This window comes from Metopolophium dirhodum, chromosome 8, assembly GCF_019925205.1.
Source record: "Metopolophium dirhodum isolate CAU chromosome 8, ASM1992520v1, whole genome shotgun sequence".
NCBI classification, from domain to species: domain Eukaryota; kingdom Metazoa; phylum Arthropoda; class Insecta; order Hemiptera; family Aphididae; genus Metopolophium; species Metopolophium dirhodum.
This window is the reverse complement of record NC_083567.1, coordinates 11,000,259-11,144,437: the sequence shown is the minus strand read 5'-3', so window position 1 is coordinate 11,144,437 and position 144,179 is coordinate 11,000,259. Positions and strand designations below refer to the sequence as shown.

The 144,179-nt window shown below is 30.2% G+C and overlaps 2 protein-coding genes across 4 annotated transcripts; one reads left to right on the top strand and one right to left on the bottom strand.

Moving 5' to 3' along the window:
- The first annotated feature begins 27,580 nt into the window (after nucleotides 1-27,580).
- Nucleotides 27,581-63,247, top strand: LOC132950631 (uncharacterized). 2 transcript variants are annotated; one of them, XM_061022152.1, is made up of 3 exons: nucleotides 27,581-27,890; nucleotides 54,843-55,101; nucleotides 60,281-63,247. In XM_061022152.1, exons 2-3 carry the CDS (start codon nucleotides 54,844-54,846, stop codon nucleotides 60,929-60,931), a joined length of 909 nt encoding a protein of 302 aa, XP_060878135.1. In that variant the 5' UTR covers nucleotides 27,581-27,890; nucleotide 54,843; the 3' UTR covers nucleotides 60,932-63,247. The 2 variants fall into 2 exon arrangements, with proteins under 2 accessions (XP_060878135.1, XP_060878134.1); XM_061022151.1 differs by lacking the exon at nucleotides 27,581-27,890 and having other exon boundaries at nucleotides 54,285-55,101.
- A 5,195-nt stretch (nucleotides 63,248-68,442) lies between these two features.
- LOC132950919 (uncharacterized) lies at nucleotides 68,443-92,944 on the bottom strand. Of its 2 annotated transcripts, none has more exons than XM_061022542.1 (3): nucleotides 92,484-92,944; nucleotides 71,763-72,458; nucleotides 68,443-69,861 (listed from the first exon to the last, which is right to left on the bottom strand). In XM_061022542.1, the coding sequence occupies exons 1-3, from the start codon at nucleotides 92,508-92,510 to the stop codon at nucleotides 68,929-68,931; spliced, it is 1,656 nt and encodes a 551-aa protein (XP_060878525.1). In that variant the 5' UTR covers nucleotides 92,511-92,944; the 3' UTR covers nucleotides 68,443-68,928. The 2 variants fall into 2 exon arrangements, with proteins under 2 accessions (XP_060878525.1, XP_060878524.1); XM_061022541.1 differs by lacking the exon at nucleotides 92,484-92,944 and adding an exon at nucleotides 92,032-92,159.
- Nucleotides 92,945-144,179: the final 51,235 nt, after the last annotated feature.

Here is a 144,179-nt window from a genome sequence, read left to right as displayed (position 1 = left end):
GCCGTCTTAAAAATTTATATTGTTATTTTGTGTTGATCTCTCTATTATTATATAAAGCAGTACTGTATATTTATATCTTCCACAAAATGTCCACAATTTATAATAATAATAATCTTTTTCTTTTACACATGTTTATATATTATTATAGATAGGTAATACAGAACATTAATATTATGGATAGAAAGATAAGATCCAAGTTATCTGACTAATATAAAAAGCTACGACAAAAACTAAAGTGCACCATTAAAAACATAAGGATAAGGTAAACATATTGGAAGAGAAAAAATCTTTTAAAATCTTGATGAATTTTATAATTATTATAGAGAATTTTTAAATAACAGTTTAATTACATTTCAGAATTCAAAAACACAGCACCCTTAGGTCTTTGGGAAGAAGCCACTACTTTAAAAAGTGAGCCGGTTGCAGAGCTCTCTATTCATTATATTATAATACATTAATTATGTTATGCAATTTTCATGTAGGTACCTATTTTATACCTTATAGTCTACAGGTACCTTTTTTCTTTAGGTTGACATTTTCGAAATTCATTATGCAAATATATGTATAGTTCGATAGCCCTATTTCGGTCTTTGATCCCAACCATTTTAATCTGCTTAACACCTTTACATCTTAGTAAACTAACTAAGTCTTACATAACGTCGGTGATAAAGAAACACCACGACTGTTCTAAATCATTTACTAAACAAAATTACATAATATTTACCATATTATACGTTCAGATAATGATTTATAAAATATTAATAGTTGTGCATGCTGCATATTAAGTATATTGTGTTTTTAAATTTTCGTTAAAAATATTTGAAATTACATGGGTAATTACCTAATTAAACGATTTGAACAAAATATTACAAACGAATATTGTGAATAGAAAAGAACGAGAAAGTGTATAAATTGTTGGGGGAAGATTAACAATTTGTTTTGATGAAAATTAAAAACTGTATTACGTGCTTAGTGCAGAGTTACTGTAGTTTCACAAGTAAAATATATTAAACCAAAATTATTATAACAGAATATACGCCACATCGTCTTGTATGGTATTATTTCTTCACTATAATAGGTAAGCTAAGCTATATTATATTATGTAGGTAATAATAGTGTGTTGATTAAACGTAAGTCAACTTTATGAACATTATGATTACGACGCACAAAATAAACTTATAACAATTATTGTGTCACACAACTTATTAAATAGTATTGTATTTTGTACAAAATTGGAAGTACTCTTAAAATGCAATTTTTCAATAAACTATAAATCACACACATTTTTATGTACTATAACGATAAAATATTAATATTATGTATGTTTCGTGTTTAAAATGTTGCGTTTGCATAATATTTCGATAAGACGTTCATAGAGCAAAATTTAATCGATATATTATTTTACTGTTGTTTTTATGATGGTTTCTATGGTATTTGAGACAAATCACAAATTCATATGACCGATCATTGTAGGCGAGCCAACTGACAATGACAAATAGACTAAATATTTATGAACTTAGTCAGTAGAATATTTTTTTTTCCAAAAAGAAATCTGTTATACATGAGCTTATATTTTCAGATTTTTTAATTTTGTGGCGCCAAGTCTATTCTTTAAGTTATTTCAAATGTTCTTAAAGTAGACTAACTATTTCATCTATGCCTAAAATAATTTATCTCAGTAAATATTAATTTAAATTAGTAAAATTATAACTAATTTTAACTCAACTAGACTGATTTTTCATTACAAGAACTTCGCCACATACATAATTTGTATTTAAATTGCATATAGACTGCGCCTGTTTATGATAAAATATTAATATTATTTTTTTTTTAACCAAACTTATTTATTAACTAAGTAAACAAATTGTCCATAGTTTCACTGACTTCAACATTATTTTAACATCCTACATTGAAACCTCCTTTCTTATAACTTTTTTAGAATAAGTACAACTGCATATTAATAAACATTTTTACCATAATATTATGATTAATATTAGACTTAAACTTTATGTCGAAATTAATACAATAATTTTCCAGTGTGACTAATATAGACAATTAAAAAAAAACCTTAAAATTATATTCATCTAAACAGCTTACAAAACGTAGGTGTATATAGTACGTCTTAATGTAGTTAATAATACATAGATAATATACAATAGTAACTATATTTAATACTTACGATATGAAGACTAACCACTTTAGTGCTTTGGTTTCTTAACCATATTAACGCTAATACTGACAAATGTCTAAACTTAATTCGATTGAATCAATCGAAAACACACAAGATGACATATTATAATGATAATGAAAATAACAGGAATACCTTTGTCATATACATTTGGATAAACTATTGTAATATTAGGCAAAATTCATTTTTTATCTGTTTGACAATAATTGCATTAGTCTTGTCAAAAACATCAGATCAAAAAAACAATTGGTAGCATCATAGTTAATTTATGTTTTTTAAATGATCTAGTACCTCAGTAACTTAGCCAAAAATAAAATAAAATCAAATAAATATTTTAATGAAATTGATAATTTCTATTTGATTGAATATACATTTTTAAACAGCATTGTATTACATTTGGACATCTGGTAGAAAATTGTTTTACATTATAATTGTTTACAACAATAGTTTAAATGAAATATACATTTACCTATTTATGATATAATTGAATTATTTTTACTGCTATTGCGAAAATATATAAATAATTTTAAGTCATTCATTTATAAAATGTAAGCTAATAATCTTGATAAAAACGATGACTATAAAAATCCAAAAGTGCAATGAGCATGAAATAAACAAATTCCAGTCGAATTTAAATTGCTTCTAAAATTTGTTTTATATATTTATAAATAAAATTCTTGTGCATTTTTGGTAAAATGTGTTGATTGTTCAACATAATAAAACAAATAATAAAAAAACTATAAAATTAACAAAAAAACTGAAAACCATCGGGAAAAAAAATTAAAACTGATCCACAATAGACAGGTACATGAAAAATAGTGGTTTTTACCCAATTTTTGGAAAGTACGTAAACCAGTAGTAAAACAATTAATCCTTAACCACTACAACCGTCAATGTATCCGCACATTGATTATTATTACTAGTTATTTTTTTTTGTCTGTGACTCGCGTGAGTTATGGAAAAACAATTGAAAACATTTACATAGGTATTTGTGATTAATATTTTACCAACTGTCATTTACAGACAATGATGGTCAAACCGTAAGTTTTGGAAGCATAAAATATATTATTATAATTAATGTAAATAATAATTATGAAATATCTACCTATGTTGTACATTATTTTATTATAAATATTTTCCGAAATTATTTTACAACATTCTCCATAGTCCATGGTAATTAATTTAATACTAAGATCTAATAACAAAAAATAAAAAGTATTTTCTGGACTAGAATATGTACTTATTAGGACGTAAATTAAAAATTGAATTTTAATGTTTCGTATGATAAATTTTGTAAATTAATCTGCACAATTGTTTAATATTACCATAATAGTGTTTATAAAATAGTGACATAAATAAATTAATCAAAATTCCTGGAAAAAATCCACATCCTGAAATGAGCATTTTTTATTTCATTTTTAAAAATGTACGTATCCAATTATATACGTATCTGGGAAATATTTTAATCTTAAAACAGCGATAATAATTAATTGTGAATTCAATTAAAGCCGCTGTATTCATAATATTTAATAATACACTATATTTTCTACTATAGCTGACGCGGTGACTATGAGATTTATACCATTAATTTGAGCACTGGTATTTTAGTGAGATAAAAGTTTTTGAAAACTTAGAGAAAAGCTCGGGTAGGTTACCTATATCAAATGTCAAAGCGTCATCTGCCACCCGCAATACCGATCACCTAGCGACTTTATAAGTTTCCAAAGTAAACATCAAATTTTAATGCAGCAAAAGTTTAAATAAGAAAACAATTCACAAGCGAAAACTTAGCGGTGTAAAAACGTCCGGTTAATTTTCATTGTTCAAGTCAATATAATATATAATATTATCGACAAATACAGGAAATTCCATTATTTTTTTTTTTTCATACCTATACCCAATACGTTTTTACGACTACTGTTGTTATACACGGTGGTGTTTGGGAAAAACAGGGAACACTACAGGCGTGCACCCAGGATTTTCGTTTGGTGGAGGGGGACTTAAACATTTTCTTACTTTCCTGACACACAAGTAAACAATTTTGACACAAACGTATACGTACGTTCTTATCACGTACTAATGAAACTATTTATGTGTAGGTATCTAACGTCTACTATATTTGTGACGATATGGTAGAATGTATATTATAATTCAATGTAAAAAATATTTTTTTTAGGTTGGGAGGGATTCAGCCTTAAAGCCCCACTTCCCTGGGTGCACCACTGGTACACTGTATAACTCAGTTATTTAATATAATATTACCCAGTGCCATATGTACCTACATATTATTTTTACGGGACATGAGACTAAACTATTGCATCATAAATTCCTATAATTTTTTAACTCTTGTATTTAACGCATGCGCAACAACTTGGCTTTTTCTATGTACCCTGTTATTTCGGACACTCGGTGCATATTACAAAATTATCACTATTTTCGGTAGATAATAATATAATAGCGTCACGGCAATTCGTTTGCAACACGTTTTAGGTTTTTAAACATTTGTCGGAGCGTTAAGTATATAATATATTCCAGAAAAAACCGTTTTATTCACTGCGTTCTTGTGGTTGATTACATTGTTATTATTGTGTACATGAATAATATATTATTACAGTGGGTTCGTAAATTGCATAAAATGATGGCGGTAAAAATTATTCTGAATAAATAAACGCAAAAACACGGAAAAATAAGTTCGGGTAAGACGGTCCAGAGGTAGGTGCAGCTGTAGTAGTCCCTACATAGTCCCTACCTATATTTATCTACATCGATATTTTACATTGACGGTTATGACTATCATTGATCACTTTTATCTCTGCGGTCTTTCCGCGTTGAGTGTATCATAGACGTCTACACCTGGTGCTTAAGGTACCTAAGGCAACCGCACGGTCGAAATGTGTTTTTTCGTTTTAAATTACATTCCGTGGTCACTGCACACACCGCAACCACGCGATGAATTTACATACATAAATTTACGCATAACATCTCGATTGATAATGGTCTGTAAGTGCTATACAGTCATCTGTTGTTCGCCTACAAATAAACGTTTGGATAATGAATTGACAAATTTTTAGCACGATGGTCGTTTTTACAAACGTTGAAATATCAATATAAATTTAAATTCTAATACTTAATGAATATTGCAATGAGTTCAACAAGTAACTTTATTAAATTGAATTCTATATTGTATACAAAATAAAAATATCAACTGTTAATAAATGTTGAACAAATAAATGTTGAACGTATTTACTGTAATGATAATATTTAAAGCAGAAAATATTATTAACAAGTTAGGAAAGCCCATTCTGTCAGTGTTCACGCTTCTAAATAAAATTCATTTTTAAATAATACACTATATTTCCATAGTATACAATTTTAAAATAATTTGGTAACCGAGTGTACACTTTTGTTTGTAGAAATCTAAAAAAAATAAAATCTTGATTTGTAAATAATTTACTGGAAATGTTTTAAATTCTTTAACTACGTCTTTTACTATTTCGGTATCTATATTTTAATAATGTTGCTAATATTATATGCATTTATATTCAATACTCATATTTTGATTTTTTTAATACTGGCTAGTACGAATTTGCTTTTAACAGAATGGTTGTTATAAAATTATTTATTTATTCAACTTAAGTTTTAAAATATTATTAATAAAACTTACTGTTATACTCCTTAAATAAATTGTACGTTCATATTTTTTCTAACTCAAAAATTGATAATTTTGATTTTGTCATATTTTATTAGTATATAGTATATACCTACCGTTTTAATCTAGGTACCTGCTATTAATTGAAGTACCGACAACTAAATTATTGTTTAACGATTATGCTTTAAGTTATAAGTAACTACAAAATAATACATTGATATTATCTGCATTATACTAGCTTGTGAAAAAAATATCAAAATATAAGTAAAATCATACTGGCCACTATTAAATAGTACCAGGCACGCAGAGATCAGTTGTTGGTAACACAACTCACCATGCTTAAAAATCATCATTGTAAAACTTCATTATCATTGCAACAATCATTATGTTACTAAAAACATTTATCACATTGTACACCAAATAAACAATCGTAACCACGTTGCAGTAACAACTGACAGACACAATGGGGACACATGGTATCTAAATTTATGTTTAGAAACCTAAATTAACAATATTATTACTAATCATTTTTTTTTTTTTTTTAAATGATGTGTTAGGCTATTCTTTAATTTGGTGGGATTTTGTGATTTAGTTATTGATTTTAAAAAAAACTGTTGTTCATAATATTTAATATGCAAAAATAGTCTAACTATATAAAGTATAAACGCACAGTTTTAAATATAATTATTTTTCTGAAAATGAATAAAATATTGGTTTATCAAAATAATTTAAACGACTACACTCTTAAATACATATTAATAGTTTATTAGTTATTTTAGATTCCGAGAGAAGCAATGAATTTATTGATTTTACAATGATGTGTGTTTTTTTTTATTTTTTTATTTTTTCAGATTCTGAGCGAAGCGATACAAGGCTCCTCCTACTATATTGTTACAATGATGTGTGTTTTTTTTGTGTCTGTTATCACCTTTTAGGACAGTAAAAGTGCTTGGATTTTCTTCAACAGTAACTTTTCTGATAAGAAAGTGAATCTAGTTGGTACTTTGGGGGGTCAAAAGTAAAAATTTCCCAGTAGTTTTTAAAAGTGACATGAAAAATAAAAGAAAAATTAAGGAAAAACGGGAATTTTCACCTAACCTAACCTAAGATTTGAAAATGTGATACAAGATTATCCATAAGTTTATCTACCTTTATCAAAAAAAAAATGTCTACAAGAAAGTTAAATTAAATTTTTATGAGCGTTTGAAATTCATATTTTTATAACATTTGATATTCACTCGATTTCTCATGTAACAATTTTCTTATTTTATTGTAATTAAAAAATGAATGACTGTAGATACTTGAAAATTTCACTGAATGTTCATATTAGCATTTTCTATACACCATAAAATGTTGAAAATATTTTGACTCTTTTTGAGCTGTTTACGGACATTGTCAGTTTTCAATTTTTTTAGTGTTTTTTTTCTATAAATATCAATAAAATTTTATTTGTTAAGTAGAAAAGCGTGAAAATTTACAATAGCAGTTGAAAAATATTGAAAATACATATGCACAATTTTTTTTTATGAGCATTTAAAGTTCAAATTTTGACAACATTTATCAAATTTAAAATTAAATAATTATTTTGTAGTTAAAAATTTATAAAATGTTCAACTTTTATAGCTAAATATTGAAAATTTAAAACAAGGCTCCACGTAAATAGGTTATGTATAAAATTACTTTATTCACAATAATCTCATCAAATATACTCGGTAATATCATAGACTGACTGACCGTTTTCGCTCAGAAACGTTTTTCTAATATAATGATATTATATCATTGAATTCAAATTTAACACCATCCATTACAGTGACCCACTTGTAACCTACTGTACAGCATAGCGACATCCACTTACCCACCTATTTTTAATTGCTAGGCCAATTTTATATTGTGTTTAAAATAATAATACTAGTATCGAGTTAAATTACTACTGATTAGATAACCATTTAACAAATTCATCGAACAGCGAAAGAATTAAAGAAGGGATTGGTAGGTAGGTACATAATATAATAACAAACAATGCGTTAGTAAAATGTCGGGTGTATTATTGTTTTGCCCGCAGTTCAAACCGATCGATCTAATATTTCTGTAATAATGTTATAATTGTATGTATAACAATAATATTATTATTCACACAAACTGTATAATAATATTAATTACGGTATAACATTCTATAGACAATCTATTATATAAACGAGTACGACTGTTATAACACCATTATCTACTATTGTATATAATTATAATAGATTATAATATTATTATTAAATGTAGTGCCTAAATTTCAACCCGAAACGACGTCGGAAACTCATTTGGTACGTAGTATGAAAAAAAAAACCGATACTAAATTCGCCTACGCCCACCGTGTACTATAATATTGCTGTTGTATACCACTTCGAATATTATCACAATGTATTTAAACCTCGGCCGATTCTTGCAGCGACCATAACAATCCAATCACTTTCGAATTATTATTGTCAACGATTCGTTAGAAAATAATAATTGTCTTTTCTACGATTTCGAGTAAATACCATCTTGTATAATACTATAGCGGGGCGCGCGGACATCGGTTTTTGCGATCGGTAATACAGCCGCAGCAGCTCTCCGACCGTTTTAATCATACAAACTGCAGACGGACTTTTAGTTAATTACGATTTCCCAGCCGAATACTGTAGTGTGTTATCGTGTCGCGGTCGTTTTCGGAGTTGTTGTGTTTCGACTTAAAATAAAGACGAACGTGCACGCTCACAGACACACAGACACACACACACACACACACACACACACACACACTCACGCACGCAAAGCCGACGTGGCGCTAGGAGAGGAGAGTGTATAGAGTGGCGTTCTCGGACAGAAACAGATTGTTATCCAGCTAGTCGTACGCCGCCGCCGAGGGGATGAAAAAAAATAATATATATAAACACACACCGCCCGTTATATTTGGAAACGATTAGTCTTCGGACCTTTTAGTCGCTTCCTCCCCCCCTCCCCCCCCAACCGTTCGCCACTACCCGCGGCGGGGCTAGTGCGGGCCAACCGGAACAACGCACCGCTGGATGCTGTTATCAATCATACCGGAAACAAACCGCAATATCGAATGAGTGAAAAAAAAAAATAATAATATCCCCCAGCCGATACCGGCTAGCTCGTAACCCCCGAACGATCACGCGCCGGCTAGAATATTAAAATAATAATAATAATAATAATAATATATTATTATTTTAAGCCTACGGGACGCACGTCGCTCGTCGAGGTTTGAAAAGGAGAAAAAACAACGCGCCGCCATTATAGATCTATCAAAAATAATATTGCTGTATTGAATATTCGGTGGAAAGTTTCGTACACCGCACCGGAAATTAAGAGTTGAACACATATTTTCTGTGGCGGTGTATCGAAATAAATTCCAGAAACTCGCTCTCCTGGGAGATGAACACAATCATTTATAAAACATAGACAGCAAAATTATAAAAATAAAATGAAAGCCCCAAACTTATTTTTTCGAAAAAATGTTATATAATATCATAAAGTACTTATAATTATATAAAACAAATACAATTTATGGACATTTAGCCAACAATTACATTTCAGATTAGTTTTATACAGTGCCTAAAGTGGAATATAGTGAGCTATGAATAATTATTTGTCATGTCAGTCAAAAATGAGATAGGTAGCAATCAATAACTAAAATGATTAAACTCATTTGTATTATATCTTTGTTTCTATAAACATTAACAGTGAATCGCGCATTTTACTTAAAATTTTTTGAAAAATGTGATTCCGAATCGCAGTTTTTTAACACAAAAGTTAAATTTGGTGAAAGATCGGTCGTTTTCACCAGAATAAATTATTATACATATTTTCCAGTTCCCCGTAGTGGGTGATGTTCAAAAAATACGAAATTCTGTTACAATTATTCTGGTAGCCATCGGGTTATAAAAAAAAATAAAAAAAAAAATACAACCGCAGAGTAGCGCCGTTCATGATACCTGTTCATTGTTGTCGTTCCTATTATTATTTTATTGAGCCATTGTGATGCATGCGAAAAACGTTTCAGCAGTACACGACAGTGTAGTTTTTAATTAAACCATCGTCGGGGATTTAATTATAACCGTGATAACTCGTGAACCGTTTGTCGTTGGTCAGCCCACAATATAGTCTGTAGGCTGGCATCGTCAGCCGCAAAGTTTTATTTTAAACGGAAACGGAACTACGGACGCTTTTCGTCGTCCAACTCATATTATTATTTTGATAGAAGTATCATTGTTTACCCCACGCCATACTCGTCAAATTGCCAAGCATAATATCCATAGTTGGGTGTTTAAGGTGATCTATTTATTGCCTCCGTAGGTATTTTAAGATTTAGAAGGAAAATAATTATCATATAATCTAGTTGGGTTGATCAGTACTTCAAACGTGTCTCTGTTATTGGAAAAAATCAACTTTTTTATCATGGTGATATTATATGAGATTATTATGCTCATATTATATAACTTATAATCAGTCAAAGATTGTTATGACAAGAAGGCTTGTATGGTATTAGATCCCTTGAACTCTTCGTGCACTGCTCAGCTCATTGATTTCTTTTTGTGACATCACCTCGTCTGTAATGAAACCAGCCTATTTGATTGTTTACTTTACAGCACCACGTCTTTCACATAGCATAAAAAATATATAAACTCTTGAGCATGTTGAAAAATAATGCTCCAAAGATAACGATAAATAGTAATAAACTACATCTTGGAGAATAGTCTATTGGCGTCCGCAGTGCAGTAATAATAAGGCGTGTCGTCTAACACAGTGTTTCTCAACCTGGGGGCCACGACCCCTTTAGGGCCCACCAACTAATTATTTAGGGTCCTCAACATATTACAAGTATTTAAATCAATAGTCAATACAAAATATGAAAAATCTCAGTAATAAATAAATATATCATACCAACCCTTTATAATATTATGTCTGAATTTATTAAAACCACTATTAGAATTGGTTTAACAAATTCAATTAAGCCAATGAATAGAGTACCTATAGACAAAATTATTTCAGATCAACAACCACAACAAACCCTGTAGAATCTTAATTTAAGAACGATTATGAATATTTGAAGATTTATTAAACATATTATATTTGCGGTAAGACAAATACACGGATGTAACAGTTGTTTAAAAAACTACAATATCTGGGCTTTACCCTTTTCATTTCTTCACGGGTATTTATTTAAAAATGGTTATCTATATATGTGTATATAATATATATATATATATATATATATATATATATATATAATTATACAGTGTGTTTCACTCAAATGGTAACACGAAATATTTCCGTTCAGTGACCTTGGATTGAACTACGGATTTTTCGAGGAGCTAGGGAATACTAAAATACACATTTTGTGATCATTTTCGAATTTTTAATTCTTTTATTGTGCGCATGCGCAATAAAACTTACATTTTTTTAAACGGAAACACCTATTTTTATAATTAAGTTTAGATTTAATTTAAATTATTTTTAAACATATTATGACGAATAATACAAATCACCTTATAAATTATTCAAAGTTTTCCCCGTTGTTAAGTAAACATGATTGTAAGCGGCGCTTGACTTCGTCTTGAGAAGCTGCCGTTATTTGTTCCTTGGTCAGTCTTGTGCATGCTTCGGTGATATTTTGTTTTAAATGCCGAAGGTTAATTGGTGGTAATTAATTATTTCAAAATAATTCTTATTGTATTGTGCATTATTATTGTGTATTATTATATTTGTAATAATATGTTTAAAAATAATTTTAATTTAATTTAAACTTAATTACAAAAATAAAATCTTTAACTTTATTCAAATAACCTAAAAACGCATGCCCTTCCATTTATCTTGCTTCCAACCAAAAATAGTAATAAAATGACAAAATACAGAACATTCAAAATTTAACAACAATTTTTTTTGTTTCAACTTGGGATGGCTGTAATTCAGTCAATTTTTGAGATAGGAAAATAGTTTATTTATCAAAGTTGCTTAAAAAAAATAGTTCTATCGAAATATGGTGTTGAAAATAGGTGTTTTCATTAAAAAAAATGTAAGTTTTATTGCACATGCGCACAATAAAAGAATTAAAAATTCGAAAATGATCACAAAATGTGTATTTCAATATTCCCTAACTCCTCGAAAAACCCTCAATTCAATCCAAGGTCACTGAACGGAAATATTTCGTGTTACCATTTGAGTAAAACACACTGTATATATATAATATATTTAGGGGTGAATAGAATAACAAAGAATATTCATTTGGAGGTGGGAGAGGAGTCGCCACAGTGTAAAAATTGAGAAACACTGGTCAAGCAAATCAATATAATAATAAATTACTTTAGAGTCTAGACGATGGACCCGTCACCCTAGGACACAACTGCAGCCAAGTCCCACCTTAACCGAGACCGTTCCTTCCGGAAGGACTACGTACCCTGCGCAAAACTACAACATAAATTAAAATAAAACGCCCCTGCGTGCATCGCATAATATGTATAGTAATAGTCGTGTCAGTGTAAGAGTTTGACGGTTATACGTAAAAAAATTCCAGTGGCAATTTTACGTTAATATTATTCGGCGATGGGTATATTATGTTATGCATTGTGTTTGGGACACGTCTTTTTCAACGTTGTAGTTTGTCTTATTTTTTATTTCGTTCAGAAAACACGACGGTATATTATAATATGCACATAATATGGCTTGAACACAATATTATATTATATTTTACGTGTGTAAATAGTATTTTAAAATTATGTTAAAAGCGCGAAGTACAAGTATTTATTTACGAGCACTGCGTTCTCATTGGAAATAAGATAAAAAAAAAAATCGAAAACAACGGTAACATCTGGAAACGTCAAAAAATTAACTCAACTTCAAAGACGATCTCTATTACCGCGTTTCCACCGAGTCGTGTTTTGATGTACCTATACATATTATTCGTATATAGCTTACACGGGAATAGTATATTTTTTGGGGGACGAGGTGGCCGAGCGGTCTAACGCGACGGATTCGGCACAGCCGGTCCGAGTTCGATCCTCGACCACCGGGTGGCATTTTTCTCCGTGCAAGTAACGGTGTCCGGAGAACAAGTGCCGCCATCCCCCACCCGGGCATGGCAGATACCTAAGGGTGCCCAATCAAAAATTCTGCCAAAACCCAACACACACGTGTTCCTTCCCCTACCAACACTAACAACCCACAAAACAACCCACAAACAAACCACTACAGCTAATGGCCATAGTTGCCGAAACTTAAGATCAATAAAAAAAAAAAAGTATATTTTTTTTAGTTATCGTTTTAATTTTTTTTAGTTGTTAAATGCTGACGTTTAATGCCCCTCGTAAATTACGAGCTTAACTGTTTTCCGACACCTTGAATTATTTTATTTCGGGAAAAAGCCGGAGAGTTAACGAATTCGAAGTATAATCGTGCGTGGATTATAAGTGGTCTACAGTTTCAACCGTTTGGTAAATTATATACAGACGCACGGGGCAGACCAAATGGTTTTTATGTGTTACAGCAGTGGTATAAAATACGAACAGGATTTATATCGTAAAGTTTGGAAGTTCAGATCGTTTTGATTTGGCAGTTATATATACACCGTCGTCGGTAAAACAATACAAATTTCAACAATTTAATTTTCATCTCAACCAGCCAAAGACCAACAAAAAATAACCGGCTTCGGTAACAAAACAATTCATCGTCGACTATTATACTAAAAATCCGTTTTCAAAATACGACAAAAACAACCAAAAATAATTATATTAATGCATCGTTACTAATAATATGTACTATACCTATAACAACAATAAACGTTTTATAGCTATATGATGTAAATACCATACTGCTATTATGATACGTCACTTATTATTAGTCGTGTTAGACATTTATAAGTATACTCAAACAAATACAACACATCATAATATTCAGTAAAATAGATTATATAATTAAAAAATACATACCAATATACTACCTATATATACATTCATAATATACCTTAAACAAAAAATAATTGAACAATGGAATTATGGTTGTTTTTTTTTTTAATTGAAAAAGTTGCGTGTCATACAATTTTTTTTGTGAGTTTAATAATAATAATAATAATAAAAAAAAATAGACAGTACAAAAATGATGTGTTAGGTACTTGTCCGACTTAACTCTCCTCGGCACAAGAAAGAAGTGTTCTGTAATATTAAATTTAAGAGTAATGATAAATCATAAGATTTGAAAAATGATTCTGAGCTCGTACCAACCAGCACTTATTAAAATCTCTTCAGATTTCTTTTTCTTTTTTTTTTTTACGTTTGCTAAAACAATTGAAGGAATCTGAGAAACTAGTAAAATTTGAAATATGTTAATACTTTTGACGTTGGATTACGCATTTTTCAAATAAAATATGATGAAAGCCAACGATCTATTTTTACTATATCCAACTTTATACTGACGAATGACGATTATATATCGTGAATCAAAATAAATTCCCAATCGAGAAAAATGAGACAATAATAAAACGTAGTGTAGTTACTAGTTACTACTGTCTCGTCAATTATTTCAATATTTCGTTATAATATTATAATCGATTTTTACCCTTCAAACTGCATAGGCACTTCTAATTTCAAAAAAATACAACAATTACACAGAAAAAAATGGCTATAAACTTTGCATCGGAGTAACACTTGAGTAGTAAACAAATAAACAGGTGCGGTGGCTTAAGCACCAGACACTTATTATAATTTTTGCATAAAACCTTGTCATAATAAATATTATGCACTTTATATTTTATAAACGCTATACAAATATTTTCATTAGGAATTTAAAACCTCATAAAAGCATTTCGCTTTGTATAAAAGTTTCCTAGTTAGATTCCTCGTAACTTCTTTAATATTTTAATTAAAAACAATCGCCTAGTGTATATTAAATATGGGCTGGGTCGTAGGTAGGTATAAGTAAATGCGAAAAGTATAAAATGATCACAGATCCAATGGTTGGGAAGAAATTTAATTCCGTTCAGATGCAGAAATACACGAAAGCACGGTTACAATATATTATATTGCTGATATTCGAGTACCACTATTATTATAACACGAATAAAATTAATTATAATGTTTACTATTCTTATACGAAGGTATTTGCTCGGTTTCCATAATTCAATATTTAACGAATATAATATACTAAACGTTTGTTTGTAAAGCTACATTACATTTATATACATTCGAATATCAAACAATAACGATTCCAAGTAATCGTGATTGGAAAATGGTTCCGTTTGTTTATAATATTTCTTTGCCTTTAGATAAGTATTAGTTTCGCCAAAAGACTAATATAATATCTGCATTTCGTACCAAATGATTAAATATTTACCCGTTATGTATACATGTTAGATTTTTAATTAATTTCCTAGTTTTAAATCCCAATTCACATTACTTTATATTTTTGCCAGTTTTAAACATTTTCAAACGAGATTTCATTCAAAGCAACAACTGCAGCTAATGTAATCGCAAAGATAATAAATATAAATACGCATTTTAAACGTACTCTTTTGTTGTAAACATCATGTTGTATTACTTAATCTCCCGAAAATAAACATAAACATTAAATTTATCGATTATGTCTAATTATGTGCTCGTTATTGTAAAGCTGAACAATGCATAACTATAAAATGTACTTTATATGAATAATATTATTATATATTATAAAAAACATGTTGTCGTGATAACAATAAATTGTTTTATATTTTATCAAAGAACATATTATAATGTCTGGCTTTGGCAGTCTAATATTTTACATAGAATGTATGTTTAACGAATTGCTCGGATCATTTATATAGTTTTATGTATATATTTAAAGTTTTTAAATATTAATTATTATTTATTGTATTCAAAGAACAATAATGAGAGGACTACTTGGTTTTACTCAAAAATTATCAACTGTTACCTTAATATAATGTAAATTACGCTTTTTCGTTTTTTACTGTTTTTTTTATATTTATCAAAATTTTCAACTGACAAATTTAAAAAAAAAATGACCGTTAGAGGACTATCTGTCCAAAATGATCAATGCCTAATGAGTAAAACTTTTTGAGCTTTGTTTAAAATAACATTTTAACTAAAAAATTGCAACTATTATTGCAGAATAATTATTTATGGATATAATAAAAATATAATTTGACTGACCACTTAATACATTTAATAAAACTAATAATTAGTTATCTATCAAGTAATTGTACTACTGTATGTAATAATAATATAGTTACAAAAAAGGAGGGCAGTGAGTACCACTTAGCTGTTTATTATAGGTGTCTTGTGAGTCACTGTAATAATGGATGTGTTAAATTACTTAAATTTGAATTCAATGAATTATGATATTATTACTAATGAAAAATGATTCAGAGCAAAGACGGTCTGTCAGCCTGACAGCCTACCTTATCAAATTTATTATTTGATAAATTATATTTATATTGCCATTAAAGTAATTTATTTTACTAATATTAAACATACAGTAGGTTGAATAAATTTTTGGCAAAAATATTGCATTTTAAAATAACTTAAATCCTTATTCTTCGTTACGATATCTTATTTCGTCCAAATTTGAACTTAATATGTCTCACTATCTAAAAGGATTAAAATATTTCAAAAATGTTATCATGTATGGAATATTATGCTAATATAAAAATTTGGTGAACATTTAAAGTACCTATTTACGGTTATTCGTTTTTTGAGTTACACCAAAAAGAAAATATTGATATAATTTTTATTTTGTATTTTTACTACTCTAAAATTATACTATGATCTAGTCATCTAGTTGTGTAGTTTTGGGTTCACAATATACTATCATGGTTGGACAAGTAAATTTTATAAATGGTAAATGAAGTTCATTAATAGCATTTTTTTATATTGATAAAATGTAATAATTTAATAAAATACGATTAATGCATTTAAAACTTATTATAGATACCTTAAAAATAAAAATAAAATTTTAATACAACAATTTATTATTTTTCATGTGCTACACAAATATCGCAATTTAAAACTAATGTTAGTTTTCTAAATATTACACTCATAAAGTTTGTTTTATCAATTCGTGGTCACTAGCCATTAGAGCCAATTGTTTTTTCGACAGTTAACTTATACCAAAATCTATGTAAATATTATTTTAAATTTCAAAATTAACATTTTAAACATAAAAACTGTTATTGTTGTAAAACAAATATTCTGGATTAAATATAAAATATATAATACATAATATATGAAATATATAATTACTTTAAAAAGTATCCTTTCAGTTTGAGTATGATGAAATATCATTACCTAACTATTGAAATATTTTCATTAGAATTTTCTTAAAAAAAAAATATTACGAAAATATTAATTTAAACGTTTAAATCCGTCTTTTATATATATATATATATTTTTTTTTATTAGGGTTAAGGCTTCAACTACTAGGTCATTAGCCTATGGTACTGTAGATTTTTTTACACATGTGTGTTTGTTTTGGCAGAATTTTTAATTTGGGCACCCGTAGGTATCTGCCATGCCCGGGTGGGGGATGGTGGCACTTGTTCTCCGGACACCGTGACTTGCCCGAAGAAAAATGCCGCCCGCGACCGAAGTATCGAACTCGGGTCGGCTGCGTCACAGCAGACGCCTTAGTCCGCTCGGCCACTCCGTCCCCCTTTTTATATAATATTATGTTCACGGTTTAGCGTTGTACATCGTAACGAACAATGCCGATAGCATTTAAAAATTAAAACTATACAGTATTAATTTCATTATTTCAGAAAATATTTCATTATTAGAGTTTAAAATAGTCATAAATATAAATACTCGTATATTTCACTATTTCGTTTAGATGGTCGTAATTAAACATAATAATGTAATATTCATCTAAAACATTATTTTAGTTTTAACAGCTAGACAAACTTGTTAGCACTATTTGTATTTTATATTATTGACTGTTTGGTACAAATAATTTATACTAGTCGCTGAATACAATCGATGCGAGTCGTATCTGTGCGGAACTTTTGATTCGAATGACAGCAGTATATCGTTAAGACGTCGCACATCGCCGACTAGCGCAAACGATAAATCAAAATTAGTTTTCCAGTCGTTCGATTATATACGAACGAGATAATATAAATACTGCATGTACCATTGTACCTATATTATGGTAAATACGGTAGTGACATTATTTAAATCTGTCCTGGTGTCACATAATAATACCATCATGTATGCGAATTACTCGTACAATTAACAATTGATTGTGATATAGCCCGCGACGGTTTGCTAGGACGTTTATTGTTTGACGTAATAATATTACCTCATCCGTACTTAATAATAATAATAATATATTCGATAGTACCTACGAGTGTACATTTAAAAATAATTAATTCGATCATTTGTTCCGAGCAATCACTCGCGATCCCCTAAACACAATATATCGAGCATTGTCGGGGATACTGCTGTTTCAATTAAACAGACACGTTCGGTTCGATTCAGCCTTTTATAAACACGCTCGTTCATATAGGTAGGTAGGCAATATTTTTCTGTAAATTTAAGCGAGGTTTTTTTTTTTTTTGTTCAAGCGAACCATCTACGCGTTTTATCATTTGTCGTATACGATATCGTCTGCACCCCTGCACAGTTATAATAATATGTGAAACTGTTACCCGCCCGATCGATACGGCAATTCATATAGCAACCTGTTCAGATTTTTTATTTACAATTTATATCCTCAAATCTAATACCACGTACATAATAGGCGTGCACGTGCGGGACGTGCAAAGGGTACTGTCGTGGTAATAAATATTCGAAGACATAGTCTGTTTCCTCATATCTCACGTACATAACATATTATAATATACACAGGTATACTAACACACACACACACATATATTATGAATAGTAAACAATCGTTATCCGGAATTGCTGTGGCGTATACTCTCGCAGTTTTATTTCAGGAGCTCTCAGATTTATCGGACCAGCAAACACGAATGGGTTGTGTCATAGATAAATAAAAATAACAGCATAATAATAATTATACACAATTTATTACGTTTATTATTACTATAAGCATAATATTATAATAATATTATAGAGGAATAATGTATTGGAAACAATAGTCAAATAGATGCCTAATCGACTATTGACAGTAAATTGTTATTATTTGGATATCCGTTCTTAAAACAATATTATTAAGTCCAAAAAGTCAACACGCGTCTGTATGGATAATATAATGTGGGAGTGAGTACCGTCGCATATACAATTTTAAACACTTATAATACGAAGTAATTTACAACCTTTTGGGCGAAAACGCACATGCGATAGAAGACTTGATCTTGCGATATAATATCACCATCGATGTGTACAACAATTGTAAACCGTCCAGATACTAAACTCAACAGGTATAGCTGGTATACAATCCTCGGGAAGAGTAGACAACTGCAGTAGTATAAACTGGTTGGCATTGAAATCCTGAACGTAAAAGACAACGTCGTAAAGCATGGTAGGAACTCTGAGAAGCAAGGCGAGTATCACGAAAGCTGGTTTTCTTTATCGAGACAAAAAACCTATCTTTTATTGGGCCTAAACCCTCATTAATGGTGCTCTCGGAGGAAAATAATATAAAAATGTATAAGGTGAAATTGTATTTTATGCCGATTGGCATTTACTTTATGCACATACGATTCGAAACCCAAATTTGAATAGTATGATACAACACAATATTATGTTTGATAGTATAACGGCGAAAACTGTTGTTACAATAAATTAATGTTGAAGTTTCTAATATTTTAAAATATGAAGTCGGATGTTCAAGACAAGATCGAATTGCGTAATTTTGGTATTAACGTAAACGCTGCGAATGTTTCTTCAATGTAAAAAATATTATTATTATATTATAGTTTATTTTGTATTATTAGATAATGAAAAAATGTTAAAAATTTGTAGGTACGATGCACTTAAACAAATAAAAAAAATATTAAAAATGGTTGATTTCATCAAAACACCTGCGATTAAATAATGCTGGTACAATGTTTGAGTTCAAGCAATATCTTAATAAGTTCTATACTTGTTTTTCTCTTAGCAATATTTTTTTTATACAATTAAGAAAAAAGTTGATTTTTTCTTTTTGGTGGTTTTACAGTTTTGACTATTACAAGTATATATATACCTATTTAAAAATGGAAAAAAACTTTTACAAACTTAAAACTTTAGTTTCATAATTAGTTTAATAATTTTCAATTTTTGACTGGAACATGTGGAAATTTCACTCTAAATGTATTGAATGTTTTGTATTGAATTGTTAACTGTCGAATTAAGTCGTTTTTTTTGTTTAATCGTGAATGACGTGAACCCAACTATAGTGGATAAACAATAATAATATAAACCCAATACACAATGCTCGTAAAGTCGTAACCCGTAGGCATCATTGCGGGGTAGCGAGTTATAGCAATTGCAACCCCACCATTTGTATGATGGTTGCAAATAAATAGCTACAGTACGCGATGAGTATCTAATATATATAAGACAATAAAATATATTAATCGTTTCACTTGAACTTTTTTTCATAAAAATTGGATACATTTTCCAACCTTGGTTTACACTTTTAATATGTATTTAACTAAATAATAATTGATTGTAATAGATATGGTAATAATGATAATGAAGATGAATATAATTAAGTATCTTGAGCACTTCCTAAAAAATTAAATTGTGAGATTTATGATAAATTATAATATATTTTCTATCTAATTATGACCGACAATTATTTATTGAGACTTATCGATCCACCGACTGCTCCCCTGCTGACTTAATTCGACCACAATATGTAATTGAATTAAAAATATTATTCAAGATGCTTGCCACCTCGTGATTTCACTCCAAATGACGGCTCTGAGTCATTACTCATATTAATAGCATATAATCAAACATTATTATTATTATTATTATTCCGCGTGCGAGAATACTGTTGTACCTATATAATAACATGGTACCTATAACTACTGCGTGCGTTTTTTACACGTCACGTGGACCATCGCGAAAATGGGATGGGAAAATGTTTGAACTCATATGCATACATATTACGCGAACGGCGAGATGGCATATATTATCATAAAGAAACTGTACTATTGTCGTCGACATCTCGTGTGTATTTCCTGTAGAGGAGAATATATTATTAAAAATACCAAAACGTCGACGAGATAACGAACGAGGAAAACGTACGTTTTAGGATATTTTTATTCCCAAATACGACGGAATGGGGCAAAAAGAAAAACAAAAGGCCCTTTCATATATTACTATTATTATTTTATGGTGTGCCCACCGTATATAATATATATACCAGCTGATTATTGTCACCACGGGTGGACAATATATATAATAAAAAAAAAAATGAGCGTGAAATGCTTTAGAATAAAAAAAAAAACCATCAAAATGTGTTAAAAAAATTTAGACTGCGACGACAATATAGATAGAGAAGTTTATTATTATTATTATTGTTATTGTTATCAAATGTAATCGAACGTGCGCAAGTGTCTATTTCGAATAATGTAAGGTACCTGCTATAATCATAGATATATTGTGATATCCGACTTGGAGTGATATTGAAGCCGATAAAATGGCTATCCTTCGTCCATATATTAGATGAATGTTTACATTATTTACATTGCGCCGATGAAGAATGTTTGATTTGATTTGAAATGCAAACACAAAATAAACTCATTCTAAGTTGTATAATAGTATATCATATTGATACATTTTTAAATATTGATATAAAATGTTATACTTAAAACGTGCACCACGACTGAGTTACCTATCCGAAAAACGGCGGATGTCATATAAACATTAAATATAAACCAAGTGTACCTACAACCTACAATATATAAAATATTAATTATGATGAACGCAGTAAACATTCATTATCTCGAAAAGTATTAATATATACATGATATAGAGCGTGCAAAAATGTGATTTTTAAATTCCGCGTTCCTCGTCCTGAAAATTGCCCATACCGTACACACGACTATAACTACTGTCCAGTCATGCACAAGCTCGATCTCGTCCCCTTAGTAGAATATAAAAGAGTAGAGGCTAACTAAGTATTCCTGCGTAGGCAGATGGATGGATGTATTGTATTATAGATGATGCCCTTTCTTTGCTCTCCCAATTAAATTTTAAATTGCCTTCTCGTCACACACGATCCCAAATTCGTTGTAGTGTTTTCTACCCGTTCATACTATTAATTACGGTTACAACCACCCCGTAGATAGAAGAACGAGCCCGGGCACCCCCGTTTACTTGTCTAGTTACATATTATTTTGTTTTTGTATTTAAGGTACCCACCATTTACCTAGGTACTTAATCTTATATCTGTAATTTATTATTACCTAATGTAACTACCACTGTGTATTCATTTATTTTTTTAAGCATCAGTTGCAATCGATAAGCAAAATAAGTATTAATAGTATTTGTACTATAATATTGGGCTTATACATAAGATATATTATTATTATGAACTTTATCAATAACTAAATTATAATTATAATTTTTTTTGGGATGCCTACATTTTTGACACGATTTGAAGTTATTATAGAACACCGCTTTTAAATAATAATTACATTTTTACTCATTTTTTTTATCGTTATAACGTACTAAATTTTTGCTGTTTTTACTAAAAGTATTCAGTTTTAATTTAATATACTCAGGTTGAATATTTTTTTTGAAAATGTTTATTCATGAAGGTCAAATTTCCAACTAGTTACATACTTGATGAGTGGTAGATAAACATTTTACGGGATATAACTTCATACCTAATCCATCAAAGCATTAAGATTACAACTAATTAACTACTCACTTAAAAATATATATTACAACATAAATATTTACAATAAAATATTTTGGTGTGAAATTAAAAATTGTTTTTATCATTCTAAAAAGTAAAAATGAAAACATCAATAATTATAATGTGACATAGCAATTGTTTTAATTAACTGTTGAGGCAAATTAAGGAAAACAATTTGATTGTGCTAGTTTAGATAAATCAATATTAAGAAGGTAAGTTTCAATTAGAAGTAAAAAATAATATTTTTAACCCCAAAAGAAAAAGTTATTATCAAAAAAAAAAAAAAAATAATAATAAACTTAAATCAGTCGATAAAAGTTTTTCTGAAATAAATATATATATAGGTCTTAACGAATGATTTAATATCAGCAATACATATTTTCGTGTGCCCGTTACCTAATAATTACTAAAACACTATTAATTGTTATTGGTATAATTCAAGTCAATTCCAGATACCCTATGTTATAAGATTATATTTGTTCGTTTTACTGAATTGAAAATTTCTGACAACTGCATTAATTATTAAAACTTGTTGTACGCATTTGCTGTAATTATTAATAATTACAAACGAAAATCTATCCGTAGAAAATCAGATGAATAATCGCCTTATATATTGCATCAATTGGGCAACTGTAATATTATATTATTGTTCGCTGTAAACTTATATAGCAGATAAATGAATACCGTAGAAAGATATTATAATTTTTTTTATGATCACAATTTAAGAAATGATTCTGTACATAAATGTCAAATCGATACTATTTACAATGCTGAAGATATTAACTTTTTTTCTTTAGTATCTTATTGAAACTCTAAACTTCTTCAGACCCATACATATCCAAAATGTAAACCTACAACACCTATGCATATTTTTTCTGTATAATATTAATGTTTACATGAAATAGTATTATAATTTATATAATACATATAATATACTATTTTATTGTTCATTGTCAAAAGTAATAATTGCGATAGTAAGTTATTTTACTTCTGTATTAACGTTATCTAATTTGAATATTTATTGTTTGGATTTATTTAATTGTTTATCATCATAAAAATGTAGAGGTATTAAGTATATTATACTAAAAATATTTATCTAATGATATTTAAACTTTTAACTGTATTTATATAATATAATATATAGTTTAAATTAACATAATTTAATATTCAGAAATTCATCTCTTACACATAAGTAATACAATTATAACTCTACAACATAGTATCATACAACACCATTTTAAATAGTGCCGGTCTTAATTTTTATGATTAAAACAATTGTATCAACTAAACTAATAAGAAATTTTAATCAAATGTTTTACCTTCACTCGTCATTTATTTTGTAGTACGGCAACTAACGTGTTTTCAAAAACACAGTTATGTTTAAGCTTAATGTCATAATCAAATGTATTAATTTTGTAATTAAAATCAAAATCAAATAATATAATACACCTATTTTAGTATTCAGATAAGTACATAATATTCGTATTCGTGTTATGTTTTATTTAATTTATGTTAAAATCAAATCAAATGAAAGAACATAAATCAGAAAAAAAACAATAACTATATAACTAATGTAAAAATAATAAAAAAAATAATATTATCTATTTGTCAACGCCACATGATATCATGGTTTAACAAACATAATGTGTTATACGTGTGGTTAAAGTATGTAACATAACGATAACATAACATATCTAACGATTTATTAATGTCAAATTCCCAAATATTCGCGAGTAGTATTTTAGTTTGTGTGCGATGTGTAAATTAAAAACATTCAGATGTTATTACTTATCTCTATTACTTATATATCAATAATTTAGAAATTGGGACACAGCACAAAATAATGCAACAACTACTAGTTGCAGGTGTATTATAATATGAAAAATAAATAAACTATAATATATATTATATTTTGGTGAGTGGTGACCACAATTATATATTTAATTTTTTAGTAAAATGTATTACCTATAATAATATAAAATAATGACAACTAGCTACTGCCTATATCTATGGTTAAACGTTCGTAAAATATATTTTGTATTAATTCGTTTGAGTTGGATTCAATTTCAATAGTGTTTAATCCTTTTTGCGTGCTTGGCCTATTTGAAATAATTTGGTGAGATAAAAATATAATATTTTGAAAATAATTGTGGAATTTTTACTGTCATCGCTCATCACTGGCTACGTAATAAATTGTTTTGTGATTATTCAAAAATTGTAAATAAATTATTGCTTTGATAGATTATTATAATTCGTTATACTAGCGAAATTGACGAAAATTAGTTTTATATATTAAAATATTATAGTTATACGTTAAAGATAAGGTCATAGTGACAAAAAAGAAGAGGATTGGTGAGGTTCCCTCTAAATTCACTAAAACTGCTCTTTCCTTCCGTTACACGCTTAATATAATACTTCTATACTTGGCAGAAAATATTTATAAAACCGAGTATTTTGAGAGTATGGTTGTAATTAAAAATGAATTACTGAATTGTGTTGCAAAATTTAATTAAACATCGATTCAGACAAGATCGTTTATCTCGTTCTACTACTGTTGAATTTTCTCATTTTTTTTTTTATAGGTTCTACTTGTGATATGGAATGGTTAACTCTTGATAAGTCGATTCAACGGTACAGCGTACATATAATATTTAGATGCAAGTGCAATATTTCTGCTGTATTATGTTGGAATAATATGTGGATGCACACAAAGAGAGCACAATAATAGAGCAGACAATGAAAAATCTTCGATAACAATGCATACACTTTAAATGCCAGTTTAAAGACCGACTGTAGGTAAGTAGGTACAAGATTATTAAATAACGATTATTAAATAGGTGACACGTGTTTTTAAACTATACAGTGTATTTTATCTGAATTCATAATAGATACACAATATACTGAAATAGATGAATTGCAAATAATATTATTCACTGCACGAAAACTGATATAGTTATACTTAAATAAATATTCACGTTGAGCTTTCTATTGTATTATAATAATTATTATTGTTGTACTATTGAGCCACTGAGGTAAAAAAACAAACATTAAAGATATTATTATTATTATACCTATATATTATATTGATAGATATTTAAAATATTAAAAGAAACACTCGCAAGTAATGAATTGTAATAAATTAAATTTACTGTTTACCCATTTGTCTTCAAACGTTTACAAACAAGGCCTTTAAGCCATTCAATGGACTTGTCGAAAAAAATGTATTTTAATTAGGTACCTACCTATATCTAAACTCGCAAATTTGTATTAGTGCATTATATGTCTTGCGTGAACAAAAAGAGACCTTAATTAGATTCTAACAGCCGAGTGTTATAACTTATAAGAGACAAATAGTGACAAACTTATTGGCTCCTCGTACCTATAATAATAAAGATGATCGATGGCTGAACACTTCAATGTACAGTTTAAACGACAAACGACCGTAAACAATACATCGAACGAATTTGGTATAATATACCTTTACGTGTAAGTTGTCTATGGTTTTTATTTACGAGTATATGCATAATACAATATGTATATAAATCATATTATTATATTCTAAGTTTACTATATTATATTATAATAGCGTGTGACGCTTCAAGGACAAGGGCGCACGCAAAATTGCTACGCGATAAAAACGCATAAAATGTTTACCTGACACGGTTGTATCGTAGATAGATCGACAAACTAAGGTATTGTGTTCGGTTGACGTTTTTAAATATTTACGACGAACAAATTCCTCTGTGTGATACGTTGTGCCCGGCCGGACACGACCTATAATCTTAAAATACGTATTGTACTTCATCAGTCATCACTCATCATCCGGGGTGGGGTAACGCTTTCCCTCATTTTCACAAAACTGCGGACCGATGAACGAACAATATTAATTTTTTTGCCGAACATAATATTATCATGTCAATGTTTGTGAATGAATTAAAAACATTACTGCGGGAAAATAACGATTCAATTGGTTATAGTTTTTTTTTCTTTTTCTTTTTCTTTTTTTGCTTTACCCTACAAAATTATCATAACGAAGGATCTATGTTATCTATATCTCTGTTTATTAAAAAGTACAAAAATATATTAAACATACATTATAATACGAAGAACGGAAGGAATATCCAGGAAAACGGTTGATAATATTTTAAACATTCAAAATGATTCTTATTTTTAAAAACGTTAAATAGTGACTATTGACTTATTTTACAATTTTATTCCAACGTTGTATATCCAAAGAAGCTTTCGTTCCGTTACCTATCCACGTGATAACTTTAGTACTGGCATCCAAATTGTTGACATAGAATTATATTTTAGCGCAAACTTTGGTAATATCAGAGCCACTTTAAATCTGTTTCTTGTGTTGAAAAACATTCATGTGGGATATCATAAACTAGTAAACTACGCACAAGACTATTCTGTCTTCACTTATCGCTAACCAAAAATAAAATTATTTATCGAAAATCTGATCATCAGAGGAAATTCATACCCTTGGGAAGTGGCTAAGTTCCGATTCAACTGACCCGATAAGTCACGTATGAGTAACAACCGAAATGATAGAAATCATTTTAGCGATATTGTGATCTCAGCCCTCGCGAGCACGTATAAGGGTTGTGAACGGTCATCGCACTCCCATCCACCCTACTTACGCACGCCGGAAGTGGACGCCGGCCGCCACCGTAATCGTTTCCGGTGTCGCCATCTTGACTCGGCTGTCGCGAGCCACCGGAACACCGGACACGCGCGCTCGTCGAACGCGCCTCGCAGATGGCGCTAGACGATACACCGCGTGACGGCAACCGTAACCGCGTTCTTGGTCGGGCGGGTTCTCCACTCCCACCGCAACCGACGACTGAACGTTCGCGTGTACAAGAGACGGTGTGCTTGTGCGCGCGTACCCGTGGTAACCCGTTAGTAGACGATGTAGATCAGATGTAAAAGCACTGTTAACGCTGTTGTTGTCGTAGTCGTCGATATCATATTATGATAAAATGTTATTAGAATAAGCTCTGAATTGTATTTTTTTATTGTTTTTTTTTTCGGCTTGGTTTTGTTGTTCTCGTTATAATATCCGATTATCAGTGAACGCGGTCTCCGAGTTTCCGTGTTGCATTACTATACCAGCCTACCATATCGTCGTCGACCATGCTCTCGTCAAAAGTCTGACTTGCGGCTGTGTATTTATATACGTACAGCGGTTCCATAGTAAGTACACACGAATACGTATAATATAATTCGCCTAATACATATCACATATAATATATACACGACATTGGACCGAGTTTAACGATCGATACGGCGCCGGGAATCGCGGCGCCGTCGTGCTAAAAACCGAACTTGTCAACTCGGACACAGGAAACGCACATACGCACGCGTAGGCCGACTAACGATCGAGTTTATGGTGAAAACGACGATCGATCATCGTAAAATCGTATAGGTATCCGTTATGTCATGTTTTATATTTTCACATCACAATAATTTATACGATGTCATTCGTCCTAATGCGAGTATAATATAATATTATTATGTAAAGAGAGTAGGCATTACATTCGTAGCGGTCGTACACAATAACACAATAATATTATTATTATTATTACAATATCGATTTTGCATGTATACCCCGCAAATCACGCAACAGTGAGCAAACAAACAACAACAAAAACAACGATGAATAATAATACTTGGGGGGGCAGTATCGATTTTCGTAACCCTATATATATATTATTGTTATAATATATTATGCTACATCAGCTACGCGTGCATAATAATAATATTATGTTATTATTATTATTATTATTATTATTATAATTACTATAATTGTGGTGTTTTTTTATTAGTATGTAAGTATATTATATTTAATATGTATGTATGTATGTATGTATGTATGTATGTGTGTGAGTGTGTGGCCGTGTGGGTGAAGCACCTGCAGCCTTTCGATGTCAGAATATTATTATAAGTAACGATCGCCAGCAATGTACCTACCTGTGATCCAATTTTCGAGGCCGATAAGCGCGTTGTGTCTGACCGCGAATTTTCGCGCCGACGTCAACAAATAGCTATTATAATATATTGCACAGCCACATACTAGGCTGACGGGCGTGTGTAATCCCAAAACCCACGTTATAAAGATGTCGAATTAAATGTGTTCATCGTTTTTGTCGTTGTCAAAATGTGCCGTATGACGTGGCCTTTCTATTTTTCGCAATACAACTTACAATTCATATCGCTCAAGTGTCTTAAATACATTTTGTTTCTAATTAAATCATATAGATCGATAGTGGTATACCTCACCTATCTAGGTACAATCAGATAAATAATAAATTACATCACTGCAAAAACCAAGGCATTAACGAGTTAAAAAGTTAAAGTTAAGTTAAAAAGTTAATTTAATTTTAACTTTTTAACTGAACTAGTTACTTTTGGCTTTTCATTAACTTAACTGTTAACTTACTAAATTTATTTCTTAATTAACGTGAAATAACGAGTTAATTTTTCATTATAAGAAGTAAGTTAAGTTAATTTATTTTGTTTTTAATTTTATAATATTTCACTATTTCAGTCTATTTCGTTATCATGTCAAAAAATATGTATTGTAAATTGTTTAAAGTTAAAAATTTATATCATTCGAGTCTAACTTATAATATGAAAATACGGTATGAAGTATAAACACTAATCCCTATAATTTAGTTTTGGGTTGGAAAAAAATTAAGTACCTTAGCGTTGTATAAACAAATTAACTTTTTTTTAACTTAATAAAAAGTTAACAAAAAGTGTGTATTAACTTTTAACTTAACTGAGTTAACATATAGTTAAATGAACTTTTAACTTTTAACTTTTTGTTATTGTTGCATATTAACTTAACTTAACTGAGTTAAAAAAATCATTAACTTGCCCAGCTTTGGCAAAAACCCACTCGGAATAATTGACAGAGATGTGATTTGTGCGGGTTCTACACAAGCTTTTTTGGTCATTTTTATTTTATAGTTGTACCTACCTACTATAATTACTGAGGTGAGAAAATTTGACGAAATAAGTGCAGGCCACATAATGTTGCCATAGCACTTCTCAGTGAAATATTTTGAGTTTCTATTCAAATCATATTAACGGCTTTCAACAAAAACTATGAAAAAAGAATATTAACAAGTTATAGGTATACCTATTACCTAATAAAGTCGAATGTTTGATAATCACGGTTTACAATATTATTCGTTAATATTTTCATATTTTAAAAACTGAATAACATAATATTATAATTTAAGGAAAGAGGTTTTACAATGACTTTTCTAAGAATAAGCGATTTCTACATTATCATTATTACTAGAGAACTGATTGACACATCAGGTAAAGTCACGTCAGTACAGAAGCTGGTACAGACATTACAAGACAGGATAGGTCATCCATTGACATAATCGTGATTAAAAATAATTATTTTTTATATCAATTAGCAATCCCATATCTGAAACAACCAATGAAAAAACGCGAGTTGAATAATATATTTTCATCACCGTTGCCTGAAGTCTAATTTGTATTTATAACATATAAGAAAATATGTATCCCTATAACAATATTTATCATATATCTACGTAATGTTATGCTTAGGTACGTGCATGTTACTTATTAATTGCATACATCAAACATTGTGTCGTTCACAGCGTATTAGGTAGGTACGCCTAATCCATTATCATATTTCAAGTGTGTTTGGTTGCAAATTAATATTATTCGTTATATTGTTAACATTCGAACCAAAATTGTAAATTAATAGCAGGTATTAAGGAGAGACAATATTATAATAATGTTATTAAAGATAAATGGAAAAAATTCAGAATCTATAATAATATTATGGTCAAAAAATATTTGCTGTAAGCAACATTTTTACAATAAGCAACACGAGTCATCCAATGTTCTAGATCAGAAATTTCGCAACATTTATTTTTAGGGTCACCGAACTAAATCGCCTAAAATAATTTTTGTAAAATTTCTTTTAAATACACTTACCTATAATTGTACCTTTTTGATTTTAAATTGTTGGTACAATTCATTTTACAAGTAGGTACTTATCTATTGTTTTTATTTGAATACAATAATAGTCATAATAGTTTTAACAACGTTCACAACGTTGTAATACTAACATTACCAAACGGCCGTTAACAGTCTTGGCGACATTATATTATTATACTATTACAGGAGGTTGTGACCTCAAAAAGGTTGCGAACCACTGTTATAGATAACATTCAAATGCATCGATTTTGTAAATAGGTATTTCAATACGATAAATGTATAGTGAATTGTATTAAGAATTTGTATGCTCTAAGTGCTATCAATAAGTTGTTTAAGTATTAAATTGGGTTATAAACGACAAATTAAGCTGCAAACACAATAGAATAAAAATTATAATATGTGCAGTACATGACACAACTATTTTGTCTGCAGTATGCGCCTAAGTGTGTGCTTATTTTAGGGGTGCTTAAAACATTTTTGTTACAAATTACAATAGTTGAATAGTGTAAACGCCAATTTGTACAAGTAACTCAAAATAAAGTATTCGCCAACACAATTTGAAGACAATTTAATAAAAATATTTGAACCTTAAACTTTTGTTAAAACGCACTTATGCATTATTGTTCCTAAAAAGCAACATCTTATTGATTCAGGAACAAATAATTGTAATATCTATCCTTGGTACTAAATTAGTTTTGTAAAACAATTTAAGGATTCTAAATAACCCGAAACCGCGTGTCTCTTCTGAAAAGATGAATGTGTTGCTTAAAGCAAATCTTATAATACGTTGTAGAATTTATTAACATTATTATTATTTATTACTATTAAATTGTCACGGTCCACACTATCGATTATTGCATCTAAATAATTGTGGAGACAATGCTGATGACGAACCGTTTGTTCCTTAAAATTCATCGATTATCTATGTCTATTATAGTGTATAATATAATAATGATTATAATATGTTTTCTCTGTACTCAATAAATCCAAGTCTTCGAAATAAAAATGTATTGAAACAATAGTAACGAAATCGTATGAAGAGGTGGCAACAAAGAATATTACATAACATAACTGATTTCTTTTCGTGTATGTACAAAGTGCACCTACATACATTTTGTATTATCTTCGTGCTTTATCCATCAAAGTCACTGTCGAAATATCGGTTTCGATATTATTATTCTTAAAGCACTCTGCGGATCCTTAAAAAACAATTAGAATTGTATCTTTAACGATGTTACTTAGCAAAAACTATCCTTGTACAGGTTACTCATAAATAGGCCAATATTGAATTGTGTAAACTTGTATTAGGTACTGCAGCCGATTAATTATTCTTACGTTGTCAGGTCCAGATAAAACCATACTAAATAATATGTAGGTAAGTAAAGACTATTGACAAGATGTTTGATATTCAGATAATCGATGGTTCTCAGTTTAAATATTAAAAATTTGGCTACAATAAAATTCAATAACAATGTAAGAAGAAGTGGATTATTCTTTTTCTTCCGAAAACCAAACGTCGAACACGTCAATAATGTCTCTGGCCTTCGCTCATGTGAAATGTTTCACTATATAGACAATTAATTTGGGTTAATTAACGTGTTTTCTTTCTTTTTATATTACATTATTGTCTCGTGTACCTAATATATAGAGTAATTAAACCACCGAATTACCGAAACTATAGGTAGGTAATCAACTGATGAACAAACAACCGTATTTCTGCATAATTTGCGTTATTAATTATTATCGTCTATTCTACACGACGGTTTATACGCAAGTTAGTGTTGTAAGTACCTACCTATTTTATATTTTAATAATATAATATTACATTATTACCTCGTTTTTACCTACTTTTTAACTCAAAGTCGCAGTGATGATAAACCCATCACGTTTATATTATGTAGTATGCAACGTACATATTATATGATATATTATTATTTATTATCAATAGACGTATAATGATGTGGCCACTTGTTGGATTTACGGTCAAACAATAAATTTGATATATTTTTGTACAATCCGCAAAGATATTTCTCATAAAAAAATATTTATATATTTTAAACTATAATTGCATAGTATATTTTTATTAAAAACGCGGCCGGTAGACCGTAGTGAGATTTGATTCTACAGCTGCTTTTTAGCAGCGCTTTTTTCCGTCGTCCAAATCGTGTTAGTTAACCGATAAAATGCATAAAATAATATTTAGGTATATATAAATAACTCAAAATTTGCCGTATCTAATATTTTTTTTTATACTATTGCTATCATAAATTGGCCGTAAATAGCCGTCTCGAAATGTCGGCTGAGAAGGTTCATGTCACATCATAATATAATTTCATTATATTATATTATTATACTTTCTATGAACGTCGGAAAAATTGTTCTGTACGTATTTTTCTCAGATTAACACTCGAGCTCGTTGTTCGATATAGTAGATGCTATTTTTTTGTGCGAAATGACAATTTATTGTTTGACGTTTACATCTCAAGTTGTGTTTTCACGAATTATACATCTAAAAAAAAAAAAGAAAAAAAGTAATAGTTGCGAAAATAAAAGTAACCATGTTGACACTATAGAATACTCTATTGCTCCAAGTTGAATATATAAAAATAAAACTGCATACCTACCAAATGAATAATTCAACTGTATTTGTGTGTATGTGCGTTTGTGTTGGGAACTTAATAGTTTGTATACACAAAAGAAATAGGTTATGGCGCACGGTCGGACCATTATGAAACGAAATATAAATCACGATCTTGTAATTAGGTGCACTAGGTCATGTTTTGCACGAAACGAGAGTGTAAACATCGATTTTCGTTTTATCGTCCACGCGAATGAGTTTTGACTCCACGCCAGACAGATATTCGCAGAGACAATGCCCTATAAAATAAATAAAATCCAACTCGCACAATATTATATTATATTCGTCGAGTTCATATTACACATCACGTGTAGTTTTCTACGCGTGGCTATAATAATAGTGACTACACAATACCGTATTGATATAATATACGGACGGTCGGTAATAAGTAATAGTAATTTAAACTAAAACAATGTGCAAGTACGTATTATGTCATACGTATTTCGTAAAAATTTCGATGAAAACAAACTCCCAGGGATATGTGCCTATTAATATAATATATTATATAACATATTAAATTTGAAAAAAAAAAATCCGAACAATGCAATGGAAATTTAATTACCTATAAAAATAAAGACGTGCGCCCGTGCCCTAGTCACGTGTGAGTATAATATACGACGTATAGTCGCCGATCAATCAAAATCTGTTTCATATGTGGTCGACGTTAATTTTGGCGTATACTAATACGATAATAATATTTTATAAAATCGGCATCTGTGACCTACTCAAATCATAATATCATAAACAGATATAACAGGATATTATAATAATATAGGAATACCAATAATTAAACATATGGCGACCAAGCTGCAGCTATTACTAGACAGTATTTGACAGTAGGTAATACAGTTAATATTTTTCCGGAGGATATCACACCAATAAGAAAAAGGACGATAAAAAAAATATGTACCTATAGGTACATCTTCGTATGACGTGCATCGTCGTCGTACTATTGTTGCGGTTACGACGGCGGCGACGATTTTCCTTCTTGTTTTCTTCCGCCCCGTGTCTTTGTTCATTATTATAGGTGTGTATTATAAATATATTATATAGGTATATATTTATTTTTTTACGTCTATTATTATTGTGGCGAGTTAAGAGGACGGGAAGATTCTGCAGTTGATTCATTAAATTATTATTATTATTATCATTATACGACGCGTATACGACTCGTCTTTACGCTGAATCGTTTCACGGTGTGTTGGCGTCGTCGGACGAAAATTGCACACAATTATAATGTTATAGGTATATTGCAACGTAAATACCTGTCGTCACGATCATTTTACACCCCGGTGACCGCGTCGAACAGACCACGTCTTTGCCATCGGATCGTATAGTCTTAGTGTCATGTACAATAATCGGTTTCGGCGTGTATAAATAATATTATACAGGGTGGTTCACCGAGCATGCTCAACCCATTTTTTCTTCAACAATGCGCAGTAATTCAAAATATGATTTCTGGAGAGTTCTTAAATATACCTAAAGATCATATTATTATTTTCGAATAATTTAGATTTTTTGTACCATTTAAAGAGTGTACAGGACACAATGGTCCACAGGTGGTACAAAATATCGATTTCAAACGAGAACTTTTTACTTTAGATTATTCAGCGGACATTTTTTTTTTAAATTTGTTGAAGTAGGTAACTATCTCAATACAAATTTTAACGAATAGTTAAACCTACTATTATATATGTACTAAAGATAATAGTCAATGATATTAGCTAGCGCCCAGCTATTATAGTTACCTACTATAATTTTAAACCAAAACAATACATATACGAGTATACATTCGTGTTTTGTCTAACTCTTATACAATTTGATAAATTGGAAACAATTAACTACCTACTCGTTCAAGTTTTGATTTAGACACCAAAACTAAGATTTAAAAAAAAAACACCTGCCGAATAATTCAAAGTAAAAAAGCCCTAATTTGTATTTGAATCTTCTCATTTTAAAAACAAAAGTTTGTACAGCCACAGGATACTCCTTAATGGTACAACAAATCATACTTTGAATAACTACTGCATTATTAAAGAAAAAAGGTCGGTAAGCTGCTAGGTAAATCACTCTGCTTACATTCATACATGTACTATGTACAAGTACCTACTATGTTAGGGTAAGATTCTACTTTGGGTGAAGTCTACACATTGTTACCCGCCATGGTTATACGAGTTAATCTGGCATAAACACACGAAAAACTGACCTAACGAGACAATTGAATTAAATATTTGTTTATTAATTAAATAATAAACGGACAGAAGCCCAGTATACGTATTTAGAATAAATATAAATAATTAGTACATAAATAACAATTAAATATATAACAACAATATCACAAGTACCTGCCTATCTTTAATAGTAAATATAAATACAATAAAATGTCAAAGAACTAATATAATTATTATAAAGAATAAAGTCGAAGCTTATTAACAGTAGTGAAACAATGGGTTCTTAATCACTGCAAGACGCAACATGTGGCTGTTGGTCTTATTAGGAGATAATCGTCAGAGAAAAGTGGAAAAAAAAATTAAGTTTAATTCCGAGTGCTCCCGACAGGGACATTAAAAAAACAAATAATTTTAGCAAGGAGAAGAGAGGAGTCAATAAAACCAGGAAGGAGCTTGCGAAGAAAACCAAGATTGTGGGTGTGCAGACGATTTTCTAACGAGTGAAGTATAATAAGTTGAGCACGCGGAGTACAACAGGTGTGTAGTTATGATGAGGAGAGTCAATATTTAAGGCGTATTTCGAGGAAGTTTATGAACTTTTGTGGGACCTTCTCGACATGTATATAAGCATCAGAAGTATGAGGATCCCAAATAATGGAACCATACTCAACTAGTCAACAGCGGGTCTGACTAGAGCAGAATAAAGTGTTTTCAAAGAGGAAAAAAATATCATTCTATCAAAGCTGAACTTGACAACCACCGAGGGCAATCTCTTAATTCTTGATCGGGTAAAATACGGGGCAATCGACAGGAATTCGTATTTTGATAGTTTCATTTTTGACATCGGCCATACTATTATTTGAATATTCTTGATGTATTATTACCACTCGTGAAACCGATATTACTTACCTACCTATACCTGTAACTTATTAGAATACATACTTATACATTGAAAATAAGTATCGTGTATTCTGCGTGTACGTTTCGAGGTCGACGGTAATAACGTTCCCGCAAATCCGGCTAAACTCATACGCACGTGTGCGTAATAGAGTTAGAATCAAGTTTTTTTATGGCAAACAAAAAAATAAAATACGCATAGGTCAATTTACTGCTTACAATTTCATATTACGGAAGTCGGTTGTGAATTTAAAGAAGTAGAAGAAGCCTTTTTTAAATAGTAGATCATGATATTATATACGCTAAAATATGTATAGAGTATTTACCTATATTAACAAAAAGAAAAGTTAATTTAAATTCATCAATAATTGGTAATGAACTGTTTAAACCAGTTAGCATTACTTAATATTCGCTATATTACCAAGACGTTTTACCAAACCAGAAGACATCATAATATTATTATGAGACTGTTTGTCAAATAGAAAACCTAAGTATTAACAAGTTTCTCCACAGTATCAATAAAAAGTTGGCATGAGAGTGATCCGTCATATTAACTATTTTGATGTCTTATTTATTATTATTATTATATAATAAACATGAACTTAATATCAGAATTCCACACTTCCCAGTAGGTATAGTAATTTTAATGTTGACGAAAATGGTTATCATGATAATATTATATTTGCTTCGGTGGACTATACTGCGGTTACAGTTGAAAAAAATGAGTAGGCTGTTATTTCGCCATTCCGGTACCTTTTAGTGGGTACCTAATACCTATCTATGTAAAAGTCATACTTATTCGGCTGGTAGTTGCAGAGGTTGAGCCGTTACGTGATTTCACGAACATACCGAAAACGTTGTTGTAGGTATATAACGCGTGTTGCGTCCGAAATAAACGGAACATAATGAAGATGATATTTTTGAAATAAATTTCTCCGTTATAAGATTATTCGGGTTTTTTTTTTTGTCCACTTCCTCGGACGCGCGTGGTGACATTCGGACAAGGCGTTTAACTAGTCATCTTGTAATATTAACGGCCGATTTAATTCGTACAAACGTTCGGTGTCTTCTTCCTATGCAGTTCTTCCTGTGTCGACGAGAATAATGTATCGTTGTTTTTTTTTTTTTTTTTTTTTTTGGAATCTTGACAAAACGACCGCGGCAACCGGGTGTATAGGCCGGTTCCACCAACCACTACGATCGATGTCTTGTAACGGATATATTGTAGGTACGGAATAAAAAAAAAAAAAAACCGATTCCAGTCTATTGAATAACCGCTTCCGGCGGGCCTGTTACGGACGCGCGCGGAATCGCAGGGCAGCGAAACTACGTATAATAATAATATAATATTATTATTATTATTATTATCATCATCTGCGAGCAGGACGATAGCGCAGCCACTCGGCGGCTGCAGCAGTATCATGCGTCTGGTTTCTCTGCGCGCGCCGCTGCCGCCGAGACTTTCCATTATTCTTCGTAATTTTTTTTTTTTTTTTTATTATTATTATTTATTTACGAGGAAAACAACAAAATAATAATATACTGTTATGTTCTCCTTTGCCCGTATACGAGACGACCGATGCTGACACAGCTGGTCCCGAGAGACCGGTTTCCCCGCGATCCGATAGAAAACAATAATATACTTGCCTATAATAGGTGTAGCAACAGTGTATGGGATTACATTTCCGCGCAAACGATATGGAGAATTTTTCTGTTGCCTCCTCCTCCACACGCGCACGTTTGGTCTTCGCGTGCCGAGTTTCGATACTTTGTATTTCATTACGTCGCGATTATTATACTATTATGACTAACTCGATGTGACACGATTTCGACATGTACCCAAAAAATAAATTGGCACCCACCGTAAAAAAATTTCAATTTCTATTATATATTATTCTAATATCTATATGGCATGGTCGACAGTTATTGCAGTATAACATGTGTTTGAGTGTCATGCAAGTTTTCTATAATTATATGATTTAGAAAAGAGTCGAATTCAATTTATTTGGTAAAAACTGAGCTCTACGCAATTTTACTAATACAATTTACTTTGTTATAGCATTACATATATTCTAAGAATAACGATTTAATTAAAAATAAAAATCGATTTTTGAATTCATATCATAGATTGGGTGCTTTTAAATATCTATAGTAATATTAATATAATCAGCTAGAAGTCATAGGTACTTGCTATGCTAATAATATTACTTACAATTATTACTTGTCAGTGCGATTTCACAGTTTTTTTCAAATATGCATATAATTACACATATTATGTATAATGTATATAATATTTATACATATATTTATTGTAAAGTGTACACTATGTATGCATGCATAGTGGCTCCGTACTATAATGAAGATCAAATCTAGGAATAATAAAGAACTTTCAAATCGATGGAAAGGAAAAAAAAATCCATCCACTCGAATTTTATCCGCTACATTATTATTATGACGTTCAGTGTCGGACGTCGGTGTATATATAAGTTCAAAATAATATAATGTACAGGTGCCTATAATATATTATTACACGGTTATTAAAACAACTCCGCGTATTGGTAAACGAAGCGTACTCGATTGGCGTCAAACAGAAAGTATCATAGCAACATTATAATGATATAATAGAATAGAACCGAATAGCGGAACGGTAAGCGACGAACAACAACAACCTTGGCATTGATAATGACGAATAATAATACATATTTTGTGTATTAAAATAATAATCGAAATAATTGTGCCAAAAACGATAGTTTATTTTTTAAATTTCCATTCTATATAAGTACCTAGTATAGGTATAAACTAGGTATAATATTAATTTTCCAAAACAACTCTATTATAATTTTCTATAAATTTGGTGGGGTCTAAGAAATTATATTATAAACGTATAGCTTATATAGGTCTGTTGTGGAGCCAAGTGCGATGACCCATATAGTGTAATCAAACACCGGCCAATCTTTAGCGCGATACTAGTAAACGGAAATGGGAAACCGCTACAGCTCTTCTATAGTTTACGCAACAGTCGACGTTAGTAGACAATTGACTGCTGTACGAACCAACCTGACTTGAATAAAAAAAAATATTTAACGTGAGTTCCGCGCTAAGATGATTTTCAATATGTATAATAATATAAGCTCAAAATACAATACGAATAAATAATAATGTTCGAGTTTGGTAAGCCCAGAAGTACTTAACCATTTCACTAGGGCACTCCGATAATATTGGCCATTCGAGAAATATTAGACTTTTCACAAAAATCGCTTTGTCTTAGTAGACCTTTTTGAATTTATTATTCCATGTTTTTCCGCAAACGTTCTGCATTGTTTTAGGCCTTTCGCATAAATACCAATGGCAGTTATATCTTTTAGTAATACTATTTGAAAATTATGAACAATTAAGGTATTCGCATTATAATATCTTGTAAGACACGATATTTCATCATGAACAAAAAACTTGGTAAAAATAAATGAAATATTATTATTTTTTTTTAATATAAAAAAACTATTATTTTAAGATATTAAACATGATAGGCAATGTAATAATACATAATAAAATTAATATTTATAAATATCATGTTCTTACAATGTGCATTACGTAATTTTACATCTTAAAATATTTGGTCCCTGTGCAAAGAGTCTAGAATATTAAAGGCTGTTTATGGAAAAAAATTATTAATTCAAAACTGGCCACCCCTTTGCAAAGAGTCTAGGATTTTCGCAAAAAGACAAATTTCTCGAATGGCTTATATATTATGTACTATTATACCTATGCTATTTGTCGTTATTAGTATAATATTATCATTAGGTACGTCACACAGTGATTCGAAGTTTCGAAACATTAAACCGTAAATATTGTGAATAAGGAAGATATTATGAAAAACACATTACAGTAAAAATGGTTGAATAGAAAAAACTCTCGCTTTAAGTTTGAAATTTAAATTTCGTGGTCGAGAATATAAAATGTCGACCATAGAATTTGGGTCCGACGTACCTATATTTCAAACGGAACGTTATTTAAATAATAATGCGTCTACATAATATTATACGTACCATTATTGTTGTCCGAACTGTATATGAATGCGTACAATATTATGTGCGTATACAATAATAATATAGTATAATGTACGTTTCAACATACATATGGTATATGGCACACACGCTGACACCCAGCAGCAATATTATAGTCTGGTGTCATAGAAAACGGAATAAGAAAATTACTCAAACACAATAATATGTGGAGTGTGATAATAAATAATAAAATTAAGCGCCGAGTCTGCTTTGGCAATATTTAGTGCAGTTCGTTGTTATTATCGCACTCAATATGAGATCGGCCTAATAAAATAATAATAATATGCAAATGCATGACGAGCGCCGCAGAATTGATGATATGTATGTATATATATTTTTTTAGACGTTGTTGTTGGTTTTTATTATTATTAACAGCTACAATAGTCGTACACTCGTGAAATGAGGTTGTTGTTAAAATAATAATAATAATAATAATATTATTGGTAGTTAGAATAGAGTACCTACTATTATACCGATTACCCATTTTACAGAAATAAATAATATATCTGAGCTTGTGGAGTCGCACCAAAGGTTAAACGCGATATTTACCACAATAATATGATATTAAATGGTATATTACATTTACTAGTTGGGCAACTATATAATATGATCTGTACACATTATTGTTTTAAGTTAAGTTAGGTTAAATTCATTTTAAAGAAATTGTTTGTAAAACGATGTTTTCTTAACAGTTGCGTAATCACGTTTATTGTAGAACATGTAAAACCTTAAATCGATGTCCCTATAATTTCCTATACATAACTGGTTATTTACTAAAACATAATTATTAATAACAAAATATCTTCAAATAAATGTTTTGCACTATGTTCTTTATGGTCTGAAAAATTAAATGTAAACAAGTTATGTTGTACAAACAATCATGATCGAATGTATACAATAAACTAGTAATATTATTATGAATAATACTTTTTAACCAAAAATAATCGGTAGTTTGCAAGAACTTTTGTGCACGTATATTTTTTGGCACAAGTCGGAACTCATATAATATAATATGATTTATGAATCATTAAATTTACTAACCGTTAAAAGTTTATGCGTGAATTTAATTTTTACTACCAAAACATTTATCCGTACGCTAGTAAAAATTCCGACAAAAATACAATATATCGCGTAGGTAGTAAAATATTATTATGTCGTGACAAAACATCGGTCGGCAATAATGCAGCAGTTGGCGCCTTTGTGGTCATAATAGTAATAATAATAATAGCTTTAATTTTGACCATTATTATTATTGCGTAAACTTAATATTATTATTGCTGTTGTTACGCGTTTAGTGGAGATAGCGGTTGAGATCGACAATTTATTATGTGGCTCTATATTATTATTATTATTATAATATGAGCGTTCGCCATGATTCATTACTCGGTTATTGCGCGCGTGGAAAAGTTGGCGCTAACCCCATGAAAATCAAAACTGATGGCTCAATACTTTTTGCGATTAGCGAGTCATCAGGATTATTGATTTCGAGGGTTTTGCCGAACGAGAGGATTTTGATTTTCTAATACTAGCTTTTCGCTGTACGGTACAAGAATAACATATACAAATTATAGGTAAACACATGCGGTATAGGTACTTACAGTGACGGATTATCTGTATTTTTCTGGGGGTGGGGGGACGGGTCCTGTAAAATAATATGTATTTCAATGGTATTATTTGCAGTATTTCCGTCAAAAACATTAAACAACTATACTAACAGTATTTTCTTTTTTTAAATATATTACATATCGGTATCTAGGCGGGGGAGTCCAGGAGTCCGTGCCCCCCCCCTAATTAATCCACCACTGGGCACTTAAACCTAATTTACATTCGTACCACTGCGGTTAAGTCTGTCCCGACCATAACATTATCCGTCAACGAGTGTCGAACGAGTGAAAATGTCGCCAGCTTAACACCTGTAATTAAAATACATAATAATCTGTAGATGGTCTATATTATAGTCTAGTAACCGTATACAAAACGTGTATGTATGTATATATAATACATGTCATTCTAATAATTGGTAACAAGAGATTAATCGACCGAACCGTGATCATAAAAAAAAAAAACTGATATTATTAAGTATTATTTATTATTATAAAGTTTTTTATAATCGTGACAGAACACGACCGACTACTGGTTCTGAAATACAGGTTTGTGCGTCACAAATCATAATAATCTATTGCCATCGACTGTAACGGTCAATCTTGCGCTCGGAAATAAAATCGGGAAAAATACCATTCTTATCGCGGCGGACCGATAGTGTCCCGAGTCCAAGATAGTTGTAGTTGTGATTATGAGTTTTTCCGCGATGATCTGTTCGGCGACATCGGAAACCCGCGTATTCGCGTGTTACGATTATAATATAATATTATAGATGTTTACAAAAGATTACGGAAATGAGAAAAACGAAAGAAACGTTTCTACTATATAATATACGGTACTTGCGTGTATTATTATTACTGTGCACCGCAGCGTAATAATAATTACAGTCGACCGGTCTCACTCGTAAACGGTTTTAATTAAAACGCGTTAGTGCACATAATAACAATATTATTATCGTACGGTGAAATTGCAACGAATATCAATCGCGGTTTTTTCTTTTTTTTTTTTCTTTTTACCATTTACGCCCGTAATAACATATGCACGTGGATTATTATAATACACTATACGCGTGCATATTAAGTACCCATATTTATAATATTTTATTTGCTATTAATAATCACTTATTATAAAACGTCGCGCGCGCGTGTACCGAGACCGCTCGTGAGCCGTAATAATAATATTACTATAATATACTATGTCCGCAGTCCAAACGTGGTGAAAACCTCGGCGATTGCCACCGCCACCTCCGGAACAGTATCACATATTATAATAATGTAATCGACGCGATTCCGGTACACGATGATAGACCCGGCCGATCGTAATTATTATTCAAACATCGAGTTCCGCCGGAGTTTTGTGTCGAACGTAATAATGTTTTAAACGCAGGTATATTATAGAAAGCCGTCCGAGCGGTGCAGCCGGCGGAGCTGAAAATCGTTCGATTCGCGGCAAAAACGACGGCCACCACATTATAATGATAATATTATAATATTATAGGTACCAATTTGCGATATGCCTCACTAAGAATATTCCAAACGAGGAACATAAAGAATATTCCGGAGATGATTCCGGAACTGTAAACTGCGAATATTCCCAATTATTAGTTCATTCGACCAATGACGTGCCCGGGAATTTTCAACGGGGCGATTTTATAAATTAATAAATAATAATAACAATAATACATATTTAAATTAATCGAGGTGGTGCGGTACCGTATACGCAAAGAAGGAGATTTATGGGACAAAGGGACGACATAACCCTTAACCACCCACTACCCACAAACACCACTGAACACGACAGTATCATAATATAATAGCAGTGGCGTAACCAGGGCACCCCTGGGGCTTTGGGTTTTTAAACACCTCCTAATCGGTCGTAAATATGTAGCGTATGATTAAGATTTCTACAAAATATGCTGTATACGTGGCTCTATTTCATAATTGATATTATTAATATTATGAAGACTGATGACTATGAAGATAAGTGTGTAAAGTCTCCCACATGTTCGAAATGTTAAAATATAAAATTAATAGATCCCCTCCTAGAAAAAATATCCTGGCAATGCACCTGAATAGTACAAATTACTGTGGCTAGGGCAACTGTATTTTATTTCACTTTAATCTTAAAATCTAATCTTACCACTCGGCAATGACGACTGTCATTTAAGTATATAACTGGAATTTAAATTGTATAATATTATGTATGTTGTTTCATTGATTATAAACAGTATTATTTAAAATCAATAGTGTTGTATGTAATATATTTTTGGAATCACCAACTTTTAATATATTTGCGCAGAATTTAAATTAAATATTCAAACATCTAAACAATGTGTACATTATAATATATACAACTTCCTATCTTGGAAATTTCCAAAATTACATTCACGGGTATTTGCTCATCACTACCTTTACATACATTATCTGTAGATGTTACAATATATCAAATTTCAAGGGGGGCGAAAGTGGGGTTTCCGACCCCGTCATTGATGAGTGATCGCAATATACCTTAGAGCCGACCCAATACCAATGTTTTTTTTTCCTATGTCCGACAAACAACCGATGTAACATTGTACAATGATTGGTCGAAATGAATCCACAACAGCGTATCCGATTGTATAAAGCAGATGTCTCCAAGCTTCCGGCCAACCAAGTTAATTGATTTTTTTGAAAATATATTAGTTTTTATTGTTTTAATTTATTAATTAGGTAATAGAAATAATTCTTTTATAATTTCTTTAACCACGCTTTCCTCTTACCTCTCTAACCCTATCTAAAAAAATGTTTGCCGTGATGCCAACGCGTATCAATAATTTGGCTCGTCGTAAAAAAAAATGTAGATACTATTGTAGGTATACATAATATCCCTTATAATATAATGTATATAATGTATAGACTCGATGTCCGAAGTGACATCGTCATAATATAATAATTAATAATTATTAATTTCCTTTGGTAATAAAGGAGTAAGTATTACGTAGTTAGTGGTTACAGGGCATAATATTATTCACCATATATCTGCCTACATCATGCTATATTGTTTAAATAGTGATATTGACAACGAGACGACATCGTTTTGGATGACCAAAATCGGTTGGCAGGACCGAAATATCTGTGTTCGTTCTACAGAAATCAGTGTACAACATAATAATAATATGTACTACACATAACTACGCGTACTTAATATAATTCAATATAGGAAGGTACAGCGAAATATCGGTTATCGTGCAAGCACGGTCAGACCAGTCGACCACTTTCAATGCCGTTCGTAATAATGGATGAAAAAAAAAATCGTTCGACACGACAGCAGCTTTCCTACATAAATGCGTCCGCAGACGAATGCTATCGCGTGAACGCAACGACTAAGTCTCCACTTCTCCCGCCATCGCTGACATTACAGCCTGCACGCCACTACAATGTACCTATATTATTTGGTATTTAAGTCGCATTTACCATAATATTATTAAACGTTCAACAAAACGAATGTATTCATAGGTATGCGCAGAGCGCGTTTTAAGACAGCAATATTAAAACAATACAACACAATAATAAAACGACAAACCGTATTTTATGCGTTTTTTTTTTTGCCAAATTATAATGCAGTTTTAGATAAATCAATATTCAAATATTTTATTTCATTGATTTTTAACTGACAACCACAAAACCGTAATTACTATAAAATAAAAATGTTTTTCATTCGAGTGTAACATAGTATAATTACTAATTTTATCATCACAATAATATTAATAATATTATATACAACATACGGTGGCGGGTGGATATTGTTTTTTTTTTCAGAATTGGAGTACTTTTTAAAGTTTTAAATTCAATAAATATTCATTTAACTTGCTTATATTTATTAATAACTAATTAGAATTTGCTGTAAAACTATACTGAATGTTTGCGTATATTATAATAAATTTACAACAATATTCGTGGGTCAAATTTCTACAAATCATATTGTTAAATATTACTATATTAGTCAATAATGATAATGGTAATATTAGTATGCGTTTCATAAAAATATTTAAAATTTAATATTATACGGTATCTGACGTCTACCATTACAAGGATAAGATCAAGTACACTGTTTACATATATCTGCACGACTGCACTGAAAATGTATCTCGATTCGTTCATATCGGCTGGTACCGATTTTCATTTATTTTTTATCACTACATACCAAAAAAAAAAAAAGAACAGAATAAATTATTATGCTGTTGGTTAGTTGACCTGCGCTTTGTTTTCTCTGTAGCATACGTCCGTTTTATATATTGTGGTATACGATGTAAGGACTTACACGGTTATGTATATTTCTTAAATAAATTAGGACATTAGGTACACGCATTTCGTCTAAATCCGTTTGACTTTCCGGTACTTTACTCCACATGGTGCTTACTGCTGCTTATATCTGTATAAAACAAAAACAAAAAAAAGAAAACAATTTTTAAATTACAATATTATTATCATAATGATATACACACGCCACTGTGGCGATTGTTTTCACGAATTTCCCTCCAAATAATATAAATCACTCACGTGACTGCTGCAGAGAGCACACACGCATTATAATACAGACTTACAATACAGACGCTGCGTACGGACGAGACCAAAGTTTCGCGTGCATATATATATAATATATATGTATAAATATTTAGTTTAAATATCATTACACTATTTTATTCTTTGTTCGGGCCGACCTACATTCGTAACTTCGTTACACGAAATCGGTAAATAATAATTTACGAGTGAAGGGGAACGCGCTGGCTCTGTGTGTGTGCGTGCGCACGTGTGTGTGTGTGTGTGTGTGTGTGTGTGTGTGTGTGTGTGTGTAACGGTTCACGATTTCCAGCCAATGTTTCTGATACGGACCTTGGAAAACAACAGCCCATAAACGGTGTACGACGAGAATCTTTCGCGAGGTCCAAATAAAAATAAAATTTTAAAAAAGACTGCAGACTTCTCTGCGGAAAACCGCCCCCTCCGCCGCATTATACATAATATTATGTGTCTTTTGCGTCAAAAATATTATTTTTTCTCCTTACACGTAGTCGCAACAACCCTATTTGTACAAAGAATAAATGTGGATATATGTGAGTATATAATGTAATAGCATTGTATAAATTACATATTTTATTATATAGTTTGATCGATTCTCGGAGAACTTCAACAATACCTAATAATAATAACACGAGTGGAAAATTGTATGGCGTGCGTTGTTTAAAGTTATGGCTAAGAATTAAACTATTGTTCAACCTCTTTAAGGGGGGAGGGGCGAGGGAGTAGTGATGCGTATCGCTTAGTGTCAAAAGCAATTTTCGTTTAAAATATAATGTTATCTTCTAACAATTTTAATAACAAATGTTCGGTTTCAAGTATAACTGTCTTAAACTAACATTTTCTTAACTAACACCCACTTAAAATATTTCCTTGCACGATCCGCATGCCAGGGAAATATAAATTGTAATGTATAATGTATTCGCGTAAATAATAGAAAAATTCCTACTTGTTTTCTTCGTCGATATCGACAACTTTATTTTATTTTCAATTTTTCAATTGTCGTACAACACCTATTATTATATTATTATATGATTTACTCGAGTGTTAACACCGATCGGACACGATCATCTATCATCCTCAATTTCTCATCATACCTATATTATTTTATTTGCCGATTCCTCACGCTCAACCGAAATCCAGGCCAAAACGTTTTTTTTCGAAATTAACATATTTTAATATATTATTACTACTATAAATTTATCATTAATTTTCCACCGTTGATTTTTTGCATTTTCAATGGCAGACACGTAAATATGATACCAGTTCGAATTCGCTTAGTGTTACAATACAAGCACAACGAAGCAGATTATTTACAAAAACTAAATCGTTTTATAATTCAACATTTTTTTATTTTTTATAAATATTTTGATTTAGCGAACAAAACCTTAAATACGAAAAATGTAATTTTAATTGTATTATTCGAGAGACGTATAATTTTGTTATTATTTTATATTTGTTTCAGTTAATCATTAAGAACTTTTTTTTTGTATTTACGTGAAAATTTCTTTTTATACCTCATTATGAAACTTTTTTTTTTGTTTTGCACAGTTTTCATAAAAAAGTTTTCACGTTGTACTCTTACATTACCTACTGATAAGGTCTTTTGTAATTTGTCGTATAGTTTCTCACGTTTGATAATAATAAATGAAATTATCATTCAACATACAACAACAAAAAAACTCAAACATCTAAGACCATTGAGGCCAAATGTTCAGTGTAAATCATTTAAATGTCATTATTTGATGTAATAATAAAACAATTATTAATCAGGCATAAATAGTAAGAGAAAATCGGAGAAGCCCAATTGTAGCCCGAATTTAGTTAGCCTTATATTGTGTCCAAAATATAAGTATCCCTATCATTGTGACCTAAACGTAAATAAATACACATTGTATTAAAGAATGACGTATAAATAAAATATCACAAAAATATAATATAGTTTTAATTTTAATTATTTTACACGTCATTACCCACATAAAATTATAACATAAAAATAATTGATTTTTTATGGAGCAATGTTATATATCTACATTTACAATAAATTCGCATAACACGCAATAATATATTATATCTAATTATTACTTATTACCTACTTAGTCAATAAGTTTAAAAGGCATAAATGGTAGAAAATAAATAAAAATAGTTTTATATCGTATAATAAATATATGTTGATAGCCATAGTGATATTTCTCTATTCTCAAGTTTTTAATTTGAACTCAGATAGCTTTTCACTTAAATATGCTCTATATTTGTATACACATATTATATAAGATGCAATCTGGATGTTAATATTTTTGTTTCAACATTTTTTTATTATAATACGATTTTATAGCTTATTTATACATTATGATAATTACAATATAAATGTAGATAGTATATGTATAGTAAATATTACTAAGTATATTATCCAAATACGACATAATATTTTCTAATGTAGACAGAGAATAATATTATTGATAGCAACGTTTTTTAGGTTATGATTTTAAGAGTTCGTCTGTTCATATAATTTACTGTTTTCCCGCTTGCTATATTTCCAAAATAAAATCTTCCAACTCGTTATTCAATATCCTGATATTCAGGTACATATTAGGTATATTGTATATACCTACAGAATAGCGCAAAATATCATGGAGTTTGTTATTTTTAAATACTTATTTGCAACATTTTGAGTACCTATAGAACCATATTATTATTAATTATGCCTGTGTTTGAGTGAGCATAATATTTTAGAGGAAAAGAGTTCGCATAATTTGGTATTCGATTATTCTTTCAAATGACATATTTTCCATAATTTTTTTTGGCACCACAGTGTTTTTATATAATTAAGATTCTTTTTTTATGAACACAAAAAGAATAATTTAATTTTTTCTCAAACACTATAAACAAGTGGGTACCACATAAATAACAAAATATCAAATTAAAATCTCTAAAATATTTTGTAACGCTAATGGTACAATAAACTGTGGCAAAATCGCAACTAGCAAGTAATAATATGATTATTAATATTATTGTGCATTTAATTCGTTAAATGTTAAAACATAATACAACTTATTACAAGTAAGTTATACATCCACAATGGTAAAATCTTATCGTGGCGCCAAATCGAATATTACGCAATACAATGTGTGTGAAACATAATACAAATGTATTTTTTTCGAATATTGCGGACACGCAGCGTATTTCGGGTTTTATGCAATCCGACAATCGGACACAATAATTGTATTATGTGGTGGCGTCGGCGCACGCGTGTAGGCATATGGACCAGCTATGTTGTGTTACCTAATACAATATAATACGCGACATTAAATCGATATAATACACGGAATCATATTATTATTATTAATCGAATGGGTTTTCGGGTCGAATAATCATTAATTTGCCAATTGTTACTGCAACAACTCACTTACAACTGCTGCCTGCATTACACCATAATAATAATATAATGTTATACGGGACATTGGGACATAAAAAAATGATTTTAATATATAGTACAACAGGTACGTCCGGTCCTACCTACGTGTTTTATATCGGAAGACGAAAAATCGTGTACCTTTACCGGCCGGAAGGCAAATGCGCACGAAAATAATAAAATATTATTAAATATATACCTAACCTACTACGACCGAGTTCGCGTATTATCCTGCTGTATAGGTATCTTCGTTTTACTTCTCCTCGCAGGCACGATCGTCAAATCGTAAATCATATTGACGCATTTATGTCTTAAGCACCGCTATATTTGTTTACGCGTATGTGTATAATAATATAATATAATACCTGCGTTATACATATTATCATAGATATACGCACATATTATATGCGTATTTAGACACACTTGACGTCTTGATGGTCGCATCGATTTAAATGTCAAGTCGTTAATGTCCGGCCTGGCGTGTCCGTCTTGACCTAAATATAATATATTCTATGCTCATGCACAGTGTGTGCATGTATATATGTGAAAATTGCATATTTATTCCGATTCGTTTGTTGCCGCGGTGTGCCTGCACGACGATAATATTATTATTATAAGCACTCTGCGGGGCCGACGTGTTCGAAAGACAGAATATTCGTGATCCACGACCGTCCGTTTTAGATGCAAAAAGCAAAATAGTAGAACACTGCAGGTATAGGTACGTAGATATTATTATAAATTATAATATTCGTATATTACTCGAGTCGATATCACTCGAGGGCCTAGCACACAATCTCTTCCCCAGTCCGATATATTTTTCCTCAAAAATAATAAATTATTTTTGAGTTTGTATTATGTTATATTACAATAGGTATATGCGTACGAGTAACTTCCCATAGATAGAGTAACGATCATTTTCAAACAGACGTATACATTTATGAAAAATGTAATAAAAATATTTAGGACCTTTTAATACTGGACCATCGAATTGTCGTTTAAATATTTGATGTGTGACCCAATATGACAGCATACGTTCACGTGAGAAATTCCTAAGTCATAAATATTATAATTATTTTTTTGTACTACTTAAGGAGTGTTGGTACTGTGGAGATATAAACTTCTGTTTTTTCAAATGACAACCTCCCTCTTCCTTTTATACTGTAAATTATTAAGCAAAACATTTTTCTGAAAACGTTGATGTATCAAAATTAAAATTGGAACGAGTAGTTTTCGAGTTATTTAACTTTATGTACCAAGAATAACAGGTCCATGATTATGATGAAAATAGTATAATAAATACTAGACCCAATATTGTATCTATTTTATATTTTTGTAAAACTATTTTTAAGAAGTACATAATTGTTAATATAAACATTTTAACATCTAAAAACTACACAGACGAATTTTTAATTAGGTATATTAAGATTTCTTTTTAAAAACTAATATTTAAATTATTTATAGTTCTTATTTTAAAAACAGTAGTTTGTATTGCCACAGGACACAGGACACTACTTAAGTGGTACAAGAAATGTCTATAATTTGAAAATAAAGTCTTTAAATATATTTAAAAATTTGAAAAATCAGAATTTGAATAAATTCATTATTAAATGGAAAACGTGGGTGAGCATATCTTGTGAATCACCCTGTATAATATAATATGCCATTTTTTATCATATTTTAAATGCTTTGTTTGTTATTTATGTATCGCCTTCAAATCCAAACCCCAATAATATCTACCTATAATACATACTATAATATTATATCGTGTGAGTCGGATATCGATTTTCCTGTTCTATATGGCTATACAATAATATAGTATTACGTGGTTGCGCAGTCCGACAGACGAGTGCGCGTTTTCTTACAGCGAGGTGGACGTGACACGTCGATTTCCATCAGACTTCCAAAGCCAATATCGCGGGGTTATATAATGAGTGCGACGAGTGCGGCTTTGGAAGTGGTGTGTACAGACTATTATGTATAGTGATATTATTATAAAATAATATAATATAATATGTGTGCCGTCCACCGCGACCTTGAAATGACGACAATGAAAAATTCTCTCTACGATATAACCATAATAATAATATTTATACGATCCAATAGGAAAAATAATACTATTAATACTATGTACCTACGTATGTGTGTGTGTGTGTGTGAGTATAAAAAATAGTCCCAGTAATTTGGACGGTCGAAAAAGAATTCCTGTTTTGTACACATTATACCATGAAGGCGGGATGGTTTTTTCTTTTCGTTTTGTGCGCACCATTAGTATAGATTGTTTCGGTTAGTTCCAATGCCGTGGTAAAAAAAAAGAATAATAATAAGCGCAATGCACTATTACGACGAATTGCCGCGCCACCGATGGAATTCGATTATAATAATCGTCGGCGTTTTATTTAGATCCAAAAACCGACGTGGAAAAAACATTACTGGAGAAACGTCGAAAGCGAATAAAAAAAAATTCTACCATAAAAATAATATTTCAGTCTCGCTTGGAAAACATAAAATGCACGAAAACCAAATTTTACCGTCCAAAGGACGCGTTTTGTAAACCTAGTCAAGAAATCCAATTCAAAACACTGGAACGACTGATAATTTTTTCGATAAGAAATAGGGCATGCATACGTCGAGTTACTGCTGTATATAACTATATATAGCCACTATATATATAAGTCAAGTTTCAGGGAATGCGTGACTGTAGCATAAGTATTTAGTAATATCGTAGCTGCTGTTCTCAACATAATATATATAAGGTACACACCACAGGTCACAACCACAGATTAAGTGACAGTGTACAATTCAAATTTCACAATTTCTTATTTATAAAAATGTTTATGGTTATGTACTGCTCCTTATATAATATTATCCATCGATTTGTTTGGTTTTATGACAAAAAATACAAGGATTGAGAAAAAACCACTTTTTTTAAAAAAAATGTATTCATAACGTTTTATTCTATTAGAAAATGTGTTTTTTATGATCATTATGACTTGGGTTTATATTTTCAATGGCACTATTATAGCACTGGAGTATTGTAGTACCTACTATAGTATATTGTTGATATATTTTAAGGGTCTGAATTTTAACGCAAATGGGGCACTTGAATATGTGATGTAGAAATTCCTAGTAATAATAATATTAACGCACCAAAAATAAATTTCCTCGCTAAGTTCACAATGAAATTCAGAAGTTTTCAACGTATTATTTTGCTAGTAATCACACAACCGCACGAAACAAAAATTATTTAAATGTAATTTTAACATGATCCGTTATTTTAAAATCAATAAGCACACAACTGTTATTCTGGTGGCTATACGTGATAGATTACACATATTATGTTTGCGGCCACAAATCCTATGGTATAGGAGGTGTCTTAACGGGTCATTGCCACAGTTTCCCTTATGTTTTTTGCATTACTCACTGTATCGTAGTAAATGTTTAAAGGGTCACGTAAAATGAGAGGTTAATCTCGTTATAGCGCTACGATCTTTCAGCAAATTAAATCGGCATTACCCATGGAATATCTTGAAAACTATAAAAGTAGAATATGAGTTATGCGTAGTACAATTATATCAACTGTTTGCGGGGTACGAACTACAGACAGAAATAACTCCTATTAAAAAAAAAAAAATTCTCAAAATCGACTTGGAATTTGAGTGTGACGATCAGTGACGTATTTATGGGGGGGGATATGGGGGATAGATCCCCTCCCTTGACCTTTTTATTTTTAGTTTATGTATAAAGTTTAAGCTGCAGTACTGTTGCTATTTATATTTTATAATTTTGTTATCCTGTGGGCTGCGAGTGATATTACCCAACAATAACAACAAAATTAAAATAGGACTATATTCGAGAGAAATCGGGTAAAACCCGCTAGTACCTAACCTATTATACTGTTATATACGTAGAACACGAAACTAATTGCGACAGCGGACAGAAAACGATAAGGAATTCGTAAATTTTGAAATAAATATTAAAAAATGTATGTGTTTTGTGATTATAGACTAGACTTAATGGGTTGGCTATGCTTTCTTGTCACAGAGAGGTCAAAATTACAACAGATGAAGTAATTGATGAGTTGTGCTTAAAAAACAGAAAACTAGAGTTTATTTTATAAATTAATAAAACAGAGTAAGATTAAAATCAATATTATTGTTTTTATTGTTAGCCTTACATGGAGTAACTAACAAAAGGTTGCATCAACACTAAAAAATTTTGATATCCCCCTCCTCAAGAAAATCCTATATACGCCCCTGGTGACGATTCGCGGAGCCGTGCGACATGCCCCGATAGAGACGTATAATATTATTACGATATACTTCTGAGCTGTGCCTATAATAAGTAATAACATTACAGTGTAATCACGATACGCGAGCACGCGTTTAACCGCGTTACGTCACTTACGTATACGAGAAAACCGTAAAAAGAGGTTTGTCTGAAAGCGCGCGCGCGCGTGCTAATTCGACGAGACGTGGTCGTAGGTCGTACGACACTGCATTGCGGCTTATCGATTAGCGAGTGTTGTCGGCTGTTACCGAGTCGTCCGCATAAACGCGATCCGGTGATAATAGTAATAATAATAATAATAATAGTATGTAGACCATTAGAATAATGCCATTACCCTGCAGCCGAGTATGTCGTGCGATGACGGCATGCGCACGGCGCGGCGGCGGTCGTCTTGTGCTCGAACAGCCGTTTAGAATATCGCCACAACAAATACTACGACTGCTATAATAATAATAATTATGATGTGCGCGCGATCGACCGCACAGGTCTTAAAACGTTTGTGTCTTATCATTTTTTCGTGGTTTCGTTCCAGAATGGGCGCCGCAGAGGTGCTGGACGAATTTCCGCAGCCCGCGGTCCCGGACGACGGGTCTCCGCGGCGGCGGCGGCGGGAGCAGCAGCAGGAGAAGCAGGAGAAACAGCAGCGAGAAGACGGAAAATGCAATGACGCCCACGACGAAGAGGACGTGCTGACCATCGAACAGGCTCGGACCGTGATAAAACAGCTGAGAGACAGATGTCGGTTCCAGACGCACCAGACGCTGTTGTGGCGGAAAAAAGCCAAAATGCAGGTAATATCATAATATCATGATAATCTGACACGATATTTTATCGGAAAGAGCTGTTGAGGTACTTGTCTCTTAGATGTAGTGGAAGACCACCGCTATATTAATATGATATTATAATATTTCGGATTCTCGTTTACGATTTTTTTTTTTTTTGTTTCTACGGTATTCGGTATCCACCAGCGGGTTTATCGATTAGGTGCTTACATATTATAAGAGATTACATATTATTGTTTTTTAAAATACCATAGAAATTTGACACAACACGTAATATTTCAATAAAGCTAGTTTTGTGTATATTTGTGTACACATGGTAATATAAATTATATTGTATACACTATTATACAAATACTCAAAAAACTGGTCGATGCACAATCGATATACGCATTAATATTGTTACGTGTCTCGTGACCGGTCGAATAACGTATAGGTATAATATTAATAGCGTTGCAACGATATACGGTTAAGTCTGGAAATCAAAAATAGTAAGCCTTTTGAAAAAAATAGTAAAATCTAGTAGGTATAGCTCTGCAATTATTAAATTCTATACTTAGCACATTCGTTCTCCGCAAATAAAATAAATGCAGCTGCGGTGCGGTTAAACTTGAAATACTATAACCATTGATATTTTATCTCGCGGGGGCACTATTTGAGCTTGTCATCGTCACCGTGACTCCACCCTTGACCACTGCGTGCAGACCAACACTTTCGATCGTAAAACGAAACGGTATCAGCTGTGCTCGACTTTATGACACCTGCACAGTCACTAGTTGTGAGGTGGTGCGTGCAACTCGGACGGCGAATCGAAAACACGCTGTAGGGACACATTAGAAATTATTATCGTTTTTACTTGGCGAGTTGATTTCCCGTTCGACATAATAACTCGCGGCGTTTTGTGTATAAGGTCGACCGTGTACATATTATTATAATAACAGTCACCGGATAAAAATGCTCACGTCTCCCGCGCACAATATACTAACTGCACAGTGGTCTCTAAAGTATAATCGCGGCAGCACGTCACCGGTATATCAGTAAAAATATTTTACCCGAATGACTTGCTGAAAGTGATAATAATATTATTATAATATTTTTTCGTGGGCCAGTTATGTTTTATAATGATGTACAATACGCCATAGCCCCACATTGACAGGTCGTTTTGGAGTTTAGTTTTTGTGCGAATTAGCCAGTCAGGATTTTTGTACCAACGATAGCAATAGGCTTATTCCAAAAAGATAAGATATCATACATTGGTTAGGCTCTTTGAAACACTTTGATATGAAAAATCGATTTTTAGTAGACCGATTTTTTATTTATATTTTATTTCCAACAGCAATTTATTAGTAATGTACCTATTATTGTGTTATTATAGGTATTAAGTATTTATAATAATATGTAATATATATTATACATATGACATAAATGCACTGGTAATTATTATATTTAATTAAATTATGTAATAGCCAACAGGAAATTAAAGATTATTAATTATTACTCTTATTTATATATTTTTTTTAACTTTAGTATAAAATTATAATATGGATCGCAAATATAATTTTTTTCTATCGGCAACTACAATCTTAGTATCTTACATTATAAATGTATTATACAGTCGACATTATTTAAGCATTATTGCTCTTCTTTCCCACAATCTACGCTGAGCTTAGTTTCACTTATACATCGGTGTTTATCAATTCCTTTAAGTCATTCTCAGTCTGAATTTCCATTGTAACATACTTTCATGCAAATTCGTGCCAGACAGTCCAATTTTTGGTTCACTTCCAAATAAATCCCTATATTGGCTTATATTAATTTGACGGTGTTATCAGAACAATAATTATCATTGTTTTGCCATTGTGAAGTTATCGAGTATTATTCTTTGATTTCCCGTCACTGCAATAATTTGATTCAATATAACGATAAACAGCCCATTGTTGTAATATTATTATTAAAATTATTTACAGCGCGATAGTCGGAAGTTATAATTTAGATTCGGATCGAATATTAATTATTCAATAAAAATATTTTGATACAATCCAACCGCCGCCGTCACGTTCGACCTGCAATCGCAATATCCATCGCTGTAATTCCGGAGTTTCTCCACGACCCTATTCCATATTACCAACAATATCGTTATATCGAACACAATGTCATGTTTATTTAAGACTGAAAATGTTACAAATTTTTTTTCTTTTTCGGCGCACACCGCAGTCGTAGCAATCACTTTACGGACCACTGTGCAGTGGTGAAATGCGCCATCGCCGCACCGGGCGCGAGCGTTTAACCTCCGCCGCGACAAGTTCAAGGCGGGCGCCACATTATTATTATTATTATTATAATATCAACAACTCTAAAGTCGTGTAAAAATCGTGCCCACTCCCGAGGTCGTCGCGAAAATCGTAGGCGTCTATTATAATAATATGAATATTATGAGGATAAGCGCCGCGCGAAGGTGTACCGATACTCTGGTATTATTATTATACCACTTATACCGGCAGTAATAATATTAATATTATTGATTGATAGTAACATGTTGTTATTAGCGATTGATTAGCATAATATTATTATTGCAGTTCCGCAACGAATGCAGTTTAATTGCAGCTGCAGCTATTTTTTCATGAATGCTCTCGTGCTCGATAAAAACACGGTTTGAATCCAAATGTTTTATTTTATTTTTTACTAATCGTTTAATATTGTATTGGCTATAATTATTATATTATTACTATAATGGCCGCAAAATGGAGAAAATATTCGTTATTATCGTCGGTATTACAACTGGTTGTATTGATAAGTACTATCTCAGATTTAATAAGTAAAAAATCACTCGTACACACGATTCGGAACAGAAAAATTACAAAATCGTTTAACAGTTTAACATGCAACGGTCTTATACACTTGATTCATATTATATTATTATCATTATTTATTATTATATTATTATTAGCCGTAATTACTCGCCGCTCACGTTTTTTATAATATACGAATCCGTCAAACTCGAATTAGTATTTTGTATTCTAAAACTATACACATATATAATGTACCTAAGTAGTAAGTGTAGGTCGTAAACACCAAGTATATTATGCGGACCGAAACGGCGGCCAACGACGATGTCCCGTTAAAAACCCGCACACACCTACTGATGAACAAAAGAAAACGAAGAAGAAAACAACAAAAAAATAAACTCTGTTCAGAACGTAATTCGGATTCGTTACCCCGCGCTTTTCCGGGTCGATGTAGAAAAAAAAATCTTCAAAATCGGTTGAGGGAAATAACGGGAAATCTTGAGTTGTTGTTAATAATAATAATAATAATAATGATACTAATTATCGTGTCGATCCGACTGCATCACTGCTGGTATACGTCTGTGCATTGCATTTCCTTTTTTCGTAATAATAATATGTTATTTCAATTTATGGCGTTTTCTTCGATTATTTTCCCCTCTACCCCGATCTATCATCATTTGGCGGTGACGACTTACACATTGGTTTTCTCTTATCTCGTTAATTTAATTTTTTTTTCCATTTCATCCTAATACCTTATGCGATCGTTTATAATCCCGTTTATTACGCGCATTACCTAACTTGGATATATCACAAATCGACTTGATTTACTTTTAAAATGCGTCCGTGGGTTTCCTGTTTTCTAACATGTTTTAAACAATAAGGTATTATTTATTATTATTACCGTTCTTTTTTTTTTTTTTGCGAAATAATAATAATAATATGTTCTTATATAACGAGCGGACGAGTCAGAAGCGTACAACACCAACATAATAATATTATAGAATAAAAAGAAGATTCTCTCGAAACGACAAACGGTATTCTTACACAAATAAAATATACAAACCGCGTAATGATAACGATTTCCTTGATGCTGCACCTAAACAACCTGCTTGAACGGGTCACGTAACAGCCGCGGCGGAATGATATAGGTATTATTATTATTATTATTATTACGATTGATAAATACCAAACGTTACGGGTTTCGTATAGGAAAACAGTGATTATTTCGTCGCAAACGGAGAGTTATAATAATAATTCGATATAGGTACGTGTGGTCGTAAAACTAATAATATGTGTTCAGAGAGAAGTTTCGCTGATGATTGATATAATAATACTACACCCATATAATATGCACATTAAAACACATTACACGCGTGTACAATAATTATCACATGGTTTCAATGGCTGAAACTCAATTTATAATAATATTTGGTATTTACTTTTCACTCGTGTGTGTTTAACTATCACGATACGACGCCGCGAGACCGGTAAATCGTTTAACGCATTATTTCATTAGGGCCTTCTAAAATCCACATTACTATAACACCGATTTGGCACGGATTAATAGAACATTTTTTTTTAAAGCAAACAACACACACTCACACACGTGCGCGCGTAGTAATGTGCAAGTTCCCAGAAATTAATCGAGAAAATTATAAATTTTGTGCATATAATATTAAAATATTGTTCATGGTATGTTTGAATTTAACTTGCATAGTCATAGTCATAGTCGTGTAATATTAAAAAAAAAAAAAAAACCACTATAATATGAGATTAGGATGACTTTTTGGCGATTCTAAAGATATATTATGTCAAGCAAGTCTATAATAATTTAAGATATTCAGTGACAGTCAAAATATTTTGTAATGGTGGGAGAGATGTGGCAGATTTTTTACTTGCACTATTTAATCGTTAAAATATAATTTATGGTTATAATATTATCATAAGTATTGAAAAAAATCAAAGATCATGCGGGATACGCTTTGACCACCATTGTCTACCCACTTAAATCGAGGTCGTCAGTGTAAGGGTTAGATTTTAAATTGATAGGTATGATATTATAAAATACAAGTGCCCCATTTCACCTATAACACTGTCGTATATGACGTATTTAAATTGGCTATTTTTCTGAAATAACACACTCAAAAGGTCAGGAAGAATTGCCGAAAAATTCCTCGTTCGCAATAGGAACGCGTTATTCGAGGATTTGACACTCGTATTATAGTGACACGCCACACGCATTATTACTGCTCACGCGTAAGAATAATGATATAATTTCTTATAATACGTCCGAGTCAAAAGTGTCTATATTCCGTAATATAACACGTAATATTATTACCCGTATGTTAATCAAATAAATACAATTTTTTCTCGAAATTAAATTCTTCTTCCGTTGTTGTTCGCAGGAAGAACGGCTGATGCAGATGAGTTCGGAGTACGGGTCTCGGCTGGAGTCGTTGACGTCGGACCTGCTACTGTTCGAGTCTCGGCTGAGCCGCAAGCAGCGGACCATCGGCGAGCTGCTTGACCAGCGCGAGGCGGTCATCGAGCGACAACAGCACGCCATCAGGTGCCTGCACTCCAGGCTCGCCGACTTCGGCGTGACCGCGCCGGTGTCTGGATGCTGTGGAGGCGGCGGAGACGGAGGCGGAGGTCCAACGTCCGACGACGGAAACGTGGACGACAGCGACAGTGCCGTGATCATGGAGGAGGACGAGTCGGGCAACAGCCAAGAGGATGCGTCCGAACGGCCACCGCATGCGCGGACGGACCGGCGACGGGCGTCGGTGGCTTCGGCGTCGGACGGCTCGGCGGATGGCCGTCTGCCGGCGGAAGACGGACGGGAGACGGACGGTCGGGGTGCCGAGAACGAGACCGCGACCACGTACAACCGGGTGATGAGCAACCACCGGTCGGTGACCAAGCCGAAGGACGTCAAGTACAAGCGCATCAACAAGGCCAAGTCCAAGTCTTTGGAAGAGCTCCGGGGCCGGCTGAAGAACTGGGTGGACCGCGGCCAGCGCATGTCTCTCACCGTCGACCCCACGTACGGGTGACCAAGGTGGCCGGCCGTCTCGGGCCTCCTGGACAGATTGCGGCCATCCCGGAAGTCCGCGGCGACGACCCGCGACGATGAGTGACTTTGCGCGGCCACCGTAGCCGTACCTACTCCTCGCGTGACACGATGTGACACACTTGAAACCACTAAACGAATCGTATCGTCCCGCTCGGAAAGATTACATTTATTATCATTAGGGCTGAGATTTTAATGCCCCACGAGGCTACGAATCGTTAAAAAATATCCACCAGAAAAATGCAAAAATGCGTTCAAAAGTTTATTTCTTACCATTTAAAAAGTTGTATATAAAGGAAACGTGTGGCACAATGATGATTTTTTTTTTGGTATACAAAATAGTATAATGTATAAATAATATTAAGTTAACTTGATTTAGTTACCTAATCACTAAACAGTAACACCTAAAATACAATTTCCACGTATGAAACTACATTTTAAAATATCAGAAAAATGACATTATTGCATCAAAATCCCAGCCTAAATCCTAATATTATTAACATACGCGTTTTGGTATAGTAATATTCTAATATTAAAAACCATCGTCGTTGACCAAACTATATAAATATTTGTATTGTTATTATTGTTATTATTACCAACTATGTAAAATCCGAACAGGAATCGTTTGGACCAATTAAATATAAATATTAAATACAGCTTTTTTTAATCGAAAAATAAAAGATAAAATTACGCGAAATTACCTTTTTTTGTATTTGAACACGCGAGTAGAAAAATTATAATATTTCAAACAATCAGTAGACGACATCTTATTGCGCTTGGGAAATGGTCATACATAAACACTTTTTTGTAAATGATATCATGCGTTATGAACCTAAATAATATTTCACATTTTGTAATAATTACTGTAGTTTATAATAACCAATAATATAGAATTTTGTCCACTGTTCGGAGGTGTCCGATATTCAAAGGGTTTAGTTTATAGAAAGTGTGTAGTTATTGTATCCAAAAAAAGTCCACTATTTGAAGGTGACCGTTATATATAGAGGATAGATATCCTTTAGGGAAGTTTTCACAGTACATTTTAAATTAGGTACAACAATAATTTCCCCTTAAAAATAATTGAACCAGATTGGTTGTAATTTTTCAGTACGATTTTTTTCCCAAAATGGTTCAAACGTTTTTTTTGATTTCGATGATGATTCATTTAGTTTTTTCCACGACAATAACGGTCGATCTGTTTAGAAACGTTGGACTTTACGTTTTAAAACGGCACTATACATAATAAAAATATATTTAACATTATCGGCTTTGGATGGTTCCTAACGCGCTACCGCCCCTCGACGACAGTGTGTCGCACTTGGGGTGATTTTATTATTATTAGTATTATAATTTTTGTTGTTTTATTATGTCCACTATTATTGTTAAAATCGTTGAAATCGTACACGATTGTCATTTATATAATTTACTATTACTTATAGATTTATACATAACATACTATTGTATATGTAAAATGAAATAAATAATATTGTACTTCATCTTCAACGATAAAGTGTGCAACGATATTTTAAAATAATTTATACGAATATATATAATGATATAAGTATACTACTATAATTGAGTTATATATGTTTGATTGATTTCGTCGCGTTTAATTGTTTGCGTACACATTTAAGCACGTTATATTGTGTTCACAAAATATTTTATTATGAAATCGTATAATATTTATGAACTTTTGTATTTATATAAAATATTGAACCCAAGTAATTATAGGTATTATTAAGTTTTAACAATTGTGGTTACAATATAATACTCAATGGTATTAATATTATTCAAATGTCCAATAATTGTAACTTGTAAGGTATATAAGCTTATTCTTGTTCGAGCCAAAATCATTGTTTTTTAATTCTTAATAATATTATAAGTAACTATATTATAATAATTATGTATACTCCAAACATACCTGTGTAACGACATAAAGCCGTCCAATGTAGGTGCAATCTTTCTATTACCTATTCAAAACAATAATATATAAGTACCTACCATTATTATTGCAAAGATTATGCTTATAATGTTCAAGAAATAATTTTATATTTATACTTAAAAAATACTAAAAACTATATATTTGTATACATTATTACATTACACTTAATGCTTTAATCAGTGTGATACTTGAGCTCTATTTTTGGTTACCTATTAATGTAAAACATAACTTTCTTTTGTACACATGAACCAAAGATAATGATTATTTGTAACGTTCGAGTACTTATTCAAAAAAGTTGTCTCAAAAATGTTTGATACCTATGTTTTTAATTTATAATAATAATTTGTATTTATTTACTATGGCGTTCAAAATTTGCATTTTAATGAAGTTTGACAAACTATTTTATAAGCAAGTACAATAATAACTTAAGCTTTTAATCAATATATATTGATATGAATAAGTCATCTATTAACTAAATATGAAGCTAAATATATTAAAAAATATAAATATAAGCTGATTCTTATGTTTCATTATTTATTATCGATAAGGACTTTATTTTTAACGACAGAGTGAATGTCTAAGAGTCAAGAGACAAAAGTATTCAGTCCCTATGGATTTTTTTCCATAACAACGAATACCTATTGTAAAATACTGTTTAAATATTAACGGCCAGAATGTTAAAAAAATATATATTCATATAATATAAGTACCTACATAATATATATTATCAATTAGGTACCACGTACGACTACAAGTATTTGTAATGTTTCAAAATATTCAAAATAAAATAACAAAAAATACACATTTGAGGTTGGAATTCTGATTTATACTAAAATCATATCTGCTTGTAACGTATGACTACATTAACATATTGGATAGAAGATTTTTAAAAATTAAAATTAAATGTTTTTTTTTTTAAATTATTTCATAAAACATAAACCACTTAAATTTTATTTTCTATTTTGTTAACAACATTATAGACATTGAAAATAAAAAACTTCAAATATCCGAAGTTCATATTATTATTATTATTATTATGTAAAATTCATTCCTACTGTTAATATTTCAATTTATGCAATCAAGTAATGTGCAATAATTAATATATGTAATAGGTACTTGATTTCCCACGATGTGTTCAAAAAGTTGCATTGTAAATAATGAAAACAGAAGGTATAATCAATGATCATATTGTGTTACATTATGACTTTGAACCATAAATCAGTGGTCAAAGTGAGAAAATATTTTTTACTTGAATTTTACCGAGCTTTAGCGTTTTGCCCGATTTCCCTTATTAATGTCTGGCGTCCAATTAGTGTGCACAGAGATAAAGTTCTGTTTGCTCACTACGCAATTAAGTTGGATGCTACCTTCTGCGAATCTTCAGAAAATTAGGATACATGAGACGCTCTCTAACAGCGTTTCAGACGAAGGTATAATGAGTTATAATAACCCACTGGGACAGATAGCTTCATTAAATCCGTTTAAATGAGACTGATTAAAAAAAAACATTGTAAAATAATATTTATAATTAAATGCATAATTCTTTATCAGAATGTAGCGTGTCTTATAATGGAATTTCAATCGAATCAAATTATAGGACCAAGCTGTCGGTGAACGATTGCCGATGATAACAATTTATGAGTTATTATAGCATAAGAGTTTAGGTAATTAGTAATAATTATTATTACTGATTATATAATATAATCAGTATTCTGTTATTACAATACTATGTCGGCATGATAATATACAAAATGTTGCAGTTTCCTCACAATGCAATTAGGTAGGATATAACTAGGTAGGAAAATATAATATAATATAATTAGGTAGGAAAATTAGGATTCAGGAGACGCTCCCTAATAGCGTTTCAGGCTGTCTACGGTAATAATAACCCACCGGGAAAAATAGCTGCATTAGATCCGCTTGAGATCAAGTGAGACTGATTATTTAAACCATTACCACTACCTAAACAATTATCATTAAAACAAAATATAAATAAGAATTCAATGTTGTATTAGTTTACAGTGGAATTACATAGGTAAAGCATTATAATATAGGTATTCAATAAATTACAGTTTGTACGTCATGTGAAATTAAATGCATGTTTCTTTACCAGAGTGCTGTAGGTAGACATACTTTGTAATGGAATTTCAATTGAATTAGTAGTTGTCGGTGAACGATTACCAATGATTATAATTTACAAGTTATTAGAACAAGAGTTTAGGTAATTAGTGATTACTAATAACGCGTTACTCCCTATTTGGAAGTGATACGATTGGACACAATATTGTCAACTACCTATAGATAGCTGCTAATCTGACAACCGTCATCCACAATATTTACAAGACAACATTGAACATCAATTATAAATAAATATTGTATTAGGTATGAAGTTATATAATTTATGGTACTATAAGTTACCCATAATCTCATTTATCTCAAACTGGAATTATTGTAGGAATAAACAATATAATGTTTGAAAATCGCTTTCCGCAAATATTTCTCATGTAAAATTATCTAAATAATAATAAGTAATCAAAAAAAGGGTGAACACCTCGAGTGTCCCCAAGTGCTTTGTCACTGAGTAGGTCACTGTAATGAATAATGGATGTGTTAAGTTGTACAATACAATGATGATAATCGCATACGACAAATTATTCTGAGCAGTGTGCAGCCTTTATTTCCAATGGTACGTATTTGTTAATCAATTTATAAATTATTACACTACTATTAGTCAATTATTTTTACAATTAATAATACCGTATTCGCGATTAGGTAGAGACATTTAGGGGCATGTCCCCCCCTCCAATATACAGGATGATATTTTAAACATGGTCACCCTTTGTTTGTGCTTAAATTATACAATATACAATATACATATATTCAAATTCTGATTTTTATATAACCTTGAAAGTATACACTTGAAGACCATATTTTCGAATACTTGAAATTTTTAGTACCACTCAAGGATGATCCTGTGACAATGCAAACTTATGTTTTTCAAATAGAAACCAATCAAAATTCGAACCAGTAATTTTTGAGTTATATAACTTTGTGTACTAAGAATATTATGTCTATAAAAGAAAAATTAAGGAAAAACGGGAAATTTTACGCACAATTTGTTTTCAAGAAAATCGATTTTGGTTTTTGGTGCAACTCTAAAACAAATGATTATAGGTACATGAAATTTTGACTTATTTTGAGCTGTTTACGGACATTTTCAGTTTTAATTTTTTTTTAGTTTTTTTTCTATAAATATCAATAAAATTTTATTTGTTGGTTAAAAAAGCTTGAAAATTTAATAGAAGGCTCCTAGGTTATTGTTCCAAAGGCAGATGAAAAAAATTAAAAATCCTTAGTCACAGTTTTTATTTATAAGCATTTAAAGTTCAAATCTTGACAAAATACGGAAAAATCTCGAAAATTAGCAAATTATTTTGAGTTGAGAATTTATAAAAATTTTTCTTTTTAAATCTAAGATTTGAAAATGTAATACAAGATTATCCATAAGTTTGTCTACCTTTATCAAAAAAAAAAAAATGTCTACAAGAAAGTCAAATTAAATTTTTATGAGCATTTGAAATTAATATTTTTACAACATTTGATATTCACTCGATTTCTCATGTAACGATTTTCTTATTTTGTTGTAATTAAAAAACGAATGACTGTAGATACTTGAAAATTTCAATGAATGTTTGTATTAGTATTTTCTATACACTATACAATTTTGAAAAATATTTTGAATCTTTTTGAGCTGTTTACGGACGTTGTCGGTTTTCAATTTTTTAGTTTTTTTGTCTATAAATATCAATAAAATGTTATTTGTTGGTAAAAAAGCGTGAAAATGTAATGCAAGGCTCTATATTACAAAATTTATCAAGTTTATAATTTGATAATTATTTTGTAGTTAAAAATTTATAAAATGTTCAACTTTTATAGCTAAGGATTAAAAATTGAAAAGAAGGTTCCACGTAAATAGGTTATATATAAATTACTTTATTCACAATAATATTAGTAATACTATAGGCTGACTGACCGTTTTCGCTCAGAATAGTTTTTCTTATACAATGATATTATATCATTTAATTCAAATTTAACACCATCCATTACAGTGACCCACTTGTAACCTACTGTACAGCAGAGTGACATCCATTTACCCACCTTTTTTTTTGTCTTTTTACAATTATTAAGCAGATTTTGTTCTTATAATTATAGTACCTATAAATATATTTAAAAATTCCAGGAAAAATAAGGGTGCATGCTCCGCCGCTCTGTGAATTAAACTGGGTAAATATTATATATCAATATGTATACCTAGGTATAAATATTGATGTAAATTTATATTTATTACAAACCATTACTAGTGAGTATTGTATAGAAAAAGTTGATTTAAGTAATAAAAGGAATATTAAATATTTCAAGTTTCTACGAATAATAACTTTTGGATATTAACAAAACAACAAAAATAGTTTGAGGATAAATCGTTATTATACCTTTCTTAATGGCATTAAAATTTGAATTTCAAACGCTCATAAAAAATGTATGAAAATGTATGTAAAAAATGTGGCTTAACGAAACTTTTTTTTTTGAATTCCAGTAAAAGGAAACTTATGAGGAGTTTTGCATTGCATTTACAAGCTTTTTTTACTTATGGCCCCTTAGAGTATACCAGTTGAAGATCCAATTTGCTATACCTACCTACCTGCCAGTTGAAGATTGGAGCATATTTTCAGACACAAAAATCCAATAGAAAAACACACGCCGTCTTTTAAATCCATTATATTAACCCTCCGCTCAGAATCTATAGTAATGCACCTACCTACTATTTCATATTTTATAATTAATTTTAAAATCATATTTAAAACGATACAATAATGGATTTCGTGATAAAACTAGACACTATAGTACCTACTTATATTTATTATATGAAAACTAAAATGTTGTACATAGGCCCGTTAATAATATTAAAAATTATTATTTTTTACACGCGCAAAAGATTATTAGTTATTACAAATATTGGTCGGATTCTGACTATCGTATTTTTTCTATTCACGAATAGGATATTTCTGATAATTCTTTGCACAATTTACTGTCATAGCGATACTTTTAAAGTACTTTTACATGTTATATATAATATTATTTAAAGTAGTTTTCACTATAAATAAGACTTAAAAATAATGAGTGTCGTACACGTAGTCTTGTACACAATATAATAATTATTATTCTTCGTCGTCGTCGTCCACCGCGAGTAGTGTAATCATTCGTTCAGCTTTTTTTTTTTTAAAATGACAATCGTTCGACTTTTCTAAAATACGTCTACTGGCATTTGACGTCACGATGGGGTCTTGAAATAATATTGTCGCATAATATAATATATATTGGGTCATATCGGTCACTGGAAAAATGTCGATCGCAGCAACCCTGCAGTGGAGAGCTGTTGGTCCGGTCAAGTGGTCACGCGCCGGCCACTTCGGACGGATTCATCCGAACCACTCGTGTGGCGACGGCCGCTAAATGTTTGCAGCTGTATGGACATAACGAAAAACAAAAACAAATAAATACACTCCACGCGCCGTCGGTGGCGAGCGGACAAACTTTTTTATTTATTAATTAAAAAACTCGAGTTTATGTGTCGTTAACACGCGTTATGATTATATTAAAATATAATAATGTTTGATTATACTCGACGTTAACCGCAGGCTCAAATTTATTATATCAGTGCTTACTTAAACATAAAAATAATAAAAATAATATTTATAATAATAATAATAATAATAATAATAATAATATAATATTCCGGTTAGGGGTCATACGCACACGCAGCGGATTCACGCGCAACTGCCATATTATTATGACCGCCGTGAAATAAAAGTCCAATATCAAAGATAAACAACGCATATTATAAAAATATTTTCTCGGCGCAATGGAAAAAGTAAATAAACAAATAAAACATGACAATATAATATTATGATAACGTAATACTAAATAGGTATGTGCACAGGTAAATAAAGTAAATAGGTAAAGGTAACTAGGTATGTCTCTCAGAGATAGGGTTCCGTCCAGTACTTGACGGCGGCCGGGTACGCGGACTTGCAGTCGAACGACGCCGACTTGGCCCGGTTCCTGCTCTTCACGTCCTTGGGCTTCTTCACGTTCCTGTGCGACCCGTACGCGTTCCTGTTCGACTGCACCGTGATGATGGACTTCTGGCTGAGCCCGGTCACTTCCAGGAACGACTCGTAGTTGACCCGACCGGCGGCGCAGCAGCCCCCGTCGTCCCCGGCCGACCGCAGCAGGACCGCGGCCGCCGAGACAGCCGCGGCCACGGACGACGGCGACGACGACGACAACGAAGAACCGTGCCGGGACGGGTACTCGAGCCCATCCGCCTCCGACCGGCCGCAACCGTACTCCTTGTCCAGGTCGCTGTCCTCGAACCGGAACTCCTCGAAGTTGTTCCGGGGGTCCAGGTCGCTGAGCGACACCGCCGCGCAGCCGCCGCCGCACACGTCCGGTTCCGAGTCTGTCCTCACGTCCAGCTCGGCCGCCGTCCTCAGGTCGGCGTCCGCGATGTAGCTGCCGTCGATTCCGCCACCGCCGCCGCCACCGCCGCGGTCGTCCACCGGAGTCGGAGACCTACCGTCGGCGCCGCGCGACTCCGACCCCGTCGCCGAACCGGAAGTCGTGGCCGCCGTGGTGCATATGCTCTCGAACTTCCGGACCATCTGCGACACGCTGGGCGACGTTTCCGTGGACGCCGTGCTCGAAGTGTCGTTCTCCGATTCGGTCGAGTCACCGCACTCCTGCAGCAATAGCGTCTCCACCGTCTTGACGATGTCCGTCTGACCGTCGTCATCGGGCTCGGGTATGTGAGTCGTCTTGCCGAAGTGCACGGACTTCGGTGACGGGTACTTGTCCGCCTTCTTCAGAGCGGACGTGATCACCTTTCCGTTTTGCTTCACCGAAGTTATCACCTGCAAATCAATATTTAATACGTCAAAATGGCACGACTCTCTTTCCTATACAGGTGTTGTATGTGTTATAATATCATTAGGAATACATTTTTTCGGAGGAAGAATTTAACTCGCTAGGTATAATATTTTTCTATTTTAATTCTACCAATTTCCGAATAACCAAAATTAATTGCTTAACGATAAAGTATGCGACTACTGAATATAATAATAATTGTTATAATTTTAATGTTAACAGTGATATAATAGTATATACGGTACAACGACGAAACTGATTTAACGATTACCTACTGCATTATCATGTCGCAATAGTACAATAATTATTTTTGTTTCGTGATCGCGTTTAATGTCTGTTATATTTTATCAGCAATGCGGATGATAGGATTAATTTTGTCAAGTAAGTAATAATGATTAAGATACTACAGCAGTTGATATTATACCGATTCGTCTTTTATTTATGAATTAGGTTGGTCAAGTTTGTGAACGTGGTCAAAACGAATAAACGGTAAGCATTTACAAATACATTTCTCATTATTATATTGTACATTATATTATTAAGTTCCTACATAATTTAAAATATTTGATATTGATTATTATTGTTTCTATTATTATTTATCGCCTTATATTCATTAGCACACGTAAACGTACAGCATTCGATTAAAATAAATGTTGGTGTAGTCAAAATGTTATTTTATATATTTATGTTTACAAAACGAATTACTTTCATTACGCGTCTTACCGCCTATAACGACCAATTTCACTGGTCCCTTAAAAGTCGTAATAAAATATAATTTTCACAGTTTTAACCTATGAATACAAATAAACTTATACTGCTATTACATATTTTTTTTAAGAGTTTTTTTTTTAGTTATTGCCGATCTATTTTTTTCAATTTTACCGGAATGTATTCTCGAGTGTAATTTAAGCTGATTCACTAAGGTAGTAGAATTCTACCCAATTTTACTATAAACATCGGTAAAAATTCACTGGCGAATATTTTACCGATAATAATTTACCAGGGCGGGTAAAATTGCACGGTGGTATATATACAATCCCAGTTACAGGTTACGACGGGTCCCGTCATGATATATCCGGCACAAATCATATTATATAAACATTAATATCGGTACCTGAGCGCCGATTGAAAATATGTACCAGGCAACTTTAGATTTGTGACGTGAAGAGCCAACAAATCTCGTAAGAATAGTTACTATGCAATGTAGGCATATTTCAGTATAGCTGTTAGGAAAATTTTCCAACAGTCGGTGTTACGGTGCTGTAAGGAAAAACAATTTCCCAGACGCGCCTGTTACAGGTCGGCCCGCAGTAATATCATTTATAGAACTGCGCCAGTCCAATAATTAGAAGACAATGTATGCAGAAGACAAAATATTTTATTTCCTATGTATACTATCAACAGGTATCAAAATATTAAGCGCCTAAGCTGTATGCACGAACAAACGGATTTTGATAAAAATATATAATATGAATATTAGCAAAAGGCAAATATAGTTATTGTTCAGATGTAAGTATACAAATGTATTGCACATTATTGTATTAAGGTTTGGTATTTAAGGCATTTTTAAGGACGCCGTATAAGAACTACTCACTGTTAGTCATATGTTAATGTGTCAAAACATTTAATTTAAATATTATTATAATTTATCATAATATTATTATGCGCCTAGGAAACATTTTTTATTCTAATCGTAACGTACCATTATAAAATATACTGAACAACGGTATGGGCGGAAATCAATACTTCCGAGTTCAATAACTATTTTTATTGATAAGAAATAAATATAGAGCCTAACGAAATAAGCTTTACTAAAGAATATTACCATTATTAATAAAATAAAATGTTATTCCCCAACAATATCGATTTAATTTTAAATTAAGTTTACCTCTTTAGAGACTTCGTTGTATGTAAACTCGTTTTTCGAGAAAATAGAGTTAGACACAACAAATAAGTTGTTATTGGGTGTCGGGTTTGGAAACGACGATATGTCATTGAGAGACAAGTCCGTAACAGTTTTACTGTATACGTTCTTGTTAAAGTTTATATTGTTGTTTGAATTTTTCTTAGTACGCGTGTCAACCGGTAAGACATTTTTCCTCGGTCCCTCTAATTTCGGCGGTAGCACTATGAGTTTTTCCGAATTGGAAGGAGAATCTCCATCGTTATTTTTCACTTGCTCGTTTAAGTGTGATTGTGACGAGATAGATGTGATCAAGTCGGGCTTTGAAATCGAAATTTCCGTTTCCTCGCGCGTCTCATTCTTATGACAAAGGTTGGCTAAATTCTGTCTCAATTTTGCAATTTCTATTTGTTGTTGCCTTATCACCGAATCTCTCTCCCCTAGTTGCCGTCTGATTTGCTGTTGTTCTTTTCTTAATTTCGACTCGAACACGTACAGTGACCTCAACACTTTGCCTAGATCGTTGAAATTTGAACGTTGGAATTCTTTTAGTTGATTATTTTTTCTGTCAACTTTCATTGACAGTTCAGCCACTAGCTGATGTCTTTTGATAATTTGACTGTTCAATGCATTTTTCGTTCTAGAGAGTTCATTTTTTAATCTGATTATTTCATCATCAATCTGAAACAAAAATAATATTAAATAATTAAATATGATTATTCCCTTGTACGCAATATCATATATAACTTAAATTAGATATTCTTATAATTTCATTAATAGACTTTTAAATATTTTTGAACGAAAAAAATTCACTAGCTAAATTGACAGTAAAAAGATAATTTTATTTGTGAATATAGTTTGTATACTATATAAATACATAATTATACATAATGTAAAACATTATTATCTTGTTCTCAAGTCATCACAATTATGTTTAATTTTCCTTTTTATGTTTTGATCGTTAGTGTGTTATTTAGCATTAATGTATCGGAATTTCATTCATTCGTAGATAACTAGGTCACGTTTAATTATTAGCGTTTTGTAAATTCCAAAAACTATGCGTATTATACTAAAGCTGTTGTTAAGGAACATCTGTAGAATTATTGTTTTTTAATACATTGTCATTGTAACGATGGATAAATGAATTAATAAAACATCTCGGATGGAATTATGAAAATAATTTACACATAGTTAATCTCTTTCGGAATTCTCGCGTACCTAGTGCAGTCCTATGCAGTCCTCATACATACCGTACATATTTCTAAACAATGCGTATACGAATAAAAACGTAAAAATGTGGTAACGAAAATAAAAATATACTAAATAATAGGAAGTTATACAATAGGTTTTCGCAGTGTTAAGAAATAATAATAATTATGGAAATATCCATATTAACGTTACATATTATTATTATTATGATTATCATAAAACGGTTTATGATATGGTGCGCGCACAGCCACTTTCATTAAAACGTAGGTAACAAAATTAATTTCCTCGCAAGTATTTGTGTGTGTGTGTGTGTGTGTGTGTGTGTGTGTGTGTGTGTGTGTGTGTGTGCGCGTGTGTGTGCCCTACCTATACAAACTACGATTTCTCATACTGCGATATATAAACAGATGAACAAATAATTACTTCACTAGAAAAAACTTAAGTAGACAACGATCGCATTCCGCACGCACGAATACAATAATATGTTTTAGGACCACTATACCAACGTTCTTATTAAAACAACAATCGCTACATCAAACAATAATCTGACATAGGTTTTCCACTGACGTTACGCCCCGCGTTTTCTACAATGACGACCGGTTTTCACGATTTGTTAGGAAATTGTTGTAGAGTAATATAATAAAATGTCTACATCGATATAATAATAATAGGTATAATATACTATTCGGACTGCGACAAAATATTTGGGGGAAACCACTAGGTTTAGGTGCCTATTTGCTATGCAAATTATTATCGATATTTTATTTAAATACAATAATTTACACAGTCGTGTTTTGTAAGTATAATCTAAATGATAAACATTTCAGTGAATTTTCAATTGCGCCCCCCAGTGTTTATCTCCCAATGCTCTATATGATAATGCAATTTCGGCTTCTCTCAATAAAAAATACACGAGCGTTCACGAGTTGTTTTCTTTCTTGGTTTTAAAATTAATCCCTCGAGATACATACCACCACCACATCGACCAGACCAATTTCGCCTTACACAAGTAACGTTTTCGCGGACGATTGGTTGCGCGAACCCCTCTCCCCCAACATTGATACAAAGCCGTTTTTCAAATAATCTAAATTTATCGAGCAAATAAAATGTACGTATACAATAGGTAGGTAACATTATGCTACAGTAATACCTTCGTATTAAACACACACATTGTACACGCGCACCGCAATCGTATGCGATGTATATTTTATTAAGCTACAATAATATCTCGTGGACGCACCACACGTATTTCCACAATGAACGCGTATTATGTTGGAATGAGTATTAAATTAGAGTATGGTAATATTAGAATACGACGCATTAGGTAGGTCCTACTTGTAGTTTTTATGTACACGATTCAGTCTCAAATGACAAAATATATCATTGTCATCCGTTGTACTTTAAATACAATTGATGCCTATTATATAGGCAATTCATGCCTATGGCGGACCGAATGAAATTTCCAGATTTGTGATAAACCGAATCTAAAAGAAAGTCGGAAAGGAAGTCACTCTGGTGTATAGTATAGATTTTGAGCAGTGCACCTCATCGTCACTGCAGAGTGGGTCGCCGATATAATAAAATTTGTTTATAATATTACTTTTATAGTATTTTATTTTTATATTAGCAATGCGGTAAGTTCGACACATTTGTTTTTTCGACAAAAACATCGCTTATATTATACTATTTATTTTTATAATAATATTAGCCACCCTGTCCGGGGTTGCCCGTTTCAAATAGGGCGCCCGTGAAATTCGTTGAGGTGATAAGGTGATCTTGTATTTAATTTGTAAGACTTAGGGATGAACATTTTTATGATATTTTGCTACACAGTAATTTGCAAATTGTCGTGTATTTTGATGAATCTCATAAAATTTTTAAAATTAAACGATTTTAAAAATATTGTGCTTTTTATATACATATTTTGCAATTCCTTTATTCCCGTAACTTACAAAACATAATAGAAATTTTGTACTATATTTTCAAAATTTTTGACTCGTAACAATTTTTTTTTTTATAAATATCTATTGACCCGCCTACATGTACGAACAATAACAAATTTTCTGCCAGAAATCACCTTCGGTATTGAATCATTTTTCTGGCATAAATTGTGTCTTCAGACACGGACAAAAAACCACCCAATAGTTAAACCAATATACATTCATCGCTATACGCTTAGAATCTTAACGAACTCCGTTTCAAACTTTTTAATCTCGCGACGTCCTCCCAACGAACCGGCGTCCGTGTTTCTTTCGTAGCATATTTTGCGAGGTTTTTTCGATGCCGGACTTTCGAAAACGGCGGTTCGTGCTCGGCACGACGTTACAATTATTATTATTTATTATACCTACGGCTATAGCGCACAATACACTATAATATTATAGTCCGTATCAAATGCCATATTTTTTATTTATATAATTATTAACTGTTGTCGTCGTTACGTTATATATATTTCTGCGAACAGTGGCGCAATAAAATCTGCTGATCAATTGCGTTTTCAACGAATCTCAGGCCATAACGCCCAACTGGATAAACTGCCACAGCAACGTCCGTTACCGAGAATTTATCTGCTCGGGATAAACGATGACGATTTTGTGCAGCGGTTCGCTTCGAAACGGCATTTCGTACTGCGCTCCACCCATCCGACCACGGCCGCCTCCACCACCTCCACCGACGACTATTGCGTTTTTCAGCGTTAAACGAATTCCAGAGTCGGGACGTGTCGGCCGTAGAATTTACCGGTGCACAACAACGACTGCACTATTATACGGCAGCACGACTGTGTCCGATACTGTGGAAAAAAAAAAACACAACGACGCCGGTGCGATGTCCGATAAACACGCGAATAACCCGATCCGGCCGTTGCCGGAGGACCGCCCATTTCAACCCTTTCGGTCGAAAAATCGTCCGTGTCCCTGAGTAGGTATATATTATTATAGGTGTATACAACGCATAAATATCGATTTATTGCGCATGATTTTCGCCCATTAATTTATCATGCCTAACGTGCTGCAGTTTGGACAAAGGCGTATTTAGGGGGGGGGGGGACGATTGTGAATCCAAAACGTGGAAACATAAGTTCAAAAAGGGGAAGAGTATACATTTTAAGGTATCACTTTTAACGGAGAGAAAAAGTAAATTTTCTTATTAGAGGGGGCTTTAAAGTATTTTGTGACAATGAGTAAAACGAAACTGAGAAAAAAGGGTCACCAAAATGTGTGTACCTAGGGCCCAATGTCATAAATACGCCTCTGAGTTTGGTGCACAGAGTATACTTACCTAATACCATGATGTTTTAATAAGCTCGCGCATAATACAATATCAAGGCGGGTAGGCTAACCTATTACCTATTACTGCTAAATTATGTGGCCACTGTGGCAAACTGTACTCGAAATGATTTGTTTTAAATCGCCTACCTAGTTGTACGAGCTGTATTGGTCGATTACTAAAAGTTTCGAGTCATTCTTCTGAATTTGTGGTAGGGGTGGAGCAACAAAATAATAATAATATTATATGTAACGATAATTAATATGAATATCAATCGGAGACCGCAGCGAAACAAATGTAGAGGGTTTTGTGGACCGGCGTCGGAATTCAATATAATATTACATAGTCTTGAAGGCGGTTAGGTCGGGCGAGTCGAAAACCCAATAATCGTCGGCAAAAAACTGAAGGAAGGTAAAAGAAAAAAATCCAAAACTATTTTAGTCGTTCAGCGAATCGGCGGACATAATGAGATATTTTTACGTTCACGTATATACGGCGGCGCCGGGATGTTCGCTCGACGATTACAGGGCAGATAGAAATCCATTTCCTGCGCACGTGTATACGACCAGTGTATAAATTCGCAGTGAGGTACATGGTGTATACCTATACTGTGCAGAATTCGATCGCCTGAAAATAAATATTGTCCGCGTTGTACAAAAACCACCGACGACGCCATTGTTCTTGCCGTCATATTTTCGCAACCGATTGTTGTTGTATAATATTATAGATTCGGCGGAAACGTTTCGTCGCAGGTACCATATTATACTATACAATATCCTTTTGTCCCGCAAACAATCATTACGCGAGCGTTTTCAATATGTTGTGGCAAAGATGTCCGTTTTAAAATAATATAATATAATATGCGAACTACCTACCCGCGCTGTTTTATTCGAAAACGTAAATTCAAACCATTCCGTTCATCCGATCAAATTTTATAGTTTTCGGTCACTGCGGTGTAATAGATTCTCCGGCTACGTTACACTCTGTTTTTTAGTATCGGATACTAGGTAGGTGGTTTATGCAGAACGAGACGGTATAAATATCGTGGTCACGTGCACAATGGGTAAGGGGCGTGGGGTTTGAACCCCAACTTTTTCGTTTTATAATGAGTTTAATCGTATTGTAAGTGCGCTCCTCAGAAACTACTCGTTTGAATTTAGATTTAGAGAGGTCAACATATTCAAAAAATCTTCTGCTTGATAATTATTTACAAACATAGGTTAAATTGTATTTAAAAAATTAATAGTTGTATCGCCATAGCCCATAGGACACTATACCTGAGTGGTTTCAAAATCTACATAATTGAATATATTATGGTCATAAAATATCCTTAAAAATTGAAAAAATCAGAAATTGAATAAATAAATTATTAAAGTAATATAGGTTATTTAATAATCACTCTTTATAATATTAAGGATTATCGTCTATATTGATTTAAATATGTATATTGTAATACCTTATTTATTTTTTTTTATCAATATTTTATTTAAAAGAACAAACTTAAATTGCACCATAATAGTATTATAGAAGTAGTTTTAATGATGGTCATTTAGAATATTACCAATAGATAACTCCAAGTGGCCATCACAATCCACCAAAAATATTTTTTTAGTTTGGATAAATTGAAGTTTAATAAAAAAAGAATTTTTATATTTTTTCAGTTTATAAAATTTAAAAAACATTACAATTTACCTATATATTAACCAATATTCTTTGGGTATGTTAGATTATTTAAACATATTGTGTATTAGACAAATCATACATTGATTAAATATAAATATTATTAATATACTATACTTAAGTTTCTTTCGTAAATCATTATAGTAATGCGACATAATTTTCACAATACATTGAAGTCTCGTAATATAATTTTTATACTTTTTCTGATAGAAATAAACATTCGTCTTGCGCGCCAATACCACAGTGTTTAAAATAGATATCGACGAAAGAATTGTCACTTAAACACAGTGGGTTCATATTACCGTAACTATCCATTTTAGAAATAGAAAAATGCCCGGTGCAATTTTTACTTCCTAGAATACTTTTTTTACTACCGCTGTTCATCGTGAACACAATTTTATTTAAACAAGTATGTCCATTTACACTTGGGATCTATAAAAAAAAATGTCCCCATACAAAATTCCCGAGAACGCCACTGCTTTGAAATAAAAAAGAAATACGAATATAATATTTGCAACGTAGTTCTACCTAAACAAGCACAATGTGTTTACCACAATATGATTTATCCGGTACAATTTTAATCAACAATGATGATACTGTATTCGGTATGTAAACTGCATGTTTATTCTGTACCCATAAATCGCCGGTGGTTTTTTTAAGCAAAATAATTTTACATTTTAGCCACATTCATAATTACACTGATCTTGGGAAAATCCCGATAAGTCTATAACTATTAGAAACGATGATCAATAAAGTTAAGATAATGAAAATAAAGGAAAAAAATCTTCTTAGTACTACTATTAACTATTGTACTGCAACATTCCTGGGGGAAAAAAAAACATTTATTTTGTATTCCGACTGAAGTTCATAAAAAACAGTTTGTTGTAATGATTCGTTAAATTTACAACACTAAAATTGGTATTTTACAGTATAGGTATAGGTACTATTTTATACCTATCAAACATTTTCGTTTTGCACGCATTATAGTTAATGTGGTTTATAATAAATGCTAATTATAACGTTAAAAACGCATTAACATTTTTCGATTTCGACATTGACGATAGGAACATTTCAGTAAATTATGGGAAAATTATTTTCTAATGACTCTTCAATAATTGTTTGCCATCTGCCAAAACTATATCGATTCAATCGGAACTATGTAACAACATAATATTATATAGGTACAAGTTTTGCTCCCTCGCTCGCGCATGCGATTTTATATTTCTCGACTCATACCCTACAACAACGATGCGTATTATTACCGATTTAACTGGAAACGGAAACGGGCAAGACTGAAATCGAAATGTTATTGAAATTTAAAAAAAGAAATGACTTATAGGTTCTCACGTGTACTTAAAAACGAACGAGTATCGGAACGAGATTCCGAAATTACACACTTATGGGTATTGCCGTTTTCGGTTTACGCGTAGTTTTTACCGAACCCGCGCGCGATGACGATGCATTACATTATTATTATTATTATATTACTATTTTATATACGTCTGCAGCGTTCATTGTTAAATCGAATTATATCGAATTTCATTCAACGATTCGGTTCAGCGATTTTCCTTCTTCTTACGACGGCGGTGACGTCTTATTCTTCCTACATCAAAAATATAACGAGCTCGTTTCAATAATAATATACCACGCGGAGAATAAAATACACAACATTAGGTAGGTATGGGTATATAGCTAATAATTTCCCACGCGAGAAAATATTTACGCACTCTATCATTATAATAATATACGACAGATACGCGCGATACCTAAGAGTAGGTAGGTAAACAGGTAAGTATACAAATATATTATTATGCCGAGTAACTGCAATTTTAACACCCGACGCATGTTACAATAATATGTTATGTTATATTATATATATATATATACGTGGAGATACTTACACGTAAGTACTTATGCATATTATTATAAAAATATATTACAATATTGTATTATATTATATACACTGCATTTCTGCAAGGCGATTGTTATAAACGTCAAAAATCTTAGTTTCTCGAAAAGTATTAACGTTTTTGGAAAACAATTTGTACATAATTTGATCTGATTACAGAACGACATTTTTGAGAAAAAAAAATTATATTTTCAACTGTTTTTACTATCGCCGTCGTTTTTTAATGACAGCGTACATTTTTTTTATTACATAATATTCCGACGCAGATTATTTTACCGAGAATTTCAACGTATAAAAAAGAAACACACTTGAAAAACTATAACAATAAAAAATAGTAAAAATAATTTAAATGTCGTTTTGTAATCAATACAAAATAACATATATTGTAAATGAAAATATTTTTAAAAACATTAATACTTTTCGAGAAAATTTGTGTTTTTCTCCTCAAGAATTACTCTGTAGGTGGGCGCACGCCCACCTTTAAAGTTTACGCGGACGAAACAACTTCCAAAAACCATTATGAAATCTCACGTTTTTTTTTTTTGTTCTTCCGGTATTCCGTGGTCGTCCGTAGGTATATCATCACGGCAACAATACGGACTTACAAAAACGAAATAAACTGATTTGACAATGATATTATCACACTTTGGCGAGTCGCGCCCTCGAGGAAGGCATAGGTACACAACACACCCGCAACACACCGCCAACCCGTCACCTCGATTCGTCGTCTTCGTCGAAAACCCAAAACAGACCTCGCAGTAGGTATAATATTTTTATATACCCGGTCGAAAACGATTTTACAAACCACACGACGTCCATAATACAGTTATCGGCTGGTAACCACTAATCAGCGACCGGCTATATACCGTTCGCGTTATAATGGTATACTGTTGTCCCAATGCTGTTGTTGATGTTGTTGTTGTTGTTGTTGTTGTTGTTATTGTTGTTGTTGTCGTTACTATAATATTATTATCAACGACGGTGTATAATCATTATCATTATTATGCGAGTTTATTGTACGCTGCAGGACGTGTCGATGACGACGATGGGTATCTCTGCCTGGAACGCGGAAAACATCGTTTTAACGAGTTGCGAAAACGATACTGTTCGGTGAGGGAGGTGCTCATCGTATTTCACGTTCCCGTCCGTCGGATCAGCCATTTTCGAGGGCCGAGCAATGTTATGACGGCTCCATTATAATAATAGTATAACGTTTTAATAATACGCGTCAGGTATATAATATTATTATCTAGATTTTTTTCCTCCGACAATTAATTTTAGATTTTTATACTGCTTAAGAATGTAGTGTCCTGTGACGATCCGTGGTGCCTTTTTCCAAAAGACAATCGACTTTTTTAATTCGTGAAAGTTAAGAGGATGCTTTTTTTTGAAAATGTCGACATCTCCAAAACAAAATTCAAATGAGCGTTAGTTGTTTCTGAGATATTAAAATGTATAATATATACTAAGCACGGATAATTATTATAATAAAGTCCTTGAAGATGGTTTCATACAAATATAAATTACATTATTTAATATTGAATATATTGTTAAATATGTAATAATATGAAATCATCATATCCCTCATATTAAACCTATATTTTATCGCGGATATATTTAAATAATATTATTATCTTTAGTACCTACACAAAGTTAAACAACTCAAAACCAACTCGTTTGAATACTTTGATTTAGATACATCAACAAAATTTTCAAAAATTCGTTGAATGGTACAAAAAATGTAAATAATTGAAAATTATATATTATGGTCCTTGAATGTGGTCGAAAATTCCAAAAATCAGAATATTTGAGTAAATACTTTATTGAAGGAAACAATGGGGTTGACCGTGTCCCGTGAATCATCCTGTATAACATGATGTACTTACCCAACACGCAACTAAATACCTGCGCCTTGTCGTTATTACTACGACGAATGGGACATATACTTACTGTGAGCGCACGTCCCGAGTTAGTGGTCGCGGTGCACACAAGTGGTTGTGAATCTGATATAATATATTATATTATATATATATTATTATGCTGTGCATCGGCTCTATGCACAATGTTATTACTGTTATCATTATTATAATATTATGTACACGCATATGTGAGCTGTGCGATCGCAGACAATAACGCATAATAATATTATTACTATTATTATCTACTGCCGCGTACCTTTAATATTGTACAGTCTGTAGGTATGTTGTAGGTCGTACTACATTATAACCCGTGCAGCGACTGTTTCCAATGAAAGCCGATAAGTCCGGTTACCTCATGATATTATTTATACGCTCACTCGTCGAGTGGCCGATCAATTAGAAAATAACTTTGAGAAACGCGTTTATTGTTTTCCCGTATCTATATAGAGGTGTATTGTACAACGATATCAATATAGTGTAGCACAACTCAGCGGCGGGGGGGGGGGGGGGGTGTACGAAAATATTACAGTAATGTATCCACTGCACTGCACGGTCACAATGTGAGCTTGACTCGTTTGTTCAAACGAATATCACTAAAAAAGTGCCCCGAATTTCGTTAATAAATAAATCGAAATCCGGTATAGTTATTCGTAGAATGCGTATGTACGATATAAACGAATTTATAACAAATGTAATTTACGAGTTTTGTATACATGTAATTGGATTTGACAATATTTGCGTCAGTGTATACATGTAGAACATATCCTATTAGAATATTAATTGAAACGAAAAAATAAATTTATAGTTGTTTATTGAACAAACTGTAAATAGTTTGTTTTCGTTTTCAAATAAAACGACATGACATAAATTTAAAACTATGATTTTTTCGTCGTAGAAGTATTTGTTATAAAGTATTATATATGTATACATATATTTTGTTTTAAAACATAGCTAAACAGTTTTAAAGAGTTTTGACATGATAAAAAAAGATATTGGTTCAAATAAAATGAAGGTCGAATTAACACTTGTTAGATCACAGCTTATATTAGATAAAAAAAAATAAAAAAATATCTAAGTCATCTATGGTTCTCAATTCATTAGACACTATACAATGATATGTTATTTATCGGTAAATTATACATGGCAATTATACATACAGGTGAAAATATTTGAAACAAACAATTTGTTATAAAATAATATTATGTACAAGGTGATTCACCAAGCATGCTCATCGCCATATTTTTCTTTAATAACACATTTATTTAAGTACCGATTTTCGGAATTTTTGAGTACCTATAATAACTAATTAGGTACTATAATTTTAAATTCTTAGATTTTTTACAACACCAAAGAATATGGGTTCTGTGGTACATACTTCTTTTTGTTAAATGAGAAACACCATTTTTTACTCAAAATTGTTAAGCACGTGACTTTTTTTGAAAATGTTGATGTATCTAAATCGATATTCAAACAAATAGTTTCCGTGTTATCAAATTTCAATAAATTTCAATAATATTAATTTACAATAGTTTTGCAAAAAATATATTTAATTAGTAATCAAGTATTTTAGTCTAGTATTTACTATCCTCGGACGGTTTTACAAATTATTATACAATGTTAATATTAAGTGAGTATATTGATTAATTTACAAATAATTATAATTTATAACCATCGTCAAATCCATATAATATATTTTAATCCTATTAATTATTATCGCAGAAAATTATTCCAAGTAGGTACAATAAAGTTTAATAACTCAAAAACTGCTCGTTCAAAATTAATGTACAGTAAAACTTTTTAAAAAGTTTGTATCGATACAGGATGCATGATACTAAAAAGGTATAAAAACATAAACATTTAAAAATATGGTCCAAGAATTTTTAAAAATCTAATATTCTAAATTTAAATAAAATATGCATGGTAAGTGAATCTATGATAAAAGTTGATTCACCAAGTATACTCACCTCCTTTTTTTTCAATAATGCAGTTGTTTAAAATCAGATTTTTTGAATTTTTAAATATATTTAAAGACCATAATATTTTAAAAGTCTTGAGATTTTTTGTACTACTTAAAGACCAATGCCCTGTGGAGATACAAACTTCTGTTTTTCAAAAAAAAAAAAACCCCCTTTCAACTTTAAATTATTCAGTGGATAATTATTTTAAAAATTCAACGTATCAGAATCAAAATTCTTACTAGTAGTTTTTGAGTTATTCAACTTTGTGCCATGGTAATGGGTTAATATAATGATTTGAAAATTTTAGTCATTAATCTATCAACATTAATAATTTGTAAAAATGGTATAGTATAATAAAAAAATATAATAAATACTAGTTTTAATATTACGTCTATTTAAATTATTGTAAAACTATTTTTAAGGACTTTTATCCTTAATACAAACATTTTAATAACTAAGAAACTAATCATTCACATTTTGAATTAAGTACATACATCGACATTTTCAAAAAAATATCAACTGGATAATTCACAGTTGAGAAGGGGGTTCTCATTTGAGAAACAGAAGTGTGTATCTCCACAAGGCACAGTAGTACAAAAAATCTCAAGTTTTAAAAAAATTGGCTGAGCAATTTAAACATTTTAAAAATCTAAATTTATGAAATTCTGAAATTATTAATTTAGGCAAAAATTGGGGTGTGCATGCTTGGTGAATCACTCTGTATATGTATTTAAAAAATAATAACCATGAAGTTCCATCAATGGATATGGCCACTTCACACAGGCCCCCTTATGGAGTCTTAATTTAATATAATTTTTTAATTTTATCTAATATTTTATATAAATCCACAACATCGTTTGTGTTTATTGTGAAAATGTTCCTTGACAGATTCTACAACCACTAGATAAAAAAAATTAAATAATAATAATAATAATGAGTTTGTGAGTATGACATTTTACTACTATACAAAATGTATTTATTTAATAATATTTATGTGATAAATATTTTTCATCACATATTTGTTATATTATACCATTCTATGCAATAAAAATGTCTCACTGTCTCAAGAGATTTTGCTGAACCATGTAATAAAATAATGTAGATTTTATTGTTGGCTAAGACATAAAGGCATTAGTTAAATTCCTTGGATCAACAATGCAATTTTATTAAAAAACAAATTACTTTTATTATATTACATTAAGCATCTATATGGAAGAATATTGTGTTCAGTTAGGTTAGATTATATTGTTTATATTTTATTTAAACGTTCTACACATTATTATATTATTCTAAATGTAAATTACAATAGTTTATTTTTTATTTAAAATTCAAAGTATAATACTATAATAATATGCATAATATAAGTAAAAACGACTCGCTGTTAGAATTAATACAACACTGTAACATATACTGTAGTATTATATTATATTCATATTTTTCGACATTAAATCATTTTAAAGCGTTAAATATTATTTTACATTTGAAAGAGAACGTTCAACGTTCTTGCATATTTTTTTTATCATATATTCCGCAAATATTTGTTTAAGTTGAATATTCATAACACTCAGCGTTATGTTAATTACTATTTTTTTTTTTTTGCAAAACATTAATTGTCCTTAGGTACGTATATTTTGTCATAAATACAATACAATAATTTACGTTCATTATGATATAGTCAAAAAATCCATAATGAACCGCGATTTGTATATTAATTATTTTGTCTACCTACTTATTTCGAGGAAAAGTAAAAATTATTAATATACTATACCTACCATTATTTTATAAGTATAATTGTTCGTATGTTATTTTTAATTTATAGTTTGAACGAGACAAACAGAAACTTAACAGCTGCAAAGAAACTAACGATTGCATAAAAAAAAAGAAAAACAATAACAATGTGTGCTCATTTGACAAAATTGCAAATATAGTTTTATGAGGAGCCTCATATATGCAACACCTGGGAATCAGTATGCATATAATATTGTATATTATAATGTGTACAACCGTCGGATCCCCTTGACGATGTATTCAAGACGAACGACGTAGGTATATGATTATTGTTCAAAGTCCCTACTAAAGTACTAAACGTCTTAATGGCGCCCCGAAATTCTAATTCCGTACACCAGTGTAGTATAGCTAGGTATATAATATTGTGTGAGTCGTAAATCGCTTGTTTTGGATGGTAACACAATTAAGTCTATCGACAACTATATTGATTTGAGTTTAGATGTTTCTATATAGGTACCTAGTCGGTGGTCACATATCGCGGTTACACAGGAAAATTATCGAAATTCTAAATAGCAGTGGTCGGGAGTCTGCCGAATTTGCATTTTAATGTGCCAGCTGGCTGAATGGAACAACAAGCTGTCGTACGAATATAATTTCATAGTTATTTAGTGTACGATTGTCGTAAAATAATATTAGCTTTCGGTTAACGTACATGATAGATACAGTATGCCTGCGTAGGTGCTCTGCAGGTTCCCGTAACATAATTAGTTTACCTAATTGCGTTTTCGATATAGATTAATATTGTTCATGATTAGTGCCCACGTCTCCGGTATACTCGAATTAATTTTAGTCGCACCGAAACCCCGCTGTATAATTATGCATTCGCTATTCGCTTTGTAGGTTGTACAGGACGTACGTCACGAAAGTATCGCACGAGTCGAACGTTAAACGAGACTGTATACATAAAATATCGGTCATCGCGACACGTTTCCATAACCGATTTCCAAAGCAACTAACTGGCAATGCTGTCTCAGTGTGGCTGTACGCATAAAATAATAATCCGGCGTCGTTAAATTTTAATTTTAATTTTAATGTTTCAAATACAATTAGACGATAATAATAACAAGATTCGTCGTTAAAATTATATCTATTTGTTTAAAAAAACAATGCCAGCTAGGAAAACGATTAAATGGATTTTTCTAGAGCCAACAACGATAAGACGAAAATCCTCACTTTTTATTTCAAGGTTAGGTACCAAATATTGTAATATTATTATATAACGCGTAACACTAATATTATATTATATTGTGTTTTATCTGTATTAATTCAAACGGTATTTTTAAAAACGATTCATATTTCCTGAAAAATGAATGGAAAACATTATCTATAGCATTGTAAGAGTAACAAATTCAATTTGATTTAAACTTTATACCTATAGCCAGTTGCGAAATATTCTAAAATATCATAAAAATAGTTTTGATTTATTATTCTTCAAACAGTCAAAAATTGTCTTATTCGAATAAATTATGATAAAAATATGTTAAAACAGTTTTATTAAAATGTATTTTATATTTGCATATATATATTATATTAAATTATATTATTAAAACGATATTTTGTTGGATGATAATAATAGGAAAATTATTTATTTCATCATAAAAATAACAAAAAAATATCATCATTGTAGTTATAGTAAAATATATCTAATCTAATAGTATTAAGTACCTACCTACTATAATATGCTAAGTATTATATCGAATTTATGTATTTTAATGATGAATACGAGTGGTCAATATAAAATAATAGGTACAGTACAATGTTCATAAACATGATCGATTTACACTGGAAAATGAATAGTATGCTATTTCAAATTAATCTTATTAGGGTCAACAATCAAACTAAAATTGACAAATTTCCTAGAAAGCTCAATAACAGAACTTTTATCGGGAACTGTAAGCTAGTATACTGGTAATGCAATAATAATAAAAAATAATATTTAAATTAATATTGTATACATAATATTATGAGATATAAAACTAGAAATCCTTTTCATAGGTATTCCTGGTGATACATCAATATTATAAAATTGTCAAATAGGCGAGATAAAATAACTATAAAACATAATAATATTAATAACATAATCATTTTGATTTAACTATAACGTAGAATTCCTTACAAATTGAGGCGAATATTATTAGAACAGCTAACCCAGAAATATAAAATTATTACGTTTTATTATTTTTCAGAGCCAGACTGGGCCTTATGAAAAATATTCCACTACATGGCACGGAATTTAATATTTTTGACGTTGAAAAATTAATAATTTATTTCAGAACCAAAGTATATAGCCAAACCCTATGATACTGGATAAAAATAAAACCATTTTGGCTACTATGCGTATTACTTATGAAATAACTTAGTTTTGGAATATCCATAGTGGCCTAAGCCACAATAAAAATAACAAAAATTAAAAAAAAAAATACAATCTGCCAAAATAAGACATCATATTTAAATTACAATAATATAATGGTTGCGTACTATTATTTTATAACAATAATTGTTATTATTTAAAATAGAAAAATCTTAAAAATGATTACCTTTCTCTTAAAATAATTTATTTATTATGTTAAAAGCTGTTCCGTTGCCTCAATTGTTGACAGAATTGCAGAATTTTAAAATACTGAACATATTTTGGGTTTCTAATTTCTATAATTTAATTATTATTTACCTAATCTTTTAGTTATAAGAAATTATATAAAGTGTTGACTTATGAAAAATAAAATCTAAAATCTAGTTTTATAGGTACCTACTTCACTTATGCATACTTAAATCGTTAAATGAGTTATAACAGTCACAACTACTGACAATAATATTGCTGCAGTTTGTTTATCGTATAATATTTTATGAATAATTCCGATTCATCGTGGTCTCTCTAAACAATGAAACCAGGTTCAAATATAATACACACTTGTAAGTGTAGTACCTACCCATTCATTTGAGATTGAGTAATTAACTAGACAGGCGGTATAATGGTTTATTTATCATTTATCATTTGTTAGATAACATACTACAACAATAATTTCAAAACGATGAGCAATACTTAAGTACCTACTTACTTACTATAAATTTGCATATATAAAAATGATCGATGCAACGACTTACTCATCACTTATATTTATAATATATTAGGTAGGTATGTATTATATGTACAGGTATACGCTTAAATTTTAATTATCCTTGTATGTTTATTTTTCTCAAAAACAGTTGCAGTCGAGTTGGAATTCATCATCTTTTGCGAAGTTAAATTAGTAAAGTTCAGCAAAACAAATACATTCTAAATTTAAATAAAACCAATAATTTGATGCAATTAACAATCTATTTATACTTTTAATATATTTGCGTCATATAATTGATCATGTTTAAAATTAAATTCGTTTGATTCGAAAAATATTTAAGCTGTTTTTGAAAATCAAAATGTGAAATTTCTTACATAATAGCACGAAGAAAAATAATTATTAAGTCCACGAGGGAAAACGATTAAGATCTATAAAATTAAAACATTAAAAATAAATAATAATTGTACGAGGTAATTGGCGTACGCAACGAAATGCGTAACCACATGCCTAACTATAATAATATTACCTATACGCGTATGATGCAAAAATCAGTTTAATAAAATTATACAATCGGATACAGTTTTAATTGGCGTTTACAATATCATAATGTATACATAGCACCTAAAGTCTAAACGGTATATAGTACAGAGCTAAATAATTAAATAGGTAGAATATATAGTTAACCGTATTTGGGAGAATTACCTACATTAAAGATGTCTGGTACGACTCTGGTATATAATAATATATAGTTTAATTGGTAGGCACAGACGCTACATGCTTGGCATAAACTTAACCGGGGCCATAATGTATAATATTATTATGTATGGCTTAAACTCAGGTAGATGGAAGTTTAAAGGCTTACCGAGTATAATTGGCTTACAATTCCAGCGCACCGATATTATCAACAGCCATAGGCCATAGCTAGGTATATAATAGTATTATTATAAGGAACCTCGTAGTTTTGTGGGTAATGAATTTAACCGGAATAAATTCGTGATACTTGCAATATGTACTGAGGACAATATTTATTATTATTGTCTAAAATCGAATTATTTACACGTTACCGTGTAGCAACGGGGGCGCATGCGCATTTTGATACGCACGTAAACTCTGCAGTATAATACATTAAGAAGATGTCAGTGCACTGTTTGTTTTCTCTCTCTCTGGCGCGCGTGCAACATAGACAAAACGCATTTACAAAGAATCATTTATTTTTATGTTTTCTAGTAATCTTAGAGTAAAATCATCCATAGCAAAAATGAGAGAATAATATTTTCGATGGTATTACATATTGATTTGTCTTTATTATATTGTCTCAAAACAATTCAAACCTCATTAAAATTTACAGCATTTTTTTTTTCATTCTGAAAGTCGAATACAAAGTCAAATAATAATAAAATAGTAAAACCGATGTCATACCTTTAAAAATATTATCCTCTATAATTTTTGTAATAGTTGATTTTACTCTAAGATTACTTAAAAATCACAAAAAACGATTTAAGGTGAAAGCGTTTTATCTATGATGCGTTTGGGTCTGAGAGAGAAAACAAATATTGCGCTGACATCCTCTTAATAATAGCATAATACTCGAATAATATAAAGTATAAACCGATATAAACATAAGTATATGACAGAAAAATGTAGATACTAAGGACAATCATTATTATTATTTAAAATCGAATAATTATATTTTACACGGTTTTACTGCAACAACAGCGCATGCGCATATTGCTACGCACGTATAAGCTTCTCTGCAGTATAATAATGCATTAATACGCGTATAATATAATAATAATAATAATATAATAAAAAGGATTAACCATAGCTTAATAATATTATAATGGCTTATAATATAATTACGGTATAGTCGTATAGGTAATATAGGTATAACAAGCCTCGTTTTATTGGTACGTTTAAACTCGTCGTGGAATACCTACCTTTATATGACACTGCTGAATATCCTATCAGATGTGTTCTATAAGCTTTACAATATAATACGACCGTAACAACGTTAGGTTAGGTTAGGTATTGTTCATTAATACTACTACAGAGATTTAAAATACTTTACAATTAACTTACTATTTGTAATAATATATAGGTAATACAATGGTCCCGGTCAACAATAAAAAAATCCTAACCTAACTCGGCTTGCATCCGGTTCAAATTCACCGTTTATAAATGTATACCTATGTAAAACTGCATATATAAAAAAATACCTATACAAATAAATCGTATTTGAATCAAAAGTAGGTACTTATATTATATTATTATTAAAAAAAAATTAGTTCAGACGAAGCCAATACAGTAATGTAAGACCAAAATAATGTTCGAATGTATATTTTATTCATTCCTTCGGTGTGAATAAAATATCTAATAAAGATTTCAATCAATTTTTATTGCATTTTTTCTATACAATGTGTAGTTTTACGAAGCATAACATTCTCGAGCATAATATTATTTTATAGGGTATGGTAATCTAACTCGATTTTTCGAGCCGTAAAATACGTTTAAAATGTACGAGCCTCCGCGTTAGATTAAAACGACATATAGATTCTTATAATTAAATGTCAATACAAAATATTCGACGTGTCACTTGACTGGTTATAGGTACAACTATTATAATATAATAATATTGCATTGAAACGGAACGTTTAACAAATTCGTTAGTGACATTTTAGCAGCTGAGCACGCGGGCAAAACTATTAAAATGCTTTTTACTATTAAAACAGTATGACGTGTTTAATATAAAACGCTAATAACTATTATTCTCGTCGTTGCAGCGTGAGATTAAGAGTAGATACCTACACAATGAAATATATTATTATTATTATTATTAAAGTTCCGACGCGGAATAAGGAGAGTAGAAATTGCATTGGGCGCACATGACCCTAATAAATTCGATCGGTGCTCACTTTCTTCTAAACACCTGCCGCAGTCATTGCTCTCCGCTGATCGTGCCGGAGTTTAAAACCCCGCGTTATCACCGTTATCAACCACCGTCGGTTGGGCTGTTATCTATGTCCGGTGTTCGAATATTTTCATTATCTGTTTGAATCATTATATTATTATTATGAAAATCGAACAATCAAAATATTTTATTATTATACACCCGAGAGAAACTACACACAATTTCGGGTCCGCTGGTGTAGGTAGGTAGGTACAATAACTACAACAGACGTGTGCGGGTGGACGGTCGGGCCGGGCAAAAGAGAATCGCGTAAAACCTGTACCGCCGTTTCCTCCGGCGGCGGCGGCCTGGAATGTATGTATAATATATAATACGTGATATGAAACCGAACAACATGCCAGGGAATAACCGTCGTCGCTTCCCAAACTCGACGACGAAACCGGAATCGACCGGAACGATAATATAATAATATACTATTCGAATCGACCGACGTCGTCGTCGTCGTAACGTTCGATCGCGTTATCACACACGTCGGTAAAATATTAATAATATTGTATTACCATATTTTGTCGTCTTGTCTGTCGGTGCGAGACAAAATAGCAGCGCGCGTTCATAAACTGTTACGATTAATTGTTCAAAATAATTATACGAACTTCAATATATTATTTTAATCTTCGGTCTTCCGGAAACGTGATGATAACATCAATATTGTTTTCAAAACAAGACGAGTGCGGTGCACGCGAATTCGACTAAAAATACAAGGGCTAGGAAATGTGTGTTTTTACGTTTTAGTACATCCCCCCTATGTTATAATATAGGTGGGCACTGGGCAGGACTACCACTGCTGGGCGGCCGGTTATCACTAAAATAATACAGTATCGTCGTCGACTATACAACAGGTGGCACAGGTGCGCGCGTTATCAGTCGTGATCGTCTGCGGAATGCGACTGCGGCGTCGTCGTCGTGTCCGGACGCTCTTTAGGTATCGCTCATAATATTATTACTGTCTTACCTGACTTATGTCGGAGGCCGTGTCCATGTTTCGTCCGGACGTTTGATGGCAACACCATGAGTCATGACAGCGTCTGCTGGGCGCTCTCGTGTGCGTTTCTCGTGTGTATTTCGACGTGCGGCGACGCGATGTACCTACCTATATAATATTATTGTCATGTGTTATTATGAATTGTCGTTGACCAAACGGACCGAAATCGGTCGACAAATCGGGCGAATAAAAACGGACGGCCAACCGCGGGTGATATCGTCGGGGGTATCAGTGTACGATTATTATTTGAATCGTATGAATAATAAAATATTGAAGCCGGTCGCGCGCAGTGCCTGCGTTAATATCATACGCGCGCGCGCGAACTCGTATCGCGAGAATAAAGAAACGACGGACGGCCGCGTCGTGTCGTGTTTTGGGACGCACTCGGCCGGTCGGTGGCGACTATAGCAGCGACTGCCGATGCACACACACTCACACACTCTCGGCCATAACCAGTCCCTCTCGGCTGTTTACACACACGCACACGCACACACACACACACACACACACACACACACACACACACACACACACACACACACATACACTTTGCTGGTCGGTAGGTATACACGCGGGCGGTACCACGGTAGTGATATTCAGGCCATACCCACTCCACGCAGTAAACATTCAAATAATATATATAATATTATCATATACAAATGTGTGTGTGTGTGTGTACACGAGTAAATATAATAATAATAATAAAATATTGTATATTCCGCTTAACCCAAATATTATTATATATTATAATATAACATTATTATAATACGCGTGTTCTAAAATTTCGAGTGCGTTCGCCGATGGTATAATAATAATAATATAAGAGGAGGTGTCTCTTCTCTCGGACTCCGTGTATGTTGTGCGTGCCGTAATAATATAGGTATTGTATTATTATTGTGCAGATAGGTGATACATATTAAAATATTAATACAATATTATTAATTTATATGATATCAAAACCACCTATTTTTACCGTATGTATGACATTATTATGTATCGTAAGATATGGGTAACGGCCTCGATTGGTTTTTCTGTTTTAGTTCTCGAGCACTTGGCCGCAGTATCGATGACGTTATATTTTGACGTTTTTTCGGTGGTAGGTACACATTATATTAATAATTATATACAAACTTCATTAATTGTATCATATTGATATATTATGTCGTGTCGTACTCCCTGTGACGTTTTAATAATATTATGGACTAGTGATACAAAAACGGGAAATAAAAATCGTTCGACGGGCAAGTATGGTAGGGTGATAAAATAATCATACCCATGTTTTTACCACAAAATATAAATAATATGATTAAATTTAAGTACTGCGTGAGTGAACGTCGTCCTCATACTTTCCACAGGATACAGACAGACGTCCTTACTAAGCTAACCTACCTAATCTACCTAACCTTACCTACCCCCTTTTTTTGATAAACGTGTATGATGAGTATAAATAATACTTTAAAAGTTAATAGACCACATAATACCATAGGGGCCCCGTATCAAGTACCTTTATAGTCAACTATGTTTATTGTGTAAACTATCGGTTTGAACCATGAACACACTTACCTAGTTCTTTTTGTAAACAAAAAAACACCTGCCAAATGCTTTCCAACTATGGTATATTGTATAAGTATCAAAAAAATATTTGTATATATTTATATTTTGTTTTCAAGAAAATAAAATATTTTAGTATTTCGCCACTTACAAATGGTAACTTTTTTAAGACCATAGTACATGAATCATCTATTTTTAAATCACTTAAACTAAATTAATAATTCTTGTCTTATAGATTCTGAGTGGAGTAGATTTTGTTTTACAATTAGGTGTGTTTTTTTCATTGTTTGTCTGCAATAACAATGTTTATATAGGAGCAGTAAAAAAGATTTTATTTTCAATATTTTGAGGGTAGTTCTTGGTAGAAACCAGCATATTAAATATATAACCAATTCTTTAGAGAAGGGGGTCAGAAATAAGAATGCCAGCACTTTTCATAACAATGGAGAAAAACTAAAAAAAAAAAATAGGAAAAATGGGATTATTTAACACAGTTTTTGTTTGGTTTTTTTTTTGTCGTAATTCAAAAACGTATAACCGTAGAGCAGATGATAGTAAAAATAATGATAGAATAACATACATGTTGAAGGTTCAAATTGGTTCGAAATTAAATATTCAAACGTAAAATTACGATTACTCTCTGACGATATATGATATTTGGTGTTATTCAAAAGATACTAATGACAGAAACTTGACAGAAACTTAAATTATCAATTTCTGTACACAATTACATTTTCAAACTATTTGAAGCTATTTAAAAGAATTTTTAATTTTAAAATACTTTTAGTTTTGTTTCTTGGTCGGACAAAAAGCTTAAAAATATAATACCTCCGAGGTTCTATATAGTTTTTAAAGTTATTTTAAAAATGTCTCTCCTCATCAATAACGAATAACGTTTATAATATATATTTATTTATTTATTTATTTATTTATTTATTTATAGTAAAATTATATACCTAAAGATAGTTATTATCATAAATTGAAAATAAAGTAAAACAACTTCAAAAAAATATATATGTTGTATATTATTTTTGTTAGTTTATAAAAATTACTGGGACTTTCCTATTGTTGACCTACATATGATCAACATTTGATCAAATATCTTGACGGAAACCATCCTTAAAATTGAATATTGAAGGAAAATATGATCTATCTTAGATGTAATAACAGACACAAAAATAAATAAACACAATATACACTTTGAAACCAATATATTCCTCTCTCTATACTCACAATTTAAAAATAATAAAATTTTTAATTTATTATAAATGCACGATTTAGAAAATAACAAAGTAGGTACCTAGTACCTACCTAATAATATTATAATAATAATGAAAATGTAAATATTTCTTTGGTAAGTCAACCTTTTTAAGGTTCTTTTTCATCAATCGGAAAATTAAACAAAATGCTCTATGTTTTTATAATCAAACAATGATTGAAATTTTTAGTTTTACAGTTTCTAATTTTATTAAAATAGATGAAATCCAAAAATATACCATATGAATTATGCAAAAACCCTAGAAAATGCAAAATAAAATTTTACACAAGTTCTGCCGAATTGTTTTTAGATTATTATTGATGAGTAAGTGACACATTTTAATATAAACTAATGATTAATGAACTATCTGATGTACTCTTTGATCAATCAAATAAATTACATAATATTATTACATTAGAGTTACTACGGTCAATTAATCTTTAATAATAGTTTAATGTTATATTAGAATATTATATTTCTATTTTCTAATTCCTAAATATTTAATGAAACTATTTTTATCACGCCAATTATGTTTTAAATTGTAATCGAAATTGATATTTTATAGTTATATAATATTACTATTACAATTAGGCGGACTAATAATAATAATAAAAAAAAAAATGATAAATATTACTGAAAACGATATTTGATATTTATTTGTTTATAGAATACATAAAAAAATACGAAACTTATAACATTTTTATTAAAATATAATATAACTACAATAATACCTATATACCTACTAACTAACTATAAAAATATTATTTAAATTATATAATGTGTTTACTGTTCATCTATTGATATAATACAATAGTCTAAGATTAAATTGTTACTTTTCGTTATTTATACATATAGCATATTATTATGTATCACAATAGTAATCCACGCAATATCGTAACCAAAACCTATTGAATGTAAAATTGAATTTGTATCCTTAATATCATTCCAAATCTCATACTTAATAATAAAATATTATAATATAATATTGTACGCGCGTAAATATCGCTGTATATTTGAAGTAGGTACATCGTTTATATAATATGCATAGTATGAGTTCTATAAATCTAAATGAAATCTTCATGGTCGTAATCCGTGCTCGACAAATATAAACAACATAATGTAATATAAGCATAATATATTTTGTATTCCGTCTTACATATTATATGATCAGCGTTCACAATAATTTTATTTTTATCCTCACATCATATCACGTCGTATTCGTATCGTAAACATTATAATGACAAAATGAAAAATCGTAATTCAATACAATCTCAACGTTTATGTATCAAAATCTGTATAATCTACACAATTATTAATAATCAGAATGTAATCTACATATTATATGAATGCGCGATTATATTTTGGTTTTATAATAATTATGTACTATAATAATGATTCATCAATCCATCATTATCGCGGTATAATATACGAGGATGAGTCAAGGACATACTTGAACATAATTGCAATTTTATTGATTAGTAAGTATCTACTTTATTGGAACACCCAAATCGTATAAGGAACATTTAATTATAAGTAATTTAAAATTATAAAATATTCAGTTTAAAAACTAAAAAACTTTACCTACAGTTAAAAAATAAATCGAAATCACATTATTTTCTTCTTTGTTTTCATTTTTAGGTAGGTACCTAGTTTTATAACTCACATTAATTATTGTTCCCTACTTGATATAATCTATATCAAATCGTTGAGCACTAACATTTATGATAAAAATTATAATAATATTCCCAGCATGCCAGCATGACCTAGTTTTTGGATATTATGATAAAATCGAGAAAAAAAAAACTAAAATTAATTGTATTCAAAAATCGTTTCAAACTGTTGTATTATTACCTACCTACTTGTTTAAAATATTATCATCAACTAAAATTCTCGGTCTGTTTCTTTTTTTTAATTAACGAAAACTGAATTAACTGGATACAATGTCTGAATAATAGCATATTCACTTCCGTAATAGCACGCGTTGTGCGCGAAATCCATACCGTTTAAACGCATCCCACGCACCTCTCCCACACTTTACACTCCTTATTCCTAACCACACACGCAAAAAATTAAAAACAAAAAACTCGTAAATAGATAACACGTTTATGCACATATTTATTATTATATTTATATACTGTGAGCATGTATGTTTAAGAATATGTAAACCACAGGCGATTGTTTATTTTTAAATAGTTACACGAAATTCGACTGTGGTCCGTACCTACAAAGAGAAAACATAATATTATAGGTAAGCGCTAGTTTTTTTTTCAGTTTTTGTTACTCCACTAAACTCAAATCACCCGGTTACGTGACCGTGCACGGTACCACCATACCAGGTACACCTATATATATAAAATTGCTGGCTAATTATTACCTCTGTTTCGTATAAAATAACTATACAATAAATAATCCAACGTCTGCAGCTATTCAATTTTAACGGAATTCGGTATTTGATTGATAATATTATATACATTGATGGGCTATGTACATTGATCACCCGCGGGCTACTGGAGGATAGCCTATGATTAAGATTTAACCTGTTATTTTTCAGTTGACCTCAACACATCACCGCAGACATTGTCATAACGAACGATTAAAACCCTATATTTTCAAGAATTTCTGAGTAGGCGACCCGCAGATAAAAAAAAAAAATTTCTTTTTGATACTAAGTATATTATAATATAATACCTATCTATAAGGTACGCTGTCTGATGAAATTCATAATTTTTGACAGGTGATCTAGTCAAAAACTATAATGGGCAGCAATTCGAACCCTATACCATCATAAACAAAACTCAATTGTTGAACAAATAAATTATTTGAACGTATTCCTACCAAACTAATAGCCTGAATAATGAAAATATCTTAATTATATTCGTTAATCTTCAGTTGTATTACACCATTACATATTATTATTCCTCTGATTTTTTGTAAATAGATTAATAACGGCCCACAAAGCACCCACGTTTAGTGTATACATTAAAGGAACCGACATTAAAGGAATTTATATGTTATTAAAAGTATTATTATTACTATATTCTCGTCAATACGCGTGCTCATTTAACTTTCGATTTGTAGGTATGTCTCTAATCCCAATGAGTTTTGACAAAAATAAAATGTTGTTGCATATTATACTTTTACTATTTATACCGTCTGTAGTATATACGTACAGTTAATTTTCTCCGGGATTATAATTAATGACGAAGTACAATGACTTGGTTATTATTATATTATAATCAATCTTATCATTATTGATGGTTGTAATACCTAATACGTACCATACTACGATAAATATTTAATTGTTTTCATTCATTCTTTAAAAGTCCACTACGTATTATTTTTTTTACTCTTTAATTATTAATAATAAGAAGTTGGGATGAATTACAGAATCAAAGTAAAAATCTTAGTTTACAATAACAATATGTTTGATAAAAAAAAAAATTGAATTATTACAACGGGCGACAGCAGTTGCTGTAATCAAGCACGCAAATCCCTGCACGTTACAATGCATTTATTTACGTTTATATATTGCTTGTAAGATAAGAAATGGAATGAGATTTCTGATTACGTTAATATATGTTTCTTAAACTTTTGTTAAATTTAAATACAATGTCGTAAAATATAACGGTTAGGGGACTTTGAATATACGATAAAATTGGTTTTAACTCTGAACCGAAGTGAATATAATCGGTGGAATACATTAAGTGCCGCAGTGAAAATCGAGTCAATAACTTATCAATATAATATTATCTGTTCGTGGTCACAACAAAAATGGCGTTGGTATACCTACCCAATCGCATTGGGCATTACCGTCCAAATTCAATTCTCATAAATCAATCTCAATTGAGTTTTATTTTGTTTTGTTTTATGCGCACATAATATAACCATATATGTATACCAGCAATAATCTACTATACTATGTACATACATGTATATAAGTACCTACAACATACATTAAAAAATACATGAAATAAGTTATATATAAATTGGAAACAGAAACGCCAAGTAGGTACGTAATATGTTTGCGGACCAACAAACTAACTGTTTTTTACAACAAATTTGTTGAAAAAAAAAAATTCAAACTATACGAAAGAAAAAAAAACGAAAAGATTATTTTGCTCTTTAAAATGCAAAGGTTTTCAAAAGTTTAACTCCGAAAACAATACAATATGGTAATCATGGCCGGCCACAAGCCCTGCAGGAGTGTTTCGTTCTTTCCGATGTATAGGTAAGTATACTATATATATACATATATATTTATATTGATCCTACAGTGTTATAATTAGCATCGATGTTTTAAACAAAAGACAATTCCAGGATTACTGAAGCAGTTATAAGGTTGTATGGTGCCTAATTAAACTTTCATTAATATTTGTAATACTCATCGATTGTCTGTGTATTCGTGATATTAATATAATATGAATTTTTTTTATATTTTCAAATTATTATATTCAAAATCACAGGATTATAATATATGTATAGCTTGTGGCGATAGAGTCAAAAAAATCATCAAATATAAATTAGAGCTGTTTGATGCAGAATACTGAAACCTGGAATAAGCTAGGAAATTTATACTACTACAATAATTTAAACTTGAAAGTACCTTGGTAGATAGTTTGAATCGCTATTATTGAATATTTAATTGCGATGAAAAAAACTGTAAAGCAATACTAACCTATATATTACAACATTTCAGTCAATTATATAACTTGTAAGTAAGTGTATATATATACATAATATACTACTTATTGTTATATTATGTGTATTTATACATTATGTCTCTTTTATGAATACATCGTGCGTTTCTATGAATAATACAAAATGCGTTTTACAAATCACAATGGAGAGCTAGCTTCTAGAATACGATGGTGTATTGTATTCAAATAGAATAATGCGTATTAGTTTGTCTGAAGATGTTCTCTGATAAAACATTCATTACGCAGATAACTCATGAAATTGCCGCAGTGATGTTATATCGGAATACAAAATAAATTCAAGGGGCTTTGAACTTAAAATTATATGGAGAAAATTACAAAAATTTATATCTTTCAACTCAAAAGAATTCAGGAACTTACTCCGATAATATTACACATTGTACTTAGTGTATTGGAGAAATGATAAAATAAAATCTTAGTTATTATATTTGCTTTACATAAATCAAACCAACATGTTCAAGATAAAAAAGGGTGGACAAGTAGGCACCGCTCTGATGTAGGTACAGACGGTACAGTAGTTGTCGGGCATATCGTTGTAATACGGTTATATTTTGTTATTTAATGACAAAAAAATATCAAAAGATCGACTTATGCAATTTCGAAATGAAAACTTTTTTGAATTTCTAATTGGAAAATAGTTTGCAAATTTTCGTGATTTTGATGAATTTTGTCAAAATTTGAACTTTAACGTTTAAATGCATATAATAAATAATCATGTTTATATACCAATCTTTATTATTTTCACGAAATTCAAAAAAAATTTTCTTGGCTATAATTAGCTCAAAAAACGTTAAATTATTTTAAAAATGTTTATGGAAAATGCTAATATAAATTTTTAATAAAATTGTCAAATGTCTACCGTTATTATTTTTTGAGATCAATAGTGTAAAATAATATTGAAAAATTATTTACGTAGGTAGGTATACAAAGATATGTAAAGGGAAAATGATTATTCAGGATTTAATATACTTATATATACTAATATATTTAATAACAGATAATATAAGAATGTAAAATATAAAAATCGGTATTATTTGTAAATTTTCATCAATTTATGGACGGATTTTTAAATGCAAAATAAATTTTTAACTGTTTAGTCCAAAGTAATGCTTTTTAAGAACACAATTAAGAATAAATCTATTATAATACTAGACATTCATTTACATTTTTTTTGAGTTTATTCAAAACATTTGAATCATGAAAAGAACAAAAATCCAAGAAAGTTGCCATCAATTCAATATTAATTGTTTTTGTGAATTTTTATAATATACCTATTGTAACAAAAATAATTAAAATAATAAATTTTTAGTGGAAAAAGAAAAAAAACCATAACCTTTTTAATATAGTAATAAGAGATTTTATGTCATTTTTAGGACATTATGGCAGTTTAAGTGCATTTTTTAGAGCATATTTTGTATTTTTTATATGTGTATTTTTTATGTTTTATGGGGAATTTAATCCAACTCCTAGACATTATTATTATTATAACAACTATTAAGTATTAAAATAATTACGAAAACTTATAGTATTGACAGAATCAAAGTATTTGGTACGTTTTAATTTCCAATAAATTAAGTTAATTAGTTTATGTAGGTAATTAGCATCATACGAGAACATTAGCATGGTATCAAAAATGACTTAAAAATAAAAGCAGCATGCATTAGTATTTCATTTCAATAGCTTTAACTATCCAAAAAGAATATAAAATAATATTTTATTTAGGTAACATATAACATGATAATTGTGTTTAATAAGTCATTGTTCAATATTAAATATAGCTTATAGATACATAATATGTTATGTAATATATACAATTATAAACACATACATTCATACATACATACATTTGATAAACTTTATCCCTCATTTTGTAATTATTCAAAATTTCAAACATATTCAAGTTACCATCGGAAAATTATATTAATTACGTGTAACTATAATATATAGTACATTAGGTACATGTAGAAAGTGAACAAGAACATAGTTTCCATTATTACTCTGTTAATTATTGGTAATGTCTAATACAATATAATTATTATTTATGAATAACAGTTAATAATAATATTTTGAGTATATTTATTAAATATGTGAATTTCTATTAATTAAATATAAACATTTTATCAACCCATAATTTACCTTTTTCCCCTTCCTTTTTGATCCATCACAGAGCGAATTAGAATTACTTCCTCCAATTAGTATTACTTACCTCATTCATCAATAATGTCCATAAACATAATTTACCTAAACTGTATACTCTATGTAAAAACACCAAGACAACATTAACGTATCATATTATGGTATTCTTTAACTTTACTATTTTTTTTTTAAATTTGAACTAAAGCTAAAATACAGAAAACAACACTATCAATACTGTCCAAATCACCAATTTAAATAAAACCCCTAACTTTCCATACCAAAAATCTCAGCCTAATCCCCCAAGCTCCCACATATGCTTCAAACGAAACAATTTCCAATGATTTCCAAAGTCACATATTGTATCTACTAACATTCAAAGAAACTATAACCCTACATTCTTTCACTACAAAAGACTCCATTGGCGTCAACAAAAACCAAGGTAATCCTCTTATAAATGCTCTTTATTTATACACAATACACATTGGTACCTACTATAATATGTTTCTCACTCTTTCTCTCTCTCTCTCTCTCTTTTAGATGAATTCTATCCAAAATAATTAATTATATTATTTTAAAAATCAGCTTATGTACATAATTTACATTTTATTATTGGATTGTACTTACAAGGTAATAACTAGGTAGTTTAAATGTCATATCCATGCAATACAATAATCTAATTTAAAATACTAAATTTATTATAACGATTAATATAATATATCAAACAAAACAATTGGTATATAGGCGTTTTATCGTAACCAAGTTTATCTTCATAATGAAATATTACACTTGTAATATTATTTGACCCAATATCAGTTAGATTGTATAGTTTTTATGTTAAAAAAAACGTGTTTAAAACTTAAGAAAATAATTTACGAACGTGGAATTTTAACTTTTCTTATAATTGTACAATGATAAAGTTGAGTCAAGAAAAATATATTTTTATTACATGTAATTCAATTAATAATAAATTAATTCAATCATTGATCCAACATAGTAATATAAATAGAAAACAGAAAGTGATTCTGAATTTGTTTGAGGCACTAAGAAATGTGATTGAATACAAAGAATTATTTGAGTTTATTGTAGCAAATAATAAAAAATAAAACGTCCACCTTCATGCAATTTATGAGGTTAAAAACGACTTGACAATATTTCACAAACAGACAAGTATTCGCCATATCTTTGGTAAATATTATTTTAAACCTTGTAATTTGTTTAGAAATGTAGAATAGGTACTGGAATTGTTTTCGTTTATTTTATTAAGAACACGAAAATATACTGACAATAGGTATTAGTGTATTACTATAATAATATGACAAAAATATTAAATATAATTCAAATAATATATTATAGGTTAACGGCGAAATTATCCAAAATGCATTTAAAATTAAAATTATCTAAATTGAACACATAATTAGTACCTACAACCTACATATGTCCTTTATTTCTATATTTGGACATATTCATTTGTAATGTATTTGAGTTCAATCATCCAAAAACGAAAGTGTCCGTACTCTACACCATATATAAGTATGTAGGTATAATAGTCAATTTATCTTAGATGATATATTTGGCATCGCGTCTATCATTTATTATGTTTGGTTTTCAAATAAAACACAACATCATGACCTACATATAGTCATGGACATTCGTTTAGAAATCAGTTAAAAAAACACAATACGTAACAGGTCCAGAAAAATATATAGTTTTAAGACAGTAAATTAATCAACACACTCCTGAACGGCTGAACCACTTATATATGAGACACATATAGCTTTATAAGTAATTTTGTTTTTATTCATAAGTAGCTATTTTATTATAAAAATGTTCACAATATACGATGTGCCATCCTGCGTAAACCAACATCCTAAATTAAAATCATAGATTCATGGCTGCTAAGATGCAAAGGCTAGGCCCGATGTTTTAGTATGCAAAAATAATTTAATTGAATAATCCATACCAAAGTATTTTCTCCTTTAATTCTATACGTAATATCTTGAAATTTGAATACATGTTAGATAGCTACTATTACAGAATGTGATCGTAGATATTGTATTGCGCCCGGCATTGTTCGACTTGTAAAATGAGTATTTGTAGTAAATTGCACCCGGTATTTTTCTATTTCTAAAATGGGTATGAAAATAAAAATAAAAATTTTTCTATTTTGAATTCTGAGCGGAGCAATAAATGTACTGATTTAAAATTGATTTGTGTTTTTATTTTTTTATTTTTTTGTCATCACTGTTTGGGGCAGTAAACTGCATCGATTTACTTCAACGGTATCTTGTTCGATGGGAAAGTGAATCTAGTGAGGCCAAAGTTTAAAATTCTCAATAGTTTTCAAAAGCGTAAGGAAAAACAAAACAAATATGAAGGCAAAACGGTAATTTTTACGCAATATCGGTTTTCGACAAAATCGATTTTTGTTTTTATTGTAACTCTAATAAAAATAACCGTAGATACATGACATTTTACTGGATTAGAATTTTCTATACACGATAATATTTTCAAAATATTTTGACTTGTTTTGTGCGGTTTACGGTCATTTTCAGTTTCCAATTTTTTAATTTTTTTTTCTATATAATTTATATAAATTAAATTTTATTTGTTGGGTCAAAAAGCTTGAAAATGTAATACGAAGATCCTAATATATTGGCATATTAATATATAATGACAGTTGAAAAATATTAAAAATAAATAAGCACAACTTTTTTAATAAGCATTTAAAGTTCGAATTTTGACAAAATTTATCAAATTTAAAATTAAAAAATGATTTTGTAGTTAAAAATGTTTAAAATGTTCAATTATTATAGCTATGGATTAAAAATTTAAAACAAGTTTCCAAGTAAATATGTTCCTAAATAAATTACTTTATTCACAATAATATCGTCAAATATAGGTAGGTACTTAGTAGTTAGTTATATATAATAGGCTGACTGACCGTCTTCGCTCGGAATCTTTTTTCGTATACTTTGATATTATATCATTGAATTCAAATTTAACACCATTCATTACAGTGACCCACTTGCCACCTTTTTTTTTATTAATTTATTTTAACCAAACCAAAAAATCATTTTTGGAGGACAATGATAGCCGCCTCTTTGTGGTGTCTCCTAGAAAATGCTAAATAGCTATCATTCAAATTATATTATTTCTGAAATTTGTTGACCACAACAAACAACTACAGAATTTACTACGAAATAAATAGACGCATATTTTGATGGTTTAGACTGTTTAGAGTGTTTAGACGGAGGATATATTATTATTGTTGTTGTTGTTGTTGTTGTCGTATTGCCATACACGCGACAGCCCGCACGTCATCGGCGTAGGGTGAATAACATTTCATGCAAAACACCCACCCGAGAGACAATACAATTAGGTAAATAATAATAATATGTAAAATGCGGGAGTGTAAATTAAAATTTGTACCGACGTTCTCAAACGAATTAACTAACGGGTCGACGCGATGTCGTGGTGACCGCATATATAGTCACATGCAGGTACGTCGTACACCGACTATTGTTAACACGTCTTGTGAACCGGGACGTGGTATCAGGTAGGAACCGCCATTCGCCATAGTTCCGCAAGGCAATGGAAAACTATGTGTGAGATCAAAATGAAAATTAAATTAAATTCCCGTTGTACGTTTAATTCGCGTCCAATTACCAGAATGCACGAGTGTGTTCAGACGTACCTATCTGGTATGCTGTGTAACCGTGTGTGTGGTCTACTGTGGGTACTGTATTATACGATGGATCAAAAATTGCCGGAAAATTTCCGGGAAATCGCGCGGTCGAGTGAAAAAAAAATGATAATAGAAACAAAACAGAGTAGCAGCCCGCGTGTGTTTGTGTAGGTATGTTCCTAGACGTCACGAGCGATGTTATTTGTTGAATAAAAATAAACATCGTTAGGTTTCGATACGTGCGAATTATACCTACGTGTTTATAAACGACGGTTCGCAAAATACCATCAAATTGAACAAGCTGGGGATGTGTCAGATAAAAAAAAATTGAAAGAATAATAAAGACCATTACGAGAATTTATTATACAGAGTGATTCACCAAGCATCATCACCAACTTTTTCTTCAATAATGCAGTTATTGAAAATCTGATTTTTAGAATTTTTAAATTTACTTAAAGACCATATTATTTTCAATATTTTTAGATTTTTTCGTACCACTTAGGGAGTGTCCTGTGGAGATAAAAACTTCGGTTTTTCATATAAGAACCCCCTTTTTAACTGTAAATTATTCAGTGGATAATTTTTCAAAAAAAATCTACGGGTAGTTTTTGAGTAATTTTACTTGGTGTTCTAAAGATAAAAGGTCCATGGACCATGGTAATGGGTTTATAAGATATGGGAATTTGACAATTTGGGTCATTAACATTATTCTACCAACATTAATAATAATTTGTAAAAATTATGGCTCAAGTATAATAAATACTAGTTCCAATATTATATCTATTTTATTTTTTTGTAAAACCATTTTTAAGTACTATTATTAAACATTTTACTAAGAAACTACTAATTTAAATTTTGAATTAAATATACACCAACATGTTCAATAAAATTATGCACTAAATATTTTACAGTAAAAAACCCCCTTTTTAGAAGAAATAAATAATTAAATAAAAATATGGGGGTGTATCATACTTGAGTCCAACCATGCTTGGTGAATCATATAGGCTGGAATAGGATCCATCAAATATTATTATAATATTATGATATTCATACTACTAATTATTTTAATCATTGTAATTTATTTATTTTTTTGTACTCAAAATTTATGTTTTTTGTCTATAACTGGGCAATTTTTAGTAAAAACTACTACCCCGCCGCACCATAAAATCCAGTATAAAATTATAATATGAAGACGTGATAGTATGACCCACATAACTTTGGCACTATAATGGTGATGCAAAACTCACGTGACCCGTATAATTTGAGGGTCCAAATTCTTGACCAATTGCTTGGTAATATAATATCCGTTCTAAGATTTAAAGTTAGAAGATTTTAATATCTTACGTCTTAAATTATTTTTTTAAGCTGTTTAATACGGTTTTAATTTGCATATTCTTTCAAAATATGTTTTACGGAGAGCAAAAGTGGCTATAAACTCTACGCATAACACTATGTGTTTGTGTAAAAAGTGTATCATTATAAGTGTGTGTAGAAGCATTCGAAACCTATCGTAATAGACACTATAAACACGTTTTGGTCATGGAAACTCACTTAAGATGTACCAATGTATTTAAGCGATGATAACAACTATCAAAATGGATTTCAATTTTTCTTTGTGTCTATACTATCGAGTATTGATGGACTTTCTAATAAATATTTTATTTTGTTCCTCTTAAGTCTAAGAACATAATTGCTAAAGAAAAACTCGGTTGAATATAATTCAATACAAAATGTTTGGTATAAAAATTCAAACATGTATTAACGGTAAGCTTTAAATTTTCTTTAAATAATTTGTTACAGTTTAAAGGCGGAGCAGAAAAGAATACGAAACAAATATCTAAGAATACACACAGGACAAGCTGCTTACATAGGTAGTAATTATATAACTTTTGTACGATGAACAAAGGTTGTATCATGGAACTCTCGTAAAAGGCTAAAGATTATAGTTTTATAGTAGACGACGTATATAAAATAAAATGAAAATTTCAAGAAGACCTTTGTATCAAAATATTCAGGTAAGTAGTTCAGAAAAAAAAGTAAACGTAATGGTTTGAGTATGAAAGCTGGGTCCTAATCCATAAAATCTATTAATAATGTATATTTTTATTAATTTTGGCTTCACGCATTATTATACCTAGTATTTTCTAAAAAAAATTTACTCTTAAAACCGAACTGAATGTCATAACTTATATTGTCTTAATTTTTATAAATAACAATAATTGCATTATGTCATATATGTAATTAAATATTATATTATAGAGATGTGTATAGGTACCTAATTAATTATGACTATGATCCAAAACTCCATTGCAATTATGTCATACATATTATGTACCACTATAGTGTTTACCTTAGGTACTCATATGTAGTAATATAATATAATATTATTACTGGGGGGACGGAGTGGCCGAGCGGACTAAGGCGTCGGTTGCGACCCGAGTTCGATACCTCGGCCGCGAGCGATATTTTTCTTCGGGCAAGTCACGGTATCCGGAGAACAAGTGCCGTCATCCCCCCACCCGGGGCACGGCAGAAACCTACGGGTGCCCCATTAGAAATTCTGCCAAAACACAACACACACGTGTACCAACCTACCCAATTTAAAAACCTACAGTGCCCTCCCCCACACCCAATGACCTATGTTGCCGCGGGTTACCCAATAAAAAAAAAAAATATTATTACTCTTTATCAGAATATGATTGGATATTTTGTGTAGTGTGATTCAAATTCAAACTATTAAATAAAGAGTAAAAGACTATAAGTGGAAAACAATATGTAATTTTAAATTTAATGTTGTACATTTCTGGAAAAAATAGGAAAAAGATATTAAGCTAAGTACCTAAAAATAATTTGAATCAATAATAATTTTTAAATATATTAAAAAACAATGTAATCTAATTATAAAATTATTGAAAATTTATTGCGTAAGGTTTTGAGTACCTAACTATAATTAGAGTATGCAAAATAATTCTCCCGTCTCCTTAAATATTTAAATATATTTAGTTTCTTAAACTGAAATTTTTTCAGGCCACAACCTGGCAAATATTTTAAATACTAAATGTGGTTATTACGAGAGTAGTGTCAAACATAATTTAAAAATATCAAAACCATTGATAGTCTTTGAAGTTGGTAAGCAATATACATGACAACGAAACATTTCACAAATTGATGCTTAATAACAAGTTAATTATATTATATTATAATATATAAGATACGTTTATAAAAATAATAAATAAATATTGTAACGTTAAAGACGTATATTCGTAGCATCATTAATTATTTACTTATAAGTTATAATTATTTTCAGAATTTAAGAACTAATAATTGCATTCAATACCTTTACGGGTAGTCATTAGTTATTCGGTAATTGATAAAATATAATAGTTCAGTAATATTTACCTTAGGGGATACTAATAATAATTTATACTTTGCGAACAATTCGTTCAAGTACCAAGTGCGTTTCAAAGGCACACGTATGGTTTTAAAAAAAGAAACATCAATCTATTCCGTGGTACACGTAAAATAAATAAATAAATAAATCTGTATAGAACACCTATAGTACCTTCAAATAGTCAATAAACGAGGTGATACGAGCATAATAATTAAATGTTCAAACTGTATTGATTATTTCACTTATCATAATTATTATACGAGTATAATATAAACACATACAAGACACTGAAGAAACTACGCTATAACTCAAACTGCCTTCTCAACACCGAAACACATCTTCCCCTTGTTGGAACTCTGCAGTGCTGTAATCTTGATATCTCTGGCAAAGATTCAGTAGAATCAACTCACGGCTCAACTCCTATTCAACAAAAACAGCAATCCACACTAAATAATCATAGTAAACTTTAGTGAAATTATAGGTAAATACTGAATTCCATGACTTTCTCCAAATATATACTGCAAATATATGTATATCAAATAATAGCAATAGTGTATCTAAACTTAATAGCCACTTAAGTAACCTTTTTAAGTTTTAACTCTTTACGCCCTCAACAAAAAACCCAGCATAATCACAGTGAAGACTCGGGCAATAAAGAACCATTGATTTATTCTAATATATTATAACGACGGAAAACAAAATTATTATTATCAGTGATTCTATGAGTGCATATTTAGTTCTGGAATGACCAAATCCATCTAAATAGACTGGACAGGAATTTCATAATATTATTACAACGACCCTTTAACTGTTAAATTTGTGTGAGTTTTCTATGGACGTCACAAAAAATGAAAAAGTCGACTTATTATTACCTATAACTTATAAGCACGCGATGAATACATAATTGGGAAGAAAATTGGGAAGAACTACTAGACTACTTAGACTCTAACAAACTTAAATAAATAAAAAAAAAAAGAATATAAATAAATTGTGAACTCCAACTTATAAATCTCGTCACACCAACCTCACCCACATCTGCTCAATAAAATTTCATGAAAAACCCTGCATTAGCCAACACAGTAAACCTTTCGGCTCTCACAATTAAACATATTGTCCTTCTCGTTGTCCTATACATTGTTTAAAATCGGCCACGTCAAATCACATATAATACACGCCGTACAATATAGAATAATCAATCGGGGAACTAAACACCCATCTCGCCTTATATACTGGTTTTAAAATTCATCGTTATCGATTTACCAAAGTAAAACATTAAAATACAAAATAAAATTAATAATTCTAAAACAAATATATACCCATTGTAATTGCATCTTAATCTCTTAGTTAATTCTAATAATGTATTTAAATTTAAGTCAAATTAAGTTAAAAACCAAAACAAGACATATTATATTTCATGCTAATTTTGGCAAATGACCTAGTAGTTGAAGCCTTTATATTTCTAATAAGAAAAAGTAATAAAATAAAAACAATCATCGTAGCAAACGCAAGACTTTTCAGTTGGTGATCTACAATCGAATTAGGGTATACCACAAAGATTACAGACAGAATTTGATACCTATATTGAACACTTGGTATTCCCGATGGAGTTGTTAAAATGCTTTCAAGGAATTTAAGCGTTTTTATACATTATTGATCAAATTGAAAAGTATATTGCGTATAAATCTTAAGCAATATTTACTCCTCACTAAATTTTTCTTAAAATCCTAACATGAGATTTGCACGCCAACACACTAATTCATCTCATTTGTGCGAAATGTCAAAACGTAAGCGCAACAATTATACTTGTAACTTCGAGTAATCCAAGCTGACAATTTATATAGTGTGTTGCTTAATTAATATTACCATACCATAGTCAATAATTTAATTCACTGACAGCACGAATAAGTATTAATATCAATATCTGACCCATAAAATCAAATAAAAACATTTTCAATAGATCGATTTTAAGCTTTGAACTTTCGAACTGAATGATTGCAAATGATTGTTGAATCTAAAAAAACCGGGAAAACACTCTTATGAAAGGGTTTTGAAGGGCACCACGTAATAATTGAGATGATCAGTTATGGATGAGTTAAACTTTAAATGCAATTATAAGCCATTTAATAGGAAAAACGATTCTGACCGGAGACAATGTGTGAGTTTCTAATTACTAGGATATTTTATAATATATTTAATATTTATATTGTTTTCTAGTATTTATTTTTATGTTGGTAATATACGGTATGTTGAACCAATTTTTGTTAGTAAAAACTAGCATATTATTATTATACAATATCTATTAATTATTATAATTTATAATATTATATCATAAGCCACCTACTATTTTTATTGAATTTTAAGTCAATACCACGTACCGTGGAACGGCGTGAATAGGTTCGTGGTAAAAATAGCTAAATATTTTTTAATTTAATTTTATATAGAAAAAAATAATATACGGAATTGCAAAAAATGTCAAGCCTCTACGATTAATATTATTACATAACATATTGTCATAACTCATAATTAAAATCCTTATTTTTCATTTAAATAATTAATTTTTATTAACATATAAATTCAAATGTACCTATATAAGAAAAAACAGTGCATACTATGTATTTTGGATGATTTAAAACCTTGTAGTAATTTATTTTCATATCCATAAAACTCTAATATAAATATTTGGGGAATGATTCAAATTTCTGCGGATACTTGTTTTTATATTACAACAATAAAACATTCAAATTTATTGAAAACTAATAAACTATTATTGATACATTATCTTACTCATAAGTTATAACTAATAAGTAATAACTAACCATATTTAACAAATATATTTAGAATATAATTTCTTATCTAGTCTTAATATTTGAAAAATTCCATTAAAATGTTACTATTTTGTAAATTGTTATTTCAAGCATACGAATTGTTGTTTTTTAGATTCTGAGCCACATATTGATTTAAAATAATGTATTTTTTCTCTGTAAACACTATTTAGGGTAAAAAAAGAGCTACAAAAGTTTTATGTAGCATCTTTGTAGGTAGGAAATGTTATTTAGATTGCTGACCGAAGTAGTTCTCTTTCGGGTTTCTCAGTAACTTACCTAATGTTGAAATGTTAAACAAAAAAATTAATTGATAAGCAAAAACAGCAAACAATGATTCTGAAAACATTTTATCAAAACTTTGATCAAAAGTCAAAATCTTTTTTTCAAATACAAAAAATTATTATAGATTTCAAATACATTACGATTAAAATTTAAATAATTGTTGGTTATTAACGTAACTTTATCATGCATCGGATTGAGCGAAATTATGAGTGTGTAACACTATAATATAACAAGTCTCCGATTTCTGACTGGCTATTACAGTTAATCCTTTTTTAAATCATATATCAATCGACACTCTGCGTACCAAAAGGGCTCAAAATAGATGCCTAAGTTTTGGTGGACTTAGATTAAAAATGTCGAACCCTAACACACAGTTTCAGACGTCCTGTTAATCAGATTTTTAAACTTGTGCTACTATATCAGAGGCGAAAATCATTTGATCAGGGCTTTATCCGGGGTTTGTTAGTTGGTCGTATTGATGACGCACCACGATTATTGCAGAAGTGGCTCAACTTCCAAGTTTCGGGTAATACCAGGTCTCAAGGACATTTCTATACTTACCCATTAGTCGAAGTAATTTATCAAAATCAGCCCCTCTAATTCGTCTGATGCGCATTCCAAACACATTCATGATTCAAGTGGAGGTCTCCCGTATAATTATTAATATTCAAGCGCGAGTCTTTTCTTTTTTTTTCTATTGTTTGTCTAGAACGTTATAAAGCTTACTTTCAAAATTATATTAGGCGTTAACACATATATTATAATATAAAATACCAGCTGAATTACCCTGCGTTGCCCGGAAAAAAATGTTGATCGCTCAACTCATTTGGGTGTAACACGCTGTTGAAGCAATGTCTTTTTAAGTGAAAATTATATTATACGTTAATGTATAGTCATCCCGACCGGTGTTGTCCATGAGATTCGCTCGTGATTATGCGAGCAGTATACTAAAAGGTAGGCAATCTAACTGCGGTAGATCGCCGACCCCGTGTGGTTTGTGCGTAGGTAAGTGTATCATTTAACTCTTAAGTATCAAATTATACCAAGTTTGTCGTTTTTACTTAATTCAACCTACGGCGGATAAATACAATCAATTAATACAATATCCTAACCTAACCTAACCGTACTAAAACCCTATGAATAAAAAAAACCAAACATTCATGTGTAGAGATAAAGTAGAAAAAGAAAAAAGTGAAAAAGAAAAAAAAACATTGCAAATAATTGGTCTACCAAAACCGTAGTTCGATCTTGAAACATTCTGTACTAAAATACATAAGTGCCCAAAGCGTTGACAGGCATTAACAGTTATTATTATTACTATTTAAACCAACAGCAACCATTTACAAACAAACATTTCCAACGTTAATCTCGAAATCCCTGTTATTTGAGCACTCCCCCCCCCCGGGCCAGACTTCTAATTTACCATTTCTAAATTGACCTATCTTCTTCCCAAAGGGCTAATCTACTACTATACCAAATGGCATCAAAATCGGATGAACGGTTTAGGAATACATAAAGGACACACACAGACACACAAACATTCATTTATAAATATATAATAAACAAAATAAATAAATACCAGTAACCCAAACTTCACTCAAAATATTATTTAAAACCATATAAGTAACAACAGTAGTATAATATTATGCCTTTGACTGTATTGTAAAAAATAAACACTGGCGTCGGACTTGTACGAAGGCGGAAGCCCAGAAATCAAGACGAGAATTTAAGACCTTAAATAATTTTGTGTGTATTAGTATTATCGATCGTTATCAATGATATTATGTGTTTGTAATGTTATAACTTCGATTGAAAATTAAACAGATTTTATTTTAGTGGTTTTATTTTTAATTTATCAAGATTTCGAAAATGTCAATTGTGAATCATCCGTCTTTTATAGAATCTTGATAATATCTATTTAAGCTTAGCTCCGCTCAAAATCGATTTTCAAGCCAACAAATTGTAATTGCTTTTTAATATAAAAATCCCAACCATTGACCGATTAAACTTCAATATATTTCTCTTTCTTAATAATTATATGCCAATGATATTTACTATCAAGTGAAATAAACAATAATATTATAACATTAAATAGTCAATAAATTCCATTTATAAATTTATGATTTTATATAGTTGATCGAAAATGAAGTGTATAAATAATTCGTACTTGTACAACTGTAACGTCAAATATAATACTTATTATATTTATAATTTGTTTTTGTAATATTCAGAGTCAATAAATGATTGAATTTGTTTGCCAATGAAGTTTTATGATATTATTTATGATGTAAACACTGTTTTTTGAAAAATTAATGATAAAAAAGTTATGTGTATCAATTAAAATCAGAGTTAGAATGAAATTCACCATATTAATTTTTTTATTACCACAATGGTTTTTCCTTACGAATAAACAGTCATGACATGATACATGATACATTATAATATTAATTAATACTATATTAAGCTGTAACGAATTATTAAATTTTTTATTAACACATTTTAATAATAAAGAAATGATAACACGGCGTTATGAATAGGCTATTTAGGTACGCCGTTATAATTCATAATAATTTATTTTTAGGTATCTGTGAAGTTATCGAATTTAATGGCTAAATGCAGTTTCAGATAACTGAATAGGAATATTTATTGAATAATTATAATTCAATTAAAAATGTTTATGCTTAATAATCAAATTCAGATTAAAATAACAACTATAAACAAACCGTACACCATCCGAGTTTTATACCAATTTGTAAACCTCTTTAACCAACCTTTTAGTATTTAAATTAATTCGACATCGTCGGGTGAGTTAAATTTGAATATACTTTTGAAACATAATGACCTATATGTTAGGTACATTATACTATCATTTTGAGTTGTAAATTAAAATATGATCTGGCTACTAATTTACATTTGTAGAATTAATAAAAACAAAATAAAAATATTTGCCTCAAATAATTTTCTAATTAACATTTCTACTTTTTATGTGTCACTCGGAAGAACAAAAAATCGTTATAGAAGAATTTAAATGGAAATTGTTTAACATATTTTATGTGTCAAAATACCTCAAGGTGCTTTTTTAATTTAAAAGTTTATTTTGTTTTTATTTATCATCTACTATTGTTATCAAAACAAAATAATATTTCCACTTACCTTTCATTGTTATATTATTTTATGGTTAAAGCTAGAAACATATTTAATAATATTTTGAATACCTTTATCATTACCGCTTATGTCAATATTAATGTATAATTGACCGCTAATATTGATCACTATTGGTTTACGCGTACGTGTTAATAATATAATTATTCAGACACATTATCCCTAATATAAAGCAATAACACTATAATCATTATGGCATAATAAATTCATGTTTTCTCTGTGTTTGGACGCGATGAGTCGTAATAAAAACTGCATTTTATATAGAAACTTTTTGAAATTATTGCAATTTGTTATACGTTTTAATTATTTATGTATAAAACAAAATTGTATAATCCAATTCTTAATTTTGTATACAATTAAATCTATATTAATATTATAAAGAGGAAACATTTGGATGTCTGTAATGAATAGACTCAAAAACTAATGGACCGATTTCAAAAATGCTTTCACCATTAGAATGCTACATTATACCTGAGTAACATAGGCTAATTTAAAAAGTGTAAATTAGAGGTCCAACCCGGGGAAGTTTTGTAAAATAGTGATTTTGAGAATAACGTTGGAAATGTTTGTTTGTAAATGGTTTCTATTGGTTTTAATAATTATTATTATTAAAGTGATACGCCTGTTGGTACAGTGGCCCTTCTATGTACTTTAAATAGCAATAATAGGTATCCGCGCGGCTCATACGCTCATACTAATAAATCCGTATGACCACATACGCCAACACTTAGATATTGGTTATTGTAAAAGTTATAGTTATAGCTGGAGTTTAATAATCACAATTATTTTAAGAGTTGACATTTTTGGAAATTCGATTGTCCAAACAACGGAGTCAAAAAAACCTGCAGCCGGCCGAACTCAATACGGAGTTTCCGGTCGTTATTTGGACAATCTAATCGGACGGCACTTCGATTTGCGTTTGCAGCGCCGTAATAGCTTGCACATCTAGTGCCGGTCTCGTTCATATCCATGGAGCTTACATGGTATATGGTTGGCGTCTATGTATGACCGTTTTTTTCCGGTGACCACTGTGTCCGTTTATTTAGCATCCGTATCCTGCTGCTAAAAATCCACAGAAACGACCGGTGCCTCCATATTGAGTTATGTCGGTTGCACGGGTTTCGACTCCATTATTTGGAAAATCTAATCAGACGGCGCTTCGATTTCCGTGTCGGCGTGGAATAATATAATCGTCTGAGTCCACAACCGTCTCGTATAATCATCATCTTCCAAAGCTTAACGTACCTGAAGACATGTTTATAATAATAAGTTTTAATATTGAAATATAACTATAGTTCGTTGTATAGACAATAATCCGTTGTAACAATCTTCAATTAATAATTGTGAGACGAAAGACGAATGTGTTTTTAACAGTAGCTGACTATTCTAATGGAAACTATATTATTTTGTACAATATGCTACTATATCTGGAATACATTTTAATTCAAATTTTACAAGTACCCAAATACATTTTTGCCAAATAATTAAATACAAGCTGATTTACAAGCGCCATGTTCATCCCCATATTTTTCTTTTTTAATGGCGATTATTAACGTTTATAATATCATTTATAACATTGGCCTTTGGATATGGAAGCAAAAATATAATTTTCAACCATGTCGTAATCAGTCTTATAATCATATCTCCTTGCTATTGTAGACGTTTGACAGAGTGAATCTGTCCTGTGAATTGAGTTTCTTAAAATACGAATCAATATCAATGTTAAATTATTATTAACATCTACCAAACGAATTATGTGAATGTTGACAGTCGTCATTCGTCAGTGTAATTTATTTGGTAATGTTATTATTGTTTTGCACAATATGTTCAATGCACACTAGCTGATGCATTTTAACGTTCAACAATTCGTTCTTCGCAGTAACCTATATACATTCTAAGTAGGTGCCTCCTATATACCTAAATATATAAATATTTTTTTAATGTACTTTTTGCTTGCACGGTCGTTGGACATTCGATATTTATTTTATCGATGGTAGAATCCGTTGCCTTTTAAATAGGTAGGTAGTGGGAGTTCAGTTGGATGTTCGTCCGTATTATTCCAATCCAGTACACTCAATCACAATACCTACTAATGAGCTTCACCATAAAAACATTAATTATCACGGGATTACAATCATTACAATTATTACGGTAAAGGTCGTTAAAAATTTAATAAAATAATATGCCTAGTGCGTGAATACAAAATGCGCAAGACAAATGGTTTGCGATGTTTGATACATGATATTATTATCATGTTTTCATTGCGTATTAATAATTTTATACAGATATTCATATTACGTCACTTAAAAGGTTTGAGTTCTGGTAGTCAATTTGTGTTTGATTTTCAATCTAATTCAATTCTCCTACTGCATCAGATATTTTATATTCTACTACGCGCTTCCGAGTATTGTAGCTACGGTAAAATGTATTTATTCCTTTGACGCAGTCCGAATTATGTAAATTGTACATCCAATTTATGGAAATTTATATACCTATGTACATTTATACGCATATAGGAAATATATAAATTTTAAATATTTATAGTATGACTTATATTATGTGATGTAACTACGTAAGTAATACCTAAGTAATACACATCTTCAAAAAAACAAGTAACTATTGTAAAACAAATATACCATTTAATTATCTACGTACTTTGAATAATATAATATTATACTTCAGGTATTTCAAAATATTTTGAGAAAAAATGGCGAAAAAAATCTGAAACTATCGTATAATTATATATTGTTTTGATTTTCACTACTAGGAAGTCACTGGCCAAACATTTATAAACCTGAATAATTGTTAATCGATAAATTACTAAATCATCAGAATTTAGTTCGTTACTTTTTGAGACTTTGAGAATGTTTGAACATTATTTCATAGAAATCAAAACATATAGTTTAGGTTGGCACTCCCGGAAATTCCCAGGAACTTTCCTGCCGAGAAAAAATAATATTAACGGGAATTCACAGGAGGGGGTCATGGAGACGTTAAGTTCGTTCCTGGAAAAATAAAAATGTTTACTATACAATTAAAAGTATTTTCCTTCTTTTTTAATAATAAGGAATTCAATTATTTTAATCATGATATTTTAAAATATAATTTGTAATAACTCGAAAACGGAACCCATGCTAAAGTAAATATTAGTCAGTCAGTCAATAGTGAATGCAAATCGTTCCAATATCATAATATACATGTAATAATATTTATCTATTGTTTTTTTAATTGAGTTGGTCTCTTATTACTCTTTTACGTATTCAATTTGTATGATATATAAATATATAATAACAACAACTCTGGCACTGTAAACAGTAACGAATTGCTGCGGTGAGAGGAAGGCATGCCTTTTAAATTTAAAATTGGCCAACCACATTTGTGTAAGTACTTATTTAACTATAAATATTATTATTGTTTATAAGTACTACAGATATAGAAATAATACAACGAATCCCGAATACCATATGCAAGCTTTACATAAAACTATATGATAATAATATTACTTTGCAACAAACACTAATCACTATTTAAATTTTTCCTGACATTAAAACATCTAAGCTTGGGTATAAACTAAATATATTTGCAATTTTTGAAATTTGTAAATCAGATAACATTGGTAGTATAATAGTAAGATTACTAGATTTTAAATTTTAACACAGTACAATAACATATTTTTCCCAATGCAATATTATGTTATACATAACAGTTTAAACATTTTATTTTACCAAATAAATCATATTTAAAATAATAAGTAAAATTAATTAGCTAATTTAAAACGTCTTAGGGACGTCCATGTTAGAATATTGAGTAAATTACTGAAGAAGCTTACCGATAGATCCTTGATGTAGTTTTTGATTGTTGGTATTTTGAAGTCTGTATGCAGTGCATAATTTCGAACAAACCCTGAAGCGTTTTAAATCACACTTAGGACTTCGGATTGTAGGACTTGTATTTTATTTGTGTGACTTGTATAGCACATTGGCCCAATACCGGGATAGCATATAAAAGACGAATAATATGTACATATAATAATATTATGAACACTTCCAGCTCAGTGAAAGTTGACGATTAACTAGTGTATGTAACAATTTTAACGCGTTTTAACTGTAATTTTGAAGATATGTGACTATTCTAGGTAAATTTATTTTATCTAATAGAACTTCAAGATATATTTTAATATAATGGATATTATGTCCGTCGAACTTTAGAAGATTATAGTTATTGGGTCCTACGTAGAGTGAAGAGAACTGCTGTGCTTTTCGACGGATTGAGGAAATACAATATATATAAATTAAATACATGATAACTATAAAATAATAAAAAAAAACAAATCAAAACAAATTTAATTAAACAACAGAATTTATAGATTCCCTACTTAAATTTTAAAATTGTTGTGTACATTTTAAAAACAAGTTCATTTTTTTTTTTTTTTTTGATTTCCTGAAATTTATCAAAATATGACATTGACCTTTCTTGAACCAAGCCACAACACTATTATATTATTACGTTGTATTTCGGTACAAAATCACTGAGCGATCAAATATTATTTTATCGTGGAGCGACAACTCACATCAGCAACGTGCCAACGTCGTCAAAAATGCACCTATAATGTATAATTACAGTAGATATCACCTATAACGATATCGTTTATAATGCCGCATGTTGATTGTAACGATTCGACGTCGAAATTGACTTTACATTAATAGGCTTGAATAATGGTTATTACGACGCGATAATAAGGACGTGCATTCGTCATTTACAGAACAAATTGTAAAAATTCCAATATAATTCATCGGTAATAATCGAAACAACACATTTAATTTTTTTTTTCCACGTCATGTATAATTAATGAAAATATTTCACGTAATTAAATTATTTTTTTAAACTTTTCCTTTTTATCACTTTTTGCTTATAATAAGTAATAACTATTTGGCTATAATGACTTATTTTAAATGGTCCATTGGTGGTCGTTATATTATGTGATAACTGATAATATATATTGTATATCAATCATCTAACAAAATACGTCCTAAAAGTAAAATATGGATTTGTACACACGTTATTGGAATTTTCATAACGCCTTTTCGTCGTCATTCGGTAAAAATCAGCCATGTACATTGTGCAGTGTCTCTCATGTGATATTGTGATGAAACTATATTATTTAGGTATCAATAAAAACGTATAATACTTATCTATTATATATATACATATATACTAATATTATAAAGAGGAAAGATTTGTATGTTTGTATTGAGCAAACTCAAAAACTACTGGACTAATTTCAAAAATTATTTCATGGTTAGAATGTCACATTATCCCTGAGTAACATAGGCTATATTTATTACTAGAAAAATTAGTAATTTCTACTACATTTTCAATAATGTACGTTTTTGGTATGTATCAATCAACCTCTTTTTTGTATGTACGTGCATATCTCGAAAAGTACTCAACGGATTTTCATATAATTTTCACTAATAGATCGGTTGAGTCATGGAGAAGGTTTTAGTGTAAAATTTGTTTCAGAAAAATTAATTGGGTGGTCAAAAATAATAACAATAATATCTATATATATATAAATGAATGTTTGTCTGTATGTCCTTTGTACATTCCTAAACGGCTAGAATGATTTTGATGACATTTTTCGTGTGTGTTTGAGTGGTTCCTGGATGATTTAGAATCACAATTGGACCTGGTGGGTCCAACCCGGGGAGGTGCTTAAACAGGGATTTTGAGATTTACGATTGAAATGTTCGTTTATAAATGGTTGCTATTGGTTATAAGAGAAATAATAATTAGTAGAAATTAGTATTTTATTTGTATATTGGTTGCCATTGGTTAATCAGGTTGATCAAGCATGTCGCACGTTTAAATTTAATATTTAATAAGTATAAACATTTTAAGTTTTCTAGTTTACATAAATCATGATTGTTTCATCAATGTAATTTCTTTATACATTTTGATAATTATTTTAAGTACATTTAAAAATTAACTAGGTATTTAAAATAAAAATACAACTTATATTTTTGTTTATCACTTAGATATAAGTTAATTATGTATTTAAATTTTGATAAAAAATATTAATATCTAATATTGAAATACGCCATTTGGTACATAATTATGATTAATAATTATTCTAAATTGATAACGGTAAATAATTGTTCGATATTCCCAGAGGAATTCCTACCACATTCCAGGGAATTGCCAAATCCTACACGCATTATTATAAATATTAACATGCCAACATAATATTTTGAACAATTATGTAGCCAGTTAATAATTTTCTATCCAACAATACTAGTTCATATCATATTAAAATACGATGTATACCTAATATCCCCCACCCCCAAACAATTCTACATCAACTGATAATTATCAATTTAAATCACGTCATATTGTTTGTCATCACTCGTCATGAACTATAAAATATATTATTATGGTAGGTATATAATTTTATGTCTACATTTTTAAATTTTTATTATAATTTGATTTTAATTAAATACTATATGTATATTTTTTCTATAAATATTTCGTGAGAAAAAAAAAACTGCATTTGAATATGTAGAAATGTAGAATTTAAAAAAGTTTTTCCCTTTAACTTTCATGAATTTTTGTACCGTTTAAGTTCAGTCTAATGTATATAAAATATAATAAATATATTTTTAGAATAACTGTTTTAGTAAATTAATATTTAAAAAAATAAACCAATAACTTACGAATGTATAATACGAACACATTGGTTGATCTTAATATTTATATTGTAATTTAATTATTGTGCAAAAATGAAGAAATGCATAGACATAATGAAAATATATTAAGTAAGTCAGATTTTATTTTAAAAAATATAACTGAGTACTATATTAACTAACTAAATAAAATCTTTAAACTAATGAAACATAGAATTAAAATGTTGTAGTATGATAAAAAAAAAGATAAATAAGTATACTATTTTAATGTTGTGGTTTTCTGCTTAGCCGTACATTTATTAATCATTCAACTGAATACAAACATTAAAATGTTTCACATAAATAAAATATATATTATGAAAATTATAAGAAAAAGCAAAAAAACTTTCATTATTAAAAAATGTAATTATATTAATGATTTTTTACTATAAAATATAGTATAATAATTATTATATGACCAATACAGGTTTGACAGATAAATATTTAATATATATATAACTATTATATTCAGCATTTCTACACAAAGGTGAAAAGAGTCAGCAATAAATAATAAATCTTTTTTTTTTTAATAAAAGACAAATATCCATTAAGGATACCGTTGGCTTTTAATAAATTACTATAGAGAACGAATAAACCATGTATGTAATCAGCAAAACTCTATAGGTTGGTTGATAAAAATATTAATGAAACAATTTTGCACTTAACACAATTGTATTTTACTTTAAACATTGCTTTTAATATATTACATTTCTTCCCTAAATATTGAAATACTAAAATTAGGAATAAATAATTCTATAATAGTATGCGCTATGCAGTAACTTATAACAGTTTTTTTTCAAATTTGTTAACAGTAAACCACTGTTGGTATAAAATTGCGTGTGATTAAGAAAAGTTGAATTTTATAACTGAATATTATAGATTTAGATTTGCGGGTTTGTAGAATCGACAGAGGTATTAAGTATTTTGTTATTTTAAAATATTTTCAAATAATCTTGATTAGCAGCAGCCAACTAGGAACCTAGGTATATAAAACATTTTAATAAGGTGGTAATTATAACACTGGTCCATGATTATCTTGAAAAATATTGACGTTTTTTTTAAAAAAAAATTATGTAAAAAACCATATTTCTATAAACATTAATAGCTAAAGGTAAAAATAATATCAATTTAAGAGGATGTTTCACAATTTCATGTTTTAATTTATTTATACTCAAAGTAATTCCAAGAATACTGTCTAGACGTAACACACAATTTCAAATAAGGTATACCGACCTAGTAATAATATGATATTTTGATTGTGGGGAGTAAAATAATTTTATTTTTAAATAAATAAATTATTTATCATTAGTTAGTTATAATCATGAAAAAACTTCCAACTTAATTCAATTATTATTATTTTATTTATTTTCGTATGACCTTTATTGAATGCATTACAATTTCAATCTGGTATTAATAGTTAACAGGCAAATTATAATACAAATATTAAAACAACAAATATAAAATATAGAATATAATCGAATAAATAAATAGAAAAATAAATACGATTGGGCAGCAGGTACACTACGTTTTGTCTTTGGTACTGGATGGAGTTAAATGTCTAATGAGAGATCTGCAATTTAATTTCCTTGTTCGTTTCTGCGTTTACTTTAATTTTTTATGCAAAATCAGTAAATCAATTATGTTATTTTATTGTAGTTGAAAAATAAATATCTGTGGACAAATTTTATTTTCACTAAATGTTTGTATTAATATCTTTTAGCCATGATATAGTTTTCAACAGATTTTAGAGCTTTTGTAACACAGTGTAAAATAGTAAAACCTAGAAAGTTTAAAAAAAAAAATTATTTTAAAATTCCTAATACTTCCCGAGATATTACTGGTTCACGATAAAAAAATCACCCTGTATTATTTCGTTTTACTAAAACAAAATAAAATGTAAGTTCTTATTTCTCTCTTGTAAAGATTCGACTAATTAACGAACTGTGGGTTACTATAGGTTAAGTATGTATCATGAAGAATAATCGTCATTTTAATGGAATGTTGGTAATTTATTAAAAAAAAAAAAAAATAATTTAGTTATTAATTGATTATATTATTTACTACAATTTTATAGAAATCAATAACTGATTATTTGAAAACACTTATTCTATCGTTTGTAAATTAATAGGTCTTGACACACTTAACACATGAACACAAATTTTAATACACACGCATTTTATTTTTCATACGGTGTAACGTAAAGATTTTTTTTTGATAGTTATTTCAACTTCTATTTTCTTAACGGATAATTGTTAATTAAAATAGTGGGTTTTCCATTTGAATTCTTTGATAAAGTTGGTTTACAGTTCAAAAAACGTCGTACTTATCTTATCAGTACAGTGTGTATTGCTTACATTTTAGATTGTAGGCGTAGCGATGGAACTACTGTTTTAAAATGAAGAATTTGCACTCCTCCATTTTTTCCCATAAGTTTTCTAAACGTGGTAAAAAAATAACAAAAAAATCAGTGAAATTTACTCTACCGAAAAAAATCATTTTTCTATTGTGTCGTATTCCAGAAATAACGAACCTGTGTTGATTTGTATAGATTTATTTTATAATATATCATTGGGTACGTATTATGCTATAGAAGCATCATATTTATATTTGTTTTAACTGTTTATTTTATTTTATAAAATACTTATAATTGCCGGTGCAATTTTAAATTTATAAGTTTTGATAAAATTTATTATTTTGTGTTTAGAGGTTTTATACTAAAAATTAATAATTATGTGATGAGTCCATTTAATGCTAACATGACTTTAATCATATATCTAAAATATCTAAATAACTTTATTTAACGTGTTTGCATACCATGGTATTTTAATTTTATTTCATTTTTCAATCAAATCTTTAATAACATAACGTACCTAACTTGTATTGCACTAAAATATAAAATATATTGGATGTTTTGAGGTCATTATGTCCTTGGTTACGATTATTAGTGTGAACATTTTGATTTTATTCGGAAAAATTAAACTACAGTATGTTGAGTTTTTATTTTCACGCTTCTCATCTTTTTACGACGAGTACTTATATACATATGTATTTTTATAATTTTATTGGGCTTAGAATATTTTAGATTGAAATATAAACAATATTGAGTAGTAAGGCATTATTACATAGGTTAGATTAGAATTTAAAATGTCCAATTACTTTAATATGCTTTACTGTGTAAAATCGAAAAAATTATCGAAAAGCTAACATTATATATATTATATGCACAGACTTCGCATTTTTAGTATTATTAGAACAAAATAAATCAATATCGTATATTTTACGGCTGGAGGTGTGGTTAATAATTACTGGAAATTTCAAATAACCTTAACCTATATTTCAATTATTTAAAGAATAGACTTTTAAAAATATACTCTATATAGATTATAATATTACGTTATATTCTAAATCACAACTGAATACCCAATATAATATTTGTTTGTTTAAGATAACCATCCTCCGTGTTATAATATAGTGAACATATTAAATATATATGCATTTGGCGATTTTGTTTATTTAACTCTTATACTGCTCTCAAACGTAATAGTGTAATATATTATACATTTATACCTATGCAATATACCATAATATACCTACAATTTATTTAGGGTTTCCATACTATTTTATTTTACTTAAGCCAGCTCATACATTTTTGTATAATTTTCACGGAACAAATCTAACCAACCCTCCACGGTCAACAACCAGCTGTTGTATCGTCATTATAACATATTCTCGAAACACTTTAACGGGACAACGGGACACTTCGGCCCAACCCGGACGTAGGCAACTTTACTATGATATTACACATTTTGTCCTTCACACAAAATTACAAACGCTTTTATAAATTAAAATTGTGATTTACCAGTATCGTTAAAGTATAAAATATATTATATTTTTGTGTCAATATTTTTTAATTGGTAGGTACCTCCTATGTTTGAAAAACCAAAATAAAATGTGTTACAAATCACCGATTGCGAATTAATATCCATCTGAAATTAATTGTATTCCTACCCACTAAATAGAGATTTGATACAATAAGTAAATGACTGATGCATTGGCTTCTCCGTTGGTGGAATGGGTGGTTAAGAAGTGAAATATAATACATCTTACCTTTTAGATTTTTAGATGTATATTATTTTTTGCTGTCGTAAATGTGGTTGAAAATTGTAATATGTCTAACCATAACGTCTTAAGAAGACGTCGTACCCAAATGTGTTGTCTTCGTCTAATTAACGCAAAACAAAACAAATTTACGTTCAGTATAATCCATTGTGGCTCGGTGTGGTCCTGTGTTTACTTTCATTCACGAATGTGCTCGGACCCATCGTGATTTTTAGTGACAAATTCTTGCCACACATACACACATGTTCAAACCAACAGTACTCCCCCCCCCCCCCCCCCCCCCATAGTAATAGTCTAATGACCTCAGTTCCAAAGCCTACATTTCAAATAAAAAACCATTATAGGTATTTTTTTATATATATATTAAAGTAATTTGACCTGTTATAAAATATGTGATATTCTCAATGTAAATTTAGCCATGTTATAAGTTAGCAAGACGGCGACCACGCATATGCTGGTATGAAGTTTTCTTTAGAGAATCACACTGTTGGTTTTCTTTCCCTGGCCCTCGCGCAACATATAGGCAAATAAGTAATGACATATAGACTTGTCTAAATATTGTATCGAAATTATTTAATATCGTTTATATTTACAATTTTTTAAAGCCACAAGTATAAAATTAAAAAATAATAAAATATAATTCCGATGTGTCAAACCCTCAAAAAATTATCCTCTATAATTTTTGAAACAAGTAATTTTAATTTAAAAATTAGGTACTCAAATACCATAAAAAAACACAATAATACGTGAGACCGTTTTACCCATATTTCGCGTTGGTCTGATTGAGTAACACAATTTCACAGGCTCCTAAATTGGTTTTACCGTCTATGGTTGTTGTGGGTCTGAGAGAATAAACAATTATTGCCTAGATATCCTTTTAAAACATACTTATAAAAATGAACCAATATTAATTTATAGTAAGAAATTTAAAACTGTTTACACCAAGACCGAGTTTAGACCTTAAGTTTTATCTCTCCTCCCTCCCAACCATATAGATTAATCTCGGGACTCCACTAGTATGACGAAATGACTGGCTTGCACGATTTTCATACACACATAATATACACTGTTTCGAGTGGTATCCAATTAAGGCGTAACTATCTGATATTGTATTTACTAGCAGGTATTAACAATATGAGGTATAATACAATATATTATAGTTTCTCAGCAATTCAAATATTTATCACAAATAAGCCGTTCATAGCAATCGTTTAATTGGTCCTACATGTTCAATAATTAAGTCAACTGCAGCAGGCAGTATATATATATATATACATTTATTCGTGCGTACATTTCGTTTGATGTCGAACACAATAATATTATGTAGTTATGATATTATGGTTGTCTCACCACATTAAATGCTCGATACGCCTACTGCATACAAGATGAATTTAAGGGGAAATCGTCAGCCAGCATAATGTTATGGTAATAATACGACTATAATATAGATTCTGTAACATTCATGCTCAATCCCTCCAGATGTGGAAAACTTATCCATTATGAATACGATTCCCTCCCTGAATAACTGATGTTGTAATTAGGCCTCACCCCTCTCCCCCACACCATCCGACCAAGTTTCGACTCGTAAATCTTTTAACTGAAATTGAGTGCATGTGGTGTGGTGTGAATCGATCATTTTTTTCCTAAAAGGTCACAATAATAGACCGAGAGCCCAAGAGCATAATATTATATTTAAAGGTACACATTAAATTATTAAATTTTAGGGATGATCGGGGTAACGATAATTTTATAATATTATGATATGATATATACATACGACCGAGTATTATGTTTTTATCGTCCAATGAATTAATATTCAATAAATAATTCCGGCCGCACCTGGTTACATTTTACGAGCAATGAAATATGTAAATTCGCATGTAACTTTATTGTGTTTCAAGTTATATAATGTATTCTAGTTGTTGAGATGCAGTTAAGTTCTGTTGCAATACATAATTGATGCAGGGTGAAATGTTTATTAGGTTCTGCATTGTTTAAAGATAAACTTGGTTTCAAGAATGGTTGATACCCAATTAAAATGTAATATTATATTATACTATATTTCATCTACAATTAAAAAAATATATATATTATTATGTAAAAAGACAATTTTGATCTGATAATGTAATTATTTTCTATCGGATTTTCAATTAAATCTTTGATTTTAATTTAACATTTAAAAACACGTTTTAATCTTTCAAAAGGTAATTTTCAATACCTAGATCATAGATTTATTGGTTAAACATTATACCTATATATAATATAATATATCACCTTGTTGTAATTTATTTTAAGTAGTTCACACAATTGCAGTGTTTTGTATTTAATGTCTCATTTTTTCGAGACAATAGAAATGGTGAAATATGAAAAAAAAATACTTCACGACTTGGATTTGTTAAAAACATTTCATATTAATTTTTAATAAAAAATAATAATAAAATAAATATTATTATTAATGATTATAGTTTATGTGCCATATTTATTAATTATATGTACTTAATTTTGATTTTTATGTAAATATGATAACATAGCGAGTTAAAATAGTTATTAAAAAAACAATTGATTTAATAAAAACAGCACATTATTAACCATTCCTGTTCACGTACAGTCCTAAGCCTGCAAAAGTGAAAAGTAAAATTTGCTTTTTGGGGGACTCAGTTTTGGCCTTATTATCAACAATTTCAAACCCAGGACTCAGCTTACCACAAAAAAGGTGTTTTGGACTCATTTTATTAACTCCCTCAAAGAATATTTGTGTATAATTTGCTACCAATTGGTCAAAAACTGTGGATTTTTATAAGAAATATAACATAACCTAGGTTGGATGGGGGTAGATTGGGCATTTTAACTTATATAACATATTCCAAAACAAGTTTTTCAAGAAGTGCGTGGTTCATGAGGAAATAAAAAATTCACAACAAAAGAATTAAGGCAGGATAAAAAGCCAACTCGAATCAATCAAACTACAATCTACAAAAATCTACAAAAATCTCAAAGCCTCCGATGAAGCACGGTGTCTTCAAAAATTATAATTCCACATTTAGTATTTACTTGATAATCCCTTTTTAATGAGTTATTAAGCAACTTTCTAGCTATTATATTTTAGGAGAAAAAGTAAAAATAGAAATTTTGGGACTGTTCACGCCGGCGTTTTTATGGATTCAAGTAGTTATACAGCTTGGGAGTGATATCAATTCTCTCTCATTAGTATTTTATATTAAAGCTAACTAAAATACCCAGCTACTCATTATTACCGAGTTACATTTTTATTATTTTCCTATTTAATACAAATTCTTGAAGTTTTCAATACTCAGATTTTTTTCATTATAATTACCATACTTACTTGATTAAAAATCAATAAAGTAAAAAACAACTGTAGTTTATAAATTCACGGTTATTTCTCGATAAATTAGAGAACTACATTTATTTGAACTATTTTAAACTTTATTTTCAGTACACAATATATTATAATATGCCTTACTGTACTTTGTTGGTACTTGGTAATATTGTTTGTTCGTATAATTGATAATAATTACATTGTCAAGTTTTTCAGTGGTAACAGTTTTGTGTTCAACTTTTATAATTCAATACTCGATTAGAATTATTACACAAAATATTTCAAATATAAATCAAAATTAATAAAAAGTGATTTGTTGTAAGACAATTTTTACAGACATCCGAATGTAGCCTACAGATTGGAAAAATCTAACATCAAGAGCGTTAATGAAAGTAACATACTTTTTAGTATTGTATTGTGGTTGTGTGGTAGATAATATAAACATTACCTATTAGCTCGAAGTTTTTATTTTATATTCTAAGCTTGAATTATGAAAATAATAAAATATTAATTACCTTTATATGAATATATTTTTTAAAGTGAAAATTCATTGTATCTTCGATTTAATGACATTTAAATTGTATTATCCGGTCAATAAGAAACGGACTATGAGGTATGTGGTAGAATTATAATACAATGACTAACTAATAGTAATAATCTAGTATTGTCAAATATTTAGCAGACACGACAGACTGCACGTTGAATCAGCCCCATGTGTTAGAGTATACCTCTAGGCCAGTCCACCCCCGGGTTGTTATATGCAAATTAATAATTATATAAATCACATATATTAGAAATATTAGATTTATTAGTTTTTAGATTTATATATAAACTAGTGTTAAAAATATTTTTCATTATTATGTATATCAAATGATATTATTAAATCAAAAAATAAAAGTTATTTTAAACTTTAATCGATCACTATATATATAAATATAAAAGTTTTTATTTTTATTTTGTTTTCTTTATACATACATTTGTTTTTGAAAAAATACTTTGGGTTTATAGAATTGTCATTATTATTATAATTTTTACAAGAATAATTTTCATTGAACTTTATCCAACGTTAATTTTTAACAAAAGTATTTAATTATCTTATAGCAACAAAAATAAACTCGAAAAAAATGAATTGTTTTATCTATGAACGTTCACAATAAGAAGAAATAAATATCCAATACTTATTATTGCTTTTAAATTATTTTAATAATCAACAAAAAAATGTTCGTATAAAAGCCACTTAATGTTCAAGACGTGATAACTAATAAATGTATGCACTTTTTAAACTCTTTTGGTCTACCCAAAATGAATCTTCAACAGTCAAAACACATTCCATTTCTTTTGAAAATGTACATGCACATTGCACAAGGCACACGAAATTTAAAACCTTAAATCTACCCAAATAAATTATATAGCTATTATAGTAGTTTGGTGTATTGTTTATTGATATTTTTTTAATTAAATATTCATATAGTTCAGTATATAGGTATTATTATATTTAAATTAAAAAAAAAAAATTGTCTGTTTGACTTTTGCACTTCATTTTTCAACATGATATTGTGAAATTAATGTACGATATAATGTCATATTTAATTAAGATATTGAATATTGATGTAAGAACACTTTTCATTATATTTCAAATCTAAATAATATAAATTAACTTTAAACTAAATTATTTTATATTAATTAATATTTAAGGTTACATACTATATCCATAGTAATTACTAACTTTAATATCTAGGTAGTATTATTTATAGTTTATTGGTAAAAACGAACAAAATATAAGCTAGTTCATTGATTATTTGTATCTCTTCAAATAATCTATAATATTGTTATATTGTTATACGAAATGCATAATAAATAGGTACTATATAAATAAATATTCATAGAATTTCTAATAATAATTATTATTAAGACAATTAATCAAATTTTATCGATTACTCCACAATATTGTAAAATTATGACGAAATTGAGATGTATTATATTTTCACAAAAGGCATCATGATCCTAAAATTAAAATAATGTTCTCCTCTCAAATTTATTATTGTAAAATAATAATAATCATAATAACTATATGATAATAATTATAATTATTATTTGCTCTTTCATAAATCTGAATATCTTTTTATTTATGAAAATGTTCCGTTTGCCACAACTATAAATTCGAGTAATTAATTAAATAATATTTTACAATTTTCTATTTTATAGTTTCATTGCCAGTGATAAATCGGCTACTATTAAATTCATCCGGCAACATAATCTCGTACACAATTTATCCGCATTTTTAGGTGGTAATTAAAATCGTCTAACGTCGCCGGTCTTTTTAAATAGGTAATTGTCAGATTTTCTTCTTTTTCAGCCTCTAACATATTATTATTATGTATTATACCTATATAAACGGTAAAATGTTGTTCAACATGATTAACAATTAACTAATAAAAATACGAAATTATTTTCGGTTACCGAATTGTAAGCAATCTATTTTTACCTGAGTATTCATAGAGAAAGTATTATAAATGTATTAAGTATATATTTAACAGTAATTTACATCCCAACCACACTATTATATTATTGATGTTTTCATACGTTCTATCAGAAAAATTTCTCACATTTTAAATGCATAATAATATTATGCACGTTATTCTGAGTTTGCATTTGAGTATGAAAATAACAAAACATTATAATGCACGAAAACTATCAAATTCTCTATAATTAATACTGATGTATGAACAAGAATGTCTCTATAAATTCATTAAATATAATATACATAAAATATAGATTGTATTTACATTTAGACGCTTGAGTTTTTGATATTGTAAAATGTAAATACGAATTAATGTGCGATATTCGTGTACGTAATAATGATTGTAATTAAAATTTACGTAGAATTATGTCCATTATAAATATTACAGTTTTAATGATATATTAATTGTTTATTATATAATAATATAAGTAGGTGTCATTCTATTTTATCTCCTCGGACATATTTTATGTTTGAATTACTATAACTGATTAATTATCGTTAGAAATATTTGTTTATAGACTATATTAATATACTTATCTCTACACAGTTATTTACAACAGCTAATTATTTGGTATTGGTAATAGTTTTAAAAGTACCTTTGATTAAACCTAATCCAATAATAACTTATATTCTGTACATAATAACGTTTTGGTTAACCTCATCCCGTTGAATAACAAAATATTATTTTTATTTTATGTAAAAATATTGATAGATTGAGTTGATTTTTAATAGGTCAAGTATTAGCGGGAGCTATCTAAGTAAGTTTATGTCACGTTCACTCGTAATATTTATGTATAATTTATTATTATGGTATATTGTTGCACAAACAGTCCATTTTTTTTTTAAGAACCTCATTTTGTTTTTGTAGATAAAATGGCCTCGTGAAATTAGTACGATTATTTATCCCATATTATCCTCGCATATTATCAAAACATGACAAGTTCAAGGTATAACGCGTTGTGATGGATAGCGAAGGACGTCGTTCACGTCAAAATTGGTAGAATCCATAGGGTTTTTTTTAGGATCTCGACGTACTGATTTCTATCGCAGTTACGAAAACGAACGAATATCTTTGGAAATACGATTTGAAATTATGTTTACTTTGATTATTACGCAACACAGATGGAGTTTTTATTTAGTGTGTTATAAATCTGTGTTCGTTTGTACACAATTAATTAACCGAACAATAAAATGATTGTACGCCTTTGAGTTGAACAAAGTTAGACGAACAATTAGAACTTTGTTTTAAATTATATAGCCAATCATAAATTTGATATCGTAAAAATACTATAATATTTTATGTCACACACACATTTCATGCAAACCGTACATATTTTACCCGTGGTATAATAAAATTATTGTAATGACCTGATTCGTTTCATAGTGTTTGTCTGGGAATAGATAACCATTTGTTATTACATTTATCGCTGATACAAATACAAATAGGTATACAACAAATAAAAAATTCGTTTTCTTTTTTGTGCATATTCATATTTTTAACTGCTGTGGATTTTTTAGAATCATAGAAAAAAAACACAATGACCTTCAAACATAAGATGAACTAATATATTTTAATATTAGCATAGAAAGCGTTCTTTTTTAAGTGTCACCCAAACCTCAATAATATTTTTAAAAAAGCCATTCATTTAGGACCCACATCATGTATAATATGTCATAGTTTTCCTATTTAATTATGAAACTCAGAAAACTCTCAGTAATATGCAAAAATAAGCAAACACAATACAATTATAATTGGTAGTAACTCTACGTCACGAATATAATGTAATTTGATTCTGGTAAAAATATAAGTCAACGAAACAATAAGTCCGAAGTTTGCGCCAGTAAAAATTTGACGGAAAAAGTGTTCGTTGTGCGATCCCACGACTTGGGCTCAGATTTCGAAATTCCTCAAAACCAAGAATAGAATTTATGCATACTCTATCCGTGACGCATTTGCGTGACATCGTTCGTATTGAAAGACCTACTGATCTTCGATTTCCGACTGCCAATATCATAAGCTATATATTGTACAATCAAATTACATGCAAACCAAATATTTCCGAACCCACTTTTTTTTCGCACTGTATAAATTCTATTCCGCGGAATACATTTTGTCTTCCAATATGCTAGCCAACACCCACGACGGAAGGCTCACGAGTTTTGGGATATTTGTGAATGTTAACAAGAAAAAATACAACACCGTGTATATAATATGCGGTTCGATCCAATATAAGTATAATATTATACAAATATTGTGGTCTGAATATTATATGCTTATTGCTTTCAAATGTACAACAATAGAATATACAGCTAGACCAATAATAGAATTTGGTCGTCAGAGAAATATATTTTACATACATATTATTTGTAATGGGAAATTATTCGATCCGTTTATATTGCAGACGGTATAATAAAAGAATTATAATATTATTTTTTTTAAAAAGGGGGGGCACATTTACTGTATATAATAACACTGTTTATTATTATTGTATTTTATATTAATTATAATTACAACTGAAGTCTTAAACTTTGGAAACTAAATATTATATTAGTCTTATGATAATTTGAATCCATTAGGACGTTGTTATTTAAATAATATTAAATAATGAATCATTTTGATTGGAAAGTTATTTAGAGTTTTACTATACTAAAAACTATCAAAGCTAGCAACATTTTAAAATTTGTACTGTTGATTGTTTTTGTAAGCATCGACCATGTACTTACTTCTCGAGTATGGCATTTATAATATATTATTTTCATATAATCATTATAATTGTATATAGGTATTAAGTTATCACGAATATCTTAACAAACGAATAGACTACCTATTATATCGACGTATCTAATTAAATACCTAATAATTATGCGGTTTAGAGAACACAAATTAAATTATAAATTTTGTTCATTAATTACTAACCTTTAGTATTTATAGTAAATAGCTTTGATTACAATATCATATTTTAATTTTAATAACAGCTATACTTTATTTAAATTATATTATGACAAAAATATGATTCTTGTTAAAATTTCTTTGGAAGTAGCTAAAGTTCTAAAATCCTAAACCTTTCTTTTATTCAGCAAAAAAATAGACCACTAGCAATGCTTATAAATGATAACAAAAGATTATTTACTATTAAGCTTACTTGTTTTACCTATACCTATAAATTATAAATTCAATTTAAAATTATTTTATTTTATTTTATTCTTATTTGATAAATTGTTAAAAAAGTTATAAAATTAATTTAGTTATATTGTATTTCATGCTTGTAATAAATTGTAAGATTAAATTATTGTCGTCTGGTATCGTAATCGAATTTTCGTGGAATATACCATATCTGTATAGACTTCCGCCATCTTAGGTTCCGTACTGGCAGTTCAATCACATGATCCAATTTATTTATTAAGAACTTCCAATCAATATGTGGCTTTTTCGACGACTGTTGACAATGTCTCACAAATTAATTTAACTCAAAATTAAGTTGAAATAACTCAATACGTTTGCCAGAGAACCACTATGGAACAATACAACTAATAAACTATAACTAAATAAAAAAAATAACCGTTAAAATTATAAATAAAATATCTTTTTTTTGTATCGGCTGTAAAATATGTCTATAAACGGCAATATCTCATAACACTATTGCATTAATTTGATACTATTTTTCTAGATGCAGGTGAATGTATTGGTTCTACAATGATGTATATGTGTGTGTGTGTATTTTTCAAACAAATGTTTAGTGTATTAAGACCATAGTGGAGTAATATTATTGAAGCGAACGTATATTGGTATGAACAATGTACGCGTCAAAGCATTATTATAAAACGATATTCACGACCTACTAGCAAAACGTGTTTCGTTTTATTTTTTCAATAACACGACATTACATTAAATCCTAAATTGTATGATGAGTCACGTACCTATAAGTACTGATTCGATTAATTCGCACGGGTATTTTTGGAAATGTTTAATCCTACTTTTTTATGTTGGCTGTTATAATAATATGATGTCGTATAAATTCGATGTATATAAAAAAAACTTCTCGAAATGTTTACTTACCTACGTGATTGGGCGACGCGTGTAGGTACACGTTCGTGTGAATAAAAAACGTCGAGTGCGGCACATTTCAAGTGTGCTATTCCACGTGGGGCTGTAGTCGTATATAAGTACAGTTGTAATTATTTTATGGTTTTGTAGTTATGTAGTATTACGTAAATAAACTATGTACGATAAAGCGGCGAAAACAGTACCGGCGACGTATGAAAACTGTAAACTTGCGCGCCCAATTATATAATATTATTGGCTATCCAACGGTTGAGAACGTTATACCTTTTTGGCCGAACGATTGAGAACACTCAAAAATAACAAAAAACTTACCGCTGACCCAAAAAAAAACCAAAAAAAAATACGATTGAGAACGAATTTACGTGCAACGTTGCCATATCATTTATTCCGCTATTGAAAGATTCATGCCCGTATGCATAAAATAAATATTCTTGAAACAATTCATCAATTAATTATTGTTAAAACAGTTAAAATATTCATACTAAGGATAATAATCCTTAAATATTCGAGGTCTTATTTTTCCGGCCACCTTTCGCCGTTCGTCCTGCGAGTTTTCATCACCCGGAATTTACCACTGTTGTTGTAACCCTTCGGCCGCTGAAGTGCTACGGTTAGGACATGTGCCTACAAGATCGAGGTCCGGCTGGTTTAAGACAGGCGATTTTTAAACAATGCACATATCGTATATTAATATTACACAGAGCAGGTACAGGTCCTATAGCTCGCTGTATCTCTTGATATTGTGTTTGAGCAGTTTGGTGCCGAACAAGGTCTGCAGCGTTTTCTTTTTTCGGCGACGTTGATGTTCATTTAGTGCATTTTTCTCCGCCTGCCATATACAGGGAGAGAACTCGCCGTGGTCTGACGAAAATTGGCTTGTTCTCTCCCCCGGATCCCCCTAGGGCTTAGGTACTTACAAATATTTTACTCTTGCTTACGTAATTATATAATATAATATGCAATAAAAGGTAATTTTGTTATTAAAGTTTGTTTGATTATTATTTTATAATATGCACGTATGATGAATATTTTATTTACTTTATAAAAACTTAAACTTAATGCCTATGCTTTTATATACTTGAAGTACATATTTTCGTCTAATTACTTCCCTTTTTCATTTCTAGATCCACGCCTTTGTGTACCTGCCGGACACAATTTTGTCGACGATTTTACGATGAATTCGTGACCGGGACAATACAAAACACAAACCGAAAATAGAAATCAGACCGTTACATAATGTTAGAGGTTTGACACTGTGCTGTTTTCATAGGAAATAAAACTGGAGTCGTCAATCGCAGAGGTGAAAATATTCATTAAAAATTAAAATTTAAAAACGCATTTCACAGTGTCAGAGTTTTATATCATCACTAACTATTTTCGAATACACCCTACACGAGACCCAAATTCAGAGTAGGTATACGATGATAGTAGTGAATAATAATATTTACGATCACTAGCTAGTAGCTGCTCATAGGTGAAAAATCCAGTACAATTTCAGGGTATAACACTAATGTGGTGGGGAGGGGGCTTTGATCTCCCACAACTAAAAATATGTCCTATATACCTATCGTTGATACGTAAAAGAGCGTTCAAGATTTTATAACAAAAACACAACGTTAAAAAATTGTATAGTATTTATAAATATGAATTGAATTAAAATTACTAGGAAAATGATTGGAAGTGGAGTGGAAAACTATAATACACGGAATATTATATGTATTTTGACATTGTTATTGTTCACCGTAGTAGTAAATGATAATACAAAACATGTTATACACAGATATATGTACTCAATATTTCATTCAATTGAATCGTACCCAATGAAAAAATACCACTCGTTATAAATTCATTAAAATTTCAACAAAAATATATTTTGAATTTAATATTTACATTAAAAACTCAAAATATTTTTAACTGAAATAATAATTTTTTCCTAGAATAATGTTATTTTATCACGGCCTTTACATTAAGTAAAATAATATAATATATTCAGAGGTTTTATTATAATACATGCACTATATGCGCATATAAATAATAGTATGAACAGTTTTGAACATTTTATTATTTTATTCCCAGTAAACTCAATGGATTTCTTATTTTCATAGTTGACACGAGGCATGTCGAAGTTATTAAACGACGCGTACTGTTATTCAATGTAAATCAAAATCTGATGACATTTTAGTGAAATGCCGCGAGGAATAACTACAACCACGGCTCTTCTTCATGCATTTCGTATTTATATTTTATTCAGAATATACTTAAGGGACGTATTACGAGCATTTTGGATGGGTAGAATAAAAGGAAATATTCGTCAGACGTCTATAAAATACACTTTGACAGCAAAATATTCTCATTTTGAGGCATGCCCGCAGACATAATATATCAACAGGATGTCGGTACCTACGACAGCTGTACGACTCATTCTCGGTAAGCCATTCGAATCAATGCCAATAATTCAGATGAAAATTCCTCAATGCTTGTCCAGGTAAGTACAATACAATATTACAAAATATGCGTTGCATTAGGTATTATCATAATGTTTGATATACAAATCAGGGTAAAAAAAAACATAACTGAAAGTACAAAATGTTTTATATCATTGAAATAACAATCTTCTAATCTCCGGTCTTGACGCGTATCGGAATAATGTATAATATGATGTATAAACATGGATGATTGTCTGTCTGTGATAATATACTCAAAAACTATTGGATCGTTTTCAATAAAAAATTATACCAATAGATACCCTTGACACTTGGAGAATGTTTATAGCTTATTTTTTCAACTCGTATACGTATAGTAAAGGTTAGATCAAATATGAATGTCTTTCCAGCTCACGAAAATAGATATTTTATAGGATTATATTATAATATTAGTAGAAATATTGGATAAAAATTGTTTTACAAATGTATTTATAAAACATAAAACGGTAATAAAAATAATAATAAATGCTTATAAAAAAAAACTGTGACTAAGGATTTTTAATATTTTTCAAATGTCATTGTAACAATATAGTAGGAGCTTTGTATTAAATTTTTGAACTTTTTTGCCCAACAAATAAAGTTTTATTGACATCCTTTTAAAAAAAGACTAGTACAATTGGAAACTGAAAATGTTCTTAATTAGTTCAAAACAAATCAAAATATTTTGAAAATTGTATCGTGTATAGAAAATGCTAATATAAATGACTAGTGAAAATTTCATGTGTATACGTTCATTTGTTTTAGAGTTTCACCAAAAACCAAAATCGATTTTGTGGAAAACCGATTTTACGTAAAAATTCCCGTTTTTCCTTAATTTTTACGTTGTTTTTCCTGGCGCTTTTGAAAACTATTGGAAATTGCACCAACGTCCAACGATATTCACTTTCCCATCGAACAAGATACTGAAGTTGAAAATCTAATCATTATTTCGACTACTTATCATGTACACAGACACAAAAATAAAAAATTTAAAAAAAACACATATCATTGTAAAATCAATACATTCATCGTTCTACTCAGAATCTAAAACTATATTATTTGTTTAAAAATATTTACAGATAAAATGAATTTTTCGAAGTTAATTTGTTTTGAATACACCTTAAACAGTGGTTATTTAAAATTAAAATAAAGTATGCGTAATAGTGACCTGATAATTACCTATATAAAAACCTAATAATTAAATAACAATTTAATATATAGAATTTAAAAAATATATATATAATATTATAGTATAATGAGTAACGACTTATTACTTTTCATAGTTAGTATTATAATCAAATAGTCCAAACGAAAGTTATGCATCTGCCCTGTTTATGAATATTTAGAAGCAATTTCATTAATAAATATTTTTTATAACACTTTATTATAGCACTAGTACATCACTAGTTCTTCTACATCACTTACAAGATAATAAAAATATGTGGTAATAAGTATTTGACATAATTTTTAGATCAAAAACAAAAGATTCATTTAATATTTCTATTTTTTTTTTATTATTATAATTTAATTACAATTTGAACTATTGAATGAAGTATGAAAAAAAATAAACATTAACTATATTGATTTGAACATCTACTGGTGTTTTTTATTTTATTTTTAAACCACAATTTAATAACAGACACACAAGTTACAATATAATATGCATTATTTATGTAACTAATGTATATTTTGAATCGCATCATCCTTAATAATAAAGTTTAAATTGTATCAGATTAAAAATGTATATAAGATGATAATAATATTATAACTATTAAATAAACCATAATTAATTATTCGTTAAACTAAAACGCAGTTGAATGTTTTAAAAACACGGAAGAAACGTTACTTCCTTTATATTATAACTTAAGCTAAAATTTCAATTATTGTTGCTGTAACCATCAGTCTTTGTTACTTGAGTGATTGTATGTCATGATGTGGAATCTAGTAAATGGATACCTTTGGTCCTTATATACCATGAATGTGGTCTGATGTCTCAAGGGGCGAATTGTGTCAGATATCAATAAATCAACCTCATTAATCTTAAGAACATTATTTATTTATTTAAGAGACTCTGGGTGAAAACTATTAATTCAACTAAACCGTAACATTTGCATAATTGATACACAATACAAAATTATATCTATATAAATAATTGGTATTTTTTTTTACACAATATAAATTTCTTTAGTTTTTAATTATTATTATATTTTATAATAGCCTGCGTTATTTAGAGTTGTTTTTTATAAACATAATAAACATAATTTTATTACACTTATTTGTGTCGTTAAAATTATTTCAATTTCAAGTTTTTGAAATTAAATTTTATTTATTACTTACAATAGTTAATTACACATCTATATTCTATATATATATACTAATACCTAAAACTATTTATGTGTATGTTCGACCGGATTTTACTTGAAACTATTGGATAGATTTTGAACAATGTTTTTTAAAATTGTTTCATATATCTTAGAAATAACATAGATAAATAATACTACCAAGCTGTATTACCAGGTGTTTCCAGGTCATTTTGGGGGAGAAAAACAATATATTTTAATGCCGATAACTTATAAGATTATTTACAGGAAAATTAAATACAATTAAATGAAGATATATTGTTATTATTTTATAAGTAGTGTTGAAAATAACAAAGGTAACATATTTTACTTTTGTTGTATCTTTTACACGCCCTATGGGTTTACAAGAGTTACGCTCTAACCTATGATCGTCTCACCCTCGTACACTCTAAGCTAATAATGACGTTCATCAAAGCCAATTGGATCAGTGCGTTAACTTATGTGAGGAGCGATGGCAAAAGCTTATTTAAAGTTCGTCACTTCTATAATAGAGAATGACTCGAGATTCCATAAAACGTTTTAGGTACCGTGCGTCAGTGGCGTATTTAGGTTTTTGTCTTGAGAGGAGGGGGGTGGATATGGTTTTATCCAGCAGCTCCGCCTTTAAAGTTAGAAGCTTTTAGTTAGGACTCCGAAAACTTTCGTATCCCCCCCCCCCTCCCGTAAATAAGCCAATGTCGTGCGCTGTTCCTTATATAGAATAGGTATAAGAGTAAGAACGTCAAACGATTACAAATAAAGCTCGATCGGTTGGAAACACTTTTATTGGTATAAAAATAATCCTAAAACAAAACACTTTGCACATGTGATTGTTGTCGCTTCACTTCCGGAAAACCTTCACACCTACGGCATTCTACGCTCTTGCAGAGTTCCACGACAACAGCGGGACTTTCTGTGACTGCGTGTGCGGTGGTATTTAATAGTAAAATGTAATGTTAACTCAACATATTTTGCTTCACTTGCCTGACCTATTTTAATTACTTACTCGCTAAAATAGATTCTTACACGAATACTACATAATAATTAATAATATGTATACATACATAGTGTATTATAATATAATTTAAAATGTACGACCATCTACTACAATATATGACACTTATTAGTAGATGCGCCTGGAGGTACTGGAAAAACGTTTGACAATTCATTAATTTTGGAAAATAATATTAGTAAAAAAAATCACCACTACAGTTGTCTCACCAAGCATAGCTGTGACTCTCTTAACATGTGGAAGGACGTCGCATTCTACCCTCAAATTACCTATAAATGCATAGTCTAATCAAAGTGCTGTATTCTCAGTGAAAAAAAAATAGTGGTGTTGGCCACATTCTCCAACAAGCCTCTTTAATAGTTTGGAATTAATGCACGATGTCTCACAAGTCCCATATAGATCCCGTTAATAGAACCTTTAAATACTTAACATCAGAAAAAAATATGGGTGGTGTAACATTAATTGTCTTAATTACCGGTAATTTCGGGCAAACGTTACCAGTGGTGCATAAAGATACACGTGCTGGCATTATAAATATCTGCGTGTGAAATAATCAGAAGTCTGAAAGCATGTCAAAAGACTTCAGCTAACTATTAATATTACAAATTATTGTGAGTACGAGGCTTCCAACATTTAGAAAGACTTACACGTGGCATGTTTTTTTCGACACAGTCGCCATTATCGAAAGACGGTGGAGATAGCGGTGCTGGTGGAACAGAGAGTACAATTAGTGCCTTTGGAGCTGCAATTACAGTCGGTTCCAAAGGTACAAACGGATCTGTGGATGTTGTCCGTATATCGTAATTCGTAAGCGGGGAATTTATCGGATGGCTGAAAGTCGAGGGCTAGAATTTGTTTGCAACAGCATGTTTTTTTTGCTACATTTAAATGGAGTTCTAGTGAGTAATGTCCACAATTTATATTATTCAGATGAAAATGGTGCTATTTTTATTTTGCATGTTTTTGCATATATTGAGCTTAATTTTTACTACTATGATCGTATTTATTGTATTGAAGCCGGTAATAATTAAACTGATCAAAGTATATAACTTGGTTTTTTTTTCAAACATTAATTATTAAAAATTAAATAATAACTTATAACCGTGAGCATGGTCATAAAGGTTTTCCAAGTACGTTCCGGCGGACCAGTAGCTATAATCTGGTCATCTCCGAAGTCCGGTGCGGATGATTAATATTTAATACCAATGTATTTGTGTATGCTGGTAACTCGACTGTCCTACTTATCCGGTGCAACGTATAGGCAATTTTACTACATTGGTTTATCAATAAAATTATAATAATCTAATGTATAATTGAAGTGTTACGAGTGTAGGTATATAATATTATATTGTTGTATTTTTGCTGCAGCTGGTTTAACTCAGTGTAAGTGAGTACCCTTGGCCGAAACATACCTATTTATCTGAATGAATATTTCTAGTTGAAATTATTCTGAAGATGCAATTTATGTTTTGTTACGTTGGTACTAATGATTTAGTGGGTTGACATATTTTTTTGAACCAATAAAAGATTTAATTACTGAGTTTGAGAAAACATATTGTTTTATTAATAATATTCTTATTAAAATGTAAACAAATATTTAACATATTAGTAGGAACCTACAAAAAAAATTATTATAGTGTTGTTTTATGTTTTAGTTATATTTAAAAATTCAGACGTGTTTATTATGGTTTTTTACCTGTTTAAAATAAAATATTGTTCATAACATTTAACCACGGGGCGTTCTGTTTTTGATAATAAACTAGTTATACTACCAAGTGATTAAAAAATAAAAATATATTTTGTGGACGTACATTTTAATATAAAGCCTAATATTTCCTCTATTGATTTTTAATACAAACTGTAGACTTATGTAAAGAAAATATATTTTATATATATTTTAAGATACTATCTGAGATAATTTTTCCAGTGATATTATGCAAACAAAGACACAATATAATTTCTTATATAGCCATGTAGGCATATAGTTAGTTATACCGAATTTAATTTTAAGGGATTCTGAACAAGACTACTGCGATAAAGATAGAACCTGTTGAATTATGTTTAGAACATAATGATAGTCGACAAA

Coding starts and splice junctions, on each gene's coding strand:
- LOC132950631 (XM_061022151.1), top strand. CDS start 54,769: ATGATGTGCGCGCGATCGACCGCACAGGTCTTAAAACGTTTGTGTCTT. Junction 55,102..60,280: donor GGAAAAAAGCCAAAATGCAG/GTAATATCATAA, acceptor TGTTGTTCGCAG/GAAGAACGGCTGATGCAGAT.
- LOC132950919 (XM_061022541.1), bottom strand. CDS start 92,085: ATGAACGCGCGCTGCTATTTTGTCTCGCACCGACAGACAAGACGACAA. Junction 72,459..92,031: donor AGACAAGACGACAAAATATG/GTAATACAATAT, acceptor TTTTTGTTTCAG/ATTGATGATGAAATAATCAG. Junction 69,862..71,762: donor ACAACGAAGTCTCTAAAGAG/GTAAACTTAATT, acceptor ATTGATTTGCAG/GTGATAACTTCGGTGAAGCA.